Source organism: Neolamprologus multifasciatus, chromosome 14 (assembly GCF_963576455.1).
Source record: "Neolamprologus multifasciatus chromosome 14, fNeoMul1.2, whole genome shotgun sequence".
Lineage (NCBI taxonomy): Eukaryota > Metazoa > Chordata > Actinopteri > Cichliformes > Cichlidae > Neolamprologus > Neolamprologus multifasciatus.
Window position 1 is genome coordinate 35,542,148 of NC_140452.1, and position 141,053 is coordinate 35,683,200.

Genomic DNA, 141,053 nt, shown 5'->3' on the forward strand with positions numbered 1-141,053 from the left:
AGTTTGTCTTTCAGATGCGCAGCAGTTTTCCTGCATCTTGACTCATGTGTGTAGAGAGTTCATAGCATCAGCATCATGTTTTTGTTTATTTGTTTTGTTGGGTTGAAAAATAATTAAATAAACTTATGATCATACTTATGGATCACATATCATCAGCTATATGATTTATTTATGCAGATGAAAAAGTGAGTGTGAATGTGTCTGACGTCGCAGTGTGTGTGTGCGTTGTGTAAACGTAATTGTCTCCAATTGTGAGAGTGGTGATTCTGCAGGTCACCAGCTATTGTAATGGGAAAAAAAGAGAGAGTACAAAAGAGACAAAATGTACATTGTAGATGAAAAATAATCATCGGAAAAAGGTTTTGTGTTGATCAGCCAAGAACAACTACAATCTCATTTTCTGCTTTTAAGAAAGGACTGTTCACAAAAACAGAGAGAGATGTGTGTGGTTAAGCAGTCGACCTGTGATGGACTCCGGTGGCCGCACTCCCTCGCCGATGCCAGCAGCCAAGCATGCAGGGTGCCCTGGAAGAGCCGAGGTCCTGCCTCTTGCCTCTGAACACACAAACACAAATTGCATCTGAAGCAGGAGGTGCAGATTGCTTTTGCTATGCTTTTCTAAATCCAGGCTTGGAGGTATTTGGAAACTCGGCCAGCGGACGACTGTTGTCTTGCAGAAGTAAGAACTGGAACCCAAATCAAATGTATGCGATACACAATCAATTCACTTATAAAAGAACGTCCCATTCTTGCCTGATTTCAACTGAATTCTGCATCAAAACAGGGTGACAGAATTAAAACGAGTGTTTGCAGCAAATGTGAGCACAAAGCTTCACTTTATACAAGCCTGCTATTAAAGTTCTCCTCTATGCAGACAACGTTCTGTTTTCAAGGCACAACTTGGATCTGCTGTACAAATTTTATGGATACACACTAAATGAAACAGTAGTGTGCACGACTCCAGATTCTGATCCCTCGTCCTAATATGGTCCCAAAAGGCTCACAAAAACCAACATAGCAATAAAGCAAATGTTGAGTCCATAAACCAAAGGCTGACATGGGTGATAAATATACAACATATGGTCTTAAGACTAAAAGTATAATACAGATTTTAGTCTGAGAGATGTGATGTTCATTTACCTGCAGATGCCCTATACATGCCTGCTCCGTGGTTTTCCACAACATTTTGCAAATAACTATTTAATACAAGAAGTAGGTGAACTAAAACAAGTCATCTTTCTTTGTGAGAGGACAATATTAATGAAACAAACCTCAATGACATCACAGAGATCCCTAAAGATGCTCCTGCTGCTTCTCTTCCTCCTCATCCTAAGCTTCCTTCTTCTAACCTGGCCCCACCTTATCATGCGAATTCCTGAGGTCAGATGGCCCAGGATGTGAGTGGGCGTTAAGGCGTCTGAGGAGGGAACTCAAAACTCTGACCTCAGGAATTCGCATGATAAGGTGGGGCCAGGTTTCACAATGAACTCACCTGGAACTCTGGCCGATTGGGACCCACACCCAGTTTCACACCTTGGCTCAGGCGATTAGAGGATCATCAGGGGGTCCTTTTGTCCCTCTGTGGGGGGAAACCCCCACCAGGTTTATATCTGGGACTCTCCACCATTTGACCTTAGAACTGAAGAAGCTTCTCGGATGAAGGTGAAACGTCTTCAAGTAACTTAAAGAAGTCCAGACGCTTTTCTTTGCAAGCTCCCTTGACTACAATGACCTGGATGACTGAGAACCTTCACAGACATGTTTTTACCTAACAGTGGCCTGCTTGGTGGTTCTCCAGATGGGACTGTCTGTAATGAGTGCATCATTGAGGTGAAATGCCCAAGGTCAGCCAGAACCAAAACTGTATTGGAGGCTGCAGAAAGTAAGGACTTTTTCCTACAGCTGGATGAGGCAAGTGGTTAAGGGTATTAAAAAAGAATCACAACTACCGGCATCAGATCCAGGGCAACCTCTATGTCACAGGGGCGAAAAGCTGTCACTTTATTGTGACTTTTTCATCTTGCATGTGGATAGAGAACAAGCTTGGGCTGTTAACATTGAAGCGTTGGAAACGTTCTACCAGGAAGTTTTTTTGCCCCATATTTTATCGCAGCTTTGAATTCATATCAGCATGAGTAATTTATCAGTCCAAATGTTTATAGTTAATTTTAAAACTATTTGTAAATATTTGTAAATTCTACATTTTTTGTCATTGTAACTTTGTAAATATATTCAGATAAATTCTTAAATTATATTAATTTTTGATTTGAAAAAATAAAATGTTTTGGACAAACTGTTCCTGAAAATAAAGAGTAACACATGTATCTGGTATTCTTCATTTTAATTGAGTCAAGTCTCTCTGTGTTAGAAACAGAAACATCCGTGCAGTCAAGCACAATCCTGCAGTTAGGAAATGTTGGAAGCAATCTGGCAGCGATGTCTGATTCTTGGCTCTCGAGGGAATGTTGTTTTCCAGCATGCCAACATACAAAATGTCATACAGTGCACTAACAATTGTTGTAAAAATATTAGTTACTGTGGCTCTGCTGCAGTTAAACCTTGTTGAAAGGTCTGCATGACCGACCTTAAGTTTGAGCTTCACCAGGGTTAGAAATAACTGGTCGATTAGATCATTTGGACAGTCCAATCAGAATGATATTTAAGATCAAATCTGGAAAGAAGCGCTTCTAAAAACAGGACAGAAGCAGCATCAGGCAATCCAGTATAGTACTGGACTCTTTCAGGATTGTCAGATATTTGGCTGAATGAGAAAGTCTGCTTCTGCTTCTCTACTTGTTTTTTAAGTTTTTCATTCTCTATTCTTAGCATGTCATTCTGAATCTCTAGCACCAGACTGTTGAAGAACTTGAGGAACTTGCAGTAGCTGTCTGTGTATCTGCATTGTTGGAATGATGTAGCTCATCTGATCTTTCACTCTGATTTTCACCAATAGCTGGGACCTGCTCTTTTTTCTTCTTTTTTCTAACAGGGTTGTGGTCAGCTAAAGACCCATGCAATTCTGTTTACATTATACATGCTTCCCCTAGGCAGCATCATTAGAAGACATAGCATACATTTACACTGCTATGCAGATGACACCCAGCTCTATCTGTCCATGAAGCCAGATAACACACACCAATGAGTTTGTGGCGTAGGTGTGGTCTCTGTCCAGCTGCAGAGGAGGGGTGACACAGTGAGCTCCCGGGGCGGCGCAGGGGCGGGGTGAACAGGTGTGCTGGGATCTGACATTGATTGTGTGTCTTTTTATGTTGGCAGTGACAGTTGGAGGGAGAGCGGACGTGACAGCACAAAGAGAGCGGGAGTGTCTGTGAATGAAACGACAACTTCAAATTAAAGTTCTGCTGTCAAAATAGTCGCTCCAGCATATGTTTATTGGGTCCAACACTACAGAGTTAAACTGCAGGAATGTCTTAAAGACATAAAGACCTGGATGGCTGCTAACTTTCTGCTTCTTAACTCAGATAAAACTGAGGTCATTGTACTCGGCGCTGAAAAGCTTAGAAATATGGTATCTAACCAGATTCTTACTCTGGATGGCATTACCTTGGCCTCCAGTAACACTGTGAGGAACCTTGGAGTCATTTTTGACCAGGATATGTCCTTCAACGCACATATTAAACAAATATGTAAGACTGCGTTCTTCCATTTGTGCAACATCTCTAAAATTAGAAATATCCTGTCTCAGAGTGACGCTGAAAAACTAGTTCATGCATTTATTACTTCCAGGCTGGACGACTGTAATTCATTATTATCAGGATGTCCAAAAAACTCCCTGAAAAGCCTTCAGCTAATCCAAAATGCTGCAGCAAGAGTCCTGACAGGGACTAGAAAGAGAGAGCAGATTTCTCCTGTTTTGGCTTCCTGTTAAATCCAGAATTCAAAATCCTGCTCCTCACATACAAGGTCTTAAATAATCAGGCCCCATCTTATCTTAATGACCTTGTAGTACCATATCACCCTATTAGAGCACTTCGCTCTCGCTCTGCAGGCCTACTTGTTGTTCCTAGAGTATTTAAAAGTAGAATGGGAGGGAGAGCCTTCAGTTTTCAGGCCCCTCTTCTGTGGAACCAGCTTCCAGTTTGGATTCAGGAGACAGAAAATATCTCTACTTTCAAGATTAGGCTTAAAACTTTCCTTTTTGCTAAAGCATATAGTTAGGGCTGGACCAGGTGACCCTGAATCCTCCCTTAGTTATGCTGCAATAGATGTAGGCTGCCGGGGGATTCCCATGATGCATTGAGTTTTTCCTTTCCAGTCACCTTTCTCCCTCACTATGTGTTAACAGACCTCTCTGTATTGAATCGTATCTGTTATTAATCTCTGTCTCTCTTCCACAGCATGTCTTTATCCTGTCTTCCTTCTCTCACCCCAACCAATCACAGCAGATGGCCCCGCCCCTCCCTGAGCCTGGTTCTGCTGGAGGTTTCTTCCTGTTAAAAGGGAGTTTTTCCTTCCCACTGTCGCCAAAGTGCTGCTCATAGGGGGTCATATGATTGTTGGGTTTTTCTCTGTATCTATGAAGCGCCTTGAGGTGACTTTTGTTGTGATTTGGCGCTATATAAATAAAATTGAATTGAATTGAATTGAACTATAAAAAATGTCTGAGCCTTTCTGTGTTGACTGCGACATCACTCACGGCACTTTTAAACAACAGAAACTAAAGTGCTTTAGAGACATTCACACTGCAGGTTTCCAGAAACACAGTTTCTAAATACATGAAAGCTGAAATCTGTGTTAACTAATTTTTGCTGCCTTTAAAGGCTAACAGTATCGGTACTGGTTTTGGTAATACTGTGTATGGCACAGCACTACAGGCGGTCCCACTCCTGTGGAAGCTGGTGTGAGTGCGTCTGCTGCGAACATGGTGTCTCTGCTAGTGAAGCATCACAAAGAGCTGCTCTTTTTACTTCTTACCTAGCTGATGTTGAGAGCAGGCTGCAGTCGCATTGCATTTTAGGTACGGACAAAATTAGTGAGAAGCCTCATTTTCAGCCATCCACTGTTGTAGACGGGTTAGCCACACTTAGAGCTGTTAGATGCTTGGGTGTAGTCTCCACATCAAACCAGAGACTCTGCTGCTGGTATTGATCTGTTGAAGAGTAAAGACATGAACGTCAGACTGTCTGTCTGTACTTTAAACTGCATTTAGAATTTTAAAGCATTTTTCATCTTCAAATTTCACATAAATCGAAGATCCAATGGTTCCAAACATTTTCCATCTAATTTGAACAAACGATTGATCATTCATCCATGTGTCCTGTATCTAAAGCTTTCCATGGGTAAGTTTGACTGCTACGCTAATATCTTCCCTTTGCCCTTACATTACTGGTGTCTTCTTACTGGGGAAGAAGTGTTTTCATTGCATATGTTCACTTATGTTCACTTATAAAGTTATACAGGATCCTACAAATGTGGCACTACTGGCAGACAATCAAATCAACATTTAAAGTTGAGTCACACAAAACGACATAACTGACAGCAAAAACTAGAGTCGTATGATAATAATCACCAGATTGTCCTGAGACAGATATGGATGGTGTAACATTCACTGGGTGTTCACAGCTCATTGGCCGAGTTTATCAAACAAACTGTGACTGACTTCTGCTCACTCTAGGAAATGTTGGTGTATGTTGTGCAGTCACTTTAATATAAATCTTACAAAACTCCGATTGAACATGGGTCACTCGATCCCCACAATTTAAAACAACAACAACAATGGTACAGTCTACACTGCAAATAGTTAAAAACTATTCAAACCTGTGCTTTATCAAAAATGTAAACAAAACCTCAAAAAGTTCCTCCTTCTTCTTCTTCTTTAAAAAAATAGCTCCCCACATCATCACATGTCACAAAAAGATTCGGACGCGTTCTCGGTCCGGCTGACACCACAGAAGACGCTGGCATGTGTGCATCTTGTTGTTTTGGTTTTCTCGTTGCATGGTAGTGTGATCTTTCACTATGTGCAGTAGATAATGAAACCTGTAGAGCCATGACTCTTAAACTGTTGAACTACTTGTTGTGCCACAGAGGCTCTTTTTCCACTTTTTTTAATAATCATGCAGACAAAGAACTTCACAGAGTATGAAATATTTGTTTTTAAGCACTCCTCTCTCTTTTTACCGCTTAATTTCTGTCAAACATGTTGCTGACATGAAAATGAAAATGAGCATGCAGACTTTTCAAAGATGTTGTGTTTGTAACCTTTTCAGTTGGATAGCACTGCATTGTTTTCAATAACATTTCATAATGCTTCCTTGGGGAAGGAGATCCAGGAAATGAAGACATAAGTTCGTATCCATTAGTCCTGATGCATTAATGTAATGACTGCAGCAGGTATTGTTTCCGTTTCCAAGGCTGAGAGAACATCAGCTGCACTAGCTGAGAACACCAACGTGTCACAACATGAGGCAAAACTGAAATATCTGAATTTAGTCTTTCCATTAATTCAGCATTATTTAATGTCATTAATGTTTGGATTATGATACGGGGTATGGCAGTCTCCTCCTTTGATCACACAGTCTGATACATATCATTTACAGGGTTTAATGTGTGATGCACAACATCAACATAAACTGGTTACACTGTACCTGCAGATATGTCTACATCCTTTTGTGTGGATACTTGTGTTATTGTGCATTACATACAGTCCCTGTGTAAGCACCTCTTAAGCTTATTTTATCTTTATTTTTCTTATTCTCTTATCTGAAGAATCTGAACGTAAAAATCTACAAGCTGCCAACGAGAGATGCCCAACTGGGTTTCATCGTTCTGGTAACAGTGACAACAAAGATCTATCTTACCGTATATTATAAACACGTCAGAAATAAAGTCAGCAAATAATGTGTATGAACAATATTTCAATAGTTTCTATTAAGGGCTCTCCATCCAGACACCACAGAGCACAGAAGTGCCTCGCCAGGTCAAAGCTGTTTTTAAACATGAAGGAAGAATATGCAGGTGTTTATTTTTCACATTGTCTTTTGATGAATGTAGACCAGAGTCTGTCCCTTCATCGTGTGTCAAAATGACTTTAACCACCCAACTTTTCCTCAGGGAAATCAAGTGAGACCAAAAAAGACCATAAAAATAAATAAATAAAATGTGCAGCAGTAAATGTAGAGATAATGTTCAACTGTGGTACCATCAACACCTGTGGATGCGCATGTGCTTGCTTAGTGCATGGAGAGCTTTATCTGTCACACACACGACAAACTCACTGAAAGTGTCGTCTGAGTTTCTTTGGTAGATTAAAAAAGTAAATAAAGTGGATGTTATAGGGTGCAAAAGTGGAAATATATATTAGAAAGAAAGTTTAAATAAATCTAGAAATCTAACAGGAATAAATGAATAAACAACTGACTACAAGAAAAATTAGATAAGTGTGGATAGATGAACTTTTTTGGCATTTTATAAATTGCCTGTATTTTATGCATTTTGCTCAAAACCTTTAAGTCTCCATATAAAACACAAGCAAAGAAACTTCTTATTTTTTTAACAAGCAATTTCAATATCAATCCTCTAAATGCGGAGTGGGGGACAATGTGTGCACTGCAGCAGCACTTAAACTCCACCCCAGCCGCTGCTTTCATCAACCTGCCCATTACACGGATGTTTTTCTTTCCCTTTTCATTTCTGCCATCCAACTTTTGCAAATCACTCAAGGCAACCAAGGAAGACCAAGGGTAAGACACACTGCACTTACACTCACATAGATCACCCACTAATCCAGGCAGAGCTGTCCTGTGCGCCTGTTCAGCCGACACGTGTGATCCTGTGCGCATTTCAGCTGTGACCACATCCAGCAAACATTTCTGCCTTGAGTAACGGGTCGGTCTTTTCCTCTTGATTTAAAAATAAATAAATAAAAACTCACAATGAAATTTTGAGACTTCCCCTCGGCTCGACGCATTCCTCTTCTTGAGCGTCACTTGTTCCTTGTTAGAATTTTTTTTGCGCATTTGTGCGGCAGAAAGGCTTCGTGTTATTGTTCTTATACTTCAGCCGAAACTGTTCTTAATGAATCAGACATGACTATGCGCCGCATCCGGAGCAGATTCGCGTTAGTTTCAAAGAGCCAAAGTTGTTCTGTCCTGGCAGCGTTTGCACATTACCATCGCGCTCTTGTGTTTTTGTACAATAAAAATTAAAGTTCGGGAAGGAAATCTGCAGATGTGAGAATCTGCAGATGTGAGAATGTGCAGATTCCCAGTTTTCTCCTCCTGTCAGTTAAACTAAAATCAGCTGGTTGAAGCACAAGTGCGCAGAAAAAAAGCACGTTTGTTTGCGGTTTTCTTTTTATGCTCTTTACGTGTTGCGCAGATACTGAAGACGCTTTGTGACGCAAGTATTGACAAACCCAGCACTGAATGTGGATTTGTGTTCTCCTTGGGTTCTAAGGAGAACACAACATGTTTTTGATCGTACCTGTGTTGAAGTTACTGGGCCCTGTTTTCTCTGCATGCTATGTGATGCTGCAAAGGTTGTATTAATGAGGAGACCCTGAACCCCCAAGCAAACCCATGAAGGTGGCTGTGATAACAGTCCCTCTCCATTCTGTCTCATTAAAATTCTACATTCTAGCCATTTATCTGCACCAACTACACACTGATGTTAGGCGGTGCTCTGCTGACCAAAGCACATTATACAGTATGTCTCAAGCAATTTTTTTAGCTAACATTCAGAGACAGCTTGAGGATCAGTAAGCTGCCCAAGAATGGGCTCAGAGATTGAACCATCAATCTTCCAGTTTAGTGGGGTGGCTGTAGCTCAGGTGGCAGAGCAGGTCAGCCACTAACCAGAAGGTCAGTGGTTTGATCCCATGCTAAATATCCTTGGGAAGATACTAACCCCATGTTGCTCTCCAATGCATCCATCGGAGTGTGAATGTGTATAAATGACTACTTAGCACTTAAAAGCTCAGAGAAAAGTGCTCGTGTGATTGGGTGAATGAATCAGTTGTGTAAAGTGCTTTGAGTGCTCAGACAGAGTGGAAAAGCGCTGTATTTTTTTAGATGACCTGCTTTGAATTCCAAACACTCGTAACGGCATTTAGCACGACCGCATCAGGCACGATTTTTAAAAGTTTTTCTACGTTAAATTCAGCACAAGTTGCAGTAAATTGCTTGGGGAGATTACTTAGGAAATCCCTTTTTTAACATGTGTAGTAAGTTCTAAACGTCAGTTTTACAGCTTGAATTATTCCTTTTTGTTTATTGGCTCTCCTTCATGAAACAACCTTTGGTGCCATTTAAACTTTACCCAGATTATCTGAACATTGTAGTTCTTCACTTGGAGAAAAGCAGAGCATTGCTGCACCACCCCTACGACAATAGCACCATTTGTATATTGTGTTTTATGAATTAGTTACCACCTTCAAATAATGTACCGATTCTGTTTTTGGGCTGTGCCACGTCATATCGTCTGCATAATATCGATATATATTTGTCATATCAGTGGGATGGACTGCCCTTGTGCACAAAGCAACAAAACAAGGCCAGAAATGTCTGAGAGTGAGAGCCACTGCACTGTCACCGTCTTCCACATGTAGTTTTTTGTGATAGTGCTTCTACATCTTCTTCTTCAGCATGTAAGGATAGACTAGAGCACTTGTAGCCATATGCGTCAGTTCTCAGAAGACGTGCAACCACCTTGTCCTCATGTAGAAAGTACAGTAAACCTTAGCTGAGCACGCCTTGTACTTAACCACACTTGATAATGCTGATATTGGGTGTCAAATTAGATGTGGATTAGATGTCACTGGGCTAAAGAAACAAAAGCACATGCATTTATGTTTTCCATGGCAAACATTGGATGGTCATAGTTTAAACCATGTTTGCTGGGTTCACTCTTATTTGATGGTTTTTATATTCCTATAAACTACCAAAGATGTGTTGTGACTGACTGAATTCCTTTCATAATTTAAATTGTAAAAAATAAATGTTTTAAGGTAAAGACTGGATAAAATATCACTGATGTGTTAAAATAATAAATACTTTTTTTCTCAAGGCAACAGCATCACGCTTTCTTTGTTTTCTGTCAAACACTAGATCTGGAAAATGCAAGTCCCAGGGGCTCTTCTCTTCCTCGTCATGGGTAAGCTTACTTCACTGACGTCTGAATATGTTAGACTATTTGAAGGATCTGTTTAGACATATAAAATAATACATAGTACGTGTAAAGGTACTAGTGAATGAATGTCTAGTTGTGATATTGAAGAGGCACTAACAGCAGTCTGTTGCTCCTGTAACAATGTCATCAATCAGCAGAACAGTCCTTAATCATATTTCAGAGACTGGATTATGTCATTGGTAGGAAATGGCTCTGTTCTGTTCTCAGTGCTCATGTTGCTGTTGCTTTGTAAGTGACTGCAGAGCATTTCTATAAAAATTGGAAGTTTGTTTTATTTCCACACCTCTGACTTTGGTGTATGTGTGTGGTGTACCCTAGCAAAGCTCTCCACAGACATTAAATAAACTGGTTTGTTGCCAAATGACAATAAAAAGAATCACATTGCTTCAGTTTTAATGTAATTTGAAAAAAATTTCACATATTTTAACTCTTGGGCTCAACAACCCATAAGAACCATTATTAGCTGAAAACATTGTCTCCAGTCATAAGGGGCGATCGTGGTTCAGGGGTTGGGAAGCTCATCTTGTAACGGGAACATTGCCAGTTGATCCCCAGCTCTGTCTGTCAATTTGATATAAATGCAATCCATCATTATAACATTGAAGCAGACAACAGCCAATTCCAGGTGTCACGGCCGCCGTCCTGCAGGTTTTAGATGTGTCAGCTGATTTAAACGCCTAAATGACCTCCTCAACATGTCCTGCAGTTCTCCAGAGGCCTGGTAATGAACTAATCATGTGATTCAGGTGTGTTGACCCAGGCTGAGATCTAAAACCTGCAGCACACCGGCCCATAGATATTCAGCAACAGATTTGCTGTAGTGTTCGAAGTCATTTTGCTAATCATAAGAATATGCAGCATTATTTAGAAGCAGGTTTTTGCTAACTAGCAGTTTGTAAGGAGGCCCACAAGAAAATCTGAATATTTAATCAGAAATAAAATCAGTGTGAAAGCCGGTGTTAGAAAACACTGGATGTGATTTTCAGCCCTGTGTCCTATCACAGATGACAAGGAAAAGACGTAATTTAAACGTCATATTGTGCTGGATAAATATTTTAAACTTTTTATCTTAAGTAAAAGTAATAATCTTACTGAAGTAGCTTCATATTCATACATTTGCTCACCAGACACTTCACGTTAATTACACCTTGCTAGTACTACAGGCAACAGGTCGAGCTAGTGCTCATGGTGAAATAGAATAGAATAGAATAGAATAGAATAGAATGGCTCTTTATTGTCACTGTTACAAGAAAGGCAGTTTGTGTATTTCACACACATGGAAAGATGCCAATAGCTTATGTATTTACAAAATAACAGACAAATTTACATTTACACAAGAAAGATATGTACAAGTTATATATACACCTGCAAACATACGGATACACTCATACATACACGCATATATATATATATATATATATATATATATATATATATATATATATATATATAGGGAAGGTATTTTATGATCAGTGCACTGATAATTTGTTTAGGGACGATTAAAACAACACCAATGTGTGCTTTACAAGTACAATCCGGAGAAATGTTACAAGGCAAGTGTTAAAGGTTAATCATTGGATAAATTTGAAAGGTCGTAATAAAAGTCATCCTATTAGAAAAATGTTAGAAAATTGTTGGGAAAGAGGAAAGGATAAAAAAGTAGTTTTGGGTGGTTGGTGATAATGAAGCTAGAGCATTTAAAGAATTCAGTCAGACAGTACAGAAGGCAAATCATTGTTGGATATAAAGAAGAGAAAAATTACAACAGATATTTGTCAAGAATGTTAGAATAGAAATGTGGGGAAACCTGCAGTCAGTTGGATGAGTGACGAAACGTTTCTTCCACTGAAAACGTCCAGATGAGGTGGCTGTAGCTCAGGTGGCAGAGCAGGTCAGCCACTAACCAGAAGGTCGGTGGTTTGATCCCAGGCTGCCTCCTGGCTGCATGCCCTATATCCTTGGGCAAGATACTAACCCCATGTTTGCCTACTGGTGGTGGTCAGAGGGCCCGGTGGCACCAGTGTCCGGCAGCCTCGCCTCTGTCAGTGCGCCCCAGGGCAGCTGTGGCTACAATGTAGCTGCCATCACCAGTGTGTGAATGTGTGTGTGAATGGGTGGATGACTGGATGTAGTGTGAAGCGCTTTGGGGTCCTTAGGGACTAGAAAAGCGCTATACAAATGCAGGCCATTTACCATGAACAGAATCAACTGTTTGGGATTTACCTGGATGACTGAGGATTATCTACAGACATCAGATTGTAACGAGGCACAGATCTAAGGTTACAGAACAATGTCTAGAGCCTTGAAGGTTTCAGCGAGCACAGTTTGGAGCCACCAGGACTCACTAGAGCTGCATGGCTAACAGGAGGGACCAGGGTAGAAGGGTCTTACCCAGGGAGGTGACCACGAATCTAATGGTCACTCTCACAGAGCTCCATTGTTACTCTGACAAGAGAGGTGAACATTCCCGAAGGACGTCTATCTCTCTTCTTTGGAAGCAGAAACTGGGAGAGGCTGGAGGGAAAGATGTACACAGCAATGGACGGAGACGATAACCTGCTCCAGAACGCTCTGCACCTCAGGCTCAGACAAAGTTTTATCTTCCGACTGAACAGTTTTTGGAGTAAGGCTGTAACCTGACAAAATGTGGAGCAAATGAAGTGCTGTGAATACTTTCTGGATGCACTGTAGACTGTGGAGTTTAAATGATTCTCAGCTGGTACTAAGGGACCCAAAGTGTGTGCAAAGATCAACCCATCCCTACACTATTACACCATGAACACCAGCCTGAACTGTTAATGTAATGATACATGATACATGTGGTTTACACTGAGTTCTGAGCCTACCACCCAGATCCCACAGAAGAAATCGAGACTGCGTATTGTTTGCGTAACAATGCAGTTCAACGCCCACTCACATCTTGCATCTCAATAGGTCCCGTGATAGATTAAGGCAAGGTCTCACGATGGTTTCACCCGAAACTCTGCTGATAAGGACCCATATCCCTTTTCACACCTTGGCTCATGTGATGAGACACAACTCCCAGCAGGGCTTAAGTACCTGGGACTCTCCACCATCCAGTGTTAGAACTGCAGAACCTCTTCGAATGAGAGGCGACACATCTTCAGGAAACTTAAAGAAGTCCAGTTTCTTTCCAAGCTTCTTAGACTACCATGACCTTGATAACTGAGACCCTTCAGACTTCTGTCTGTAAAGCAAAACTGTCACGTCCAATTTCCGTCTGTGTTAATGTGAGAGCTGTAGTGATTATGGATGCATTTATTCATTTTCTCACGTAAGAGATTGTCAGGTTTGCTGGTAGCTTTCAGTCTATGAACAAGAGCAGCTTGAACCCTCTATAAGAATGGAAACTATTGAAAATAAAGTCCCTGAACAGCTGAAGGTCCTGCTTTTTTTCAAAAATCAAAGTGAGATTTTTTTGAACACTGAGGCAGGACTGGGCAGGACTGGGCAGCTCCAGGCCTCGAGGGCCGGTGTCCTGCAGGTTTTAGATCTCAATCTGGGTCAACACACCTGAATCACATGATGAGTTCATTACCAGCCTCTGGAGAACTTCAGGACATGTTGAGGAGGTCATTTAGCCGTTTAAATCAGCTGTGTTGGATCAAGGACACATCTAAAACCTGCAGGACAGCGGCCCTGAGGCCTGGAGTTGCCCACCCCTGCACTAAAGTGTGTGAGCTGATAGTTCATCAGCACTAAAGTTCTAACGTTTAGTTCGGGGGAACTATTAGAGCTGGAGTTTTGTATATACATCTGAAGAACGTCTTGACTGTGTATGACATGATGTATCCAAACATCTGATTACAGGCTCTATCTCTGCTAAAAAGGTGGGAGATTTTGGTGTGTTTACTGCTTGCATCGACACAAAGGAAAATAACAGTCTCAGGTTCGAGCCTTTAATGCCACTATCACATCCAATGCATATGCTGTACTGACATGAAATGGAGTGTGCCTTATATTAACCATACCATTTGATCTTTTCAAAGACTGCAGTGCTACTATCAAGACTGTTCACAGCCTCCCTATAAGTCCTTCAGCTGTGAGTTCAAGACATCGAATGGAAATATACTGGCTACAATGAAAAACACGATGTGCAAGAATTACACTGTCCCATTAACAGAACACAATCCTGGCGAGTTGCAAGAGACTGGTAATGTGACAAACTTCACATGCACACTGAAAAGAAACACGAGGACTGAAATCAAGAATATCACCATAGACTACAAGACACAAAAAGAAAAACGTAAGTATTCATTACACAGCAGCCTAACTCTGTCCCTAGATTTCTTAGCCAGATGTTCTTGTCCCGGTGTGCCAGCATTTTATTCACCAGATAACCCAGAATGGGTTCCATGGTTAGAGAAATATAATGTTTTTGAAAAGAAGATCAACTAATCAATAATCCTTCCTTTAAAGATGCAACACAGTTGTAAAAAGCCTAGTTGGAACTACCACAAAGGTCATTTTGAGCACCTTGGGAGGTGTTGAATGCCTGTTTATAGACAGACATTGTCCACTTTAGGATTGCATGTGTGCAAAATTTCACAAGCACCTTTAAAGCGATGAGCAAATTTCACAGGTGGGCAGAGACAGAGACTCATAGCAAGGATTTAGTTCAGCAGGTGATCGTTTAAAGGTCAGTGGCCCAGCCAGTCTTAAATCTTCACTGTAATCAAAATACAAGAGAAAGTGATTTCCTGTTGGCTATAAACTGCTAATACTACCCAGTCATATGCAAAGTGTTAACAAATTGTTTTTCATCCATTGTGGTTTTTTGTTTTTGTTGATTTGTTTATTTCCATTTTAAAAACTTACAATAGCTAAAACTGGAAAATCAATATTTTGTGCCAGTATTGAGCCCCAGCTGTGCTTGTCAGTGTGATAATTTTGTTTAGTTAACACAGATATCAAAGTTGATGCTTGCTTGATGCGTCCTAGTATTTAAAATGGATTTATCAATAATTATTATGTAAAGTTTTTTGAAAAGTGCTCTAATGCATCCAAAGCATTTTGAATATGTTCCAGGCTTTAGGGGACGATGGTTAGCATCAATTGACAATTTCCTGGCAAACCAGCGTCCAGTTTGGATTCAGGAGACAGACACTATCTCTACTTTTAACATTCAAACTTTCCTTTTTGCTAAAGCATATAGTTAGGGCTGGACCAGGTGACCCTGAATCCTCCCTTAGTTATGCTGCAATAGACGTAGGCTGCTGGGGGATTCCCATGATGCACTGGGTGTTTCTTCTTCACTCACTATGTGTTAACAGACCTCTCTGCTGAATCGTACTTGTTATTAATCTCTATCTCTCTTCCACAGCATGTCTTTATCCTGTCTTCCTTCTTAAATGGCTCCGCCCCTCCAGGTTTCTTCCTGTTAAAAGGGAGTTTTTCCTTCCCACTGTCACCAAAGTGCTGCTCATAGGGGGTCATATGATTGTTGGGTTTTTCTCTGTATGTGTTATTGTAGGGTCGACCTTACAGTATAAAGCTCCTTGAGGCGACTGTTGTTGCGATTTGGCGCCGTGTAAATAAAATAAAATTGAATTGAAAAATAGCACACTCGATAATTAATCAGATATCAAAGAAAATAACTGCCAGGTTTAACAATTCTGAATAACTAGTGCTTGCAATGTTACTGATTTATTCATTTTAATACATCTTTACAGTAGAATAGATCTGCAGGTGAGAGACAGAATTTGTGGTTAGAATAATCTAAAATAAATGAGCTCGTGTCTTTTTCTAATCACGTTTCCTCGATCCTAAAGCTTGCCAGATACAACACTGAAATGAATATGTGTTGTCCACTCATGCATGGTGTGGAGCGCCGCAGTTGAATCCATGCAACTTGATGTGTCAAGAGAACAGATCAAAGAAGTTAAAAGAACTCGAGCTCAATAAAAGTGCAGTTCATTCATTCAAAGTCCAGCAGGAAGTGTTAACTGTGTAGCAGCAGCATCACTGTCAGGCTCCATCAAACAGGATGAGACAAGCTGTGCTCTTCTTATCCTTACAGAACGAATCCCAAAGTGCTGCGCTGCAAGCCCAACCTCCCTGTGGCCTGTGCTGCTCCTCGCTCTGTGGAGAGTCGTTGACTCCTGATGAAGGAAGCATGAAGGTCTCTGAGCGCTTTGACTAACACAGATGTTCCATTTAACCATTTTAAAATTCAACAAACTTTCTTAAATACATTTCTATGCAGGCTTCCATTACTTGCCTGATCCCCAGTACATGCAATAATGCAGCATGTTAACATATAAACTGAATTCCAACTATGCTATATGATAATATGACATATTAAAGACTTGTGAATTAAAAGCATTAACTCACTTCTGTTGTATCATTATTGCTTTTTTTAGCACGTTTGGCCGTCATTGAAACCAGCTCCTGCTGCACATCGCAACACAGTATTCAACCTTAGTTTTCCAGCGTTAAGAGTTTGTGGAAAAGCATAGATGTGAGGATAGGGAAGCTCAGCGTCATAAAGATCTGATAGCAAGGAAAATGAGTTCACTGAGTGGGCGGAGCTGTATTTTTGTCCTTCTGTGAGCTCCAAAAATATTGGGACACTGTGTAAAATGGAAATAAAAACAATGCAACGATCAGCAAACCTTAGAAACCCATATTTTATTTACAGTACAGCATAAAATATACACCAGATGTTTAAACTGAGACATCATACTACATCAGGAAAATTGCATATTTTAAATTTGATGCCAGCAATACGTCATAAATAAACTTCCAGAAGTCTCTTATGGACTGTTGTTAAAAGACGAGAGGCTAATTGCTGCACTGAATATAATATGTGGGATTCTGTTTTATTACACAGTGTTCCAGCTTTCACTGTGGGTCATGATATTCACTGTTGTCTGAGCTTCTTGCAACCTTTCATGAAAGCACTGAGGCTAATTCTTACCTTTGTGTAGAAACTCACATGTTTGATTTTGCTTGGTAAATTCCTCTGAGCCAGATTGTTGATTGTTAGTAGGTAATTACTAGGGCTGGGTATCGTCACTGATTTCTAGAATCGATTCAATTCCGATTCACAAGGTCCAGAATCGATTCGATCCACGATTCGATTTAATTCGATTCGATTCACTTCGATTTGAATATGGAAAATTTTGACAGTCAGAAATATTATAATTCAGATTAGTACATTTACATATTTTTGTATCTATAAAAAGGAAGCTGACACACGCAAGACTTTAAAGTCTTGCGTGTGTCAGCTTCCTTTTGTGGTGTGAGCCACAGCAGATGCCTTTGTGTCAAAGTAGCTGAAGATAAAACACAGAAACACATGAAGGTGATTTTTCCTGGCCTGGGATTTTATAAAAATATTCTGCAGTATATCAAAAACGAAAGAAAACCATTAATCAACATATGAACATTACCTCTGAAGTTACAGCGGTTTTATTAGAGACACGGCTAAGCATTTTGCATTTTGCATAATTTTAAAAAGTTTAAATTTGTTCAGCATTGAACAGCAGAAATTAGGTTTTCTTTTCGGAAGTATATAAAACGGAAAGAAAAAAAAAGTCGGCCGATAGCGCTGTAAACAAAGGTAGACTTGTGCGTAACAAGCAAGCAAATAATGCAGAAAACCATACAGAGAGAGAGGGGGGGGGGAGAGAGAGAGAGAGAGAGAGAGAGAGAGAGAGAGCTGTGCATCATGGTAGAAGCAAAACAGTAAAAGTCAGAGTGAATACATGACTTTGTTTATGTGAAGTGTAGTTTGGATCTTCTTTTGCTGCTGGTTCGGTCAATATTGTTTGGAGAGACATCAAACTAACAGCTTTACAATCAGCGCATAAAGGGCGTGAACACAAAGCGCGGACCCGCCGACAGATCAGAATCAGCGGGCTGTCGGCTTTCAGCCCCGACTGTGAGAAATTCGACATCTGATTCTGATCCGCGGGCTGCGCTGTGTGTTTAAGTCTTTGTGCAGAATCCGTGTTCCTGCTCTCATTTACTGTTTTAGCTGTTTGGTGGTTGTTGAAATTTTGTGAGATTTCACCTGAGATTCTGGCATTTCGGGCAAAATAAATTTATATTAAAAAATCGATTCAGGATTTTAATGAATCGATTTTACGTAATCCAAGCCAGAATCGATTTTAATCGATAAATCGATTATAAAAACCCACCCCTAGTAATTACTCTTAGCCTTTGCCTTTACAGCATGACTGCCATGCAGAAGTGTTTCTCTGTGTAACCCTGAATTGACTTAATAAATCTAGAAAAGAAAGGCATGTTCTGCAAAACTACTGGATTGTGGCTGTAGATTTAAGTATGTCCTGTGGAAGGCAGGATGGGATCTGCTGGTTCTGTCACACAGTCAAAATGATCCAGCTCTTGCTCTCCAGCTTCACAGGTGTAGTGATGTAAAGCGCTATACAAATACAGGCCATTTACCATGTCTGTGGTCAACAGAGTTGTGAGCTTTCTTGTGTTTGTCTGTGTTCGAGCAGGAGACAAGACGCTACCCAAGGTCAGTGCTCATACTTATCTGAAACCTGTGTGGAGCAGCGCGGCTTCTGCTTTGATTTTAGCATAAATGCACATTTTATATCGCAGGACAAACAGGAACTACATAAAACATGGGCCTTGTTTCATCTGCAGTGACCTAAGCTGACTGCCATGAGTAGATTTATTACATATCAACAAAATCTGTGGAAAATTGATCAGATGTCTTTAAAAGAAAAAAAAAGTCGTGTTGTAATATCATAATTTGACCACTAGATGGTGACAATAACCACGTGAAGTATCAAGGTCTGTGAGACGTGGACGTTACGTTTTTTTTATATTATTATTATTTGAAGCCAACGGGAGAAAACGTTTTTATTTGTGTAGGTTTATTTTCATCAAAAGAGCAAGTATCCTGTTTACTAACCGCTCCATCTACAAAAAGGCTTTTGGAGGGTTAGGGATGTAACAGTGACGTGTCCGGTGCTTCTTTCCTTTATTTCTTTCGCCAGTCCTCGAGACCTCGAGTTTAGATGCATCCTTGTTCCAACACACCTGAACCAAATGAATAGCTGGTTACGAGGCCTTTGATGGCATGCTGAAGATGTGATTCAGCTGTGTGGGAGTAGGGATGCGTCTGAAAGCTGCAGGCAGTAGCGGTTTTTGATACGGGCGACACGGGCGGTTGCCCAGGGCGGCATCTTGGTGGGGGGCGGCATCACGGGCATCGCCGAATAAATAAATAAAAATTGTTCGCACTCATGCTGCCCCGACGTCAGCCAGCGCATATTGGGAATGGTACAGGCACCGATCGGTTTTCTATCGCCCATTTGCTGGGAGTAAGGGCGCCCTCCGTTTGCGAGGTGACCTGCTGCTTGTGACACAGAGAGGAGAGGGCGGCGGGGGATTCTCTGGCTGGCTGGAGCAGCATCTAATAACTCGCAAAATAAAACAAAATAAAAACAAAACAACAAACACGAAAACAGCAGACATCATGATACAGACTTATAATTTGCACCGATGTTTTTTTTTAAATTCTATACACGAAAAGTGAGCGCGAGCCCTCGGTGCGCCTGCTCGCTGCTGAAGTCAAAGTAAACTTTATTGTCATCTCTGCTACATACAGTCCAGTTTATAGAGAGACGAGACGACGAGGCTCCAGTTACAGCAGTGCAAGTAAACAAACAATAAATATAAGAAGAGTAAGAAAATAAATATACACTTTAGGACTCGGGGTAAAGGGATCAATAATATTTTAAAATTTATAATTTATAGTTTGATGATTTAAAGTCTCACACACAACCCGTCGAAAGGGGAGGGGGCCGGCTGCTTCCAAATAGAGCACATTTCATTCATAATGTTGTAAATTATGTATTCATGATTTGAATCCTGGGTTGTGTGAAATCTCAGAAATAAACCTTAGACAAAGTGAATCTGTGAACTAAGGTGTAGGTGTGTTAGATCATGTTGTGCTGATCCTCGGGTTGAGGGATTTGTGTTCATACTGGAGTGCAAAATTAAAACCAATGTAAGATGGACAAGAAAAGTTCAAAGCCATCAGGTGCTCAGTTTAGAAAAAAGAGAAAAGAAGAGGAAGAGAAACGAGCAAAAGATGCAGGTAAGCAGATGTGTGATTGGATAATAGCAGGTCATCCTGAACCAATCAGAGTCAGAATACTTTATTAATCCCTAAGGAAATGATGTGGGTTACAGTTGCTCCAAGAAGAAATGGTAAAAACAGTAACAGTAACAGACTAAACTCCAAACAATACATTATGTTACAGATTTTAATATTAATTGTCAGTTGTTGATTTGTCCTGTTCTCATTGTATGACGAATTATGATGGCTGTTTGGTAGCTGCTTGCATACTATGCATACTCTCTCTCTTCATGCGTGTGTGTTTCTCTGGTGAATTTCGACAACAGTTTTATGTTAATGTACAATCCTTAATATTTTTTATGTGTGTGTGTGTGGGGGGGGGGGGCGCAAGAGGGAGTGTTAGCCCGGGGCGCCAAACAGGCTAGGACCGCCACTGGCTGCAGGGCAGTAGCTGGCGATCCCTTCTTTAATGGAGTGGAGTGCTGAGAACAGGTTCTTCTGTTAAAAAAAGGCGCTTTTTCGAATCTCCGGGGTTTTGGTGGGATTTTTTGTCTGTTCGTTGTTCCTCCACGCCGGCATTAAACACCACAACTTCCACTGAAAGCAGTGTGGCGCTGTAAGCTGGCGACTTCGCCACGGACGCAGAAGCCTTTATAAGGCACTTTACCTGCCGCCACACCTGCGCTGGTTTAGCTCAGTGGTTACTTCTCAGCACCTTTGAACCGCTTTACTCTCGTCAGAGGGATCGAACCACGGGCGCTGTCCAGTGTTTTACATCTATTTTTCTCCCACTCACAGTGGACGAGGAAGTGACTCCTTAAGCTTAACTCTCCAGTTTTTGCACGATCTGTGCCCCTACTTTAGTGTTCCCGGTCTGTTTTAGCAGCTCTTAAGTTAGCATAACAAACATTATTTACCGGAAACAACACAGATGTAACAAGGTTGATTAAAGCACTCAATAAAAGAGGTGATCATTGCCTTTTCAAGTGCATAGTGTGGAAGATCATAAGGCCTTCAGGCAATCGGATATTTATGAGTGTTTTAAGTTGTAAGTCGGTCAGATATGACAGGGCTGTGCTTCGCCACACACAGACGCCTTTAAAGGGCTCTTTTCCCACTGCTTCTCCCGCGCTGGTTTAGCTCAGTGGTTACTTCTCAGCAACAGAAAGCTCTCCCAGCCTTCGTCAGAGGGTTCGAACCACGGGCGCTGTCCAGCGTTTTTACCCCGCCTGGCCCGAGCACTTATCTTTTTTTCGTTTGAACACGTTCATAATGCATCACGCTTATATTACATCGAGTAATAACAACAACAACAATAATAATAATACATTTTTATTGCAACTAAAACGGCATTTCCGCCAGAATGCTGGAGACCCATGTTGATTTCTGTCATTGTTTATTTGAATGTTGACCCTCTGCGGATGTAGTGAAGTCATTGAAGGATGAAGGCAACACTGAAGTGACCGAGGGACACCCCACAGACGCCTCCACACGCTCTGGCTGAACAGTGAACCCTCCTGGCCGCAGAGCACACACTTTCAGGTTACCTGTGCCAAGCTGGTACACGTTAGGTCTTCCGTGAGGTCCTCTATCATGAATGCAGTCAAATGTACCAATTTACTCTGAATAGTGACGCAAATATATATTTGGAAGTTGTGTAACATACACTCATTTTTAACGGAAGTGTAGTTATTTGTATGTAGCTGTTACTGATCTGGAACCAGCCGACTTGATCTCCTGTGGCGCATGCGTAAAGCTGAAACAGCTCTGTTGACAAATATCGGAGGAGGGACCACTGTGTAAGTAGATCTTTGTTCAGTCTGGGATATCTTGGCTTTCATTTAGAACTAAGCCCATAATTTGGACATTAGAATGTTTTTTATAGAAACGTCGTCTTTATTAGCGAGGCCAGACACTGTTTTCACCGAGGCAGCAGGAAGTGCTTTGTTAAACATCTGCAAAAACTGCTGGGGCCGTACGGTAACGTAACAGAAAAGACAGCATCCTCGTCGAGTCGCAATGAGACATTAGATTTCCGCCAGAACTGTCAAATTAAAAGCGCTGATTTGGCGCACACATCGAAACTTCGCTCAGTCATAGCAGTGAAATACAAATATAAGCTAGATATAACGTGCTATAGTGTTAAAGGTAACACTGACTACAACAGACACCGACGTTGAACACTTCAGTGACTTGCCTTGTTTGCTGCCACCAGTGTTGATGCTTTAACTTTGAAGGCGACATCTGCTCGTTTCCTGCGCACAGACCGTGACGTTCGCACGGTTTCTGCTGCTTCGGCGTTAACTGCTAGCTACCGCCAACGTTTTTCTAATGTCGTTTTAGCTGCAATCTCCCGCTTTAAGCGTGTGTTCGCTCAAACGACACCATATCGACACACGATATTTTATAGTCGTGAGCAAAGTTTGTCCCGCGTCTTTGTCAAACTCATGAACTTGTTTCAGTCTGGCTGTGGGAGCGAGTGAAGGCGGTCTCCTCGTCCAAGAGCTTCCCGAGCAATGAAGAGGTGAGTGGGGCGTTTAAACGCGCCATTGTTGCAGTTACCACAAAGTCAAGGACTTGTGTTTGACAGGGGGATGAGCTAATTTATGTGTCCTCTGTTTCCAACGTGCGAAGTCAGCAGAAAAGCCCAGAACAAGACGGCACTGTCACCGTCAACGAGGAAGGTAAAAGAAACAAAACTGTGTGTGTGTGTGTGTGTGTGTGTGTCACTGCCTTGACTGCCGTGGTACTTCTATGTACTTTAAACAGTCCGATGCAGACTCGGGCGCTTCTGCCTGTTCTACAGTTGAGTTGATGGGACCTGGAGTCTCCTTTGTCCTGCTGCTGACAAAGATCCCGTCAGTATCTGCCAACTGAAAGCAGACCGAGCTTTCATTTTGACAGTTATGATGAGTTACACAGCGATGTGGCCAGCTGGCTGGATACCTCGTCCTCACCAGCAGTTATTAAGTGAAACTGCTTCATTATTCATTAAGAGCCGATCAAACACACGTATTTTCACTGCTGGCACATGGCTATGGAGACAAGAAGCTTTTAGGTTGGAGGTGAAGGAAGTGAGTTTCCTTTTTTACACACAGATTTGTGGAGAAGCTGAATATTTAGCTAGCTGGTTAACCTGAATTCCATGTGATTGTAGCTGTGTAGTTTATCTTAAATAAGGGTGATTCCAGGATAAAGACAAAGAGGGATCGCATTAATAAAGGATTAATAAAGGAGTGACTTCAGCTGACCTGGAGCGACATGATTGTGTTGTTACTATAACATTTGCTTTAAGTCTGTGCAGTTTTGTAATCTTCCAGAGCATATCTGGCAGCCAGATCATAAGTAACACAGTTTCAGTCTTTTTAAACTGCTGCTGTGTCCTCAGACTGTCTTACATTTTATACGTTTGCTTCTTCAGGGTCCGTAGCCACCGCTGAGGATCCAGCAGCTATTGCTACCATTCAGTCTGCTGCCACCTTTACTGACCAACCCATCAAATATCTGTTCAAGACAGAAGGAGCGGGTGGACAGGTAGGATGGAGTGCTGAGAGGAAGGACTTGCTTTCATTCTGTCACTGTTTGCTTGTTTGTTTTCTGACACTTGTAGTTCACCTAAGCACAAATGCACAGCTTCCAGCTTAGACGTTCAGGTAGATTGGAGTGTTCTCCTGAGGTTTACCTGTCGCCTCAGAGGTAATGAGACATCAAGCACTCAGTGTAATGTGTTGTGTTGCAGGTGACCTACAGAGTGATCCAGGTGGCAGATGGCCAGTTGGAGGGTCAGACAGACGGAGCTGCAGCGGTCAGCCTGGTCGCCGGTTTCCCCGCGACCACTCAGACTGTCACACAGGTGCCAACAGTAACTGACAGCTAACTGTAATCTTAGGAGGTTGGAAGAAAAAGGTGTCGTAAACCATCGCCTCTGTTCAAGGATGGTCGTTCACACTGGACATGGATGGCTTCTCTTTCAAACCATCTGTCTTCTCTGTCCAAAATGTGAACACTGGCATCCTTAACAGAGTGACCTTTGACCTTTAGATACAGATGTACAGCTGAGTGTCGTCCTGTCGAGGTGGCTCTTCTGTGTTGTGCCATGTGTTTTTGGAGTGGGTGTTTATGATGAGTTACACAGCCCTGTGGCCAGCTGGCTCGATATCTAGCCAGTGTAGAGTACTGAGCATTAGAGCAGGGCGATATGACCAAAAATATTTATCACCATATACATTTGAAAATTTGCGATAACGATATAACTGACGATTTAATTGACACGAGACAAAATACTTTACAACTCCACAACTTTATTGGTGCAAAAAAAAACCCATCAATGTATTTTCACTTAAACAAGCAGCTGTTTTTTATGTGCATTAAAGTTATATAAAAATGTAACAGTGCAAATTCCTCGCTGACAGTTTAACCAAAAGGCATTTCCAGTGGAAACTGGCCGACATATCCTCAGCATAACCATGTATAACATCCACAACACTTAAAAAGAGGTTATACACACACAATACGGTAACGTTATGTTGAAGCACAGTACGTATCACTCCGCGAGGCTCCGCCTACGATAGCCGTAACGCTCCAACAATCCATCAAGCGGTGCGGCTTCGTAGCTTAGCAAAGTCGTCCTGAAACATTTGACAGATTTTCGAGCGCCGTGCACATAAAATCGTTTCGAGGTCAGTAAACACAACCAGAGTTCATACATAAGGCACACGGGATTATAAGGGGCTCTGTCGACTTTCAGAAAAATCAAAGGATTGATTTTAAGTGTCGTATTTTCCAAACAACACGGTAATAACGACGGCCCGCTAGCATGCGCTACCAAAAATAGTGCTTTGTTGTGTATCTGACGGACGCTAAACCAGTTCCACACCAGTGAAGCTGCAGCATTTTTACAAACCAGTTCAGGTTCATCTGTTTCACTCAACGATCCACTTTCACTCTTCTTATTCTGCGTCGCCGTCATGTGCGTATGTAAACAAAGGCACTGCGCATGCGCGTTTTACCCATATTCTATCGCCATATTTCATTTTCCTATCGTTGCCCAACGTTACACCAGTATTACAATGAAAGCTATGATATGGCCCAGCCCTACTGAGCATTGCACAGCATATACTGCAACGTTTAGTGTACACCGTGCAACTGTCTGCCAGCTACAATCCAAGTTTAGGCTACGTCCACACCAGCCCAGATAGATTTGAAAACGCGGTTTTTGTCTGAAAACGCTCGGCGTCCACTCTAGCGTTTTCAGTCGTTTTCACAGAGTTGTGCGTCCACATTGAAACGGCTGAAAACGCTGACGTTCCAGTCCTGCGCAAAAGCGAGTGAGAATGAAAGAATTTGAAGAAAAGCTCTCTGGAGCATGTACAAACTGATATTAATCTTTGTCAAAATTGAGAGCAATAAAACAACTGCTGTATAATGCCCTCCGCCATCTTTGTTTAATTGGTCATGTGACTGCATCACATGACTAAAATGCGTCATCGTTTTAGAAAGTCTGCATTTTCGAGTGTCCACACTGCGACGGGACAGCTCCCTTTTGTTTATTTGTTTTCTAGAGCGTTTTCAAAATGCTGCGTTTTTCTTTGGGGAAAACGCCGTCGGTGTGGACGGGAGGCCAAAACGGAGAGAAAACGATGCATTTTCAAACAAAAACGCATTAGTGTGGACGTAGCCTTAGAGATCCTTCCCAGGCACCTTAACACCCACTCACGTCTTGCACCAGGTGATCTTAATAAGTCACATGATAGGGTGGGGCAAGGTCTCACAATGGTTTCACCCGAAACCTCTGCTGATAGGGCTTTGGAGCGTGATGTCACGGGGTGGGCGTGGGAAGGATTTTGGCCTGATGCGCCATTTTCCGGGTCCAAACAAAGCGCAAGCACACACAACAGCCATGGTTCGTACTTGCTGTGTGGTCGGCTGCAATGTTCGATCACACAAACGGCACAGGAATGAGCTTAAAAAGCGTTTGTCTTTTTATTCTTTCAACCTGGAAGCAACATGAGGCAGCTCATATGGCGGACCTTACCAAACGAAGGCGTCTAGCCTGGATAGCAGCCGTGAGATGAGCTGATATCCAGTTCGCTTCCATCTCCAGATATCACTTAACTTACCGGACATTTTCATTCCGGTAAGTTCTATATATGTTCATATCACTCTTTATAGCTTAATAATATTGTCGTTGGTGGTCTCGGAGGTTATAGAAATTGTGAACAAACATCGATTGGAGTGACTTTGCAGACATACGTGTTATGTAATGATTTGCTAATTCTTTCGCACAACTGTAGGGAAGCCTGCCTATGAAGTGGATGTAATATCTTGCCCGATTATCAATGTGGGAGTTTGCATCAACTTTACAATTATGGGCACATAATATGACGAGATTTTAGCAGTTCATTGATAAATGTATAACATCAACTGTGGTAGGGGGTGAACCATGGCTATTACACTCGATGCGCTCCAGCTGACTTACCTTGGTTTGAATGACGACGTACTCACAGTTTGGCGGCTTGAAAATAGCCAAATCTTGCACCCAGTCGTTTGTAAATTGGATGTGCGCCTCCAGCGACTTGTAATTACAAAACTGGTTCGCAGTGTAAGCGCTTACTCCACAAACAAGATACGTGAAGATATCGGGGTAGGACAGTGGCGGTAAGTTGTCTGGGTCTTTACTCCACGGCCGTATTTCATACGGGTCCACATTTGTGATGCACTCTTATTTTTTTTCAAGTACCGCTGCTTCGCCTCTGGACGCAATAGGTCTCTATACCGTCCGTTTTCTTTTGAGCTGCTTTTAAGCATGTTTCTTGTCGTCGTCGTTCCAACACAGTGTTTGTTTTGATTTATGGACCCGGAAAATGGCGCCGCCCTCCCACAATACATTGCGGCGTGACGTCAACTCCAAAGCCCTATAAGGAGCCACGCACTTTTTCACACCTTGGCTGCTGTGATGAGTCACATGATCAATAATGGGTCAACGTCCCACTAAATCCCCTTTTCCATTAGTACCTACTGGGATTGGCTGGTTTGCCATTACAATATAGAGAGCAGGAACTAATGGAACAGCAGGGCTCGCAAAATCGCTTGCCCGACGTCCCGGGGCTAGCGATTTTTCCAGTCGGGCTACCAAAATCTGTCTCTGCCCTGCCCGTCGGGCTATCATAGGAAAATATATGTCAATGCTTTTGCATTCTTTCGGAAATGTAGCTGGGTAATTATGTCATTGGCATCGGTGAGCCACTGTCAATATGTGACACATTGAAATCGTTTGAATTTGTGCTTGTTTTTTCTTTCACTTTGCAATCGCGCGAACTGTGTATAGAGAGCGACAGCACTGATTGGTGAGTGATGATAATATCCACCAATTCCTCTGACATCGTCTTATCAATCGTTAGCTTACTATGCAAACATGACAAGTGAAATCTCCTGCAGCTTAAACATGTGAGAGGTTGATCGCGCAGAGAATCGCTGAGCGTTATGTGAGTGCGTGTGTAAAAGCAGCAGGATATATATTTTAGTTCTGCTGAGCCAAATAAGACAGGTCAGGGTGAAGAAGTGACAGCCAAAGAAAAGCTTACCACAAAACGGAAAAGTTATGACAAATCAGACTATAAGGCAAAAAGAAAGTGCAGCTTTATGGTTTCATGGACAAAAGAATTTCTGTGGCTGCAATATGACGAGCTAAATAACCAGGGCTGCACATAAGTGGTCCGCAGGTGCGCATTCGCTGTCAAAATAAAAACTCGCACAAGATAAGAAGTTGCAACGCGTGTTTGCGTACATAAGATTTTCTGGAGGAGGACAGACATTTGTTTAGAACTCTTAAAGATGTCGAAGAAGCTCCTTTAAGCAATTACTGTGATGTTCCTCCACCTCCAAAGAAATGTCAGAAGGAGTCTGAACCACAAAAGAAGCGCGTATTCTCGGAAAAGTGGTTGCAGGAGGTGAGCTGGCTTCAAACAAATGATGAGCGCACAGAGATGTGGTGCAGAATGTGCCGTGAAAATCCCACTCTAGCGGACAAAAACAGCCTTTTATATGGACGCAAACGCGCGCTGCAACTTCTTATCTGGTGCGCGTCCCCTTCTGGCTGCCTGTGCCTCAATTTTATCTCACAACTTAGACATTCACATTACTCACACTCTCATATCACATACATATAGGATCTTGGGGGTGGGCACGCTACACGGACTCCAAAAGACCATCAGGGTGTACGCCTCACCCCTGGCGTCGTTGCCCACCTCTCAATTTTAAATACACGTAGACATCAAAGGGGCTATGCGCTTACCTGCTGCTCTCTGGCAGGTAGCTCCATGCCCTCCTGGGTTTTAAAGGCACCTTAGAACACACATGCATCAACACTACAATGAGCGGGCGGAGGGAGGTTTTGGAGTCTTCTCTCACCCCCGTTCTCTGCGGCCTGCTGGAGCGGGGGGGCTAGGAGGAGGAGTTGGACAAGCGCGTCCATGCTCACAGGTGTACACACGGGTGCTCACACACACAAACTACACCCTTTTTGGCTCCTACCTCAAAGCACACTGTGCTGTCGATCTTACGTGCTGCACAATAATGTTTAATATTTAGTATTTACTGTCATATTCCCATATATCATCATGATGTTGTTTATTCTCGTTTTCTTCTGCTTGTTTTCTTTTTTCTTTCTCAACAGGCGATTCAAGTCTGTCCCGTATCTAGCAAGTCAAAATAAAAAAATAATAAAATAAACAATAAAAGGTGAATCAAATAGACCATTACGGCAAGGCTGGGATGGTCAATTTGGTAAACTAAATCCATTGGACATCTTTTTTCGCCTTTAGACAAAAATTCTGATGGCAAAAGAACCAAACGGGACAGGCAAAAAAAAAGACACTGACAGCCAACTGAATAAAATACAGTTCTAGTATTTCCAAAGGTGTTTAAACATGCAAACACATGGGCCATTCTGCATGTTAAAATATAAATCTCTAAACTCTCTTCATACACTTTTACATTTGGTTTAAAACTTGCCTCCCAGAACGTTTCTGACTTATTTAAACATTTTTCCAAAAAAGTATTTAGTTTTCATCTCCCTGTCTTAAGTCAGAAAACATTAACTTCCTCTGCTCCAGAGGCAGACGGAGGAGAACTGAAGCATTTGCAGCACTCGGTCACTTTATGGCTGCAGGCTTTAATAATGGATTGCATTTATCCCCAGCACCATCCGCCCCTCTGGCCAACACCAGTAGGTGGTAGGTGAAGTGTCTTGCCCAAGGACACAACGACCAAGACAGACAGAGCTGGAGGTCGAACCGGCAACTTTCTGGTTACACGATGAGCGTCCCAACCCCTTGAACCACGATCGCCTCGTCGCTTCAAGGGAAAAGGAAACCGTTTGGTTCACTTCCATCTACAGTTTTCTTCAGGACTGTCACTGGGGTGCTCTGCATAATTCAATTCAAAATAATACTAATAACACCCGCCCTGTGGAGGGTCATCCTCTGTCTGAGACCAGAACCCTTACTTCCCTCTCTGATTGGCTGGCCTTCGTATGCAGAGGGTTTGAGCAGGAGGTGGGCGGAGCTTCTGTGCTCAGAGCTGCTGCTGTGGGTCTGAGATAACTGTATCAGGGTTCATTGCTCAGTGATGTAAAAAACTGAATCGTTTAGAGCGTCCTAAAAAGCTAAACTGCTGGCTCACAAAAGAGGCGTGTGCTTTGGTCCAGTTTCACAGGAGCCGTTATGGCTGTGCCACTGTGGACGTGAGTCAGTCTGTGTGCGTGAGTCAGTCTGTGGACGTGGACATTATTCAGTCATATTTACTGTCTTCACTGTTCAGGCCGTCTTCTCACAGTCAGAGGCGTTGGAGGGAGATGGCAGCGCTGAGACACAGTACACTTACTACCCTGCCACCATCGCAGATGCCACCACTGGTACCATGGTAACCACCGTGCAGGCGTCTGACACGCTCCTGGGCCAGACCACGCCCACAGGTAATCACTGCGTATCCATCAGGCCTGGATGTTTGTGTGCTCTTCAAAAATACACCGTCACTGTTTTCAGTGAGTTTGTGTAAGACGTCCATGAGTCAGACGGCTGAAGACGTCACGTTCTTCGTCTCATCCATTATAAAATGTTTCTCATGTGCAAGTACAAAGTGGAAAAATCCAAATCCTCATTTATTTGAATCTACGTTTGATTTTCAGACCTCTCAGTCCCATCATGACCACTGGTTCATGATTACATCATTGTCTTAGTGCGATTTATTCGTGTACTACCCCCAGTGGTAGGCGGTCGACTGGTCTGCGTACAGAGCTGTGGAACAGGAATTTGTCCCCTCACCAATTTTAGTTTTTGCATCTTTGTCACACGGAAATGTTTCGGATCATTAAACTAATGTTTATATTGGGCAAAGATAACCAAAGTAAAAAAAAGATGATTTAATTGTTTATTGGAAAAAACGATATCCAGACCATTCGCCCTCTCTGTCATCACCAATCAACCACAGTCAGACCTGCTCAGTCCAACTATCGAACAAAGTGAGCAGCACATGGTGCCACAATCTAAAGAAACAGCTGAGAAACAAAGTCACTGACGTCTGTCAGTCAGGAAGGAATTATGAAGACATTTCTAAGGATTTGGGAAATCCTTAGAAATGTCTTTGTGCACACTGAGAGCCATCATCCATGGATGGAGAAAGCTGTGCTTCCCAGGAGATGCTGGCTCTTCAGATCACCCCAAGAGTGACTCATCCAGGAGCTCACAAAAGACCCAGAAATCCACCTGAACAACTGCAGGCCTCACTTGTCTCAGTTAAGGTCAAAGTTCATGATTGAACAATAAAAAAGAGAGTGGGCAAAAACGGCCGGTGTGGGAGACAAAACAGTGCCGAGCAAACCGGTCTGGATAGACTTTTCTCTTCATAAATGACATCATCCTTTAGAAACTGCTTCTTGTATTTACTCTGGTTATTTTTGTCTAATATACAAAAACAGAATAAATCATGAAGAGGCGAGAACTTTTTCAGAGCGCTGCATATGCAGAGCGAGGCAGTGAGCGACACGGCGGACTTACCAGTCCACTGGTCTTCACCTATAACCTCATTAACTTCCCCAAAGTTGAACAATCAGCATTTTGTCGTCCAGCACACGTGAAACTTCCAGGGAGCAAAGATAACCAGACACAGCCGTCTGCAGCAGTCACATCGTTTTCTGATTGATAAGCATGAATCTGGTTACACCGCTCCTCTGAATCTGGCTTTATTGATTTACAGGACAGCTTTATGTGATGATGTCACCACAGGAGGTTTTGACGGGGTCCAATCAAAGGACGATTGCGCCTCGAACTCAGCCGTACATTGCGTAATTCCATCTCACGTCTCCAGAATTAGAGCACTTGATATTTAACCTCCCAGTTAGCTGAAGCAGCTCAGTATCTTTGTTGTAACGTGTTTTCTAGGAAGCAGGACGCTCCACGGGCCTCCAGAGATGAGAAGCGGCGAGCCCAGCACAACGAAGGTGAGCGCAGACATGCAGCGGGAGCTTGATTGGCTGTTGTGACAGTGTAAATAAGCGAAATGTTTCACCGACAGTTGAGCGGAGGCGCCGGGACAAGATCAACAACTGGATCGTGCAGCTGTCGAAGGCCATTCCAGACTGTAACGTCGACTACACCAAGACGGGACAGGTGAGCGTTCAGGTGCACGGTGGCCTCCAGCCCATTTGAGTAGACGCTGAAGCTTTATTGTCCTGTTTCAGAGTAAAGGGGGGATCTTGTCCAAAGCCTGCGAGTACATAAAGGAGCTGCGACAGAGCAACCTGAAGCTTGGGGAGGACGTTGGCGTTCTGGATCGTCTAAGAGTTGACAACCAGCTACTGAGACAGGAGGTGTGTCTGCTTCAAGCTGCCCAGCGCCCCAGTAACCTGTAGCTGCTTTGTAACTTTCACCTGAAGGTTGAACCAGGACTGCTTCCAACTGTATATAATACTTCATTTGATCAAACATGTCCCACAGATGGCAGGCTGCACTTTCTCAAAGGCTTTAAGAAGACGTGAATACATCTAATTACTGCTCCATTTTCTCATGAGTTATTAGTTTCCACCTATCAAAACACAGTCGTCATAACGTCATGGTGTTTTATTCCCGATGCAAAGGTAAGCCGTTTATTCATGCCTGCTGCATTTCTGCTGTGTACTGACTCAGGTGGAAGACTGGAAGTCCAAGAATCAGATCCTGAGGAACCTCTTGCGACAGCACGGCATCGTGGGATCGTCCAGCACAGAGCCTCAGTGAGAACCCTGCAGTCATCAAACACGTGGGCCAAAGGAGTACTTGAAATGCTTTGGAGATACTTCATTTGTGATCAGTGTGCATGAAACAGGGGAAAGAAGTGAATATTGTCATGAATATTCAGATCCAACTTCTTTGCTAAATGACATCCGAGCTTTTTGCAGCATTCTTTTATCTACAGTACAATCATCATATTGATTTAGCGAAGCCCTCATTTAACGCCTCCCTGCACAAACATTATGTTCATTATCGTCAGCCTCCAGTACAGTAAGCTCACTTTTCTTTCCTTTCTGTGTCTCACACACACTCATATGTTCACATTGTTTATCACTTTGATCAGTCGATGCTATGAGTTGTTATCCAAGAGTCTGACTCTTTGTATTTTTAATGTGTCATGAAGCCTCACTGGGGACATTTATTACATTGCAACAATGTAACTAACTAAATAAATTGGAGGGGGGGGGGCATTGCATAGTAGGTAGGTTATGTATGTCTTTATAATAAAAACAAATATTATGCTACATGTCACGAGCCGCTCTCAGCTGTGATTAATAAAGCTTATGAACTGGTTAAAAGACTTTAGAAAAGCCATTTCCTTTCTAAAGCTTTTATTTTGAAGGCCCCGCTCGGAAGTGGGCGTGTTTGTGGACACTAATGTTTAAGCACATAGCGTAGACGTTTCCTACACACACGCGCAGTGTTTAAAGGGTCCAGAGGAGCCCCGGACCGGCTACGATGATCTGTATCCTGCTGGTAGCCGGTCACGGCACCGTGTTAGAGGCCCAGATTAAGGTAAGTCGGTCCAACGCTGCAGCAACAACAGAGCAAAGTTCACGTTAGTTGTGAAGCCGCCGAACTGCCCGAAACAAGCCGACACTGGCGCCGCTTTAACTCTGGCTAGTTTGTACGCCGCTCAGCATGTTTACGAAATATTAACTATGTGATGGGAAATCATTGACGAACCGGCGCGTTTTCAAAACGTCGTTTTCAACGACGTGTCTGCAGCCCCCCCTACAGGCCGTCGCGACGATAACATGGCAGGGTTTTTCTAAAGCGGCGCTGTGCGATCAAGTACTGATGGGACACTCAGCGTTTAAATATATGACCGTCTTTACTGTGAGAGACGCTAACAGAGATGGCTTATTTCACTGGTTTGGCCACTACGCGCCTGTAACTGGTGTTTTCCGGGAAAAAAAGACTTTTCTGTCATAAGGTACAAACTTTTCTGTTCTTTTTTTCAGTGAAGTGTCATTTACATGAAAAATGTATTTTCAAGAGAGATTTTGCAAAGACTGCAGCAGAAATGGCAACAATACGAACACGACAGTTCATTATGGGATCAAAAAGGACTGCAGTGGTTTAATGCAGGCACAACAGTGCTGCTGTCGATTTACCAACACAAGCAAAACGCAGGACGTGAGCTGTGTGCACAGTCCTCGTTTGGTCCTCAGGTATACAAGTCCACAGGTATCCACGTGATTCTTGTGGGCTGAGGGGGGCTCGCAGAGCATCACTGTTTTTCATGTGAAATAAATGAAAGGTGTGAATGAGGAAACATTCAGGTCGTGTGCAGCGCTGTTGGTGTAATCCAAGTTTTAGCTGCTTTCACAAAACCTGTGATGATAGAATTTGTTGAATTGGTTCAATATCCAAGTAAGCCACAGAGCTGTTACCACAGCGTAGGCCATGTTGTTGATGTGTTGCTACAAAGGTGATAATTAGGCCTTTTGACTTGGCCATGTTTCATGCCGATTGGGGGGGGGGGGCTGTTAGCAGGTTGTGGTTTTCGTGTAGTAAATCTTCCTTTTGCTGCCAGAATGATGAGACAGGCCTGTACAGCCACCTGAGCGGCGTACCCAAGGCCTTGCTTCCTGGAATTGGAGGAAAGAAGATCCTTGACTTTTGGTGGGAAACCGTCAACATGTGCGTGAGCGTGATCCACACGTGATCCACACGTGATCCGAGAGCTTTCATGTTCCTCTACATGTCACTGACAGTGTCTCTGTGTCTCCAGGCGCCAGCTGTTCACAGAGGTCTATCTGGTTACCAATGCTGATAAGTGAGTGGCAGTGATTGCACGGATTGGCTGGTGTTTGGAAACTTTGCCATCGTTTTGCTTTTCCTTCCACTCCTGTTCTCTGACCAGGTACAAGCACTACGAGCGCTGGGCCACAGCGTCCGACTTCCCCGTGGAAAATATCATAAATGACGGCAGCACTACGCTGGAGGATCGCCTCGGGGCCGTGGCTGACCTGGAGTTGGTCGTACGCAGCCGGAAGCTGCAGGACGACATTATGGTGGTAATCGCTCTGTCCGTGGCTAATGGACTGAATGACACCGAACAATCCCGAACCTGCTATTCAGCGTTTCTTCTCTGTGTGAGCAGATTGCTGGAGACATGCTGTGTGCAGACCAAAACTTTGACATTGCTCAAGTTATCCGCTTCTTCAGGTCAAAGGTGAGAGTTTCATAGTACAGGTAGATGCTATTTATCTTGTATGAACTGACACCAAGCCTTGTTTTCATGACAGACTGCATATTAAAGACAGTCACAGTGATGCTACCTGTTGGTCGAGCGTGTGGTTATCATCTAACTGTAGCAGATGTTAACGTTTTAACATTTAATGTAGTCAGTGTGAACTTCTGTGAGGTATAGCAGTGGTGTGGTAGGAGAGACTACTGTGGATCAGCATGGCCGACATTGTTTCTTTGACTGACATCAGCTGTTTCCCAGTGTCAGTGGGTGATATTTATCTATCCAAATGTGCAAAGTGATGAAGCACCTGTCAGCTGAGACAAAGGTGAGCACGTTAAACCATATACAGTATTAAATCATGGTAAATGGACTGATTCTTATATAGTGCTTTTCTACTCTCATGGAGTACTCAAAGTACTCAAAGCGCTCTAACACGCCACATTCACCCAGTCACACCCATTCTCACAAGCACTTTATCTATACTTAGTGCTGTCTAACTACATTCACACACATTCATACTCCGATGGATGCATCAGAGAGCAACTTGGGGTTAGTATCTTGCCCAAGGATACTTGACATGCAGACTGGAGGAGCCAGGGATCGAACCTCCAACCTTCCGATCAGTAGGTGACCTGCTCTACCTCCTGAGCTACAGCCACCCCAGTGCTATTTCAGTGCACGCTAGAAGAAACATGCTTGTGTTTTTAAAATCATTTCACAGTGGTATGGCTGCTGTCTTGTTCAGCGCTGCTGTTTAAACTATTTAAAGAGAAACCGCCTTCAATCATGTTATGAATGTTGCTGTTTGTCCACCAGAGGGCAGTCTGCCACTTCCCTGTTGGCAACAAGTAGCCCATTATTTTAAACGTCATTATCAAATGATCTTGATAAGGACTCATAAATAACTCAACTTTAAGGATATCTCTTTATGTTTTATGTGTTTTTAAAAAAATCACATTTAAAATAGTCACCTTTTTTAAATCACCAAATATTGATCATAAAAGTCGTCTATCAGTCCGATCAGTTTGTTTAATGGTTTGTAACACTGACAGCACTCTGACTTTTATTTTCATACAAATCAAACGTTTGTCACAATGAGGTCATTTTTTAAAAAACAAAGGCAGCACGGTGGCGTGGAGGTTGGTACTGCCGCCTTACAGCAGGGGTGTCGAACTCCAGGCCTCAAGTGTCCTCGATCCAACACAGCTCATTTAAACGTGTTGAAGTTCTCCAGAGGCCTGCTAATGAACCAATCGTTTGATTCAGGTGTGTTGACCCATGGTGATATCTAACACCTGTAGGACCCCGGCCCTCGAGGCCTGGAGTGCCCCGGCCCTCGAGGCCTGGAGTGCCCCACCCCTCGAGGCCTGGAGTGCCCCACCCCTGCCTCGCAGCAACAAGGTCCTGGGTTTGACTCCACTGTGTGGGCGGGGCCTTTCTGTTTGGAGCTTGCATGTTTTCCTGTGTCTGTGGGTTCTCTCGGCATCCTCCCACAGTCCAAAGACATGCAGTCAGTGGGGTTAACTGGTGATTGTGAATTTCCCATAAGTGTGACTGGTCATCTGTGTTAGCCCTGCGACAGACTGGTGATCTGTCCAGGGTGTATCCTGCCTCTCGCCTCTGTGGTGGGATGGGCTTCCCCTGTGACCCTGATAAAGATAAGTGGAAGAGATTGGATGGATGGGATGAATTCCACAGAAGGTTACAGTCGTAAGTTGGTTATTAGCTATGATGTGGGCTTAAGAGTTAACAGTTCGTAGCTTTTGTGCAGCAGTTTTGCTAATAAGCCCTTTTTGTGGATTAAGGGTGAATGTGTGTGCTAGCTCACCATGTTGTCTCCACTGCAGCCCGGTGAGCTGATCATATACTACGAGCTGGAAGAAGGAGAGAAGAGCAGCTCCAGAGGCATCGTCGAGGTCTGCCATGATTCCCACAGGTGAGGTCGGTGCTGGAAACATCCCTTATACTGGTCCATGTTGACATGACAGCATCACACAGCAGAGTTGTTGGCTGCACAGCCGAGAAGCAAATCTGTTTGATCACAGTGAACTCCGTGTCCTGCTCAAAAAGCCCGTTTGAGATGATTTGAGCTTTGTTGTGTTTACTGTTGGAAGCAGCGGTCAGAGATAAATACACTGTGGTCGTAAAGGGATGGACACGATTTTTGTGAGCATGTGTGAAATATTTCCTCAGTGTGTTGTAGCTGACAGGAGTGGCAGCCAGTCTTCTGATGCTGCAGACCAGGGCTCTCGAACACCTGCCCTGTTTATGTGGTAGTTAAATGAAAGCAGCAAGTTAAAATCTGTGTTCACATTTGCAGTTTGGCCTTGTTACACAATATTTATCAATAATAATAATAATGATGGATTGCATTTATATAGAGCTTTTCGGGCCCTCAAAGAACTTTACAATTCCACTATTCATTCACTCTCACATTCACACACTGGTGGAGGCAGCTACAGTTGTAGCCACAGCTGCCCTGGGACAGACTGACAGAGGCGAGGCTGCCATATCGCACCATCGGCCCCTCTGGCCAACACCAGTAGGCGGTGGGTGAAGCGTCCTTGCCCAAGGACACAACGAGCGAGACTGTCCGAGCCGGGGCTCGAACCTTCCGGTTACAGGACGAACTGCCAACTCTTTGATCAACCAGTTTGAAAGTTAACAAAACAAACAAAACATTTATGGAAATATTTGTTTTTTGTTTGTTTGTTTTGTTACTCCCTTACATGAGGAGGGTTAGCTAAGTGTGAGACCTGCTGTAGCCATCGGCTTTAACCTTTGACCTGTTGTCCATTCAGAGGCTCTTCTGTGGTTCACTTACTGTTGCTTTCCCATCAGTTCAAAGGAAATACAGACGTACGATTGGCTGTGAAATGTGTTATTAATTATGTTGTGTTAATATTTGCAGTTGAGAGTGGATGCTTTATATGCTGCACTTTCTGAATCAGGGTAACTCGCTTCTTGGAAAAGCCACAGGAAGGGCAGACGGCGTCCCAGCTCGCCAGCGTGGTGTTCTACTGCATCCAGAGGGACACGCTGTCCTACACGTCGGACTTCCTGAGCCAGCAGCCTCAGACCGTGGGCAGGACTTTTGGACAGTTCTGGGTTCGTAAAGCTAAAGCAGCTCACGTGCTTCTGTCCATGCAGGCAGCAGGGACAGTTTTGAACTCAACTGCCTTTTATTCTTGTTGCATTGTTGATCTAAACCCATCAAATCCATCCAACTTTATAACAAGCTAAAAAAAAGTGAAACTTACTTTGATGGCTGTTTCTCCTCAGGAGTGGCTCATCAATGAGAAGCAGCGCCACGTGTTTGGTATGAAGGTTCCTACTGGCTTCCAGCTGATCGGACAAGTGGTTTGTATTCTTACCTCAGCTCCACACTTCCCTCTGCATCAGTGCAGTCAGGCTGGTACTGTTCCCCTGGCAACCGTCAAACCCAGACTTGTCTATTGATGTTTAGTAGTGAGGAAATTTCACAGCTGGATTTGTTACACAGCTGATATCCTATCATGGTCCCACACTGGACTTCAGTGAGCTCCTATGAGCCATTCTTTCACAGATGTACAGACCCTTTCCAAAAAATTAGACTATCATGGAAAAGTTTATTTATTTCCATAATTCCATTCAAAACATTAAACTTTCATAGATTATAGATTCAGGGCCCACAACTTAAACGATTTCAAGTACTTAGTTGTTTATTTGTACATAATTTGGGCTTCCAGCTCATGAAATCCATGAAAACATGATTTTGAAAAATTAGAAACTATAAAGACATCAGCCCAAATTTTACAGGGCATGAATGTTTTAAACTGAGTTTCACACATAACTCATCTACTAACCCAGAGCTTCCCAAAGTGTGGGGGGCGCAGAGCCATGGCAGGGGGGGCGCAGAGCCATGGCAGGGGGGGCGCAGAGCCATGGCAGGGGGGGCGCAGAGCCATGGCAGGGGGGGCGCAGAGCCATGGCAGGGGGGGCGCAGAGCCATGGCAGGGGGGGCGCGGCATGAAAAGGGAAAAAACAAAACGCTTGGACACTGCTAGCACGGGCGCCTACAGAAACACAAAGCAGGAGATGAAGCATCACTGAATATGTTTCCAAACCAACTTCATTCTGAGCCAAAGACGAGAAAATATGGTGAAGCAAATCTGCCCTTTGGTTTCACCTGCACAGGTGCAGAGGTAGGTCTCCCTGCAGGATTGGTTTTCCCTTCGTCAGGAGCAGCGCTGGGTTGTTTAAATCACGACAAACAGGATCCCACATTCTTGATTTTTAGTTCACAAACACTTGTTGTAATGACTAACTACTCCTGTCATGTTGGAGATGTTTGCTCTTTATACAGTAAAGTTACAGGATACAAATAACATCAGGCTGATCCTGCCACGATTTGTTCCCTCGGTTCAAATCACAGACAAACAGGATCCAACATTCTTGATTTGTAGTTCACAAACACTTGTTGTAATGACTAACTACTCCTGTCATGTTGGAGATGTTTGCTCTTTATACAGTAAAGTTACAGGATACAAATAACATCAGGCTGATCCTGACACGATTTGTTTCCTCGGTTCAAATCACAGACAAACAGGATCCCACAGCTGTTTATGTTTTTAACCCCATTTTGCACAGAGAGGCATTTTTTGAAAAATGCATTGATAACAATGTTGAATATTATTACACAGGAAAAAAACCAACTACAGTAGAATAATCACAGCGTGACGCCTCTGCCTTTGTAAATGGAGGGACAGTAACTGTGTGTAAAACCTGCAGACAGTCAGATTAACAGTATTTTGTCTCTATCTGCAGTTCATCTCATGTAAACAATAACGTGGCCACAGCGTGACGTGAAAAAAGGCACATACCTTTGACGTTGCGTGACGAACTCTGTATTCCTCGTCCACACGTAAACACAAAAAAGGAGTTTTAAAAAAATCTCGGTGATTCGAAACGCCGTTTACGTGGACAAAACAGCTGCGTTTTCAAAAATACCCGTGTAGGTGCGGACGTAGCGTAAAAGAGTTAGTAGTTTATTTTATTACTACCTGCAGATTACTTGTATTTGCTTAATTGTTTACTAAATGTTTGAGGTGTGAAATAAACCGCAATGGCGCAAAATATGGGCGTGTGTGGTTGGAGGATGTGTTAGTACCCGCCATAGGATGGGTAAGCCACAAAGGTTTATAGCTAAGGAGGCTGGCTGTTTAGAGTGCTGTGTCAGAGCATATCAATGGAAAGTCTAGTGGAAGGGCAAAATGTGGCAGGAGGAGATGCACCAGCAGAAGAGATGACCGTGGCTTTCAGCGGATTATCAGACAGAAGATTTAAGACTCTGGTAGAGATCCAGAAAGAATGAGGCACGAATCAAAGCTTCAAAACCACTTCTGAGCCTGAGCCAACGTCGGTAGCAACTCAACTGGGCCAAGGAGCAGATGGACTGGACTGTTGGCCAGCGGTCAAAGGTCCTCTTCTCTGATGAAAGTAAAGTGTGCCTTTATTCAGGAATCAAGGTCCAAGTGTTCGGAGGAAGACGGGTGAGGAACAGAACCCAAGCTGTTTGAGGTTCAGTGTCAACCACAGTCAGTCATGATTTGGGGTGCAATGTCCGGTGCAGGTGTTGGTAAACTCTGCCTTCTTAAACCCAAGGTTAAGTCTACCAGAGTGTTTTAGATGACTTTATGACTCCTCCTGCTGAGGATCTGTATGGAGATGCAGATTTCATCTTCCAGCAGGACCTGGCCCCTGCCCATACGCCAGAAGCACCAAAACCTGGTTTGATGGCCATCACAGTGCTCGACTGGCCGGCCAACTCACCAGACCTAAACCCCATTGAGACTCTGTGGGGTATGAAGAGGAAAATGAGGTCCGCCACACCCAACAACGAAGAGCTGACAGCAAGCACCAAGGAAATGAAGGCGCCTTGAGGCGACATTTGTTGTGATTTGGCGCTATATAAATAAAATTGAATTGAAATTGAATTGAATTGAATTGAAATCTGGGCTTCCATAACTACCAGGCAATGCCACGGGCTGATTGCATCAATGCCACGGTGCATCGAGGCAGTGGTTCAGGCGAAGGGATTCCCAACCAAGTATTGAAGATTGACATGTCATTTTGAAAATAGCACATTTTGATTAATTTGATGTGATCCTAATTTCTCTTTTTTCCTGAGAAGTAAATGGTGATGTCTTCACAGTACTCTAAGCTTTTGGAAATGGTCTGTATATAGAAGCAGTGTGCTTGCCTTGGTGTGTGATTTTATGCAGCTGTGCCCATGACAGTGATTCGAACCCCTGGTTTGGACGGGCCAGTCAATATAGCGTACTCTCGAGTACATGAAGCTAGAACTGAGCAGGATGGATCCTCTTTAAGGGAACCATTATTGTCTGGGGTAAAAAGAGTAAAACAAGATTGCATTTATATTTTACATTAATGTAAAATATCTTAAGTACATTTCTGCGTACAGTTACTTCCTTTTCCTGGTTAAATGTCAGTCTAACACCACTTTCTCTCACAACATCTCAGGGACTGTCAGACTACACCAAGTGGCTCGCCCACTACTCCACCAAGCAGCAAGGCAACCCTGCTAAACCTATTACATGCCGGTCATACGCCAGGTAAGAAAACAGACACTCAACTGCCACACTTTGGTATAAAATACTTCCCAAATCTCTGACGACTCCCAGGGTGGGACTAATGGGGAATCCCTCAGATGGCTTCAATGGAAAAACAATCGCCATGACCATCGCTAACTTCTGGGCTGAGGTTACTCTGCTGGAGACCCAGACTTTGGTAATACAAACGAACACATTCTTATAAACTAAAACATCTCCACTCTGTTCTAAAGTATTGTGACCTTTGTAGGTTTTAGTCCCTCATCCACTCAACGACCCCACAGAGTTTGGCAGCCTGCAGGATCTGTTCTGTATCAGCAGGAAGGAAGGGTGTGTATGCAGCCAGCTGACCGAAGGCAGGACGGAGGTGTCATAGTGAGGAAATCTTTGTCTTTATTGCTGATTGCAGGTACCTGGGGGGTCTTCGACTGCTACAGGCGACATGTAAGAAGTTTTACCAGTTCTGCTCCAAACAAAGGTGAGGGTACCTGCTGCTATCAGTCTGTGTGGATCACAGGTGTCCAACTCCAGGCCTTGAGGGCCGGTGTCCTGCAGGTTTTAGACGTGTCCTTGATCCAACACAGCTGATTTAAATGGCTAAATGACCTCCTCAACATGTCCTGCAGTTCTCCAGAGGCCTGCTAATGAACTAATGTGATTCAGGTGTGTTGACCCAGGGTGAGATCTAAAACCTGCAGGACACCGGCCCTCGAGGCCTGGAGCTCGACACCCCTGGTGTAGATGATCTCTGATGTCAGTGTCTGCTGATTCATAAGAGCTAAAACACTTCACAACAAAGCCTGTCTCTTATTGAAAGCAGGTGAAGAATTACCTGCTTTCAATAAGAGCTTGTAGAGAAAATGTAATGAAAAAGTAATTAATAACAAGCTGCTAATGTCAAATCTCACATGCTTACACAGTGGAGACTAGTGGACAGTTGTAACACTTACATCTGAAGGCAATACTCAGGTCTGATGCTCAAGGGGACCTTACTTTTCTTCACAACAATGTTAGGATGTATTTATGTCTCTGTGTGACTGAAAAGCCAGTTTTGCTTGTGTAACTTCTAGAAAGGTTAATAACGAGAAGTCGCAGCTGTTGAGCTGAACCGCAGTTAGCACCAAGGTGTCAACAACGAACCCTGGGACGTGACGTGGCCACAGCCGATGTCAGCATGGGGACAGGAAGGTTGGCTTGGACAAAGCAACCAATGTCAGTCAAAGCTGTGTCACGGCGTGCTAGCCAACCACCCTCTGAATGTAGAACGATTAGTTATACTTCTTTGCTATGTGGACTTATTGGATTTTCATAATTTGTTTAGTGCCGTTGATCGTGTTAGCCATGCAGTCTTGTCTCTCAGATATGACTGAGCTTGTGTAACAGGCTGTAGATTGTGTGGTTAGCCTGTTAGCTGTAACTGAGCAAATGTGTCCAATCATCTTAATATTTGAATGTTTTCAGTCTGTGCGGACTGTCCTTACAAACGTTTGTGAACGAGCGCATCGTTCTGCTGAGTTCACTGATGTGCTGCTATAACACAGCCGTCAGTTTGACAGCATGTTGCTACATCACACATGCTGGTGTTAGCTAACAGTCCATGAATGGACTGATTGAGTTTGTTCAAGCTACTCCTGGAGTCCAAGAATAAACATGGAAGTACAAATACTCACTTACTTTCAGTAATACAGACACAACTGTAGATGGCTGCATGAGTTCACTGTTGAATCTGAGAGTGCTACGGTTGTAGACAGGGCCGTGCAGAGACATTAGAAGGGGTGGGTGCTCAAGCCCCGCCCCCCACATGTGCCTGGTTGTAGATATGTTGGCTGTTTGAGCCACATAACGGAGAGGTTGAAATGCTACCAGAACCCTGTTAGCTGTTCACAGGTTTGATCACACAGACTGGTTTTCAAAGCTCATCCAATGCTCTGCTTCTTCTCTGCAGGATTGCTTTGACAAAGCAGAACTTCACCCTGAAGTACGACACCAACATTCCCCGACAAGTGGTAAGGATCCCTTCAGATACTTGTCAGAGTGTGTTTGCATCTAATTCAGTCTAATGATGATGTCGTATTTGTGTTTGTGTGAAGGGCCTTGCAGGAAGCAGGTGAGTATTTTTGCTTTATTTTGAAACGGCGTGCGATAACTCAGAGGTCATTTTGTGCACTTTGTAATCTACTTGTTTATGATTCTCACAGTGCCATCGTCTCAGCTACTCTGAAGTGTCTCATGAAGTTCTACAACATCACAGATAATGTGAGGACATGTGACCAGTCTACCTACACACATATCTGAAGTACAGGGTGGGCCATTGCTATGGATACAGCGTAATAACATGGGAATGGTTGGTGATACTAACGTCCTGTTTGTGGCACATTAGTATATGTGAGGGGGCAAACTCCTCAAGATGGGTGGTGACCATGGTGGCCATTTAGAAGTCGGCCATCTTGGATACAGCTTTTGTTTTTTCAGTAGGAAGAGAGCCATGTGACACATCAAACTTATTGGTAATGTCACAAGAAAAACAACGGTGTGCTTGGTTTCAACGTAACTTTATTCTTTCATGAGTTATTTACAAGTTTCTGACCACTTATAAAATGTGTTCAATGTGCTGCCCATTGTGTTGGATGGTCAATGCAACCCTCTTCACACACTGATAGCAACATGCAGGAGAAATGCCAGCACAGGCACACATGGACTTCAGTGGAAAGGTGGCGTGTGGACAAAGAAAGGCATCTTTGAGTTCCTGAGTGCAGATCTGGGTCTTCTCTAGAACCGTGCTGCACTGAACGTCGTCCTGAGTCACGTTTGTTTTGGTTTGTTATTAATGCTGCAGGATCTTCCCAAACCAATCAGAGCCAACTTCATCCTCGACGTGGAGACGGACGAGCTGTCCATTACTGCTGGGCTGCAGGACCGAGTTGTACAGGTGAGTCTGATGACCCACGGTGCGTGGACCTGCCTGTCAGTGTTACTGTGAAGTGACAGACGCTACTGTTGTGTGTTGCAGGTGTATGAAGGCTTGGTGTACATGGATTTCAGCAAGGAGCTCATGGAAGAGCACGGCTTCGGTACTAACCGCCCTGTCAGCGCCATAAACGTTATATCCTGTAAAATAAAAGTTGTTGTTACATCGTGTGTCTGTGTGTGTGTGTGTGTGTGTGTGGTATATCCTCATGTGCGTGGTTTCAGGAGACCTTTATAATCTCAGACTTACTGCGTGATGTTAGTTTGCAGTACTCAGTTTTTCTTATCGTTTGGATTTATTGTCATTTGATGCTGAAATTGTCTTCGTGTGTCTGTGTGTGTTTTCCATTATCAGGAACCTACATTCCCATGGACATGAGTGACCTTCCTCCGTTCTGGCTGGCCTACCTGAGCGACCCCAGTGATTCTGGCCGTATCCATAGCAACATCCGGCAGCGCTGGCTCAGTGGTACGTCTCCAAATCAGATGTCTGTGAAGGTTCTCAGTCATCCAGGTCATCGTAGTCAAAGGAGCTTGCAAAGAAAAGCGTCTGGACTTCTGGACTTCTTCCTGAAACTCTGGCTGATTGTGACCCACACCCAGTTCCACACCTTGGCTCAGGCGATTAGAGGATCATCAGGGGGTCCTTTTGTCCCTCGTGGGGGGAAACTCCCACTAGGTTTATATCTGGGACTCCCCACCATTTGACCTTAGAACTGAAGAAGCTTCTGATGAGAGGTGAAACGTCTTCAAGTAACTTAAAGAAGTCCAGACGCTTTTCTTTGCAAGCTCCTTTGACCAAATCAGACGTTGTTCTTCTGAAGGCAGCAGGTGTCGAATGGTGCCGACGTTACAGGTGCTCAGCAGATGAATCCTGCTGATGGTGGTGATCTCGCTGTTTCCTGCTGTACTGCTCTGTAGTCATGTGACGTATTTCATCAGGATGTTTCACCATCAGCTCAGGAGTGAGTCCAGTTAACGTGACCAAAACTAGTGACATTCCCACCACACTCTTATTTTGGAGTAACCCCACTATTTAAACCCATTGCTGCTGTTCGCTGGCAGGAACCATCCTGATACAGTCTGTGTTTTCTACAAATAACCCTCTGAAACCAAAAGCCTCCAAGCTCAGGTCCAGGTGATCTCTGTAGGGCAGGAACTCAGCTCCAGCTCTAAACACTGTTTCAGACAACAAATGGCTCAGTGTGATGTCATAGAGAGGTGATGTCTCTAATATGTTCATCTCAGACAATAGAAGCCGAACATACCTGCTGCTTAATGTTTGTGCCAATCAGAGTTGGGTTAAGGGGACCAATCAGATTCCACTTTCCACTGTACAGAAAGTGGCTGTAGTTGAATTGCAGGCACAGCAGGGGATCCTCACAGGATCATCCCCAACGAGCAGAAGTGAACAGAGGTGAACGGTGGAGTAACTAACAAGTCTAGTCATCTGTTTTATCAGACGGCATCAGTAACGTGTCGAAAATGAAATGAAGCCTCAGCTGTATCAGCTGTGCTCGCTATGTTTAGGCCTCCGTGTCCAAACTGTCGCTCGATGTTGGAAGCAGAAGTCCATCAGCACATGTGAGCTGCTCCTACAAACGCTCTGCTCACCTCACAGACAGGATCTTTTAAAAGACGATGGATTGTGTCCGTGGTCTGAACAATAACATGTTAAAAATGACCAGAATAAAACATTTGAGCAGCATGAGACCTCGTCAGTCAGACAGAGATGAAGTCTGTGTCCCAGTATGAGGTAAATGGGATTGTTTTAAACTGAAAGTGTGTTTGCCAGAACACACAAACGCACACCGGTCCATGCTTTAGACTGCTTCTGTGTGTCGTCCTGCAGGGGAGCTGCTGGTCTGTGACGCCATGAGGAGATTTGCTGAGCTGACTGATCAGGCCAGGTCAGTTTACAGTCTGTTACTCTGTTACTCCTGTTTTCATGCGTCCCTGTTCAAATTCAACGACTTGAACTGACTCATGAAAGTCGCAGGTTACTAAATGTGTCCTCTGGGGTGTCATTGGCTCTTTGAGAGGCACCGCTGTCGCTTAGCAACACGTCACGTTGGGGTCATTGCACATCTTACACTGAATACATTTCTCTAAAGTAATGCAGTATGTTACTTAATTACTCCCAGGAGAAAGTAACTTGTTACATTATTTTTGTGTTTCTCTGTAAAATGTCTCAGAATTTTCAGTCAGCAGGACACACACACAGACACACACACACGGGGACACACACGGACACACACATGCACAGACACACACACGCACACACACAGACACACACACACGGGGACACACACGGACACACACATGCACGGGCACACATGCGCACACACACGGACACACAGTCTTTCTCTTACCTGTGTGTTCGTAGCCAAACACTCACAGCATGAAGATGAGAACCAGCACATACAGGGGTCAGAGCGGTTGCCATGGTGATCCTCAGTGTGTCACATGTGGACGTTCGTGGTCTGGCTGTGCCACGTGTTGAGGCTTTATTTCCTCCACCGCTGGCGGCACAAACGTGCCAGCGTGTGGCGTTCACAGCGTTCTAATATGAAGTTTGGTGTCACGTGACTTCCTCCCTCAGGACGGCTTTCCGGGACAAAGACTGGCGCCACCTGGTTCAACTGATGGACCAGAACTTTGAGCTGCGCCGGTAAACGACACGTTTTGATTTGAGACGCGTTCTGCGCTCGCTGCATCCAGAGCTAACGTTGGCGCTCTGTCCACAGGTCCATTTACACCGACGACTGTCTCGGCCCCGGGAACCTCAGGATGGTTGAGCTGGCGAGGCAGGTGGGTGGAGTTTAAAGACCTGCTGCATCAGGCTGTTTCTGTGTCTTAAAGTCTGCGCTGGTTCTTGCAGTTTGGATCGGCAGTGAAGTTACCCGGCAGTGGGGGGGCGGTGGTGGGTCTGTGCCTGGACCAGGCGAGGCTGGTAAGAGTGCGCTGTGGGGGGGTCTCTGTGGGACTCTGAACCTCTTAAATCTTACACGTGACAAATGGCTCCCTCGTAAATAACAAAAACAGTTGAACCAGGCAGGGATGGCTCAGTGGTGGCCCCATGATCGGACGGTCGGGGTTCGAGTCCCCTGAACAGCTGAGGGACCCCTGAGCACAGGTAGCGTCCCTACACACTGCTGCCCAGCACCCAATGGCTGCCCGCGGCTTCAAAGAGGAGTTTCCCCACGGGATCAATAAAATATACATTATCATTATTATGATTATTAACCTCAATATAACCAAACTAAACGCAGTTCAACCCAGAACTGTAAATGTGATGGTGACGCCCACCGATGATAACTCTGGCCTGGAGCTTTGCATTGATCTCGGTGTTTCATCGTCCTAATTATTTAACTCGCTGCACAGAACGTTGGTCGCTTCGGCTCCAGTGGAGCGCTAACTCGCTAACTCGCTAACACAAATCCAGAGCTACATGTTGTTCCACATGTGGAGCTCTGTGACTGTGCTGAGGCGACTCCACCAAAACTATGGAAAATACTGACTCTAAGCTGAAGTGCACCTTTAAAATAGATTTACTCAAAGGTTGGAGGCCAATAGGAAAGTTTATAGATGGTGTGATCAGAGAATGAGCTGTGGTTAGAGCCACGAGTCTCTGAGGTTCTCAGTAAATCATGGGTATCATCTGCTCTTAGTGGATGTGAGGTTTGCTTTGCTGAAACCTTCCCCGCTCGTTTCTTCTGTTTCCAGCTAAATCATGTAGAGACTGTTTTCTTTTCCAAATATTTAGAAACGATCCATCTACAGCAGCTCTAAATGAGCTGAGCTCAAAACAAACAAGAAAACAAACACAGACATTTCCTAAAGTATCCTGTTAGTTTCTTTACAGATATTGCGTTGCACTGTTAACTGAAGCCTCTCATTGACCAAACACACACACTGGTGCTCTCTGTGCACACGTGGCAGCACTGCTGCTGTTGTGTGTTCATGTTTAACAAAACAAACTGCAGACATGAGTGTGAGTCTGTCACTGAGCACAGCTGCAGCGTGTTGGTGCTCTCTGATCATATCGCCTTCATATTGGCTCCTGCCAGTGACCTTGACCTCGAGGTCGGAGGTCAGTGTTTCTGAAAAACACCATCAGATTTACACCATCAGTGCGTCTACTGGGAGGCTGAGACACTGGCAGCAAACCAGTATCTTCCCTAAGACGACAACCCAGAGCTCCCAGATGTGGGAGGAGATCCTCCAGGATCAGGCGTGTGGCGAGCACGCGGAGGTCACACAAACTGCTGCGCGTCATTCGGAGTCGCTGCATTTCAGTCAAACAAACTCGTCTCCAGCATCGTTTTCAGAGTTTCTTTATTCAGTCTGCAGATGATTTTCATTCCCATCCTTCATTCCACATGGTGACCAGTCTGTGTCAGTCTACAATAGAATAGAATAGAATAGAATAGAATAGAATAATCCTTTAAGTGTCCCACAAGGGGGAAATTTGGCTGTAACAGCAGCAGGAAAGACCTCTACAAACAAACAGTACATCATCAACAGCAACAGGACTGATTATAAAATGAGAACAAGTCTGTCTGGTTTCTGCGATATTTTATCCGATCAGTTAATGAACAGCAGGGTTTGAGGGATTGTTACGCTGCATGGCAGCGTGTGTACTCCCGACGAGTTATGGGTTTTTGGAAAACCCCAAATGTAACATTTCTACAGTGACTGTATGTTTCTCGCCCCGGCCCCCAGCCTCCTCCTCTGGTGGGAGACGGAGGAGCCTCTCAGGTCACTCTGGGGTCTGTGTATGTGGAGCCTCCCTCTGATGCAGTCTGTGTTTGGCCCGCTAGGTGGAGATGAGGCGAGCTTTCCAGGAGGCAGGCTGTGTGTTCTGTGTCATCTCACCATATAACCCATCTGCCAGCGCTGTCGGTGGCCAACACTAACCTCACAGTCTCCACACGACTCGGTCGCTCAGCTGGGGCCCATTCACGGCCGTGGCACAGCGCACGTGTCCGAAAGACTCCGGTGTGGTTTCAAAGACTGAAATCACTACAGTGGAGAACAAAGCTTAGATGGCATTTATGCATTTTAATAATTATGTTTCATAGAATTCAAAATGTGCCAGAAGTGCAATAAAAATACTTTTCAGCGGCCTAATGTATCCATGTTTGTTCCTCACAGAGCGACTGTAATACTGAAAGTGTTCGTAATAATGAGACAAAATAAAGCGACACTGAAAGAACCAACAGTTAGTATCGAGTGTTAAAATGTGTCTGATTGTTTTCAGTGCTTTACAAAACAATCATTTTATAGGAAACTGTGTCTGTGCGTGTCGGTGCCGCCCAGCACCGACGGCCCCGCTGCTGCTTTATGCGCAGCAGTGGGAACATGACGCACTGCTGTCCTACATATGATCGTTGTGTGTAATCCAAGTGTATTTTTACACATAATAAAGGCAGCTTTCACAGCGGGTCGTGTCTGTTTCACGCTAAAGCCGCCAGTGTCGGTGCTGCGCTGCGCCGCTTCCTCCAGTGGGCGGAGTAGCGGGCTCTGCCTGGCCGCACAGCGCTGCGCTCTCTGCCGCGCAGTTGCCGTGATCTCTTCACTCATGCGGACCCAGCTGAAGCTCGTGGACTAGCCGGGGGTAAAGTGGACTGAGTCAGACTGCAGTGGGCTGAGGCCGGTTGAACATGGCTGCGAAGGAAGACCTCTACAGCAAAATCCTCCCTCGGAGGCTCCGGCAGAACCGAGCGGGCTCGATGAAATGCAGCTCCAGCCTGGACGTGCTGCTGTCCATGGGCTTCCCCAAGCCGAGGGCGTAAGTAGCCCGTGTATGTGCGTGCGCGCGGGTACGTGTTTGCATGTTTGTGTGTCCGCTGGAGGATTACACGAGAGTCACCGCGGGCGGTCCACGGAGCCGTGAGCACCGTGACGGTGAGCGGGCGGACGGGTCAAACGGCATCAGCGCTCTCCCCGCACAGCCTCGCTCACAGCGGCTAGCTGCGCTCCCGTCTCCCGTGCATGTGTGAAATTTTACATAAATATAAATATAATGTCCACGGAGCGTGGGTGAGCGAATCATAATGAACAGGTTAGCGTGAAGATGAAGGTGGTGTTTAAGTCGTAGCTGTGCTCGGATGGAGCGACACAAAGTAACGACATTAGAAGCTGAATTATTTCTGAGGTTTAATATGGTCACTTCCGGTCATGTTTCATATGTCAACTGTTCACAAAACTGGAGTCATGGCTGTGTGTGTGTGTGTGTGTGTGTGTGTGTGTGTCCTCACTGAATGGAGGGACTGTCTTTGACTTGGCCGGATCGACGGGTTCACATCTGTCCGGTCGGCTGCAGGCACTCACTGTAAACACAACCCTACTGTGTGCTGAACATCACCACAGAAAGCAGCCTCAGACCTGAGAGAGGCTGAGGAGTCACTGCCACCTCACATATTTACAAACATAAACCAGCAGGTTTTAGTTGCAGAGCTCTAAACAAGCAGATCGTGGTTAAAGGAAACACAATAAGACGCCATGTTTGATCTGAGCAAACACAAAGATATGTGAGTGGATTTCTGATAGAATATAAATAAGAATTAAATAAACAGAGCAGGAACCCCGAGTCAAACTGTGAGGTCCTAAAGCATTACTGACTGAACAGCGTCTGTGTCAGTGGTGTGGGCACAGTCTGTATATAACAGTCTGTATATGACAGTCTGTATATGACAGTCTGTATGTGACAGTCTGTATGTAACAGTCTGTATGTAACAGTCTGTATGTAACAGTACGTCACACATACAGTAGACCGGGGCTTAAACGATGCCTCCTGTCAGCAGCTCTGATAAACTGGATGTAGTCGCTGTTTGATTTGTGAAGCATCGATCTGAGTGTTTTTACACCGACGTCTCAGCTTTTTTGAAACCAGACATGAAGAGTGAGGCGGCTGCCTGTGAAACCAAAGAGCAGCCTGTCAGGTTATCGTCCCGTTTCACACTAACAGAAGATCGTGATGCATCAATGAGACATGAAGCTGCTAACTAGTCTAGTCAAGCTGTTTGCACAAGCAAAGCTTTACTGGAGGAGTCGGCCCTGCCAGCATCGAGGGAAACTGGGTTTAAGTAGTTAATGGTTTGTTCTTCAGACGTGGAAGCCTTGTCCATGTTTGCCCTGAAAGCGTCATGATCTGTCATGGTCTGTCCGATGTTAGCTGGGAGGGAAGCTCTTGACTGAACATAATGCAGAACAGACTGAGATCATTTAGATTGTCCCAACAATCTCAGCACCTCACTCTGAATCAGCTGGTGTAGTTACGGTGATCGCCACCCACTGTGATTTATCCACACCGCCGTGCGTATCAGCAGGTTTTAGTATTTGACTGGACTGTCCTCAAAGATCTGGTGTGGGCGTGGACGCCCCGGTCGTCAGCTGACTTGGTTACATGCGCTGATGTTGGTTCGCTGAATTATTTGTGCAGTTTTCTGCAGAACAGGCAGAAAGCTCAACACTTCTGTATCGTCCTGTTTTACAGTGGATACAGCGAACACGTTAGCTAGACTTCAACATGTGTTCAGCACTGAACTGGAAACCTCAGCAGCTCTAGTTTGGCCTCTGGGGTCAGAACTGATCTGTCCACTCAAATATACCAGCAGATATTGGGGAGTGATGACTGAATATCCTGCAGGAGCCCGTGGGTGGGTGTTGGGCTTGGCAGCAGCAGCGACATGTCAGAGGAAAAGGTGGAAGTTCACTGCGGGCGCAGGCCGCCGCATCAGAGCACTGTGTTTGGTTTGTGACGCGAGGAGACAGAAGCGTGCAGCGCTCGCAGGCTTTGTTCCGTTTCTAGTGCATTTGTACGTCTGCCGGCTCACACGGCGGGCGTCCTGCAGCTGGGCCGTTATTGCACAGCTGGTTTCTGACAATGTTTTAGAAACAGCTGCCTGATGCAGCCCAAAATAATGATTGTGTGGTCAGAGAACCACGACAGCTGAGCTGGAGGGCTCAGAGGGCTGTAGTCTGGACATAAGGAGCATTGTACTGATTACAACACATTTATGGATGCACTCGTCTTCAACTTCTAGGATAATATTGATGCTGATATTAAAAGACGCCGGTGCTAATGGCGTGCCAGTGGTTTCATCACCGTTTATCTGATGTGTTGTTGTTCGTGGTTACTTCCCTCTGAGGAAACAGAGACTGCTGAATGGGCCGTGGTCTGAAAAAGCACCACACTCCTACATATAACAGTGTCAGGGGCAGCAACGGATTTCTATTGTAATCTGTTCGTTGTTTTATCTTTAAAATGTTAGAAAACAGAAAATATTCTCCATTTTTCTTGTCATCTTCACATTCCTTGTTTCGTTCCACATCTACCAACATTTGCAGTTTAGTGTCGGGGAGGTTTGTGATGTCTGGAAAAGCAGAAACTGAAACTGAATTAATCTTCATACTTTAAACCAACAAAGGCAGCAAATGTTTGCTTTCCTGTTTGTTTCCTTGTCAGTTAAATAACGTCGCTCGTGCTTTTTCACGTACACGATGAAGCGGTAACTGTCAGCTGACTGGTTCTTTCCCGTGTCACATGATCATCACTTTGAATGCTCCATGAATCATGGCCGTGTGTTTTCATTAACACACCTTACTTCCTGTTTAACATTTTCCAAACGGTGACCTCTGAGAGCTGAGCTGCTCCAAACAGCAGAAATCATCTTAATCTACATTACGGAGCAAACCTCACAGTGCTCCAGCTCTGAGAGGGTTCGTCCAGGCACATGTCTGTGTGTGTCAGAGGAAGTGTGCTGTGGTTTGATGAATGGACACAGAAAACAATGGCAGGCCCTGCAGGCAAGCCAGCGCTGGTGTAGCACCCACTATCACAGCCCGGTGATATCAGCCTGTGACTCCTTCGCCTTTATATGGTCGCCTGCTGATCCCTCATCTCGCTTTTGTTGAGATTCAATCCATCTGCTGTGGCTGCACAGTAGGGCTGCCACAATTAGTCGACTATCAAAATCGGCGACGACTGATTTAATAGTCGACGCGTCGTTTGAAGCTTTGTAAGATCACAAAAGACGCAGGAATAAGTGGTAGGATTTAAGAGTGTAATAACGGACTGAAACAGAAGATGGCAGCACTGCATGTACAAGGATGCCAGCTGCCGTTAAACCCCGAAGAAGAAGAAGAAGCTGTGTCCCAGAATTCATAGCGCAGCCCAGCTCAGTTTCCAACAATGGCAGCAGCTAGTTAGTTTTAATATTACTCTTATTATTCTTTCTGGTCACAAAATAAACGTTTAACATATTTTCAGGCGAGAATGTAGCTGTGTAAACCTCAAATATCTGCTCAGTTTATCAAGACACCACATATTTTCAAAAGCGCTCCGACGTTTTCGGAGACGTCTGTTACCCACTAGCTCGATAGCTAGCCGGGGGCTAGGCTCACTAGAGCTGTGAGAACACCGGACTCCCGGCTAATCGTTTTCAAACCCACCGCCGTCTTTCGCTACTCAGGTTAAACATGATATATAAGTCACTTAGATAACTTAAAATGTTATTGTTTGGCTTTTTTCAGTGTTTTATTTGTTCCTGAGTAAATCGGTTTGGCTGAGATTAAAGTTATAGTTTTTACACAGCTGAATAAACGTCAAGCAGACAGCTGATTATCAGAAGTGTGAGATGCTCGAGAATTTACTCCGGTGTCCTGTTATATTTTAGATAGCAAGGAGTTTATTAAACTTCACCCAAACAATCTGCAAATTTCATTAAAATTTAATAAACTATCATCTTGTCTTTATTGTTAGTTAGCACCTTAAACACTTAAAGCTGTAAGCTAATGATAGTTATATAAGAGCAGATGCTGCTGGTGCAATAAGCTGTAGTTTTACGTCCAATGGATGATGATCTGATTAGTCGACTATCAAAATAATGGTTTGTGGCAGCCCTACTGCGCAGTAGAGAGGAGGTTATAGTTTGTATTGCAGTACTGGACATTGATCCTTTGCTTTAGCAGCTGACAGAAATCAGCACGAAAGTCATCACGACTACTTTGTGTGACTGTGAAGTTATTTTGATTTAATAAGTCTGTCATTATTATAAAATGTAATCACAATATCCCGACACAATCAACTCATTATTCCAACATAATTTCATCACTTCATTCAAAAGGTACTTTAATATTTCCATGCCAGCTAAATTACAAAATGCAGTTATTTCATTTGTTGTTTTATTAGCTCACTTTCTCGTGATATTTAAAAGCACAGCACTATCATTAATGTCAGCGAGGTCCCTCGCTACTGCCTCGCGTCTAATTTTAAGGCTGTGACAGTAAATGTAAATCTGTCATCGATCATAAATGACAGAAACGTAAAGAAAAACAACTCATCCTAACCTATAACATCATGTTAACATATTCTGTTCTCAGACATGTGAAGCTAGAGACACCGGCAACCATAGTCAATTGTCTTCCAGGGGCCAGAGCAGGCGACATTGAAGGAAATTTAAAACTGCTGGCTAAGGGTAAACGTAAATTCAGTAAAATCATAATTCACGTCGGCAGTAATGACACCCGGTTACGCCAATCGGAGGTCACTAAAATCAATATTGAATCGGTGTGCAACTTTGCCAAAACAATGTCGGACTCTGTAGTTTTCTCTGGTCCCCTCCCCAATCAGACCAGGAGTGACATGTTTAGCCGCATGTTCTCCTTAAATTGCTGTCTGTCTGAGTGGTGTCCCAGAAATGATGTGGGCTTCATAGATAATTGGCAAACCTTCTGGAGGAAACCTGGTCTTGTTAGGAGAGACAGCATCCATCCCACTTTGGATGGAGCAGCTCTCATTTCTAGAAATATGGACAAATTTATTAAACCCCTCAAAACATGACTATCCAGAGTTGGGACCAGGAAGCAGAGTTGCAGTCTTACACGCCTCTCTGCAGCTTCTCTCCTCCTGCTACCCCCCAAAAACCCATCTCCATAGAGACTGTGTCAGCTTCCAAAAAGACAAAAAACTAACTAAAAACCAGCAACAAACAACTTAAACATAAACAATTACAAAGAAAGAACAATACAGTATCCACATCTGAACCAAAGAGTAAAACAGTGAAATGTGGATTATTAAATATTAGGTCTCTCTCCTCCAAGTCTCTGTTAGTACATGACTTAATAATTGATCAACAAATTGATTTACTCTGCCTTACAGAAACCTGGTTGCAGCAGGATGATTATGTTAGTTTAAATGAATCAACACCCCCGAGTCATTCTAACTACCAGAAACCTCGAAGCACAGGTCGAGGGGGAGGTGTGGCAGCAATTTTTCACACCAGTCTATTAATTAATGAAAGACCAAGACAGACTTTTAATTCATTTGAAAGCCTGATGCTTAGCATTGTCCACCCCAGCTGTGAAACTCAGAAACCAGTCTTACTTGTTATCATCTATCGTCCACCTGGGCCTTACACAGAGTTTCTGTCTGATTTCTCAGACTTTATATCTAATTTAGTTCTGAGCTCAGATAAAATAATTATTGTGGGTGATTTTAACATCCATGTTGATGCTAAAAATGACAGCCTCAACATGGCATTTAATCTGTTGTTAGACTCAATTGGTTTCTCTCAAAATGTAAAAGAACCCACCCACCACTTTAATCACACTCTAGATCTTGTTTTAACATATGGCATAGAAACTGAACATTTAACAGTGTTTCCTGAAAACCCTCTCCTGTCTGATCATTTCTTGATAACATTTACATTTACAATAATTGATTACGCAGCAGTGGAGAGTGGACTTTATCACAGTAGATGTCTTTCTGAAAGCGCTGTAACTAAGTTTAAGAATATAATCCAGCCACTGTTATCATCGTCAATGCCCTGTACCAACACAGAGCAGAGCAGCTATCTGAACGCTACCCCAACAGAGGTCGATTATCTTGTTAATAATTTCACCTCCTCACTACGTACGACTCTGGATACTGTAGCTCCAGTGAAAACTAAGGTCTCTAATCAGAAGTACCTGACCCCGTGGTATAATTCTCAAACACGTAGCCTAAAGCAGATGACTCGTAATCTGGAGAGGAAATGGCGTGTCACAAATTTAGAGGATCATCATTTAGCCTGGAGAAATAGTTTGTTGCTTTATAAGAAAGCCCTCCGCAAAGCCAGAACAGCTTACTACTCATCACTGATTGAAGAAAATAAGAACAACCCCAGGTTTCTCTTCAGCACTGTAGCCAGGCTGACAAAAAGTCAGAGCTCTTTTGAGCCAACCATCCCTTTAACGTTAACTAGTGATGACTTCATGAACTTCTTCACAAATAAAATTTTTATCATTAGAGAAAAAATTACCAATAATCATCCCACAGATGTAATATTATCTACAGCTACTCTTAGTACCATTGATGTTAAGTTAGACTCTTTTTCTCCAATCGATCTTTCTGAGTTAACTTCAATAATTACTTCCTCCAAACCATCAACATGTCTTTTAGACCCCATTCCTACAAAACTGCTCAAAGAAGTCCTGCCATTGATTCATTCTTCGATCTTATATATGATCAACCTATCTCTAATAATCAGCTATGTACCACAGGCCTTCAAGGTGGCTGCAGTTAAACCTTTACTCAAAAAGCATCTCTAGACCCAGCAGTCTTAGCTAATTATAGGCCAATCTCCAACCTTCCTTTCATATCAAAAATCCTTGAAAGAGTAGTTGTCAAACAGCTAACAGATCATCTGCAGAGGAATGGTTTATTTGAAGAGTTTCAGTCAGGTTTCAGAGTTCATCACAGCACAGAAACAGCTTTAGTGAAGGTTACAAATGATCTTCTTATGGCCTCTGACAGTGGACTCATCTCTGTGCTTGTCCTTCTTGACCTTAGTGCAGCATTCGATACTGTCGACCATAATATCCTATTAGAGCGATTAGAACATGCTGTAGGTATTACAGGTATTGCACTGCAGTGGTTTGTATCATATCTATCTAATAGACTCCAATTTGTGCATGTAAATGGAGAGTCCTCTTCACACACTGAGGTTAATTATGGAGTTCCACAGGGTTCGGTGCTAGGACCAATTCTGTTTACATTATACATGCTTCCCTTAGGCAGCATCATTAGAAGACATAGCATACATTTTCACTGCTATGCAGATGACACCCAGCTCTATCTGTCCATGAAGCCAGATAACACACACCAATTAGTTAAACTGCAGGAATGTCTTAAAGACATAAAGACTTGGATGGCCACTAACTTTCTGCTTCTTAACTCAGATAAAACTGAGGTCATTGTACTCGGCGCTGAAAAGCTTAGAAATATGGTATCTAAGCAGATTCTTACTCTGGATGGCATTACCTTGGCCTCCAGTAACACTGTGAGGAACCTTGGAGTCATTTTTGACCAGGATATGTCCTTCAACGCACATATTAAACAAATATGTAAGACTGTGTTCTTCCATTTGCGCAACATCTCTAAAATTAGAAATATCCTGTCTCAGAGTGACGCTGAAAAACTAGTTCATGCATTTAGTACTTCCAGGCTGGACTACTGCAATTCATTATTATCAGGATGTCCAAAAAACTCACTGAAAAGCCTTCAGTTAATCCAAAATGCTGCAGCAAGAGTACTGACAGGGACTAGAAAGAGAGAGCATATTTCTCCTGTTTTGGCTTCCCTTCATTGGCTTCCTGTTAAATCCAGAATTGAATTCAAAATCCTGCTCCTCACATACAAGGTCTTAAATAATCAGGCCCCATCTTATCTTAATGACCTTGTAGTACCATATCACCCTATTAGAGCACTTCGCTCCCGCTCTGCAGGCCTACTTGTTGTTCCTAGAGTATTTAAAAGTAGAATGGGAGGCAGAGCCTTCAGTTTTCAGGCCCCTCTTCTGTGGAACCAGCTTCCAGTTTGGATTCGGGAGACAGACACTATCTCTACTTTTAAGATTAGGCTTCAAACTTTCCTTTTTGCTAAAGCATATAGTTAGGGCTGGACCAGGTGACCCTGAATCCTCCCTTAGTGATGCTGCAATAGATGTAGGCTGCCGGGGATTCCCATGATGCATTGAGTTTTTCCTTTCCAGTCACCTTTCTCACTCACTATGTATTAACAGACCTCTCTGTATTGAATCATATCTGTTATTAACCTCTGTCTCTCTTCCACAGCATGTCTTTATCCTGTCTTCCTTCTCTCACCCCAACCAATCACAGCAGATGGCCCCGCCCCTCCCTGAGCCTGGTTCTGCTGGAGGTTTCTTCCTGTTAAAAGGGAGTTTTTCCTTCCCACTGTCGCCAAAGTGCTGCTCATAGGGGGTCATATGATTGTTGGGCTTTTCTCTGTATCTATGAAGCGCCTTGAGGCGACTTTTGTTGTGATTTGAAGCTATATAAATAAAATTGAATTGAATTGAATTAATAATAACAAAAAGAAATCGATCCTGCCATTAGCATCAACTGACACTTCATCCGCGTCTCCCGTACGTCGACTCCAAGTGAAATCACCGAATCGATCACATACGGTTTTCTCATCTCCAGAGAGAAACAGGCTTCCAGGAAGTCACGAGGTGCCTCTCTTCAGCTCTCTACAGCCTCGTGCGTGTTAGCTACCTCTTAGTGCAATGTTCAGTTATACATGAAACGATTCAGGCTTGGTTTCACCACAAAAGTCTGAAATGTGAGCGTGTTGGCTCAGGATGAGCTAAAGAACGAGCCGGCTCACTATCAGCTGCACGGACAAACAGATGCTGTCAACACGAGTGACCAGAAGTTAAGCTACAAGAACAACAACATCCTCTGATTGTGTATCTGAAGCCACCAAAGTTACAGTTTGGTGACTTGGTTATTTCACATGAAAAGTCTGTTTTCATTCATTCAGAGGCACGTGCTGGTAGATGGTGATGGTGTCGTCCAGTATGTGTTGGCTTTCATGCCCAGTGCGCTTCAGCCGGCCTCATTTATAAGCAGCAGGGCTTTAAAGGCTCAGAATAAGACTGTGGCTTTAAACTCTGCTAGTGTGCGTTCATACATAGTAAAGTCTGTGCAGACTTTGTGCGTTTCATCCTTGAGTAAATTAGTGATTTTCAAACACGTCTTCGGGGGAGTGAAAATATATTTTTTATATAGAAAAAATCTAAAAAGAGTTTAGTCATCGTGTTGTGACCTAAGCGAGCCGCCCACACTCGCCGCTGTCGTGTAAGACATTAAATTTCACACGTAACTAAAACTGGAATCTAACGTTTGTTTTCGTTGAGACGACTGAAAGTTAACGTGTCGTTTTTTTACCCTCGGTTCATTTCATCAGTATTCAGATTGACTTTGCTGTAACTGTCTTTGCTACAGTCATGCCTCTGTTGCTCTGCTGAAAATTATATCTGCAAATGTAAAAATGTATTTTTCATAAACCCAATAATATGAACAGCAGTTGTACTCTGTTATTAATATGATGGAATCAGCAGTGAAATCATTAATGAAAGATGTTTGATAAGAGAAAGTGAGGCTTTTAAAGCTGCACTGACATAATGTTTAAACACTGACTTACTCTTTAGCGTTTTTCCTCACAGGAATTAACGTTTTGTTAGAGAAGAATAAGACTGGACACGTGTGTCAGGTTTTTTGTCGTACATTAAGACTGACTCTGGTTTTTCTCGTGCACGTAGGGATGTAACCTATAACTGTGGCTCGGCGTGCGTCTGCCATCAGCCTACAGAGAAGAATTTGAGTTCTTGTGTTCTGTCAGCTGGACGCCTACTCACTTCCTGTGAAGATAATGTGGTTTTTTACATTTGCTCTACTGGTCATAAAATTGCGTTGTCTTTGTGAGGACTGCGGCGCACATATGTGTACGTCCCGGGCTCCAAAGCCGTGTGTTTGCTCGACGCTGCTGATGTGTTTCTGTTGTTTCACACCAGCTGTCAGCTGAGGAAATGTGTTTTCTGTGTATCTCAGTTCAAGCGTCGCACATTTGCTCTTTTAAAAGAAGAAAAAACGGCTGCACATTGTCCAGTCGTAGCCGCTGCACACAGCCGCTGCACACAGCGCTGCAGAGACCCACAGAGTGCTGTGAAGTCGGGAACTCATGAATTATTGAGTCATTCTCTTTGAAGTGCACACGAATATGAAGGTTCCCTTTGTCTCCGTCTTTTCTGGAGTACTTACAGATAAAAACACAAAATCCAAAAGACATGACGTGTCATCATTACGCGGAGGAGCGTCTAACAAGGTCACATAAATGACATTAGCCTCCTTCCTGAAATAGGAGAGGTGCATCACTGTGCACAAGTAGCACTCCTGCTCAGTCATCATATCAAGCTTCATTTGAAGCTCTGTCCGGAAGCAGGGAAGCAGACAGCACTATCAGATTATGGGGCCATTGTCTCCGCTCGGATATCTCACTGTGGATTTATGAAATTCGAGGTAGTGCAGCTGCCGGGGGGAGGAAGGGAGGGGGGTGCTTTGCATTTCAAATGAGCTCCAAACAAATGGCCAGCTCCAAAGTAAGAATGCTGTGTTAATGTGGCCTCGGACGCAGACAGAGGTCCTACAGCAGCGTAACAGTTAGCGCTGCTGAGGGTTGGCGCTAGGAGCGCCGCAGGCTTCCTGCATGTGTCCTGGCTCGCAATGTCACTTCCTGAAACACCCAAAATTAAAGTTCTCAGTTGTGAGATGGCTGAAGAACGTCAGGAGACCCAAAAGTGAACTTGGTGCAAATAAACTGAACTTGCATGTGCAAGTGCATGTCACGTGCACTCAGCATCTCCGAGCACGATGTTCTCCTGTGGAATATCCAACAGGCCAGACTAAACATCACAGTCATCATCATACACTTATGGTGTGAACACACGTCTATGGTGTAGCCATCACAGTTTACAACAATATAACATATAACTCCCAATAAGACTGACTCTATTAAATTATCCCCGCCCCCACTTTACCTGCTCCCTTCCTGTGACATCAGCACTAAACAGGAAGCTATAAAGACAGGAAGTGAGGCAGCACTTGGTTCCTGGAGCACAGGTAACCAAGTTCAAACCAAGTAAACTGGACAAACTAAGCACTGAAATAAATCAAATGATAACAAACTTGTCAAAGTTGATTTAAACTAAATTTAAACTAAGATGTTATATTAAGTGATCTGTTTGGCTACATCAGAACAAGAATGTTTGGGCACACGCTGTCCTCACTGTCACATCAATGCTTTCACAAACGTGTGACACACTACATGCAATGGTGTCATTACTGCTGTTCAGTGTGCTTGCTCTGACATTATTGGTTAATGCCCTAACCCTGTTCCAGTTCTGTCCCACCTCTGTCCCAGCTCTGTTCCAGTTCTGTTCCAGTTTTGTCCCAGCTCTGTCCCAGCTCTGTTCCAGTTCTGTCCCAGCTCTGTCCCAGTTCTGTTCCAGTTTTGTCCCAGTTCTGTCTCAGTTTTGTCCCAGTTCTGTCCCAGCTCTGTCCCAGTTCTCTTCCAGTTTTGTCCCAGTTCTGTCCCAGCTCTGTTCCAGTTCTGTCCCAGCTCTGTCCCAGTTCTGTTCCAGTTTTGTCCCAGTTCTGTCTCAGTTTTGTCCCAGCTCTGTTCCAGTTCTGTCCCAGTTTTGTCCCAGTTCTGTCTCAGTTTTGTCCCAGCTCTGTTCCAGTTCTGTCCCAGTTCTGTTCCAGTTTTGTCACAGTTTTGTCCCAGTTCTGTCTCAGTTTTGTCCCAGCTCTGTTCCAGTTCTGTCTTAGTTTTGTCCCAGTTCTGTCCCAGCTCTGTCCCAGTTCTCTTCCAGTTTTGTCCCAGCTCTGTTCCAGTTCTGTCCCAGCTCTGTCCCAGTTCTGTTCCAGTTTTGTCCCAGTTCTGTCTCAGTTTTGTCCCAGCTCTGTCCCAGTTCTGTTCCAGTTCTGTCCCAGTTTTGTCCCAGTTCTGTCTCAGTTTTGTCCCAGCTCTGTTCCAGTTCTGTTCCAGTTCTGTCCCAGTTCTGTTCCAGTTTTGTCCCAGTTCTGTCTCAGTTTTGTCCCAGCTCTGTTCCAGTTCTGTTCCAGTTCTGTTCCAGTTTTGTCTCAGTTTTGTCCCAGCTCTGTCCCAGTTCTCTTCCAGTTTTGTCCCAGTTCTGTCCCAGCTCTGTTCCAGTTCTGTCCCAGCTCTGTCCCAGTTCTGTTCCAGTTTTGTCCCAGTTCTGTCTCAGTTTTGTCCCAGCTCTGTTCCAGTTCTGTCCCAGTTTTGTCCCAGTTCTGTCTCAGTTTTGTCCCAGCTCTGTTCCAGTTCTGTCCCAGTTCTGTCTCAGTTTTGTCCCAGTTTTGTCCCAGTTGTGTCCGTCCCAAAATGAAATTCTCGGGGTCGTCACTGATGACAGCATAGCATAACAGCCTCTGACGATGATGCTTCTCACGATGGTCCGTAGTGGTGACAAGCTCCGCCTACTGATTCAGTCTCCTTCAGACGTCTCGGGTCAAAGGTTTTGAAACAGGCCAAAGGACACAAGGAGTCACAAATGTTACCTCAGAGCTGATTATTCCCTCCTCATCATTAGACTTTTTAGCAAGAGGAAGTTTGTGAAAACACTCCCGTCGTCTCTGGAGTTTATTTCTTTTCCTGCTGAGCTCCGTGATCCAGACAGCGGCCGCCGTCTCGGCTGTAAGGGCAGAAAATGAAATGACGATGGACGGGCTGTGTGTTTTATGGAAGACTTGAGAACAATGACAAGAATCGGACCAGATAATATATGAGGTGTCATTATGTGCGTGCACACGTTTGCAGTCAGATGAGGCCGCTCTGTCGAACACGAGCTTTGAGTGCACTGGTAAAACAAGCCGTCCATCAGAGCAGGATAACAGCTCAGTCTGATTTTAAACCATGTGAACATGACTGTGGCGTCTTTGTGACGCTGCATTTCTCCTGCGCTCATGATTGTATCTGGTAACCTGTGGCTTTAACACTTATCTCGTCAATATTCAAACTGGGTGCAGCGGCATTCACAGCTCGATGTTAGAATACGTTCACGATATATCTGCAGCTTCACTGTTTGTACGGCTGAAGCCTGTCAGTGTTATAGCTGTTCATCAGCACAGAGACATCATGATTCCTAGCAGAACGATTGTTGAGCTCGTTGAAGGACCCGTTTACATGGATGATCTCACATTTCTGCCGTGACCTTCACTTTAGACTTTCAGTGCCGAGCTGAAACTGGTGGGACGAACTGAAAACGCACCGTCTGATGATCTGAAAGACTCCAGTGTGGGTTTGTGTGCATGCAGGCTCGGGTTTCCCTCCAGCTGACTGATGACCAAAAACAATACTGTTTTCTCCTGTGTGCTAGTTTCACACGTCTGAAGGCAAAACTCTGCTGTGCTTAGTAATAGCAGAATCTCACTATGTTCCAAACCAAGTGTGAACCTCAGATGGATCAGTGACTCACTGCCTGTTTGACTCATTCAACATTTATTTTACAGTTAAATAAGGCAGAGCAGTGTTTCCCACATTACCCCGACATGTTAGAGGCCACACAACTAAATGTGTTTGAGCCTGTTTCTATTTAAATAATCAGGACATCCATGATCAGCTTTCTCCTAAATAATCCATTTGCTCTTTGAAAGAAGAAGTGAGACGCTGGTGTTTGAGAGCGGATGAAAAACCATTGGAGGCCATTGACGGGGTGGCTGTAGCTCAGGAGGTAGAGCAGGTCATCTACTGATCGGAAGGTTGGTGGTTCGATCCCTGGCTTCCCCAGTCTGCATGCCAAATATCCTTGGGCAAGATACTAACCCCAAATTGCTCTCCGATGCATCCATCGGAGTATGAATGTGTGTGAATGTCAGTTAGAAAGCACCTAGGAAAAATGTGCTTGTGGGAATGGGTGAATGCACAAGTTGTGTAAAGCGCTTTGAGTGCTCAGAAGAGTAGAAAAGCGCTATATAAGAACCAGTCCATTTACCATTGATCATGTGTTTGCACCGTCAGCAGTGGTAAACTTTCTACTTCCTCTAGATGGCAACCAAAGGATCAGCCTGAGCTGTTGCGTGCAGAGGTTTGTGCCTTTAGGCAGACAATCTTCACAGCATCCAGTCGGACTTTTGTTGGCTGGTTTGACGAGCTATTTCTCTCTGTTCTGACCTGTGATGCATTTTAAAAATACTTGTGTTTCTTGGGAGGATAATCGACCTCTTTCACAGCTTTGATGGCTGACAGCAGCATCGTTCAGGAGCTGCATCGGGCCTCCTCTCCACGCTCTGCAGCTCTTTCTCAGCGTTGGACTGTATGCTCAAACCTAACCCGTGCCAGAGTTGCTTCTGCTACTTTGTGCTTTCATTTGCAGCGCAGGTGAGCGCAGGTATGGAGGGAAAGGCGGAAGCGTTGTTGGCCGCGGTGCTTCTGCCTCGCACCGCCACGCACAAACACAAGCACGCAGAACTGATCTGTGAACACAGTTGCTGTTTTTATTTTGGTCCTGTAAAGCGGCCACTACAGGGTTGAAGGGATCAGGAATTAAAGCAGATTTGATGTAGCATTTAATCTCATGCCCAATTTGATGTGGACGCTGTGTGTGTGCACATTTCAGTCCGCGGGGCTGTGCGCTGCTGCGTGCGCTCGTGTGTCGTCTGCTGTCAGGGCCTTTTGCATGTGTGTGTTGTCGTGTCGCGTGTGCTCGCTGACGACCGAGCCATCTGCGCCCGCGGTAGCTTTGCCAAAGCAGCGTCTGGAGAGGCTCCAGCAGCCTGCGTCCTGCCGTCTGCCCCGCGCGTTCTCGGCGCTGAGAAGCGGCAGGAAGCTGCGCGTGTTGGAGCAGCTTCCTGCTCTGTTCTCCCCCTGCTGAGCTCCACTAATCCTCCTGGATGACTGGATCAAAATGACTGGAGAAGAAAATAGATTTGATGACACATTTAATTACAGGCTTGGATGTAATGAGTGTTTGGTGTTACGCGCAGTAAACGTCAGCTGTACTCGTGTGAACTTCAGACCAGAGCAGGCTCTCGTCTTCATTTTGAAAATCTTCATTAGTTTTTACCAACACTAAGCTTTGTTGGCACAACGCAGCCAAATGCAGCCGAGCAAAGAGCGCAAGGAGGTGAAGCCGCCGAGGAGACGAAGCCGCCGAGGAGATGAAGCTGCCGAGGAGGCGAGGCCGCCGAAGAGAGCACGCTGCTGCCTCGGAATGGACTCGTGCAGAGAAGCGGCGTGCTCTACAGCCCCACGCTGCTGCAGGTCTAATGTTAGGTCATATCTCAGAACACCGAGTTGTTTAAGACACCGTTTGAAATGTGCTCGTCCCTCCTCAGGTGTGCACGTGAACTACACACATGACTCTAAATAAGTCTAAACATAAAAGAAGTGAAAGGTGGGCTGTTCGCCTGCCCCGAGCTGGACAAGAAAAGTTTAATCAAAGCTTTGAAAATAAGCATAAATTGAGTTTTTTGTTTTCATTGCACTGTTGTGTCATAAATCCGCTCACAGAAGGTCAATAAGAGAAGAGAGCCTGTGATTACGACCTGTGACTTCCTGTTAGCTCAGCCCAGCTTTGAACAGTGAAATATGAGTCAGGTTTTTCTTTCCATTAGCATCTGTGTGTGAACTGATTCATCAGTGTGTGAATGTGGGTGCATGTTTGGAGACGAGTGGTCTGGGGGCTCCCACAGCTCTGTCTTTCTCCAGCACTCAGGATTAATGAGTGGACGACAAACAGCACAGAAAACAAGTTGTTGGAGAAAGATGCTCGTTGTTTTGCCCAGAGTTCATTTTCACCGTTAACACCATGCAGGCCGAGTCTCCCTCATCACTGAGGGGTGTTGGCTCTGCAGACAGCACCGCTCGCATCACCGTCGAGCAGAGCCGACGCTCAGCAAACAATTTCCAGTGACAAGATGTGCTGTAAACTTTATCTTTGCTCCAAATGGCACAGCAGCCTCAGAGAAAACAGAACGAGGCATCTTCATCATATGTTCATACAGGCAGCTCAGTTTACCATGAGTTGTATGGGTGTGCATCTATTTCTGCATATTTAGCAAAAATGTGCCATTTCTTCACTCAGTGAGGTGATGGTTCAGCTTCAGCAGCAGTTTGCTCTCAAGGTTCTTTCTGTGAAGCTGTAACTGTTCAGCAGTGAACAGGAGTCCTGCATGACTAAGAAGTCCTTCACAAGCTCCAGATGCAGGAAGAGCTGTACTGACTTTGATCAACAGCTTCTTGATGTGAGGAACGCCATGCAATAGATCCACACCTCCAGTGAATGGACATGAAAGGTTCCTCTCCAGCCCTGCTTCTGGCTTTCCTGACCCCATGGATCCATCATCTTAGTCGGTTAGGCTGCTGTTTGTGCTGCCTCATCCAGCTCTGAGTCTAGGTGATGTCTGATGAAGTGGAGACCTGTGGAAAGATGTAAGGTTTTCAAAAGAATTAGGTCTGGTCATTATAGTGCTGTATACACTGCCAAGCTGCAGATGTTTGGCAAGAAGATTTGATCACACTGGAGATGTTTTTAATAACTCTTGTAGAAAAACAAAATTCATATCCTGCACAAACAGTTTGCAATGAATCCCAGATTAAGTTTAAAATAAGAGCGCGTGCAAGGCTAAGCAGAGCTCGCCAATAGATCCTCCTGTTTGGCTGTTACTCTGGGAAAAGACGAGAAAGACGGTGATGGAAGCGCGACTGGAGCTGCGATGTAGCTGCGATGTAGCCTCTATAATATTTATATTGTACCAACATGATAATTCTGTATATTGTAATAACGTGATATTATATTGTTCAAACGTGAAAGGTATATTGTTAGAACAATAGTATACTATAATAATATACTTTTCACGTTATAACGTGATATAGCTCTATTTTTCTTTTACCTGGGTTGCAGCTCTACGCCTCCGTATCCGAGGCTTTTCAATGTGGCCTCACAAAGCCACCTGGACCTGCGGCTCAGGTCGTAGAGCAGATCAGCTACTGATCGGTGGTTCGATTCCTGGCTTCCCCAGTCTGCATGCCAAATATCCTTGGGCAAGATCAGGGTTTTAATAGTTTTGCAATTTTCATTAGTTTTTATTTTTATTTAGTTTTGACTTCAGATTTTCAATTTTATATCAGTTTTAATTAGTTTTTACCAATTGTTTGCTAGTTTAGTTTAGTTTTTATTTTTTTGAAAATCCTTAGTTTCAGTTTAGTTTTGATTAGTTTCAGTTATAGTTTTAGTTGTGTTTGCAATAATTAAGTGTAACAAAATCCCAGTTTCATCATATCAGTCATTCTGCTCATCCTTGGGTATGTTGCTATTCCAGCTACCATACTGCACCCTGGACAGGTCGCCTGTCTGTCGCAGGGCTAACACGCAGAGACAGACAACTCACGTTCCCACCTATGGGTTCTTTAAATAAATAAATGAAGGCAGATGAACAACCATTGATACCAGGCAACTATAAAATGTATATCTTGGCCCCAATGAGACTATTAACTCTCGCAGCACCGGGTGTTCGTAATTTTGGTTCAAGTGAATCGATAAACGTTTTGAAGGTAATTGACTCACACAGTTGTGTAGATATCCCCGTCCTGTTGTCTCGGGATGCATCACGCTGCCTTGCCTGGGGTTAGCTTCTGTTTTCTGGGGATGAGGGTTGAGTGTGCTCCCTTACCTTCTCAAGCTAAGCTAGGTTAGCCTTCTTGTGTGAGCTTTTCAAGTGCACTTTAAGGTTTGTGGGATTTTTTCCCTTTAGAAATGTCCCTCATAATTTGTCTGTTTCCACTACAAGACACTTGCTTTATCCAAAACACAGTCATATTCAAAGTAATCCCAAATTGGACTCTGGCTCCCGACTTTTCCTGACATGATTCTGCGCGTGGACGGAGCAGCAACACAGACGACTCGACTAACGTGCTGCCACCTGCTGGCATAATGAGACACAGCAAGAAAAAAATCTGGAAACTAAACTTCATTTTCACCCTTGACTCTTGTATGACACGCACACATCAATGAAAACTAAACACATTTTTGCTATAAATTCAGTTAATTTTAGTTAGTTTTGTGAACACTCATTATAGTTTTAGTTAGTTTTCCTTTTTTTGTTTTTATTTTTATTTCCGTTAACGAAAATGTTTTTTCACTTCTAGTTTTCATTATTTCGTTAGTTTTCGTTAACGATAATAACCTTGGGCAAGATACTAACCCCAAGTTGCTCTCTGATGCATTAATCGGAGTGTGAATGTGTGTGAGTGTAGTTTAGTTTGCACTTGTGTTTAGAAGTGCTTGTATGAGTGTGTGAATGGGTGAATGAGGCATGTTGAGCACTCCGGGAGAGTAGAGAAGCGCTGTATAAGAATCAGCCCATTTACCATTTACAAAATTATCACAACTACAACGACCATGAAAAGAGTTGGATGGACTTTGCTGCTCAATGTTTTTCATTAGTAATTTAGCAAAGTTGACGGTGTGTGTGTCTGTGTGAGTGAAAGACAGAGAGGGAGAGTGAGGGACAGATGTTGTATGATAAGCTTCATGTTATGGACGCACAGTTTGAGCACTCAGGTCGCATCAGAGCATCAGGCCGTATAGTGTGAGACCTGCATCGTGACCTATGAACCTCTAACCTCTGCGATTCAATTGTACAGTTTGAGCAGGAGCTGAATAACGCGACTGAAAAAAATCGCAGTGTTTGCCCAGCTTAATGCAGACTGTTTAAACTAAACAAGCTGCTGTTTCACATAATCAACCCTGTCAGCCGCAGTATTGCTTCTGTTTTAACAGTTAAAGCAGTAAAGACGAGCTGTTTACATGTGCGTGGAACTCCAGCGTCATTAACCATGCTAGCTGTTAGCTTATAGCTCACGCTAGCTAACCAGCGAGCAATTAAAAAGACAGCCGAAGCTGCACAAAACACCCACAAACTTGTCTCACTACAACGTAGCGTCGAAAATATGACTCGCAGCTCGAGCTCGACACAGCTGCTGTAACATAAGACTGACATCCAGCGAACCACAGCTAAAAGATGTTTAGAGAAAACTTACCGTTTCCTCAGGTTACACGAGCTGAGCTTTTTCACGCTGAAAAGTTGTTGTTTTGGCTCTCGCTGAAGACACCGACACTGAAGACATAGCTGTTCTTTTGTGCTGCTTTTAAGAGAAACATCCTTTGTATGTGAGGCCAAGGCTGTTCATCCTCTTCAGCTCTAGCGTAGACGACTGGCTCTTCCATGTTTTCATGTGTTTCTTCTTTCCGTGTGTCGCTACTTTGAAACGCTTGGGCCGCTCTGCCCGCCACAGTTTCAAACTGGTCATGTGACTGCATGGCCACATCTGATTGGTAAAAAAGTTACAGAAAACTCCACTGGCAGCATGTTATCTAATGTGTTAAACTAATTAGTGATGGGATTTCCGGCTCTTTTTAGAGATCCGGCTCTTTCGGCTCCGAACCGGCTCTTCAGGTTGTTTTGTTGCTTTAATTAATTTATTATTAACAATAATATAAAATTATGCACAAAAGGAATTACTAACGTAAAAAAAGTGGTTTTATTTATATATGTTTATATATAAATATATGCGGTGGCCCCTAGAGACAAAACACGTACAAACTCCAAAACACATTTCTAGCATGAACTGAACTTCAAAGCAGAGCTACTAGATCACTTAAATTACACAATTGAAAGCATGTGTGTATTGTTTGTGTATATTAAACACAGGCACTCATATATATTCAAATAATTTAAAAACAATGTTCATTTACCTGTTACTACCACACACCAAATCCGGTCGCTGGTACTTGCTGGCTTGTGTAGCCACGAGGTAACAGAAGCTCAACACTGCGCCCTATCATCCTGAAGCACTTCTGTTGTCTTTTGTACGTGATTCTGAGTTTGTACGTGCTTTGAAGTTTGTACGTGTTTTGTCTGTAGGGGCCACCGTAAATATACTTCACTCCACATAAAATGTAATAAATAAATCATATAATACAAAAATCAACTATTCACATTTCAACTTTTAACTATTTAAATTTTTAGCTTTTTCCTTTTAAACAAATTTAAAGTGAAACAACACAAAACACTGCAAACCACAACACAATTAAATATAAATTAAAATATGAAAACAAAAAGAAGATGCATATTCTCTGTCATATGGACCTGCATGAATAAACTTTCTGAATCCTTTATCATCTGCAACTGAAAATAGTTGTGGATGATTACTATACCTTTCTAATGTGACGTTGTTGTCCCTGCCTCTCTCTCTCCCTCCCGCTCTGTTCCTGTGCTACTGAGTGTAACTACCGCCCCTCCCCCCTCTGCCCAGCGTAAAGCACAAGGCTCGCGTGCGAGTGAAGCGAAAAAAAGTGCGAGAGAGAGGGTGAGAGAAAGGAAAAAAAAAAAAAAAAATCCCACGTGACGGCTCGCGATAAGGAGCCGGCTCGCATCGTTCACGTCAAAGAGCCGGTTCTAAGAGCCATTTCGTTCGCGAACGACCCATCACTAAAACTAATTCTTTTTTTTAAAGTAACGAGTCGAATTGCAAATGTAGCGGAGTAAAAGTACCGTTTCTTCTTCACAAATGTACTCAAGTAAAAGTAACTTGTTACTACCACCTCTGCTACTGGTTTAGTTTTACTCACAGTTGTTGAGAACATCTCCACTTTTACTGATAAACACATAAAGTTTCAGATTAATCATGATGTCAGAAACCAGAAATGATTTCATCCTGATTGATCTTCTGTTAGCTGTTACAAACTGTAGCCCTAACCTGTGTGTGTGTGTGTGTGTGTGTGTGTCATAGCTGGCTAACTCTGTAGCTACGATGCATGTGCAACAATTTTCCTGCATGTTCTTGTGTTGCGTAGATGGCCTGTGTGTGTGTGTGTCTCGTCATGTAACGTGATAACATGTCTGTGCTCGGTCCTGCACAGACGAATCTGAATGCACTCGTAGTTTCATTCATAAAGATTTATGTGTGTAGTGTGCGCGCGTCGTCCCAGCTGGAAAGTGTGTGTTCATGTAAAGCTGTCAGTCAAACAGAGCTGTGGCACAAATAAAGCAGCACATATTTAAAGCTGCACGTGGTTTCTGATGGTTTGCTCGAGTAAACACTGTGTGAGCTTTTGTGTAGCTGCAGACTCCCTGGAACAACGTACAGTAACACAGAAAAACAACTATCAGTTCTATTGTTGTGAGGACGGAAGTTTGTATCCCGTCCGCTACACGCAGCACAATGCTGGCTCATTATAGCAACACAGTGAGAACAAACGCACACTCTGCCAATAAAAACCAGAGCTACTGACACAGCTCAGAGCTACTGACACAGCTCAGAGATACTGACACAGCTCAGAGCTACCCTGGAAAAACCAGCAAGTCACCACCGCACAGACGTGCTAAACACTCTGCTGGTTTTTGAAACAGGGACGCAGTTTAGTGAAGAGTTAACATATACATACATGCTCAAGTGACCCTTTTCCAACTGTAGGAGATGTGGAAGGGAAACAACAAAGTGAGCTGAGGACGCGGTGCGCGCTGTCGTGGAGAGTCTCACAACATTTTAGCATTTCTGTGTTTGTAGAACAGCCACAAAAGGAGGAGCAGAGCTTTGTGATATGAACAGCTGCACACAGCTGCACACAGGTCACCTGGAACATGTGACAGCTACATGTTGACACGCAGCACTAGTTCTACCATACAAACTATAAAATGTGTTTCATCAGATTATAAATCAGATTTCGATAGGACCGTTCGTCAATGAGCTCGTGAATATAAAGCTAATCGCACCAAGCTGCTCACCAATATCTGCGACCCAGGACTGCTGGAGATTATGTGAATTAACAAGCATGAATCCTTCCAGTGTACGAGGCCAAAGACAAGGCCTCCGGGTGGGGAGGAGGGGGCTGGGGGAGACCCTGGACACGGTTACAGTTTTAATGACTGAAACCTCCACCCTGTAAAACTGAGCCTCATTAGAAGGTGGTGCTTTAAATCCTTCACCCTGTAAGCTGAAGTTCAAAGACGCTGGTATCAGTTTAGTGTAGCTACATGATGGTCCCGAAGTGGGGGCTTTAATCTGACCCTCATTTAATCTGAGAGGTCAAAGTTTTAAGGTCAAAAGGCGTGTGTGTGTGTGTGTGTGTGTGTGTGTGTGTCTGTGTGTGTGTGTGTGTGTGTGTGTGTGTGTGTGTGTGTGTCTGTGTGTGCGCATGTGTGTGTGTGTGTGTGTCTGTGTGTGTGTGTGTGTGTGTCTGTGTGTGTGTGTGTGTGTGTGTGCGCGTGTGTGTGTCTTTGTGTGTGTGTGCGTGTGTGTGTGTGTGTGTGTGTCTTTGTGTGTGTGTGTGTGTGTGTGTGTGTGTCTTTGTGTGTGTGTGTGTGTGTGTGCGCGTGTGTGTGTCTTTGTGTGTGTGTGCGTGTGTGTGTGTGTGTGTGTGTGTGTCTTTGTGTGTGTGTGCGTGTGTGTGTGTGTGTGTGTCTTTGTGTGTGTGTGTGTGTGTGTGTGTGTGTGTCTGTGTGTGTCTTTGTGTGTGTGTGTGTGTGTGCGCGTGTGTGTGTCTTTGTGTGTGTGTGCGTGTGTGTGTGTGTGTGTGTGTCTTTGTGTGTGTGTGTGTGTGTGTCTGTGTGTGTTTTTGTGTGTGTGTGTGTGTGTGTGTGTGTGTGTGTCTTTGTGTGTGTGTGTGTGTGTGTGTGTGTCTTTGTGTGTGTGTGTGTGTGTGCGTGTGTGTGTGTGTGTGTGTCTGTGTGTGTGTAACACAATAGGCACAGGGAACCCATCGTGTGGTTTTACCTTTGTGGACGCTGTGGCGAGCGACCTCGTGTATCTGTTTCCCCTCGCTGTCGTGCATCTGCAGTAATTGTGTGTGGTCGCTCGCATGTGGGTCTCTGAATATGTGTGTATTGTCAGATTTGTAAACAGGAAGTGTGAGGATGCATGCAGCCAGAGGACACAGAGCCGTGGGATTTCCCACAGTGACAGGACGGCTCAGCTGAATGAGGCTCGCTGCGAGTGGGTGGTGTGTGTTTCCTGTCACATGGGTGGGCTCACTTGTGGTGGATGATAAATTGTGTGAGACCAACACACAGTTGAATTATTGCAGTGAAGCCTGTTCACGTGTTTAATCAGACTCCCAGTGATGGCTGGAAGTTTCCAGCTAAAAACGAAAGAGGATCAATAAAGTGTCGCTGTGAAGGCAGAGGAGGCTCTGTCACAGCGTTGCTGGCGTGCAGGGGAACATGCGTCACAGCAGTTGGTGGTTTCAGAGCTGCGTTAGTCAGTGGAAGCAGGCGAAACAAGTTAAGGCTCAGCAGTTGTCAGACAACACGAGGAGGGTCTCTGTGGGGCATCCACACTGTGGGGACAGGCGCTCTGTTTTAATGGTGTTCAAACCACAGCTTCTTTGATACAGACTCAGTGTCAGAGCGTGCAGCAGTTGTTGTGAAATGACACCTTTATGGGGGAAGAGTTAAAGCAGACGAACAGCTGATGTTCAGCGCGATGCTAAAACGCTGCCTTGCTGCACGAGTTTGTCCTAACACATCTTTGTCTTTGGTTTTATAATTACTGAAAATGTGATTCATAATTTGTAAAACAGAAAAATTGATCATTTAGTTCCCGCGTGAGGTCCGAGCTGTCACTGGGTTAACCCTCTGCTGTCAGGATACTTTTTATATGACACAAACAGAATCAGCCCAGCTGGTGTTCAAATCTTTTTTTTAAATTTTCTTTCTTTCCTCCAAAACACCGGGTTAGGCTGAAGGTCAGTGACTCTGCCTGCCCCACAACAGCTGACCTGCTGCGTATGTCCAGGATAAAAGCAACCATACTTTCAAATGTACAGCGGTAGACTTTAAAGCACTCGTGTGGAAGAGAGCTGGTGCCGTCTAACAGCTGCTGTACGAAGCTTTGCCGAGGCTCAGAGCACAATTTCAACCTGCAGCGGCGTGCAGCCTGGTGATGTTTGTGCCGCGCTGCAGCGCGCCTCATGCTGCACTCCTGGCTCTGCCGTCTTTATCGGTGCTGTCAGTCAGAAAAGACGCGCCACATCAGGCGTGAAGACTTGCGCTGTGAAGCAGATGAACGCCTTCACAGAAACACATTAAACATCGTTTAACCAAAGCTGTATTCACAAAACCCCCTTTAGCAACACAAGCGCGTGTCAGCACAGGAGTGGGAAAATGAATATGCACCAGTACATTTTTCCAGTGTGGTGTGGAAATATTAACACCAGCAGACGTGAGTCAGGAACATCCTGCTGCTCAATATTGTTCAAAGTGGTTCAGTCAAAAAGAAGCATTTTTATTATTTACATGACAATGTTAAATATATATATAATATATAAACTCTTCATTTAACATATTTCACACACGTTTTCTGAGCTGTTTTGTTTTTAAGGCGGAGTTGACGCCGAGTATGACGGCGAGTTTGTGCAGTCGGGTATTTCTCCTACTAACACGGACTCGTGGTGCTCCATGATGACTCCATGATGACTCCATGATGCAGGTTATCTGTCTGCCTGAATAATCGATGGAACAAACGTCTCGTACATTAGTGGATGAATTATTTATGCTGGTAAAATGTCAAACATGTCAAACTTAGAGGCCTTTTTAGGCGCATCAGTGAAAGTGCAGAACAAGAGAAACAAAGCTGAAAATACCACACTGACGTTTTTTAATTCTTTAAATTAGAACCAGATTCATACATTTGATCTCAAAAGTGTTCTTATACTTTTATACAGAAAGTAACTTTTATTTATTATCATTATTTTTATTATTATCTGTTTGTGAAAATTAAAGGGAGACAGTTTTGATTCAGCAAACAACAATAAAGCTAACCTGAGATTAATTCCAGCGCTGCAGTTATATTTCTCCACATAAATGTCACTTTTAGTCTCTGATATATAAACGTGTGCTTTCAGATATGATGATATGATATTACTCTGGGTGTTTGCAAAGCAAGAAGCTGCACATAAAAATGGAAATCTTAAACCTTTTTATTTGTATTTATAAAGAAGTTTAACTTCCAACTTGTTCTATAAAAGTCACTGAATATGAAACAGAAGAAAACTGGAGACATTTTTCTTGCTTGATGAATTAGACGCTGTCTTTTCTCCAGACGATTGTGTTTTATTTATTTTTCAGAGTTACGACTGAAGCTGTACTAATGTTACTTTTCTTTAGAAGTGGCATAGATGGTGTTTCAGTGACACACACTATAACACACATATAACACACATATAACAAACACTATAACACACATATAACAAACACTATAACACACACTATAACACACACTATAACACACATATAACACACACTATAACACACACTATAACACACATATAACACACATATAACACACATATAACACACTATAACACGCACTATAACACACATATAACACACACTATAACACACACTATAACACACATATAACACACATATAACACATATATAACACACAATATAACACACATATAACACACATATAACACACATATAACACACACTATAACACACATATAACACACTCTATAACACACATATAACAAACACTATAACACACATATAACACACACTATAACACACACTATAACACACACTATAACACACTATAACACACATATAACACACATATAACACACTATAACACACACTATAACACACATATAACACACATATAACACACACTATAACACACACATATAACACACACTATAACACACATATAACACACACTATAACACACACATATAACACACACTATAACACACACATATAACACACTATAACACACACTATAACACACACTATAACACACTATAACGCACACTATAACGCACACTATAACACACACTATAACACACAATAACACACACTATAACACACACTATAACACACACTATAACACACAATAACACACACTATAACACACACTATAACACACAATAACACACACTATAACACACACTATAACACACACTATAACTCACTATAACGCACACTATAACACACTATAATGCACACTGTAACGCACACTATAACACACACTATAACACACTATAACACACTATAACACACACTATAACACACACTATAACACACTATAACACACTATAACACACACTATAACACACATATAACACACATATAACACACTATAACACACTATAACACACACTATAACACACACTATAACACACTATAACACACACTATAACACACTATAACACACACTATAACACACACTATAACACACTATAACACACTATAACACACACTATAACACACACTATAACACACACTATAACACACTATAACACACTATAACACACACTATAACACACTATAACACACACTATAACACACACTATAACACACTATAACACACTATAACACACACTATAACACACTATAACACACTATAACACACACTATAACACACACTATAACACACTATAACACACTATAACACACACTATAACACACTATAACACACTATAACACACACTATAACACACTATAACACACTATAACACACACTATAACACACACTATAACACACACTATAACACACAATAACACACACTATAACACACACTATAACACACATATAACACACATATAACACACACTATAACACACTATAATGCACACTGTAACGCACACTATAACACACACTATAACACACTATAACACACATATAACACACACTATAACACACACTATAACACACTATAACACACTATAACACACACTATAACACACATATAACACACATATAACACACACTATAACACACTATAACACACACTATAACACACACTATAACACACACTTCACAGAGATTATTAGGTTAGGTTTAGCTGCGCGTCTCAAATCAGCTAAACTTTCGCAACAAGCTCAGAGTTGGAGACGAATCAGGCAAAAAACAGAAGAATCTGAAGCGAGTGCAGCTGAATCTGCAGGTGTGTGTGTGTGTGTGTGTGTGTGTGTGTACTGTTGCACACCATCACACTATTCACCACATATTTATTACAAAAGGGTCTTTTTTCCGTCAGCCTGACAAACCAGAGCCCACTTCCTTTGGTTTTAGTCTCAAGCTTTTTGCACGAATTATTATCGTTGTGATGTCACTGTGATGTCATTAGTCTTTCTGTTTAACTTATTAATTGCAGTCACCTGTTTGCTTGCTCTGTCCCAGCGAAACGTGCTGCGGCGCTGCATGTCGCAGCAGCGCCGCAGCAGCGCCGCGTGGGCGTGTTGCTCTCTGCCTGTCTGTTTCTCTTCCTGTCTCTGTGAGCTGTTAACAGAGGATCTCTGCAGTTGGAAAACTTGCTTTCACATCTCTGTGGGTGAGAATGAGCGAGGGTTCTTCCTCCTAACTGAGCCTCTGTGTGTTTTTTACATATCGAACATGTGTAGAGCTGAAGAAGTGTTTTAGCCTGAATAATCTGCTCTGTGTACGTGCAGCACTTTGGACCAGCTTTGGGTAACAGGCCATGTTTATCTTTTTCAACACTGTTATCACATGGGGACATTTCCCCCCAAAGATCTGTTATTCACTCTGCTGCATACTCAGGTGGAGAGGGCTTTGAGCTTTTCTTGGTGTGGTGGTGGGACAGCTGTGGAGCAGTCGGTGTGTCATCGGGATGCAGGAAGTGGTCACAGCCAGGGAAATGCACTGGGCCCATATTTCTCTTATAGCAAGCATTAATAGTTTTGTGACTTCACAGTGAAATGTTCAAATGTTTTGGCTAACCATTGAATCTAAGGTTTGCTGTGATAGACCCACCCAACAGGAACATACTGCAGTATCGTTCAGTTACAGATTCTTTGGTAGTTTGTCCACTTCCCCCATTATTGTTATTATATGACAAATGAAGCAGACATAATATCTGAAACTGCTGAATTTATATTTACAGCGTTTCACTGAAAGCTTACGAGTCAGTACGAGCGATGGAGACTTCATCAGAGCGACAAAACGAGCTCTCAGAGGCAAAAACATTTGGAGGAGCCGATCAATCCTCTGGAAGTTCTTGGAAAGAAGGAAAACACTGGCCGAGCTCAACAACGGCAGAAGACTCAAAGATGACTAACGTGTGTGATTAAAGAATTATTATTAAATTATTATTACTGATAGCTTAACACCGTCTAAGTCACAAACACTCGTAAAGAGCAAGTCTACAAGCAGGAGACACCTGCATGAATGGAAACATGGGGGGTTTACATCACGGCTCCACTCAACAACACAAAGGCCACATTAGACTTGTGATCTGAAGCGTAGCCAGTTATCTGTCAGACATGGAGGCAACGCTGATCACGGCTGTTTATTAATGATGTGGCTGCTGATGAAAGCAGCAGCTCCACGCTCAGGTTCAGCCAAACGCTACAAAATGAACTGGACAGCAAAGAAAGGGGACACTCAGTCACCTGATTTCAACCCACACAATCAAGCAGCAGCTGTGGGCATGTGTGATGAAGACAGAGCAGTAAGCTCAGCGTGGTGATCTCCATGGGGTTCAGGCTGCAGACAGTCACTGCAGTTTTCATCCGAGCATTAAAACAGAGTCTGTGCAGTTTTGAGACATTTTGTATTAAAGTTGCTGTAATTCCTAAAAAACTGGAAAACATTTCGTTTCTGTTTGATGTTGACTTTGCAGTGCAGCGCTCGCTCCCCTCCAACTATTCTCTTATTGCCATATTGTCTGTTTCATATACGTTTGAAGCATCGTGCATGTCTCAAAGTTTCTCCAGCTTCGAGCCTTTCTGGAGACGCCATCTTGGAATCATTTCTGGTTTTAAAGCGCTGAAACTGCTCATAGAAGTTCTTATTGATCTTTTATTGATTACCGATTCTGGTAATCCCGTCATTTTAGTGCTTTTAGATGTAAGTGCAGCATTTGATACAGTGGATCAGGGAATTCTGCACTTAAATGGTTCAGATCCTACCTGACTGTCAGGCTCTTCTTCCACACCCACCCCCCTCACCTGTGGGGTCCCACAGGGGTCCGTCCTTGGTCCAGTATATGCTCCCGCTTGGTTCTGTTTTTAGAAAACATTCGTTCCGCTGACGATTCTCAAATCTATTTTCCCCTTAAAAACAATTCTGCAGTTTAAAGTTTTACTTCACTGTCTTGACGACAATAATCTTGGTTCGCATTAAATTTTCTGCATGTAAATGATCAGAAATCAGAGACCATACTGATCGCGCCCTCTGACCCCTGTTCTTCCCTTAATCTTGACCGTGGCTCAAACATCGAGTGTCTCTGATAGTGTTTCTCATTTGACAAACAAATACATGCTGTTGTTAAAACCAGCTGTTTCCAGCTGATGGCCGTTGCAAAGACCAAGACCATGTTGTCATCTGCCGACTTTGAGAGAGTGATTCATGCATTTATCTCTTTGTGGTGGGGCGTGGCCTGCGGTGCCGTGCAGGGAAGGCGGACGCACCTGCACAGCATCTGCAATCACGCCCCACCGACTTAAATATTGTAATGGGTGCTGTGTTTGGGGTTGTTGTTGTGGTGATAATGTTGAGCGGGCAGTAGGAGAGCTGCAGCTCTGGGAGCATTGTGAACAGCAACCGTGGAAGTGCCAATAAAGTATGCTGCAGAGCATGAATTTGCACCCGGGTCTGCCGTGGTTGTTTACAATGGTGCCGAAACCCAGGAAGGTTGGCACGGCAGACCCAGGACTGGGCCAGCAGAGGGAGGAGCTGGTGCAAATGGTGGCCGAGCTGGCGGCCACGCAGTAGGAGCAGGCGGCGGTGTGGCGCCGCCTGCGGGAAGAGCTGCAGGACCAGACTGAGCGTCACCTGCAGAGGATGGAGTACCTGGTGGCGCTGATCCGGTCCTGCCCGACACCGCCGCCACCCCCAGGGGCGCTACCCAACTGCGATGGGGTGGAGGAGATCCGGGCTGTGCAGGCGCCCGTGCCGGCCCCCAGGTTGCGACCAGCCAGGGACCAGCCTGCCGCTGCACCCATCCCCACTTCGCGGGTGGGAGTGGCCTGTGCCCATTCCTGCTCCCCGGAGGAGGGACGTGGAGCAACAGCTGGGCCCACCACCAGCTCACCCACCTGCCCAGCCCGAGCCGGAGGTCAGCGCGGGGAGAGCGCGTGAGCCGGAGGTCAGCGCGGGGAGAGCGCGCGAGCCGGAGGTCAGCGCGGGGAGAGCGCGCGTGCCGGTGTTCGAGGAGGTGTTCGAGGAGGCGCGCGAGGAGGCGCGCGAGGGTCCGCGCGTGCCGGTGGTCGAGGAGGCGCGCGAGGGTCCGCGCCTGCCCGGTGAGGAGGATGAGAAAGTGGAGGAGGTGCTCCAGCCGGGAGTGGCAGCGGAGGAGGAGCCCGAGGTCCCCGTACCGAGGGAGCCTGCTCGGCCGGAGGGCGAGCTGTGTGACGGCCCCGCCAAGTCTGAGGGCGGCGTGCTCGCCAGACCGGCCTCATCTCCACCAGAGGCCGGCGCGCCAATTGATCTTAGGTCGGCCCTGTCACCTGTGAGCCGTGACCACCTGCCACGCGGCCGACCTCCGGACCAGCTTCGCCGGCGCTGCTGGGTTTGCGGGCGGCCACCTGAACTCACAACTCCCCGTCGCTTGGCTAGGGCCCGGGGGCGCCGACGGTCTGGGCTGATCCCCTCTCCCGCTCGCGGTGGGGGGAGTAGGTTCGGCCGGATGGCTCCCCGGCCTCAGTCGGGCGATGGGGGTATGTGGTGGGGCGTGGCCTGCGGTGCCGTGCAGGGAAGGCGGACGCACCTGCACGGCATCTGCAATCACGCCCCGCCGACTTAAATATTGTAATGGGTGCTGTGTTTGGGGGTTGTTGTGGTGATAATGTTGAGCGGGCAGCGGGAGAGCTGCAGCTCTGGGAGCATTGTGAACAGCAACCGTGGAAGTGCCAATAAAGTATGCTGCAGAGCATGAATTTGCACCCGGGTCTGCCGTGGTTGTTTACACTCTTCTAGGCTGAACTACTGCAATAGTCTTTATTTTGGTATTAACCCGGCCGTACTCTCACGTCTGCAGAATGTGGCGCCCGACTCCTGACAGGCACTCGCAAATTTGATCATATCTCGCCAATCCTGGCACGTTTACACTGGTGACGTCGTAGAATCGACTTCAAGATTTTGTTGTTTGTCTTTAAATCTCTGATTGGCTCCATCTTACCTCTCTGACCTTTAACAAAGAAAAGTCTCAGGTCTGCAGAGAAGCTGCTTCTGACTTTCCCAGGACGAGACGTAAAAGCAGAGGTGAGCTTTATCGATCATATGAATAAATGTGATTTGATATTCACCACTATTATCGTTTCTGGTTCGTAGCTTGAAGTGCAGTTATTTGGCAGGACCTCACTTGTCCACTAATAAAGTAAAACTGCAGTGAAAGCAGCCGAGCTGTTTATGGGTCAGTCAGACACGGAGCTGACGGCTGTGCATTAAATGATGAGCGCAGAGGGGCTGAGAGCGTGTGAGCAGATTTGCAGCCTCATCATGAAGTCTGTGGGAGTGGCTGGCCTTTGAGGCTTCAGCGAGGCAGACCCAAGAGATCTCACCCCTTTGATCAGCAAACCTCACGCTGGGCTGCGCTACCATCGCTGCTCTGAACACGCTGGCTCTGATTTCTTTCATGATGCAATCTGACGTTAGCTCGTTCCCAGAAAAGCCTCCGCACTGTGTCTACCCAGGCTCCTCCCCGAATCCTCGCTCGCCGCTAATGGAGGCGTTTGACTCGGCAGCCCACGGCTCTGGAAACCCTCAGAGGCAGAAACAGGAAGTGGAGGCTGTCGAGGGGAACCCAGACACAGTTTCACTTTTATTTTCTTTTAGTTATGAAACAAATTTGAAAACGTTTCTTTGATCTACAAACTCAGAGATCTGTCACACGTATAGATCAACACTGCAGCTTTAATAGAAAACTTTTTACTTCAGCTTTTCGTTTGAATTCTCCGCACAAGTTCCCATAACGAGTGGCTTTCTAAACTGACCTCACTGCTTTAAACGTGCACCCAGACTCTGAAGCTCTGTGACGCGATCATGAGTGGGCAAGTTTAAGCTGCTGCTTCACGTTATTGCAAAAGTTTTGGTTCTTTGAAATAATTGTTGAAATGATCGTCACAGCAACAGATTCACAAAGTCATCTGCATGTGCTGCATGTACACAAAGCAGCGTTTCTTTGTCTCCAGGCTGATCTCCTTGAAGACGTGTCTTTGTTGATTTGTTCGAAGTATCCAAACGAGTTCTCGTGTTTTGTTAAATCAACTGTGTTTTTTAAAAAGCTGCATTTGCTCACATCATCATTATGAACACATGAACATGTGTTTGATCACCTGGAATCTAAAAGTGTGACAGTTGTGCAAAAATAAAACCCTTCTTCACAGCACTGTAGTCATGTTGCTCGTGTGATTTCTAAACGTCACAGCGGTTTGATGCAGAGACGGGTCTCCATGTTGGAACGCCATGTTTGCTTTTCCCCACGCGTACCGGGGGCCGTCCTCGCCCCAAACACGCGGCCGTTCCTCACCTGCTTAGAGCAGACGCCGTCACTGTCACTCACGTTTTCTTCGTGTTTTACTTACAAAGAAACTGCAGCTCGAGTCACTGAGGAAGTCGTGTTTGAGCCCTTCTTCTAACTTCCTGGATGTTTGTACAGAAACGAGCTGTGCTTGCAGCCACTTCAGCCCACATGAATGTTTGACACTTTTGTAATGTGAAGAAGAAGCCGTGGAGCCTTTTTTATCTGAGAGCTTCCTCTGATCGTCACGCCATCCAAACTCAAGAGTGCGACCGATCTGAGATTACGTATACATGATGTGACTACAGATCAGATAGTTTATTATTCATTTATTTAGCTTGTGTTGTCGTTCTCTCCTTCCTGATTCTTTGAGGCTCGTTTGTTCGAACCAGAATAAACAAAAAGTTTTTTTCTCAGAAGCGACCTGATCAAACGTCACTGATGTTGTTATAATCGTTCATTTTAACACTTTTTACTTTTACTAAATGTGTTGAAAACAGTTGCAACAGTTTCATTTGATGCATGTTTTTGGTCTCAGCTGCAAACTTCAGCATTCATCGGTCAGCAGCATCGTTTTAAAAGGTGGAAACAAAGAAGGAACCATGCTGTCACAGTGTGGAGCTTCTTAGACCATCACAGTACTGGGAGGTGTAAAACAAACTGGTCAAAGACCACCTGTGCCAGCTGTTGTACCAGTAACACATTTAAAACTTGCAGTGGTGAATATGTCCGTGTGATCTGAGGACACGTTGATCTGTTTAGTGTGTCCCTCAGAGCTCAGTGACAGTGTCCTCAGCTTCACATGGTATTTTATAGGGGTGGGGAAAAATGGATACTGTGTAGCATGGTGATATTTTGTTTGCTAATAATGTATCGATACAGGGACAGCAGAAATCGATACTTTGTTACAGAAAGGTTTTTGTGCTCTGACTTCAGAGCATGTTGATCCTTTTTCTGAGCAAGAATCCTGACATTCCTTCACTGTCCAAATGTGTTTAACTTGTTTTTGGCAGCAATAAACATGACAGTTTACTTATTTTAATTTAAGACATGTTTTATTTTAATTAAGTTTAAAACTTTTTTATTTAATGTAAAATTATATTTTGTTTTAATTTACTTTCAAATTCTTCAGTTGCTGAAGGGGCTGCATAGTTTTCATAAACTGCATAGTTCAGAATAGCTATAATTGTACCAGATGGTTGATTCAGTTAAGTTGGACTAGACTGTAATACAAACCGTTCAGTTTGTCAACAATCAAACTGAAATGAGAGAAAGACTGAGTGTGAGACTTTGATATTAGAGAAAATGAATATTGATAAAGTTTACCTTTATGTACAGAATCTGAATATCGCAAAATATTTTTAAAAATTGCAATAATATCGTATCGTGGGATGTATGGTGATTCCCACCTCTAGTATTTTAATGTAACTGTAATGAATGGCAGGTTTGGTCATGAAGTTTGTTTCCTGTTGTCTGTTAGTTTAACTTCACTGTGTGTCGTTGCTTAGATTGAGTTCAGCTGTGTCTCGTTACTGTGACGGTTCCACTCTCCTCCTGTGTGTTTAAACCTTCACTCTGCTTGTTTTCTGTGTTTCGCTCTTATTTGCTCTCAGTTTGCTTCCTTGGACTCTTCTCTTGTGTTCTTGGACGTTTCTACGCTCCGGCTCTGCGTCGGCTGTTTCCTTGAGTCCAGGGCAGCGTCTGCGTTTTGTGGCTTTAGTGTCTTTTTAAAAGCTGTTGTGATGCAAAAGCTTTTTTCCTACTGAGCTGCCTTCTTGTCGTGACAAACAAAGGAGCAGGAAAAACTGTCTCATGTTTCCAGTCTGACTAATAAAGCCTGTAGAGGATGGTTGTGATGTTTCCGAGGTCACATTTATCAGTGCTTTAATGCTGATATGCAGCATTTACATCATGGAGCATTTTTAGTTCATAGTTTATGAGTGGACTGCATGTACGGATGAATCTGTTCATGATGGCGTAGATATGACAGCGTGTCGGCTTTACGGTCGAACATCAGCACCGCGAGTGTTTCACAGAATCTGCTTTCACTGTAAGAGCTGTGAAAACCTGACGTGCTCTAGTCACAGTTCATTAAGACTGATGCCACCCAGGTGTTAGCCTGTGCTGAAGCTCCTGTAATGTCTCCGGCCCTGGCTCAATCTACTGTGTGTGCGTCTTCAGCCACCGCTCCTCGTCTCACACGTGTGCAGTGTCGCAGGTCGTACCTGTGGGACACGAGCAGCTTCGACAGCCGAGCGTCTCGCTGTGGTCTCAGCTGCAGCTGTTTGAGCTCACTGTGGTGAAGCTGTTTGTCACAGAGCATCAACAGTACTGCTTTGTCCTTCTGTGTGCGTGGGGCGTCATGAAAAGCTTTGTTCTGGGAGACGTACGACTATGTTCAACAGCTCAGTGCAGTCTGCTTCACTTTGACTGGGATAAATTCTCAATCCACGACAAAGTCATCGAACGCAGCAGAGCCAGTCTTATTTCAGTCAGGTGTACACTTTATGAATAATGGGAAATAACGTGTTTCGTTGTTTGTGTAAAGGCTGCAGGTGCAGTCTGTCTGTGAAGTAGAAGTCTGAGTGGACACTGTGAGGTCAGAGCAGGAACAACATCATCTTTCATGTCTGTGGTGAAGACACGACGCAAAGATCTTGATGCTTCATTAAGCTGCAGTTTTGTTGTGGAGGGTGAAAAACAGCCTCAGCATTCATGTGGAGGCGAGTTTGCTCACCAGCTTTGTGCTGTCAAACCTTCGGCCCGTGCCGTATGCAGCACCGCTGCCCCACAGGAACAGTAGCTTGTGGCATACAGCATAAAGATGAGAACCACGTTAGCGTATTCAGATTCGTGTCTCCGAGCGGGGGCTGATCCCGTTCTCTGACTGTAATTTGAATAATCTGATGTGTTTCTGCTTCCTCGGCAGCTTTAGCTCCAGGTTCACTGGAGGTGTGAGAGGGTACGTGTCACTCTGTAAGTGGCTCTTTCATCTCCACTGCTCAAAACAAACTGAGGATGCAGAGCGTTACTGCAGCCTACTGTCCTCCCCCCTCTCTGAGTTATTAACATGAAACACAACAATGATGATCACTCGAACGGTGAGTAACACGTTTAACTCTTGAGTGTCAGTTTATTGTAAAGAGGCGTCAGGCCTGTGTGGCGTGTTCACACTCTGAGTGAAAGGCGCTAACATCGTCCTACACTCGCTGCGTATCATCTTCCATGTTGCTGCTGACGTCTGGTGAGGAACTGACGCTTCCTCTGACTCGCGACCCGTGTTGGCGTCTCATCTTTACTCACATTTGGTCTTTCTCCGTCCCCGGCGTGACAGAAACATGCAGTCACTCACGCATACACCCTGACATTTAGAGCCAACAGCAGGAGCGGAAACAATTATGAAAATGTTCAGTTCGAATGTGTTTCTCCATGTCTGCTCTGTGTGTAACTAAACAAAAGTTTCACATCTACGGAGCCCTGCAGGCGACATGGGAGGAAAAAAAATTAAGACGGACTTTTGCAAGATCTCGCAAAACAAACTCGGGATCCTGCGGGGCTCCGTACAAATCAGTTTTTCATGCTTGGATGAAAAAGCCTACATTTCTGTGATATTCTCACAAAAGTAGCATAAAAGTGATTCTGTGTAGTGATGGGATTTACGGCTCTTTTTAGAGAACCGGCTCTACAGGTTGTTTTGTTGCTTTAATTAATTTATTATTAACAATAATATAAAATTATGCACAAAAGGAATTACTAATGTAAAAAAGTGGTTTTATTTATATATGTTTATATATAAATATATACGGTGGCGCCTAGAGACAAAACACAAACAAACTCCAAAACACATTTCTAGCGTTAACTGAACTTCCAAACAGAGCTACTAGATCACTTAAATTACACTAATCGAATGCACATTTCTATTAAGCATATATATATATATATATTTATATATATATATATATATATATATATTTATATATATTCAAATAATTTTTTTAAAAAAAACTTCATTTACCTGTTACTACCACACACCCAATCCGGTCGTTGGTACTTGCTGACTTGTGTAGCCATGAGGTAACAAAAGCTCAACACTGCCCCCTAGCATCCTGGAGCACTTCTGTTGTGTTTGTACGTGTTTTGGAGTTTTTATGTGCTTTGTCTGTAGGGGCCACCGTAAATATACTTTTATTTATTCACTCCACATAAAATGTAATAAATAAATTATAAAATACAAAACTCAACTATTCACATTTCAACTTTTAACTACTTAAATTTTCAGCTTTTTCCTTTTAAACAAATTTAAAGTGAAACAACACAAAACACTGCAAACCACAACACAATTACATATAAATTACAATATGGAAAAAAGGGGGGAAAGAACGCCCAGATCTTTAATTAAGGGAAAGGTTGGCATTTAGAAATATTAATATCACACTCAGCTGACTGCGTTTTATCTTCCCATTGCACTGATAGGTGGACAGTTGTTGCCTGTGCATGTTGTTTGTGGAGCCGGCTCTGTATGACATCCTTTTCTTGTAGACTCTACACTCTGCCTTTGTTTGTGGGGCGACCGTGGCTCAGGGGGTTGGGAAGCGGATCTGTAACCAGAAGGTCGCCGGTTCGATACCTGGGCTTTCTGTCCTGGTCATTGTGTCCTTGGGCAAGACGCTTTACCCTACCGCCTACTGGTGATGGGCAGAGGGACCGATGGTGCGATATGGCAGCCTCGCCTCTGTCAGTCTGCCCCAGGGCAGCTGTGGCTACAACCGTAGCTGCCTCCACCAGTGTGTGAATGTGAGAGTGAATGAATAGTGGAATTGTAAAGCGCTTTGGGTGCCTTGAAAAGCGCAATATAAATCCAATCCATTATTATTATTTTGTCAATAAGATTGAAATGGTTCCAGACTTTGCTTCTTTTCTTGGTGTCATTTTCTTTACTGTACCTTTCCAATGTGACGGTGTTGTCTCTTGTTGCTCCCGGCTCTTTCTTTCTCTCCTGCTCTTGTTGTGTGCTACTGCTGTTGCCAGTGTAACTATCGCCTCACCCCCTCAGCTCAGCGCTGAGCAGAGGGGGCGGGGCACAAACGCAAGGCTGTGTTTGCCGTCTCTGCTCAGCGCAAACACAAGGGTGACTTGCAGTTTGAAGCGAGGGCAGGAGAAAGAAAAAAAACCCCACAGCTCCCAATAAGGAGCGGCTCGCGTCGTTCACTTCAAAGATCCGGCTCTGAGAGCCGTTTCGTTCGCGAAACGGCTCTCAGCCGGTTACCCACAGAAGTAGTGATGGGTCGCACTACTTCTGTGGGTAACCGGCTGCTGCTGTTTGTACCGTCTCCAGATGTTTCAGTTAAAATGTGCTTCAGCTGTCAGGTCCATATCTGTGGTTTATCGTTGTCTCTGCATGAATCCTTATTATGTAGCACTTTACACAACGTGCCTCATTCACACTTCCCTTCTAACAGTCAAACTCTGATGGGAGAACGACTCGGCGTTCACGTCTTGCCCATTTTGTGTGCAGACTGGAGCAGTCGAGGATTAAAGCACCAGCCGTCTGATTAGCAGCTGACCTGCTCTGGTCCTGACCAGCTGTTGTAGTTCCTCCCGCTTTAAGACAGACTTGTTTCTTATTGGTTGTCTCTGGTGCAGCACTGTGACCATGTTTGTCTGACAGAAAACAAACATTTTTAAACCAGTTACTGTTCCATTTGCATCATTGTTATTAAACACAAAAGTAGAGTTTGCTGTTTTGACCTCTGATTAAACAAATACTGAGTAACAAGTAAAACCTGAAGAATACCAAAGACTTCCTTTTTCCTGCGACACTGTTTGCAGAAACCTCGATGTTAGCTATGCTCAACAACTTTCCGATACTCTTTTCTTTTCCAGCCTTGTGTGCGTCCACGTAGGTGGGGCTGATTTCTGTTTTGTTGTTTAGCCAGAAAGTTCCTCAGGATGCGAACAAGATCATCTCAAAGACAAACACAGAGCAAAAAAGCCGTTTGTGGCAGCCTCTGAGTGCTGTGGTGAGCTGTCTTTAACGTTTCACTTCTCTTCTTTCACAGACTCAAAGCTCTGGTGTCGACTGGAGGTCGGAGTGTCCAAGCAGCATGTGACTGGTAGGTTCAACTGAACGTGTATACAGCACATTTCCATCATGTGTACAGGACACATCACCAGGCAGTGGAGGAAATGCATCGTATAGCGCCCTCTGCTGGACAAGTGTGTTAAAACTGTGTTAAATAATTGCAGGTTAACTGCAGCTGAGCATAAATCAAACACAACAAAAAGGACGATGCAGACACAGATCTGTGTTTTTGTCACAGCAGCTCACTCTGACAGCAGCACTGCTTTCATCAGTGTCTGAACAACAACCTGCAGTTTGTTGTTACAATAACTTTAAACTGGGAAGCGTTCTGTAGAAATAAACCAGTTCACACTGTTGCATGGGACACGTGCAGCTGTACTCTGCAGCATGCAGTCAGAAATAACTCAGTATGAGTGTAACTTCATGTGTTTAAGTAGCTGTTGGCTCAACAATATTAAAAAAATGTTTTATAGATTTTTGTTCAGTCAGGTTTGAATTGACTGGTTTTAAAGGTTTGTTGTATTAATGACAGACTACATTTTTATTCTAGCATTTATATCTGAACTGAACTATTCATGAGTGAAGCACAAGAGCTGTCATATTCTTATCCTTTAGACTTGAAGCACACAAATGCAGTCCTGCGTCGTTCTGCTGGTCTGAAGCTCCTCCTTTCTTTACATTTTGCTTCCAAGGAGTCGTTTGTCATTTTTCAAATTTGGTCTCCGGCTTTCTGACGGTCTTTCCAAGTTTGCCTTTGATTCTCTGATTTTCTCGCAGCGTGTCCTTAAAACAAAGACTGAAGAGTATCTGCAGAGTATCAGGCAGCCGTGTCATTGACCATGAACCTGAGAGCTGCATCTGCAGCTGATCGCCTGCTGACTCATCAGTGGAAAGCTGTCACATAGTCTTTCTAAAGGCAAACACACTAAACTGGGCTGAACACCAGCAGCAACAGCTCTGATGGAGCGATTAGTCCACATGTGCTTCAACATTATTGACAATGAGCAGAACAAAAAGGCCTCCAACATCTGAAAAAGAGCTTCTTATTCCTAAAGACAACTCAAAGAAAATACAGAGCAGGTCATCTGCTGATCGCAGGGTTGCTGGTTCGACGCCTGGCTCCCACCAGCCTCCCAGTTTGAATGTGTGTGAATGTTAGAAAGCACTAAAAGCATAGAAGGAAGTGTTCGTGTGGACGTTGCATAAAGCACTATGTGAGAATCAGTCCTTTTACCATTTATGGACCTTCAAGCCTGTTAAACTGCGCTCAGTTTTTATCTTATATGCTGGATTTATGTCTGCACATGTTTAAGTTCTCATTTAAAGGATAAAATGCACAGTGCTGTAGTGAAAGCTATGCTCCTTTGTTATATTGTGAAACTGATTCACGTGGGATAAAAGTTGAGCAATGAATAAAACTGATGTGCGTCAAACTGATGGTCTGATAAGATTTTAATAAGTCACAATCAGCTGTGACAGGATGTGTCGCAGTCGTTTACTGCTGCACAGAGCTCGTCTTCTCTTAATCCCTCTGCGTCTGTGAAGAAAACAGCAACGTTTTCTTTACATGAAAGTTTGCACAGAAGTGCAGATGACCAGAATCATGCCCACTCAGCCGTTGGTCACAGTGGGCATCGTGCGTCCTGCCACACACAGGAAGCATTTTCATTTCCACTTGAGAACGTGTCTGAAGTGGACGAGTGTCCGCTGCCTGGGACATATGAGAAAAGACATCCTGGTTGATGGCAGGAGATAATCTGAGAAAAAGAAGCCGAGGACGGCGCGCTGCCCAAAGATGCACGAGCCACGTTCGCTGGGTCGAAGGTCACTGTTGTGTGAGCCGATAAACAGATGATCATAATCAGGAACAGCAAACACAATAGTGACGACTGACCCTCGTCTACCTGTCAGAACAACACGACTGATTTTCACATTTAAAGATGGGTAGAGAACAATCTTCAGAGGGGGCGGGGTTTATTTGTGCAGTGCACGTTAACACCTGAACGATTCGTGTGCAGAGACGGCCTCGACTCACTCGATTCTGCTTTTTCTCATTTTCATTTGATTGTCATCTCACCCCAACCGATCGCAGCAGATGGCCCCGCCCCTCCCTGAGCCTGGAGGTTTCTTCCTGTTTAAAGGGAGTTTTTCCTTCCCACTGTCGCCAAAGTGCTTGAGGGGCTCATATGATTGTTGTGGTTTTCTCTGTAGGGTCTTTTCCTTACAATATAAAGCACCTTGAGTGGGCTGTTGTTGTGATTTGGCGCTGAGTATTGTCAGGGTGCACACGTGCTCACAGTCAGTTTATCCTTGTGGGCCTAAAAACGCTGTTCTGGGCCTTTTAAGCTCTAGATGTGGAGGATGGTATTCATATGGAGGTATTTGGCTGTTCCAACAATCTGAAGAAAATTAGTTTTCTTGAAAGCCAAAGAGAACATTCAGTCGAATACTGCTGTCCATGCTCCGGGCGAGAGCAGCATTATGAGCCAATAAGCAGGCGAGGGGGAGCGTTTTATGTCCCAGAGTCTCTAAACAGGAAATGTTCCACTTCGAAGTGAGCCGCAGTAATCTGGCTGCACAGCTGCAATAATCCACCGTCAGATATGTGCACTTACCCGTTTCTTCTTTCAAGGTTTCATGTGAAAGTAAACGTACGACATGTCGCAGCAGCACGATGTGAGACGTTTCCATGTCACACACAGGCTGTTTTCACACGTGGACGACCCGTTCTTGGACGACCCGCTGCCGAGAGAGTACGTCCTCTACCTGCGACCCAGCGGGCCCCTTCAGAACCAGCTTTCCCATTTCTGGCAGCAGAGCCGGATCACCTGTGGCAAGAACAAAGCCCACAACATTTTCCCCCATATTACTCTCTGCCAGTTCTTCATGGTGAGTTATGCTGGATTTAACTTTCAACAACAGTTGTAGTCGTCGATATCTGGATAGATTATTTTCTTCTTGTGCATAAAGTTATTTATCTGAATAGTTTAAGGTAAGCTTTGGCTTATCACTGAAACAGCATCAACAGTGTTAATGGGGAAATGCATGTGAAGCTCCATCAGAGCTCGTAGCGTCTGCTAACGACCAGCTGTCATAGGCTACGTTCACAGTGCAGGCGAAAGCGCATCAAATCCGACTTTTTTGACCCTATGCGACCCGTATCCGATCATGTTGTGACAGTGTGAACGGCACAAATACGTCTTTTACGTCACTAACACAAGACAGACGCCAATCATCAGCACCGGAGAAGATAAACAAGGAAGCATGGCAGCAGAAACTGGAGACGGAGTGAGTCGATGGATAGAAACGGAGGTTTTGGACTTGATTAGCATATTGGGAGACAAATCTATTCAAGCTAAACGACTCCGTGTCCATATATACCTCTGCACGCAGGTAGCAGCCGCTGCTCCAAACACAGCCATTGTTAATGGGCTCTCTTTTCTCCTCAGTGTCCTTCTTTCTCTAATTAATTTGTCTGTCGGTTACGACTGTGCAGAAATTGATAGACTGCTGCAACAACACCTACTAGCTCTGTAGCTATGGGCTCAAAATGTGGTCATAAATATTTTGTACTTGTAAAAAAGATTGTGTGTGGACAAAAAAAACCCTGCAAGTTACAAGTACGAATTTTGACCCGATTTTTCTTCCTTTCATCTGATTGGTCAATGTCATGTCAATCACAAATGTAACGATCCAATCAGAGAACAGATGGGTTTGGCTGTCGGAGGGGAGCTTTTTTGAACTGCAGGTCCTTGAAGGGTGATACAGTTTGAAGCTGGAGGATCTCTATATAAATATCTGATAGCAGCTAGGTCCCCTAACTTTCAGCTGCTGAAAGGATAAAGTTGTATATCAGTGGTTAGAAATACATTATTACTTTAGGATTAGTTTAACACAAACTCAGGGCTGACCCGGGACCATTGCTGTGAGTCACAGTGCGCAGCATAAAGGTCCTTTCACATCGGACGCAGGATGTACTGCTAATGCTAACTGCTAACTAAAAGCTAAGGATCCAGAATTTGTTGCTGGCTGCTGAGCTCTGTGAGTTTTTGCAGCAGCTCTACCTGCACTAGATGCACCTGCTCCTTGTTGTTATCTCTGACTTTATGTCCTCTACAAGAGTTTCTGTTTTTTTGCTAGTTCTTCAAATGTTCAATAAAAACATGTATGCTAATTCATAACGAAGAAAGCTTTGTAATGAAGACTGTCCCCCCCGCCGCGGTCCGCAGCTCTGTTGAAAAGGCTGTGGAAGTCCCTGTATTAAACACGTAGACCTGTGACACAAAAATCACCAAACTCGGACGACCACAGACTGTTTTCCTTCGTGGTGATGAAGGAAAACGCTGGGTCGGCATGTAAAAGGGCATTTATTCCCTTCAAGGACCTGCAGTTCAAAAAAAGCTCCCCTCCAACAGCCAAACCCATCTGTTCTCTGATTGGATTGTTACATTTGTGATTGACATGACATTGACCAATCAGATGAAAGGAAGAAAAATAGGGTCAGAATTCGTACTTGTAACTTGCAGGGTTTTTTTGGCCACACACAAATCTTTTTACACACACACACAAATCTTTTTACACACACACACACAAATCTTTTTTACGCACACACACACAAATCTTTTTTACGCACACAAATCTTTTTACACACACACACACAAATCTTTTTACACACACACACAAATCTTTTTACACACACAAATCTTTTTACACACACACACACAAATCTTTTTACACACACACACAAATCTTTTTACACACACACACAAATCTTTTTACACACACAAATCTTTTTTATACACACACAAATCTTTTTACACACACAAATCTTTTTTACACACACACACAAATCTTTTTTATACACACACAAATCTTTTTACACACACAAATCTTTTTTACACACACACACAAATCTTTTTTATACACACACACAAATCTTTTTACGCACACACAAATCTTTTTACACACACACAAATCTTTTTACACACACAAATCTTTTTTATACACACACACAAATCTTTTTTACACACACACAAATCTTTTTACACACACAAATCTTTTTACGCACACACAAATCTTTTTTACACACACACACACAAATCTTTTTACACACACACAAATCTTTTTTACACACACACAAATCTTTTTACACACACACAAATCTTTTTTATACACACACACAAATCTTTTTACACACACAAATCTTTTTTATACACACACACAAATCTTTTTACACACACACAAATCTTTTTTATACACACACACAAATCTTTTTACACACACAAATCTTTTTACACACACAAATCTTTTTACACACACACAAATCTTTTTACACACACACAAATCTTTTTACACACACAAATCTTTTTACACACACAAATCTTTTTACACACACACAAATCTTTATACACACACACAAATCTTTTTACACACACAAATCTTTTTACACACACACAAATCTTTTTTACGCACACACAAATCTTTTTACACATACAAATCCTGATTTACAAGTACAAAATATTTATGACCACATCTTGAGCGCATATGTAGCCCATTTTTACTTCCGTAAACAGAGCGCGTTGTGTGTGACGTCTTGTGAACCGTTCACACCAGAGCGCGTTTGCTGTCACATTTTATTTGTGTGAACAACCAGACAAAAAATCGGATTTGATCAAAACATCAGAATTGAGCATCCAGACCTGCAGAGTGAACGTAGCCTCAGAGATGAGTAAGAACTGAATCGTAAAAACATTGAAGAACTTTTAAGGATGAGCTTTATTTGTCGGTTGCAGTTGCCTGCAGACCCAGTCGACCATACAGACAATATACAGACTTACACTGGGGAGACGGGTCGGGCGAGGCAGCAAAACAAGGGATCGACAGTGAAATATGTAACATATAGGTCACATATGTTATAATGTGACCTATATGTTATAACATATAGGAGAAAAAAGGGTTCTGCCCATGATGACTTTCAACCAGTGAGCACAGATATCATCACACTGTAACGCCATGAAACAGACAAGCACCATAAAGGCGGGGGACGCTGCGAGTCCTCACGCCTCCAGCTGAGCCGCTGTCTCCATGGGGGAGGTAAGCATGGGAGGAGGCGTTGGAGGAAGGGAGTGTGGTGAGTGCACATCAGCATCAGTGTGTGTGCGTGTCGGGTGTGTGTTAAGTTCAGCCTGAGGAAGTGTCCTTCAGCCTGTTAGGCAAAGATCAACAGCCTACGCAGGCGGCCTTGAGTCAGGTTGTTCTCGTTCTCGTATCTCCTGGAAGAATGTTGTTGTTCTCCTCGGCGTCAACCTTCAAGCAGCTGGCGCCGTCGGGGGTGGGGGTACAGCTGCATTAGAGATGGAGGTAACTGGTTTTAGGTCGAACTGCACCCATTTACACTGGTTCTAATGTCCATCACTGGTCTCCAGGTGTATCTCTCTTTGAAGAGCCGTGAGCTCCTCCAACATCTTTCCCATATTTGTTCAGTAAGGACCGTCTGAGCACTCACCGCTCTTCCCACAGTCTCCGCCTCCTCCGAGAGCCAGAAGAGAAATCTTTGTACAAACTCTTTACGACTGAAGACATTTCTGGTAAATACGAATATCTGAAATAGGGAGGAGGGACAATAAGACACAAGTGAACGGAGTCAAGGCAAATACAACGGTGGGAAAACATCAAAGGAGGAAGTTAAAAAAGGAAAGTAATAACCACAGGAAGCCACAAAAGAAGCTTTCAAAACAAGAGGAAATAGCGAAACATCCACACACGTGAGAGTGAACTTAGCAAAAAAGCGAACTACACAAATGTGTAGCACTCTGAGGCTACGTTCACTCTGCAGGTCTTGATGCTCAATTCTGATGTTTTGATCAAATCAGATTTTTTTGTCTGCTCGTTCACACTACAAATAAAATGTGACAGCAAACGCGCTCTAGTGTGAACGCTCAAAGCGGCCCGCATGCGCAAAAGAAGACGTCGCACACAACGCGCTCTGTTTAGACCCAGAGCAACAGTATTTGACTGATGGCCTTAATATAAAGACTTCGGACTTCACGTTTCCCAATTTTTGCTTTAAGTTATTTTGTTATTTACATAATAATGTAAATAACCTAATAATGATCCTTATTGCTGTTTTAGAGGAGCGCTGCTTCAAAGGATAGTTGCAGATTTCTGTCAGAATCTGCAGATTATACAGAACAAATAAAATGTTCACGTTTCTCCAACGTTGTTCCCAACAGTTTCACGGGATGGACAGGAAGCGTTCACGATGTCTTCTCCGGCGCTGATAATTGGCGTCTGTCTTGTGTCAGTGACGTAAAAGACGGATTTAATGCGACATGACCGTCAAACAGCAGCTTTCTGAAACATCGGATATGTATCAGATTCAGCACCACATACGAAAGTGACCCAGATCAGATTTGTGCCGTTCACACTGTCACACCATGATGGGATAGATGGTCACAGAGGGTCAGAAAATCGGATTTGATGCGCTTTCACCTGCAGTGTGAATGCAGCCTTGTATGTTGTCGTTCTGCATGTTTTACTTCCTCATGCAGCAGATATTTGTTAATGAGCATCATGGTTATATTCCAGAGACTACACAGATGTGCATCAGTATTGCACCCGGCCCTCACCCTCATCTCTTCTTGCTCACACAGTGTGCAGACCACAAAGTAGAAGCTCTGTGCGAAGCCCTGCAGGCCAGCGTGCAGCAGTGGCGGGGTCGGTTTCCCAGCCCGCTGCCTCTGGAGCTCTACACATCTTCTAACTTCATCGGTCTTTTCGTGGAGGAGCAGGTGGCCGATATCCTCAAGCAGTTTGCAGCTGACTTTGCCGCAGAGGCTGTCAGGAAGGCAGGTAGGAAGGCGAGGGATGTTTGCTTTCTGATGTTAGAGACGTGTGTCAGTCTGCTCCATCTTTCACCGTCTGTCACTGCTGTCACAGAGTAATGCACGCCGACTGCCTTTGTGATTGTTGTGAGCGGCGTTCTTCACAGCGTATTGAAGGCCTCGCTCTGTCCAAGTACAGCGACGCGCCCACATCTTTATATTTTGGTTGTTTAGCATAAAGAAAAGAACAGACGCAGGTTTCTTCAGATTGAAAGCAAAGTGCGCCTTCAGTCTGAACGCCGTCGCTGTGACACGTCTCCTGTCTGTCTCTGTCAGAAGTCCACGTGGAGCCTCACAAGAAGCAGCTCCACGTCACTCTGGCCTACAACTTCCCCAGCGACCACCTGCCCTCGCTGGAGAAACTCGCCAAGGGCATTGAAGTGAAGCTGGGATGTGATTGGCTGGCTGTTCTGTTCTCCCGGGACATTCGCTTTGCTAACCACGAGGTAGCTGATATTAGACTAACCCCGCACGCTCCACAGCTGCAGCTATCGAGTAGTGACGTCTGTATGTTCTGCTTGTCTGTGATTGGCCGCTGCAGACCCTGAGGGTGATGTACCCCTACGTGCCGCAGAACGACGACGAGCTGGAGCTGGTTCCCGGGGATTTCGTCTTCATGTCTCCCGTGGATCAGAACAGCACCAGCGAGGGCTGGGTGTACGGGACCTCGCTCGCCACCGGGCTGTCCGGCCTGTTGCCTGAGAACTACGTGAGCCTGGCGGACGAATCGGACACCTGGGTGTTTCATGCGTAAGTGTAGCACACGAGGAAGGTTGCTGCTGAAATGTTTATGAGCGTGCACGTTCACTGATGAATGCACAGTGCGTCTGCAGCGAGCCCAAACGAAGAATCTGTGCGTAACCACGGCGGACCGTCCACACGCTCACGCTTTTCAGCGTCTCACACACGGCGGACCGTCCACATCAACTACAGCAGCACTGACTCAGACAGAGCGCAGACTTTAAGCATGGTTGCAGATGCCGCCCAGGTGTCTCACCTGCAGCGGCATCACAGGCCACGCCCCCCCTCACTGTGCCTTACTCCTCAGGAAAGAAACGATCAGTATATTTAAAGGTTCACATCATCTCTCAGCTCAGCTGCACTTTATTCTCACAGCAGCAGATTTACAGTGAGTGTTTTTCCACCACAGCTCCCACTCCTTCTTCAGCTGTGAGGCCAGTGACAAGGCCAGTAAAGACAGAGGCCTGTTCGATGGACTGCTGGACAGCCGCCGCCCCGACAGCACAAGTCCCGGGGACACGCCGTCCCTTAGTCTCATCTGTCATCCGATGCAGGTACTCGACCTGTGAACGGCGCACTGAGTGTTGCTGCTGTCTGTCCAAATGTTGAAGCGTCCTGTTACTGTTCAGCAGGTCCTGCGCATCAGCGGGGGTCACTCGCGGCAACCCAAGCGCACTCTTTTCGTGTGCCGCCACGGTGAGAGGATGGACGTGGTCTTTGGCAAACACTGGCTGTCCCTCTGCTCAGATAGTAAAGGTGAGCACGTCCACACAGCTTCATTACTGTCACGGTGAGGTTCATGCAGCCGTGCTTTTCTTCCCTCTGCAGGTCGATACGTCCGCTCCAACCTGAACATGCCTCCCAGCCTGCCTCTGTGGGGGGCACAGAGAGACTATGACATGGATGCTCCCATTACTGTGTTTGGATCCACCCAGGCCCGGCTCGTGGGTACGTGACTGGTGCAGATGTGAATAAAACACCTGCAGCTAATGACCGGCTGACGTTTCTGCACGTGTGCTTCTTCTCAGGTGAAGCCCTGTTAGAGAGCAACACCGCCATAGACTCTGTGTACTGCTCTCCCGCTCTGCGCTGCGTTCAGACTGCACAGAACATCCTGAAAGGTAAAAGCGGGTCCAGCCTGTGCGCCAGCGCTCGCGCCGACACATCGAGATGTGCGTTTCTTTTTTATCTGCGACATTTGGTTTGTGCGAACAGGTTTACAGCAGGACAGCAAGCTGAAGGTGCGAGTGGAGCCGGGGCTTTTCGAATGGACCAAGTGGGTGTGTGGGAGCTCGATGCCTGCATGGATACCTCCCACCGACCTGGCTGCTGCACACTTCAGTGTTGACACAACTTACAGGTGATGACGGCCGAGCTTGTGTGGGGACTTTTGTGCTAACTGTGCCGTGTTTGCATGTTTCACGCCTCTAATCCGGAGAGAAACTAAGACATAGCTACACAACTGTAAATATAAATCCACACAGAAAGCGATGGTATGAATGCTGGTCATGTGACGATGGGAAGGTTGGTGGTTCGATCAGTCTGCATCCCTCTAATATACAAACATACTAACGCCAAGTGTGAATGTTGTATGAAGCGAGAGAGAATCAGTCCATTTACCATGAGCTGTACTCACAGTAGAGAAAATACATCAGATGTTAAAAAAGAGAAAGGACCAATATTAGCTCATGTTTTATTTCATGGCAGCACACGTTGCTGTGTCGTTGCACGAGCTCCTTCATCCCATCAGAGGTGGAGACTTTTGAACCACGTGACAACAAGCCAGACAGTCCCGCTGCTCTTTAGTCCACAGGACGTTACAAATGTCTGATTCGTCTGATCACAGAGCCGTTTCCATCTTCCCTCGGTCCATGCTGAATGAGCTCGGGTCCAGAGATGGTGTGTGCAGCTTTAACCTGCCCGCGTGGCACAGCAGGAAGTGTTCTTGAAGCCGTGCAGAGTCGTGACTGTTTGCATCAGTGATATTCAGCCTTGTGCACAGACGCTGCTCCAGATTCTCTGAATCTTTTTGTAGATGATGCACAGTGGATGCAAAAGTATTCGGCCCTTGAACTTTCCCACATTTTGTCACATTACAGCCACAAACATGAACCTGCAACATGCACCTGTGTGTGATCTAATGTCAGTACAGATACAGCTGCTCTGTGACGCCTCAGAGGTTGTCTCAGAGAATATTGGGACAACAACAGCATGAAGTCCAAAGAACACAGCAGACAGGTCAGGGATAACGTTATTGAGACATTAAAGCAGGCTTAAGCTACACAAAGATTTCCCAAGCCTTGAACATCCACGGAGCTCTGTTCAAGCCATCATTCAGAGATGAAGGAGTATGGCACAACTGTAAACCTACGAGGCCGTTTAGGATAAAATGAGCTAATATTTCCATAAAATAGAAAATGTCTTAGTGTGAGCATTTGACTTCTGTTGTGATTAAAATCCTGTACAGGATTACGAGGTTTGCTAATCGTTGCATTCTGCTTTTATGGATTTTACACTGAGTCCCAACTTTTGGGGGGTTGAAGCAGCAGCAGCAGGAACGCTGGCGTGTTGTTGTCTGCCTGGCCTGCAGAGATCTGCTCTGTAGTTCTGATGGACTGAAGGATCCAGAGCGAGTCCACCTCCCAAACCGCAGCCCACGCCCACTCAAAGGCACAAAGAAGACACTTACCACTGCCTGACATGTGTCACTAATTATTTCTCTCGATGCAGACCTCTGATCCCCGTCAGCAAGCTCACTGTGTCCGAGTCCTACGAGAACTACATGAGTCGCAGCTATCAAGTAACCAAAGACATCCTGTCGGACTGCAAAAACAGTGGTGAGAGACACAGCAGAGCTGCTGCAGATGTTTAAAGATCAGCATGTTCATGTCTTTGTCCCGCCTGGGTTTCCTCTCTCTGTAGGAAACAACGTGCTGATTGTAGCCCACGCTTCTTCCTTAGAGGCCTGCACGCGCCAGCTGCAGGGCCGCAGCCCACAGAGCGCCAAGGACTTCATCCAAGTCGTCCGAAAGGTCCGCGCACACACCTCTTTTCATCTGGTTTATTTTCTTTGTTACATTCCCCCTCTCTGCCCATCCATCACTGCCTCCTGCCTCCTGCCTGTTTGTGCAAACACAGCGGTGCGTTCACTGTACAGCGGTGCGTTCACTGTACAGCGGTGCGTTCACTGTACAGCGGTGCGTTCACTGCACAGCGGTGCGTTCACTGTACAGAGGAAAACAGTCAAAGCTGTATTTCTGTGACGGGTTTTGGAGGATCAGACGATAACAAACTGTGAACATTTCTGAAATCATGTGATGAACAAACCCTGCTGTCCAACATGGTTTCAGTTTAAATGAGAAACATGTGCATCTATGATCACAAGCATTTACTCTAAATCGTTTTTAGTGGCCAGCTCGCTCGTCCTCAGCTCGCTCGTCCTCAGCTCGCTCGTCCTCAGCTCGCTCGTCCTCAGCTCGCTCGTCCTCAGCTCGCTCGTCCTCAGCTCGCTGACCCGACTTGAAAAGCGACTGGAAGCTCTCGTGCAGCTTCTACCGTCGTGTTCGTGGTTCCTACCAGACTAAACTTCCTCTTTAGATAACGTTTGTTGTCTGCTGGCTCATTAGGGGGAAATGAGTCGATGTGTCTCACTGAGGCTTCAGTGTTTATCCAGGGTGTTAATGTGAAACAGCCAAACATGCTACGGAAGACTGGAAATGACAACAGATGAAGTCAAAAAGTGAAGCGTGTGTTTCCTCTGGTTGTACTTTGGTTTCTCTTTTCAGTTAAACGGAACAAAAAAGCAGTTTTATGTTTTTAGCAACAGTAAAGTAAACGCAGCTTCGTGCCATCACAGCACAGACTCCACGTTCATGTTCACTGAGGGTCGTTAACTGCTCACACTGACTGTGCTGCCCTCTGCTGGATGACTGAAGTATAAATCAGCTGATGATGTCAAACAATAGGAAATAAATCAGTTTGCACTAAAGTGGAAAATTAAAAGGATCAAAAATATTCTTTGATTCATAAATAATTAATGTAATTAACAGTAATGTGTGTTTTTGTTAGATACAAAGAAATTATAAGATTATTATCCTTGATTTTCCACATCCCGTGCTCTGTTAGTGCGTACACGTGTAAAACAGAGTCTTATAATATCTCTGAGGTCGTGGCGTCCTTCCTGTTGGAGGTCACATGAGCAGCGCTACATTTAGAAACGAGGGAAAATCCAGGAAATGAAAATGTTACATGTTTTTGTGTCGGAGCGCCGTCGTCTTTAATCTGCTCCGAGTCACGTTTCCTTCGCTCTGCTCTCTCCTCAGATCCCTTACCTGGGCTTCTGCTCCTGCGAGGAGCAGGGGGACACGGGGGTGTGGCAGTTAGTGGACCCGCCCATCCTCCCCCTCACACATGGGCCCAACCACAGCTTTGACTGGAGGGAGACGCTCCTGCAAGAGTGACCGAGCAGACCCCCCTAACCTGATGATGCACACGCTCGGACTGCAGTGCCCCCCTCCCCCCCTCCTCCAAATACTGGGACTTTCAGCCCGTCAGCAGAGAGCGCCTCGCAGCGTGCTGAGTGTTCGCTCAACATTCAGCACGCTCAGGTATCGCCCCGTCTCAGGAAACGCATCAGGATCAACAGGCCGCGGTTCTCTCGCCGTATTAAAAATGACGTTTGATTGATTTGACCCGTTCAGTTGTGACGTTGGCGCAGCAGCATTCGGCTATAGGTGTAAATGTTTTTGCTCAAAGTGTGAAATCACAATCAGTTTTAAACCGATGTTTCTGTAGTTTACATTTGGACAGGACTAAAGTTACAGCAGACTGACCACGTCTCCTCCGTTTAGTCCAAAGATTCACCTCTGAACGGGCGAAGGCGTCAGACGCTGTTTTATTCTAACGTTACAATAAACATCGTTTGTATGCTTTAAACACATGTAAACATGAAGGAACACTTGTTGTTCTGCAGAGGAGTTTCTCAAAGTTTCATGAGGCTGCGTTTGTAACCACGGAGCTCCGACCACAACAACGGCGTCGTATTATTGCAGGTTTCATGGCGTCCCGTGTCCTGCTACGTCACCAGCTGAGGGAGAACGTTTACGCCACAGCTCGTAGTCTTCGTCACACCCTCCCGATGCCCCCGTGCAATGCGCCCCCCCACTGTCGTCTCCATATGTAGCACTGAGGACAGCAGCGTCTCTGCAGCAGCGTCTCGACCTGCAGTACCGACAATCACAGAGTAGCTTCTTGATCCTGGTCCAGCAGCGGTTTGTTGCGACGCTCTCAGCGATAGAAACGTCTTCCACTTTTGTTTGTATTTATTTATAAGCCTCTATTGTTACAAGCAACAGTAATAAAAACAGGAATCATTTCTAACAGCATGCAAGAACTTATCTCCGTATCTCAGGTGTTGACTGCGTTTAAGACGCACACAGTGTGTGTTTGAAAACTGTTCCACTGATTGACTGTGATGTTGCCCCTGTCTGAGGTTAGACTGATGTTCACACATCTGCTCAACTATCCCGCTGAGTTTGGGGAGTCCTCATGCTGCCGATGCAAACTGAGTTCCCACTGCAACGCTGGCGTCTTCATGCGCACTAGCAAAGTAGTCTGCAGAGCAGCTTCCATTGCTAACACGAGAGTTCACATATAGCATCGCGGTGGTCGTCACCGACGCCACAGGAAGAGCTCGACAGTTTGAGAAAAGGCTGCTCATCATTTTAAAGGGTCTCTGTGTAGAAACGTGTGTGGAGAGTTCAGCCTGGACTCAACCAACGTTTAGAGGAACTGCTCCTCTAAAGAAGCCGTTTGGCACAGCTGGGAGGTGTAGTCCAGTTGCACGGCTGCCATGTCTGCTACAGACAACAGAGCTCGGTCACATCACAGATGAAAGCAGCTGAAACCAGGACGGTGGATTCAAGACTAATAACAGCGTTTGGTGATGTAATAACCTGTTATAAGCTCGACTGGTTCTAAACTGTTTGTTCTGTATGTATCACTTTCAGATTTTTAAACCGGGATGATCCCTTACTGACAACGTTTCTGTCAAACTAAATCATGAAGAGCTAACAGTGAATTTTGCAGAGTAAAGAAAGAAGCTGCAGGAGCACATCTGCATTGTAAAAACTGTATGAGTGAGAAGCATCAGTCAGGAGGAGCACAGCAGCGGCGATGCTCGAGTCGGTCCAGGCAGTGAAAACCTCACATCAGCCAAGCACTTGTAGCATCGCTGAATTCAGTCAGTTACTGCTCAGTGGTGACAGATGCAGATGTGAGGAGAGTCACTGCTCACACGAATGTGAACTTCCTGTTTAATAAACGTCCAACATTCAGGAGCAACAGAAAGTCTTAATCTGTGTGAAACGTGACGAGGAAGAAGCCATGGTGTTATTTATTGTCTGATTACATCACCAGATGTGTACAGCACTTAATTTAAAGAAATGTTGGCCTGTAATTTAAACTGTGTGTGTGTGTGTGTGTGTGTGTGTGTGTGTGTGTGTGTGTGTGTCTCCACTTTGTCTCGTGCTGAGGTATAAAGAGCAGCTGCGCTTTTTAACAGCTGTAATATTTTCATAGTGATTCGTGTGAGCGTCAGCAGCTGAACGATGATCCTTTGTGTTTTGTTCTGAAACATCATTTTTCTCCATAACTGAAGTTTTACTACATGTGTGCAAGTTATTGTCTGTTTGATTGGTTTGATGCAGTTACTGTAAAGGAGAGTCAAATAAAAATCAATACCTGATCGTTTTGTGAAGATTGTTCATAACCAGCAAACCTGACTGAAGACTGCTGGCTCTTAAATCCATTTGGGCTCATTTTGACACATTGGTGCCACTTTTGTTTTTTCCTGTAATACATTTGTGATCAAAGAGGCTGCGAGCAAAAAAATGGTGTCCAGCTCATGAATTTGCGCAGTACTGTAATTATAGAAAAACAAGAAAATACTGCAGAGCGTCCTGTACATTCACCTCACAGTGAAAGTGTTGCTCACTCTGGGACTTTTCCCTGAAATACCTTCATCAAAATCTTTATGGCCTCGTGCTCACTGAGGACGTCATTTTACAATAACACATACAGAGAAAAACCCAACAATCATATGACCCCCTGTGAGCAAGCAGTTTGGCGACAGTGGGAAGGAAAAACTCCCTTTTAACAGGAAGAAACCTCCAGCAGAACCAGGCTCAGGGAGGGACGGGGCCATCTGCTGTGATTGGTTGGGGTGAGAGAAGGAAGACAAACTGGAAGCTGGTTCCACAGAAGAGGAAAACTGAAGGCTCTGCCTCCCATTCTACTTTTAAATACTCTAGGAACAACAAGTAGGCCTGCAGAGCGAGAGCGAAGTGCTCTGATAGGGTGATATGGTACTACAAGGTCATTAAGATAAGATGGGGCCTGATTATTTAAGACCTTGTATGTGAGGAGCAGTGTCAGGGACCAAGCAGTAAGGTATAAAGGGTAAAAGGGTAAAAGGGGTTTTATTGACCCAAAAGTATGAAAAGATATTTTTGTCAGCCTGGCTACAGTGCTGAAGAGAAACCTGGGGTTGTTCTTATTTTCTTCAATCAGTGATGAGTAGTAAGATGTTCTGGCTTTGTGGAGGGCTTTCTTATAAAGCAACAAACTATTTCTCCAGGCTAAATGATGATCCTCTAAATTTGTGACACGCCATTTCCTCTCCAGATTACGAGTCATCTGCTTTAGGGTACGTGTTTGAGAATTATACCACGGGGTCAGGTACTTCTGATTAGAGACCTTAGTTTTCACTGGAGCTACAGTATCCAGAGTCGTACGTAGTGAGGAGGTGAAATTATTAACAAGATAATCGACCTCTGTTGGGGTAGCGTTCAGATAGCTGCTCTGCTCTGTGTTGGTACAGGGCATTGACGATGATAACAGTGGCTGGATTATATTCTTAAACTTAGTTACAGCGCTTTCAGAAAGACATCTACTTTGATAAAGTCCACTCTCCACTGCTGCGTAATCAATTATTGTAAATGTAAATGTTATCAAGAAATGATCAGACAGGAGAGGGTTTTCAGGAAACACTGTTAAATGTTCAGTTTCTATGCCATATGTTAAAACAAGATCTAGAGTGTGATTAAAGTGGTGGGTGGGTTCTTTTACATTTTGAGAGAAACCAATTGAGTCTAACAACAGATTAAATGCCATGTTGAGGCTGTCATTTTTAGCATCTACATGGATGTTAAAATCACCCACAATAATTATTTTATCTGAGCTCAGAACTAAATCAGATATAAAGTCTGAGAAATCAGACAGAAACTCTGTGTAAGGCCCAGGTGGACGATAGATGATAACAAGTAAGACTGGTTTCTGAGTTTCACAGCTGGGGTGGACAATGCTAAGCATCAGGCTTTCAAATGAATTAAAAGTCAGAGTACGAGAGCTTAGCATGAGTCACAGGTCGAAATAATCCTCGTTTGTGTTATTCTAGGCCTGCAGTCTCTCCGTTCACCCGGCTGTCTACAAAAAGCTCTGCTGTCTTTAAGCTAACCTCTGATTGGCTGCCCCTCACCAACAGAATATACTAGCAGAGACTGGGCGGGGCTTGTGTGCTCACAGTCAGCGCTGTCTGCAGTCACACTGAGAGTGGGGGGGGGGGTTTGTCAATAACTGTGTTTCTGTGCATATCAAACAGTTAATATTCATGTAACTGCCAACAGACACATTCATCCAATCACAGACTGACTTTGTCTGGATACAACAGACTTTAAAGGCAGCTGAGTGTGATTGGCTGGTTCCCATCACCCGCACTTTGGTGGTTTTCCCTTGGTGGGGAGGCCGTAGCGCCTCGGCTCTCTCACAGCGTGTACAGCCTGAGATTTGGACTCATGCTGTGTCACTGCTTCAGACGAGGCCATGACTATCAGGAGCATCCACCACTGTGATATGAAGGGTGGGGAGGAGAGTAGGTCCCGTTTAAAGGATGCATCATGGTGGTTTTGAACCCTGCTGTTAGTTCCATCACGTGTTTGTGTTCAAACTGAATATAACAGCAGCAGTGAGGGGCGTCAGCAGCCAGACATCAGATACTCCTGCTCACAGGGAGCACTGTTCTGGTGAGTTTGACCTCGTGTGTTTGAATGGATGATTCAAACATAGGCCCTGTCTGTTTTATTCAGCCACAGGTCAGCATTACTGGAAGCATCTTTTTGTTAGTGGGACATGAGGATAGATTTGTAGAACAGCTGTGAGGCTGGAGGCTGGTTAGTTTAGCCTGAGCACAGGGAGGTAAAGACCTGCTTGGTGTAAACATAATGAACGACTGTCCTTTGTTTTACTGACATGATACTAACATTTATCTCCAGCTGACAGGGCCTCAGTTTCCCATTTTGGTTACTTTGTCCTCAGATTTTACGTCATCACGTAATCATGAAATTAAGATAGGGATGCACCGATACCGATACTGGTATCGGTATCGGGGCCGATACTGTAAAATGTGTGTGTACTCATACTCGTAAAAGTTAACCGATACCATGAACCGATACCAACTTATTTCATTAATCAGAGGGTGGCTTGTCATTTCTGTTGTAGTTCTTTAGATTGGCCACTAGGGGGACATCCCGCGCTAAACAGGCACAGGGTTAGACGAGTGAGACTGGCAGCTCCAGATAAAAAAGAGAAACTGGAGGCTGCTGTAGCTAGGCTAAACAAAATGTCAGCAGTGTGGAACAGCCAACTTTAACTCAGGTTTTGGAAAAGCGAAGAAAAATGTGAAGAGAAAATCCACGGGCAGTTAAAATAACAGAGGCTCTGACTCATTTTATCGCTCTGGATGACCAGCCAATGCCGGTCGTGGAAAACATAGGATTGCACCGTCTTCTCAGCATACTCGAGCTGCGATATGAAATTCCCAACCGCCCACACATCAGGGAGATAATGGTGCCAAAACTTTCTGAAGAGGTAAAGACAAGCAGTGTGTGCGCGATGTCAGTCCTCGGTTTAACGGCACAGTGGACTGATGATCCACGGGCAGATGAGGAGTTCGTCAATGCCAAATACTTTCGTTATTTTGTTTGTTTGTTTACAATATGGACACTCTGCAATAATTTAAACGTTTATTTTATTCTCAAACCTAATTTGTATTTATTTTATTCCAAACAGAAGTGTTTATTTATTATTGTGAAAGCTCGAGACAGTGCCAATAGTTCAGTGATATTTTGTTAAATTACAATGTGGAGACTCTGTAATAATTTAACAGAAGTGCTTATTTTTCACTTGAAATATTCACTGTCTTCCAATTAATTGTATTTGTGTGTGTGTGTGTGTGTGTGTGTGTGTGTGTGTGTGTGTGTGTGTGTGTGTGTGGTAGAAGTATCGGTTTTTGTACTCTGTATCGGCAAGTACTCAGATCCAAGTATCGGTATCTTATCGGTTTGTAAAAATTGGTATCGTTGCATCCCTAAATTAAGATATTCTTTTTCTTTTTAAATAAATAAATAAATTGCAGCATCGTGTAGTTCCAGCTAGCTGCTGGCTAAACCTGGAGCCTGATGGAGAGGCCTCAAGTCAGAGTTGAAGCTGCTGTTGCAGACACGGAGCCTCTAACCTGGCCCATCGCTCCCGATGGCTACATCCCTAACTCTGTGATCCGCAGCTGGAAGAGGAAGGGCAAAAAACTTTGGGATGACAGCTTCTTTCATGGTCAGCAAACAGATGAATGCACCACTGGTTATTTCTGGTTCCAGACTGAAAAGGAAAAAAAAGGTGAGCTGAAAAGAAAGAAGAGCGCAGCAGAAGATGGGAGGACGAGGAAAGAAAGTAATAGAACAGACTGGCAAGGACGTGAGGACACGAAGGAAGAAGAAACAGAGAAGAAGACAGAGAAAGAAGCTGGAAAACCTCAAGAAGAGCTGGAGGTGATGAAAAAGAAAAAAACTGATGTGAAGAAAGAAAATGGAAAAGACGAGACGGAGAAGTTTATCCAGACTGTGAGTCCTGTGAGCGAACGGCCGAAACCCTCTGAGGACGCTAGTGTGGCGCCTCAGAAGCAAGCAGATGATCCAGCAACTGCTCCGGACCTCCTGTGAGTGTTCAAAAGTCACTCAGAACATCTCGTGGTAATCGTGTACATCATACTGAATTCAGGTGTGCTTATTTGAAATCTAGACCAACTTCCTGTGATGAGAAGAGAAGCAAGCCTGTGAGAGAGCTGAAGACAGAGATGGAGCTCCGTGAAGTCATTCCCAAAGGTACACAGCAGTGTTTGGAATATATGTTTGGGGGCAGGTCCCTAATATTCAGAGATGCTTAAAGTATCCCCACAATAAATTAACCTTAAAATATGGTAATACTATATAATATGGCCTGGAACTAAACTGTTTGACATTTACTTGCAGTGTAATTATTTCTTTGTTTCCAGTAAAGACCACGCTTTATTTGTTTGTTTGTTTGTTTGTTTGTTTGTTTGTTTGTTTATTTATTTATCTTTAGTCTAACCTGCCCACCGTCAAGTACTTTTAGATTGACATGATTACATTGTTCTTCTGAGTAAAATCCATTCAAAGTCAATTTCATTAGAGGGGAACTGTGTCCTTATTTCTTTGACCAAAAATATGAATGTTTGCTGAGCACGTTTAAAGCTGCATTCTCCCTAATGGCCACCAGAGGGCGAGTCCTCTGGATGTAAGAGAAGAGAAGTAGTGATGGTAAATTTGATTCTTTTTATTGAATCGGTTTTAATGAGTCACTCACCAAAGTGAATCGGGTTTTTTGAGTCTTTGATTCACTGAGTCAGTTGACCAGAGAGTGCAAAAAATGTACATTTTCATTCAAACTTAATTTGTTTCTCTTTTCATGTAAATCCCACTGCTAAGATGAATGATTTAAAAAAAAAAAACTATTTTATAGAGCAAAAAAGAGCAAAAACATTTCTAAAATTAAGCAATTTCCTATCAAAATTGCTTAATAAACATTTATTTTGTTTATTTGTATTTTCTTAGTATTTTCCTTAAATGTGTCAAATATATATTTTCTCATCTAAATGTCCACTGAGCTGTGAGCCAGGGGGCGGTAATGCGCCTTAGCATTGGTTGCCAACCAAGAAGAAGAAGAAGCTGTGAGACAACAGGTGTGGGGGTGAGTGAGTGATTCGTTCGCTCTATGATTCAGAACAGGAGGGGGGTGGTGAGTAGCTCAAATGTGCTGTTAGCATGTTAGCAGAGCGATGCTACTATGAACCGAGGAGCTATTGTCTTGATGTGAGCTTCTACTCAGGGTTTTTTCTTCCAGTTCAGAGCAGGAAATTTTTTGTTAAGATACTGGATGTTGTGTTTTCTCTACAATTTTAATTATAAGCTAGATACATTGCTGCTAACAGCAACAGGGATGAGTCAGTGAGTCAGTTGGGTTTGTGAATCATGATTCATGAGTCAGTAAAGTGATTCTCGAGTATTGAATGATTCGTTCATGATTCGTTTTTGTACGTGTTTTGGAGTTTGTATGTGCTTTGTCTCTAGGGGCCACCGTAAATATACTTTTATTTATTCACTCCACATAAAATGTAATAAATCATATAATACAAAAATCAACTATTCACATTTCAAATTTTAACTATTTAAATTTTCAGCTTTTTCCTTTTACAAATTTAAAGTGAAACAACACAAAACACTGCAAACCACAACACAATTAAATATAAATTAAAATATGAAAACAAAAAGAAGACGCATATTCTCTGTCATATGGGCCCGCATGAATAAACTTTCTGAATCCTGCAACTGAAAATAGTTGTGGATGATTACTATACCTTTCTAATGTGACGTTGTTGTCCCTGGCTCTCTCTCTCTCCCTCCCGCTCTGTTCCTGTGCTACTGAGTGTAACTACCGCCCCTCCCCCCTCTGCCCAGCGTAAAACACAAGGCTCGCGTGCGGAGTGAAGCGGAAAAAAAGTGCGAGAGAGAGGGTGAGAGAAAGAAAAAAAACCAAAACATGTGACGGCTCGCGATAAGGAGCCGGCTCGCGTCGTTCACGTCAAAGAGCCGGCTCTAAGAGCCATTTCGTTCGCGAACGACCCATCACTAATGGAAAACCAGCCACACTCAGTAACGGCTTTCCTGTTCAAACAGTCCTATCGAATAAATGTTCTTTTGGTAATTATTGTCCCCAGTAGAGTCACAGAGGATGATGGTATGTCTCAGGCCTATCTTGGCATTGACACGCCGCTAGCCCACGAGCATGCAGTATCCCTCAGTTTCATGTGACGTCAGAGAACGACGGCTAAACAGTCAGCTGGAGGTCTGACTAACCTGCACGCGTGACATCAGAGGCTGCGTCCGTTTATATGACGTCTAAGCCATCACTCAAACTTCTCAGGACACACACTTTGTTGCTCAAAGTCATGTGTGGTGTCGCTGACTTCCCGTGGTCTCCACATCACTGCTGTTTCCTGCATGGATGCAGTTTAAGTCCAGATTCTAGTAAAAGTGTGTTTTTGTTTTTTGGTTACAAAACCAGGATGTGACGAGGGGCGAGTCTGACTGTGAGATCCCACCCGACTGGTTGGGTTGTTAATCATGAGCTGCTAACATAGTATGTCAAGTTTTATTAAAAATAGCTGATATGTGTATTCAGGCGGACAGTGTTCACTGAGGCTGTTTCTCAGAGTCTCCTGTGGAAGCAGACGGTTTTCTTCACAGCTGTTACCTCACAAAGATCGCAGGCTTTTCCACACTGGCTTCATTTGTCCCACCCAGAAGCTCCGTCCATGTTTTATACACCATCTATGGTCCACATGGCATTATTAATGTGTTACTATGGCAGTTTCCTTACAGTCCGTTTTCATTCACAGTGAAGGATGTGAGCGAGAGGAAGGACGAGGGGCGGCCCGACCAAACAAGAAAAGTACGTTGAGAAAATGATTCCCCGTCAGACGTATTAGAAGCAACACGTCTGTGAACATCACCCCAACAAACGTCACTCGTTGGCTGATATTAGTTGTTTTGTGTTGACTGATGTGTTCAGAGGAAAGAGAGCGAGCAGGAGAAAACAGGCCGAGCAGAGCGACCAGGTAAGGTAGAGTTTATTATAGTTTACTGTTATTAAACCAACCGAAGATGGATTCTGTGTAAAATGTGAATCTAGGATACAGTGATTTGAAGATTTTATGAAGAAAACCAAATGTTTAAAACTTTGATGCAGCATCGAATCGTAAGACTGGAAAAGGTATGAAAAAACAAAGAGCGCGAGAAACATTTTGCAAATAATTTGGTGAAATGTCAGCAGGTCAGTAACATTGTTGGGTAGAAAAAGAGCATCGCAGAACGAAACATGAGGTTTACCAATCAAAGGTTCAGTGTGGAGACTTAAACTCATGTGGCTCTAGCAGAAGTAAACACTGGGCCCCCCCAGAAGGCCCTCACACCATAGCTCTGGAAATAGGAACAGCTTTTAACCATTTTATGGCCTTTTTCATGTTCGTAGAGCTGCAACATGAAACCTACTCTCCACTGGTGGCTCCAGAGGATCCTCAACCACAACCGTCACCAATCAAGGATCAAAGGTTCCTCCTTGTCTCGCACAAATACGACAGCATAGCTAACCATGTGCAGGCCGGCCTCGATAACAGAGTGCTGGCCCTCTACAAGAAGTTCCAAGTCTTCAAAAACAACTTGCCAGATCTTGGAAAACTCTCCGTCCCCTCTGGGCACCACCCACAGTCCTCTACACTGCAGACTGATGCTGCTGAGAGCAGGTTGAAAGGTCGGCTGTATAGCTCCCCTGTGCCCTCACGGTCCGTAATCCACGCCACTTGTCTGGGGGGACGTCTAAGCAGTGACTTGGGTGGTGACCCAACATTTACTAGTACAGAGTCCGCTGCTCATACTCAGCGCTCCACACAGCTGCTCCAAACCTCCGAGTGGAGGAACAACCTGTACAAACTCATCTCTCTGCATGGCTTCCAGTCTGCACGGGCGGCACGTTTGCACACTTCAGAGCACGCACACACATTTGCTGCTGACGTGCAGCTCGTGGCAGACATCCCCCCACTGCAGCCTCAGCTGGCAGCAGCACATCAGAGGGTGGTTCAGAAAGTCGAGCTGAAGGACACCGTGGAGACAGCCGGCGGTTGCCTCTACCGTATCACTCCACTGGGGTCCCAGCACAACTTTGTCACTGCAGAGCTCTGCGGAAAGACCCGGTATGGACGCCTGGAGTTTGATTGGACGAGGGGATGTGATGAAGAAAGGCTGCTCAGGGTGTCATCGCTCTGTGACCACAGAGCGGACGATTAAAACTGTGTTGTCCCATTAAATGTGAACATAACATGCGGGACATTCTGATGCTGTTAGCCTGCTTCACTTTCTTTATCAACACAACTTCTCCACACGATACATCTGCTGCTTTCCCGTCAAACCCAAATCTTCCACAGCAAACTCCCACGAAACGTAGACACCACAGAAGGGCACTGTTTATGTTTCCAAGATAAATTATTGGGAGGTTTTGTTCGTTTGTCCTCGCACCACCACTCAGGGAATGAAAACAGCACCTTACAGCTGTGACATTATTGTCAAGGTAAATAAAGGATATATTAAGTCACAGAATGACTTGACGTCCCTCCTGGGATACATGTTTGACAGATTGTAGTCTAATAAGTCATTCACAGCAGTTTAAATATGGGCAGTCGTTTGTAGGCAAATACCTAAAATCACTTTTTGGCACAACAGCAGAAATCAACATGTAGAAAGTCGTCTAACAGGTGAAAGAGAGCGCCTCGGGGACTACACTGAACGTGGCTGCACTGCTTTTACACCCAAACGTTCAGAAACTGCCGAACAGCATTTGTGTGGACAAACTGAGCCAGTCACAGTGTTTCAATCAGGACGGACCAAGTTTACCTTCTTGTGCACCGAAGACACCAAAAATGTTACTTTGAATTGAATTTATTCAATAATGCCGCTGAGCTCTGATACGGTGGAGGCACATAGCATGGTGGTGCTGCTCACATGGTACCACTTTATGACAATGTCACACAATTCAGCATCAGTCAGGTATTAGTAATTATTATAGTAATAATTAGTAACTTAATGCATCATATATATGTCATGACTCCTCCTTAGTATGTCATTCATAAACACAGGCATGTTTGCCTATCTGTTACAGCATTTACAGCACTTACAGGTATCAGCGTTGCTCACAATAACCAGTCATAGTCATAGTCAAAAGTCATAGTCATAGTCAAAGAGTAATGACATAAAATCATGACTTGCAAACTTACTAATACCTGATTAATGATTAATAGTGTCACATTATTATAAAGTGATGCGATTTATCCAAGTGAAAAGTGCCTTTAACATTAAATGTTATTACTGAGTGAGATCTGAGAAAGAGAATCATAAATACATTACAGATATATAACAGGTCAGTGATTCTTGAGATGAGGGACAAAACATGTCCGCCAGATAAAACCCAATTTTGGGGTTAAAAATATGCATACAAGTGTTACCCAGCTGACTAAGAGACAAACCAAGGCAATGTTTACACAACAAAGGTATGATTTAGCATTTTTTATACATATATTTATTTTAAATGGTACAACACATTACCAGTTTGTCCAGAAGCAGGTGTGATAGTATTAAAATACATAAATAAAATTAAAAGTAATGTAAAATTAAACATCGTGGCTCTCGTCACTGAGTATTTACCTTATATAATATCAAAATATGACATTGAAAATTTATTTTTACATATTTTTTAAGTGATTAAAATCGTGTCCAGAGTTTTTCTCAACACCATCTGATTTTTTTACAAAAACATCAGGAATGATTGTGGGCAGCTTACACTCTGAGGACCCCTTTACCACTTCCTGTTTGAGACACATGCCATGAGGTCACTGCTGTGATAATGTTTTTATTTTTCATTTATGACACACCTTTAAAACTGTGTCACAACCACAGTACGTCAACACCACAGTCGATGAAATGTAAGATTTAATTATTTTTGTAAAAAGCTTCATGTAGGTCGACTGTTGAGGCCGTAAGCAGCTGATGACAAACAAGCTTCTGTCAGAAAAACATGTGTTTTGAGAGAAAGTCGGTATTTTGTCTGACGGTGTTGACCCTTTTTCTAATGGTGTTGACAGAAAGTGTGCTGTTCATCATTCATTCATATTAAGTTATTTTTATTAATAGTTCAGTTATATTACTTCCTGTGTATTTCACTGATATTTCTGCTTCACAGATGTGTTGAATATTATTGAATTTGCCGTATCTTGAATCTCATTGTTTATGTTTACATTATTAATCCTGTAATGCTTAGTCCTCTGCATTTAACCCATTCACTCATTCATGCAGTGGGCAGCTACCAATCCAGGATGGCCGCCATTCATTGGATTTGAACGTCCAACCTTCCGATCATGTGGCATCTACTGAGCTATCTGTGCCCTGAGAGCTGGTCTTTAAGTGCTGATGTATGAATCCTGCTTCTCTGTGTTTATTAAGCCTGTTGTGCTGCTAACATGTTTTAATGCTTTTATCTTGTTCTATTTGATCTGAACAAGCCCCTAAAACAGTCAGTGATCACTGTAACCATCAGAAACTGCATTAACTTTTATCAGGTGGAAAAAAGTTGGCGTTCATCCTCCAGCTTCACTGTGTTTATGCTAACATAGCTGTGTTGCTAGCAATCACGCAGCACATCACTATATAGCAGCTAGCCCAACTTCAGTAACCCTGCAAACATCTCTGCTGTTTAGTTTCTGTCTTCATGTTGGAACGTAGGAGGAAACCAGCGAGCTAACGTCTAACTCACTGATCATTTTATTAAAGATGAAACAATTCAGACAGTTTGTGACTCTCAGTGATGCTGCAGAGCTCCTATGACTCTGGGATCTGCAGCGAGTTTGGACCTGGATTATTGCTTAACACATAATTGTGAGGTGAATATTCATCCTTAATCTGTATAAATGCACATGGTTCAGAAGAATTATAGTAATTACAAGATGGTACATTTCAGGCTAGAATGGCAAAGGGGAAGCTGTCAGAGGAACGAAAGAGAAGGAGAGAAACAATGAACAGCCAGCCTGAGTTGAAGAAAGAGTTTCTCATAAAGGGAAAGATGGAGAAATAGAGTGAAAGAGGGAAAAATAAAGAACATCAGTGATCTGAAAGGTTTTGGAAACAAGCACAGAGACAAAAGGAGAGAAAGTCCAGCAGCGTCTAAACACAGAGAACTTTAGGAATCGAGGAGCAGGCAGCTGCTTGCTGATGAACTATTAAGATGTAGAACTTGACCTGTGCAAAAACAGAACTGTTATGATGTGTCTTGTGATATTACAAAGGTTGTTAAGGTTTAATGGTCATTTTGAAAGAAATAATATCTTGTTTTGTACTCGTGTGTCACCACCGTCAGCACCGTGTCAACCATAATATGGAGTTTTTGTTTATTTTTCTCTTTTGGAGAACCATATGTTTTCCTCCCTCATGATCTTCCAATAAAAAATCGTAATTTTCTCAATAAATATGTAATTTGCATTCTGCTTAATATGACTGTTTCTTATAGAGATTAAATACAAGCTTCTGAAAATATGTATGACTGTAACTCTAATAATAAAAAGCCAAAACAATGTTACTTTTAAACCTGGTATAATTAGTTTGAAAATGTGCATAAACAGAACAGAGAAGCTGCTGATTGTCAAAACAGCTGAAACAACTTAATTTAAAATATATATTTGTGCATTTCTTTGTGACGGTGTTGACAAAAACCTTCTCCAGCAGAAACATAAATTATTAAAACATGTTACACCTGGAGACCAAAACATGCTGAGAGCCACAACTTTGTGTAACAATTATATGTAAATATGTTTTTGAAAAATCTAAAAATGTATTTTAGAAAATTAAAACCTGTTTGGTCTCTAATCTCAGGAATCACTGAGATATATTTTGAGCAGCCAAAGGCACCAATTTCATCACGAACTCATTGTGAGATTTTCCACTTCTCAGCTTCACACAGAAGGTTTAGCATCTTTAGATTTCATGAGGGAAATATTTCCTCCTCCTCAGTTAGCACGCCCTCACCCCGTCCTCCACACATTTATATGTCAGTGTAAAGATGGAAAAACTCTGACGCCTCCTTTCATTCAGAGATACACGAAGTGCAACATGTAAAGATCCAGGGTTTCTAGTGCTTCTCTAAAACAGCTGCCTACAGGTTTAGGCCACGTCACAGTTCCTCACAGTGGGCAGCTGCAAACAGCTCCCAGTACAGAAGCAGAATCGGAGCAATTCAAAGTCCAGTTTGCTCCCATCCATGATTCAAGAAAACCCCAAACATCCAGCAGTGGAATCCTCTGTCCCTTTTCTGAAATGCTGCGTTACTTTTATTCCAGATGTTTCCACAAACCTCACAAAGCTTCTGCTTTTGCCTCGTCAGCGCACAGAATTTTCTCCCTGACTTAAACGTGCTGTTTCTTCCTCTGAGCACTTCACACAACATCAGCCAAACACTTGTTTCTGTGCTCTGTCCAACATTCATCATCACGGTGCTTTTTGGGAGCCTTTATGTTGGACTCTCCGTCCACTCGTCACACATGCAGTGGAGATCGTCTGAGTCATGGGTCTTTGTGACCTGCTTGATGATTCATTGACTCTTAATGTAATTTTGGTGAGCCGCTTACTCTTGATAGTTTCCAGGTTTCCTCCACGTGTGGATCCTGGCTCTGACTGTGGGCGTGTACATCCTGTCAGACTGATCAATGTCATCGTGTTCCTGTTTCTTTAGACCGGGCCACAGCACGCCGCTCTGAGGTCGTCACCTTTCCCGTGAGACATTAATAAGACCTGGTCGTGGCTGATAACACTGAACTCGTTACTTTTCCCATTAATAAAGTAACATTTGCATTTCCTCGAGTTATCATTGTCTAATATTAAAACGTACCTGATGATCTGAAATATGCATGATAAAAAAAAAAGGAGCAAATACTTTTTCACAGCACAGTAACTTTATTGCTTCTTGACGACCTTTTGTTTTGAACAGTCGGAGCTGTGGGAAGATTACTGAGTACAACATGTTCTATGTTATAAAGAAGTTAAAGCTGGAAACAAATATGGCTGACGAGACCTCTCGTTGGCTCAGGAGGGTTAAATATAACATATCTATCCATGAACACTGGACATATGATGCAGACTGAAGACTGCTGCGTGTAAGGCAGGCGTGCAGTTTGTAGGCAACATGAGATAATAAGACAAACACTGTAAAATCATTAACACATTGTGATATATGGGGGGGGGGGGGGGGGGGGGGGGGGGCGCTAACCTGACGTCTGTGAGCTGACGAGTGCTGATCAATAAAACCTTGTGTGTGTTTTCAGACACTTAAAGTGATCGTGACAGACTCCATAAATATAACAGAGGTGCTCTAATAATCAATATTACATAATGATCCACAAATATAAGTCAGAACAACGTAACAGGACGAAGGTCGTCACCACAGCGTGAGTCTTCATCGTTACAAACTGGGAACTTTTCTAATCACGTGTTTTCTTGTTGATGATGCGTGTCCAGCTTCGGGGAGTCGCCAGCTGCGCTCACAGGAACGAAGCTCACAGTTCATCCTCATCATCGGCCTCCAGCAGGGAGGCACCGGTCTGAGAGCTCGTACAGGAAGCTTCCTTCAACTTACAGCTCTGCATCACGCCATCGCTGAACGTCGACTTAAATCTCTGACACACATCAGTAAGTATGGATATCAGTGCATCCCTGTGCCAGCAGAGCACTACAAGAGACAACAGTGCATGAAGAATCAGAGCTGCAGTCATATTAAACCCACATGTGCATTACTGCGAGTGTTAAAGGCATCAAAGGTCGACTCCCTGAAGCCCCGTGTGTGGATCAAATATGCTGATGAGCTCGCTCCACAGCTGTCACCTCTTCTGTCGTGACGGCAACAAATGGGTGAGTGAACATAAGCGTGAATTTTGCAGACAGTCCGGCTTAACGAACAGCGCTCGTCACCATCGAGACGAGAAGATGCTGTGAGCTACGACAGCAGATGAAGCGTCTGAGCTTTGGGAACAAATGATTAAAGGCAGAATTTTAGCAGCTGACAGACTGATATCAGCCACACTGCTGCTGTGTTGACAACAATGTCTGAAGGCCACGGCGTGTTTCTTCCTGAACGTGGCTCCATGAGGTTCTCTGCGTGAGAACACAGGAACCGAGACAGCGGGGACTCTCAGCGAGCAGATAATAATGACCCTGACCACAGGTCCTGACCTCACGCAGCAAACAGTCAGCACATCAACATCAGATGGAGCTCAGGTGGCGACCACCTGCATGCTCTGGAGCCCCGCCGTCAGCCAGGAACACCTATCTGGCGTCGTTGAGTTGCCGGGCCACCGTCAGGATCTCCTTGGCTCCTTTGCTGAGCAGTAAGTCGGCCAGGTCGACGCCGAGCTTCTCGGCCTCGTCCTGGACGCCACCTGGGATCTTGTTGGCCGTGACTCCCACTCGCTGGACCTGCTCGTCCACCTTTTCTGAGCTCTGAGGCAGAAACGCACGTTACTATGACAACAGGTTCCTATGTGCAACGACGGTAACGTGGCAGAAACACGCAGCTCTTACCTGGCTCCCCACAGCGATGCTGACCTGCATGGTTTCCTTCAGGCTGTTTGAGCCATCCAGACTGTACACCGCCCCCGTCAGGTACAGCTGGAAACACAGGATGTCTCCGGGTTACTCACACGTTCAGACAGCAAGCTTTTAAGATCAGATCAGAGCAGGCCGCAGAATCAAACAGGACTTGGTTTGTCTCCATACTCATGCGACTACTAATGATTTAAGGATATTGATCAGTCACAGGTAAACTTCTGATTATCGTATCCCTGCATTTATAGTTCAGTCGTCTTGCAGAAGCCTGCTGAGGCCCAGCACGCAGCGCCCATCAGCTGTGACGCACGCAGCGCCCATCAGCTGTGACGCACGCAGCGCCCATCAGCTGTGAAGCACGCAGCGCCCATCAGCTGTGAAGCACGCAGCGCCCATCAGCTGTGAAGCACGCAGCGCCCATCAGCTGTGAAGCACGCCACTGCATCAACAGAACCTGAAACACTGAAGCCACAGCAGTTACAACAGTTTTCTTTGATGAGTTAAGCTGAGCAGGAACCACAGCAGCACACTGTTACGCTGTTTGGTATCATCACTTGTTTATAAGGGCCGATCGTGGCTCAAGAGTTGGGAGTTCGTCTTGTAATTGGAAGGTTGCCGGTTCGAGCCCCGGCTTGGACAGTCTCGGTCGTTGTGTCCTTGGGCAAGACACTTCACTCGTTGCCTACTGGTGGTGGTCAGAGGGCCCGGTGGCGCCAGTGTCCGGCAGCCTTGCCTCTGTCAGTGCGCCCCAGGGCGGCTGTGGCTACAATGTAGCTGCCAGTGTGTGAATGGGTGGATGTGTAAAGCGCTTTGGGGTCCTTAGGGACGAGTAAAGTGCTATACAGGCCATTTATTATTGATACTGTTGTGATACTTGTGTCCATTAGTATAAAATATGAGTGTTTGTCACTTGGTGCCAATAGTCTGTTTGTTGAGACACAGCAGATAAAGTGTGTACATCTGTAGCTAACAAGAGCGCGATGTCTAACAGCGCTGAGCCACAGGCACTAACACTCTCACCTGTGAGTCCTTTACTTGGGTGTGCACAGCCACGGGGACACTACAGCCACCCTCCTGCAAAAATAACACACAAATAAATGAGAGTCATCACAGATTCACACAAAATGAACACAAGTGTGTGTGTGTGTGTGTGTGTGTGTGTGTGTGTACCAGGCGTCTGAGGAAGGCTCTTTCAGCTATGCAGCGCAGCACAGTGTCGGGGTCATGAAGGATGGACACCATCTCTAGGATGTCAGCATCTCTGGCCCGGACCTCCACTGCCAGGGCCCCCTGAAACACACACATGCAGCTTACTGGGAGCCGTGAACAACCACCGTCCTGTGGATTCCTGACCGTTCCACTCGGCGGTTCCTACCTGTCCCACAGCATACATACAGTCTTCGGGCTCCAGGATCTACCAGGGGGAAGAATCACACTGTCAGACTAGAAGTGCCACCCACAGGCGTCATATGAGCACACAGGGTACCTGGCTGATGCGGCGTTCCCAGCCCATCCTCCTGAGGCCGGCGGCGGCTAGGATAATGGCGGCAAAGTCGTTCTTCTCATCCAGCTTCTTCAGCCGTGTATTCAGGTTCCCACGCTGAACACTGCAGCTCAGGAAAAGCCCACCAAACCCAGAAACTGCCCACTCAAAGCCCACTGGATAATGGCCATCATCATCATCATCAACACAGTTTGGGACTGTTAGCAGCTGGATATATTTCCTAAACATCAGCTGATGTTAGCCGCTAGCTTGGCCCTCTGTGTGTGCTTGTTTAGCCCGACTCTGAGTGTTTGTGACCTGCACTCCAGCTTCTGTGATAAAACAGTATCACAGTAACCACACGTGAGAAAATGATCATTTACCCAGAAGATTATGGCTGCTTGTGGTGTCGCAACATCCAGGTAATTATTGTCCTAATGAGCCATCGTGGTGTTGAGACAGCAGTAACTTGTGTGTATGTGGAGCCGGTTTCCTCTGTGCAAACAGCTGATGAACAGGAACAGTGCGGCTGCTCTCAGAAGGATACGATGTCTTTGAAGTCCAGGTGGGGGAATCTCTTCTTCAGCTGAGCAGCTCGGCGCAGCGAGCTGGTGCCAATCACACTGCACAAACCAAGTCGAGCGTTAGACGTGAGAAAGAGTGAGCAGATATAAGAATGCATCGACGAGGTCCCTCTGACTGCACCTGTTCTCGGGCAGCGTGTCCAGAGTCTTCCCTGCATGGCTCGGGTGTAGCACCACTGCATCGTGGGGGTTTTCTCTCCTGTAAGACGCACAGATGACAACGATGCTGCAACGATCTATGACCCCAACCATTATTTGACTTGTACCAACAAAGGACGAGCTGGTGCTCTGCACACTGCGAGGCCCCTGGTACACCTAATCCTCGAAATAACTTGTTTTTCATCGATTTTAGACTGGCACAATGTCACTGCACACACTACACCAGGGCGCCCAGTCCCAGAGTTACCGTCCTGCAGATGCATCTTTGTTCTGACACACCTCTATCAAATGAATGGCTTGTTATCAAACCATTTGATTCGGCTGTGCTGAGTAGGCATGCATCTACAAGCTGCAGGACAGTAGCTCTCGAAGGCTGGGATTGGGCCCCTTGCACTACACCCTTCACCCTGTGAATCAAAAGCATGACGTGGACCCTTGGAGTCATAAAAGGTTATCTAAGAGCAGAACGTATTCGATTACCCGTGTGAAGACCACGAGGTGCCGGGTGTCCTGAAATGGTTCTGAAACGAGTAAATACTGTAAGAGTCAGAAGTGTGTGAGGGACTCACTTCAGCACGGCTCCGATGGTGAACCCCGGGGGCAGAGTGGTGGGAAGGTCTTTGAGGGAGTGAACAACCAGGTCGACCCTGCAGCACACACAGGATACGCACTCGCATGTATGAGCTCCACATTTACGCTTAACCAGAGCCCACCTGCTTCATCTGAGGCTCCTATCACAGTCTGCATGCTCCTGTGACTAACACCACACAGCTTCTCTGTGTTTTCTGTTGCAAAACTCTTGAAACAAGCAGGTTCCTACACTGGTATCAGACTGCTTCTTCTTTTAACCATTAAAATGTGCACATTTTACAGGCTGCTGAGTGACTGTTCGAGCTGAGCTTCTGAAGAAGAGGAAATAGGAAGGAAGTGTGAAGCAGTGTCAGAGGTCACACTTACTCATTCCTCTCCAGGGCGTTCTCCAGCTCTTTGGTGAACAAGCTCTTCTCACCAATCTGCAGGAGACAGACTCCCATTAACTGCTTCACATAAATGTCATAACTCCATGTTTGGTCTGCACTGTTGCTCATGGAGCAGCGCCCTCATGTCAGCGCTGACAGGACTGTGTAGGTGGCAGCAGTCGTGTCCGTGACACTTCCTGAAAGCCTTACCTTTGACAGAGCAGTATCGAGGATTTTGTCTCCTGTTGTTGACATGGCAACTGGAACACAAAAGATTAGATCATGAGACGAGCCGACAGTAACTCAGGCTGCACTTTTCCCACCCTATAAGAAGGGCAGTGAACGCACCGTCAACGGACTGGAAACTAGTAACAAATGTAAAGACACAAAATGTTACCATTAATCCTGTTTGTCTACACAATGGTGCTGTTTAGGAACACGTTTCAAATCCTCAAATTTGAGAACTTTTTTCTGAGCATCAAAAACCTGAAAGTACTGGCTCTCCCTCCTGACAGGGATCCCTGTGAGCATTTGGACATCATGTGAAGCCGTTTTGTTTCTGCTGAACAGCTTTAATGCTTCTTGCAGTGGGAGGATGGACGAAAACAGGAAAAGTAGAGTTGCTGAATTTGGTAGCAGACGTACAGGTGGTGGTATCGATTAATGTGCAGATCCATATACAGACTGCTGCACCTGCTTTGTGTTGGTTGAGTCTCCAGAAAAAGAAAAACCCAGGAGAAAGTACTGAACATGAGAGTGACTGTCTGCAAACACTGAAATACTCTTTTACCTTTTAGTTACTGTTTTCTAAAAAGTTACAATTCCTCTTTATTCCTTTTTATTTTAATCAGGATTAAAAAGAAGAATAAAACTGGCATTTTAAACATGGTAATATTCTGGGCCAATCAAAATCACTATCAGTGCACGCCGCCTTTTAATAGGACTGTTTAATAGAACAGTCGGACTGCTGCTCACGTTCAGTGAGGTTTTTCTGGAAACACGAGGTCACCAGCTGCTTTGAACAAACACAAACTTCAGTGTGTTCAGTGCGGTGAGGATGGCGTGACAGCGTGGACAGATTCTGACTCACTTTTAAGACTTAAGCTGTAAGAACATGTGTGTGATCCATTCACTCTGATCGGGAATAGAAACATGGAGCCAGAGCTACAGACGCTGCACAGACAGAGGCGCTGCCTTCTTACCGATCTCTAAGTGGATGTCAGGGTACAGCTCCTTCAACGTTTCGGCCACGCTGTCCGTCTGGATGCGAGCCAGCTGCAACAGAAGATCAACTCATTGCATTCACACTTATTAAATCAGCAGCACAGAGCAGAAGACCGTTATCATAAAAACACACTCGTCAGGCAGGATTATCTCTGTGGAAAGGAAGTCCAGACGCTTTCAAATCAGATAATTCACAACCGACACTCGAGGATCTGCAAGTTCAGCTTTACATTAGAGTCAAAGCTGCCTGAATTTGAAGCTCCTGATTGGATCATAATGTAACACTCACCTGGCTCTTGCGGGTTCCCACTCGAATGACTCGGCTAACTTTGCCGTTTCCATCCTGTCGGAACATAAAACCAGATCAGCCACAAGATTTTACAAACACTCGCTCGCTTCCAAGATGTATTTGTCATGTGTTCAATCAGCACAACACAGTTTCTGACTTAAAGTACGAATGAATGACCCCTCTCTGCTGGCCTCACCCTGATGTACTTGTAAGGTCCTTCCTCCATGATCCACACTGAGCGTCTGCACTGTAGAGGCTATTGTGTGCGCTGTGTGTCTGGGACTGACTGCTGCGTCCTGGTAAGGAGCTTTGCTGAGGTCATATAGCCTCTTGATACTAAACAGTGTCCTTTCTTACTGGACCCAGCTGACTCCTCCCCCACTAAGGACCTCCACCTCTCTGGTTCTCACAGATAAGTGTGTCTTTTCAATGAGTCCGTTACAAAAGGCAGTTTAGGAGGGTCCTGGTTACAGGGTGTGGTCACAGGGAAGAGTGGGTGGAAACGTTCCTCTTCAAACACAGTTACAGAAATATCCAGATAACACAGCTGGCTGTTTTTAATCAGGGACACACAAGGCTGAACTATGCAAACACTGCTCAGAGTAAAGACTGATCTTAAACGCGTCACTGGAAGTCTTTATTTCTAGTGATCCTGGTCAGACTTGGCCTACAGTTTAATAGCAGTGGCCGAGTAAAACAAGTAATACTTACGGGAGTATTTCTGTATTTGCTAATATGCTGTAGTTTAAACCTAAAAATGCTGTTTAATAAAAATAAATGATAATCTTCAACAGCAGCAGATGTTTGATTTGACTGTTTGTTTTTTGACTAGATGACTTATTTTACACTTTTTAATTATTAATTAAAATAACTGATAATTCACTAATTTCTGTACTCGCTACATGCAGATTACATCGTTAAAATATTATTCTTACTATTAAATCTGAATTATTTGTAACATTTTCTTTCTTTTTACTCATTTATTTTTCACCTGACCCGTGCACGTCTCAGACATAACTCTGGGTATTACGAAGGGTGAAACAAAGACTGGATTTCCAGCCGTCTGTCCGAAAACTGCATCCAAAAATCGATTAATTTGGCATGTTTACTCAGCGCCTTTATAAACATGCCTGTTATCGTGTAGCCGATGTTAGCAGGTGGCAAACATCTATTCGGCACCAGGGACTTAATAGCTAAGTGTCATTTTAATAAAATGCTGAACTTTTAAGTGCGTTCACCTCCAAGTTTATCAACGTAACTCTGAGGCAGGAGCAGAATCAGTGCTGCCCATTTCACGAGGGAGGGATATAAAAGCTAAACAGCTAGCTTAAGTGAACTCAGTATCAGTCTCTGAGTTACTTCAGTCTGAGAGGGGAAACAGTGGCGGTGGGTTTTCGGTGTCAATAGCTAACACGCTGAACTCTAACGTTAGCAAATGAACAAGCAGGCAGCCTGTAAGGTTAGCGTTCAGTGTTTCGGTGTCAGCACTCTATTTGGCGGCCTGCTTCTAACCAGCGCTGATCTTAACGTTTAGCTTTTTACAGCTACTGTCTGTCATGTTTGACACCGCCCCCTGTCCAATAGAGAGCAGAATCCGCAGACCGGCACAAACGTCAGCCAATCAACGAGCCCTACGTGATGACGAAATTTACACACAACGCGTGAACGCTGAACGAGCAGCAAGTCAACCGGGAAAACCTGACAGAACAGTGAAGAAAACCTACCGGAGAACTAGCTTCTTCCGACATGTCGGTGATTCGGTTGACTCCGCCGGTGTTGCACGAATCAGCAGCGTGTTTTTCTGGACACAGAGCCTATTAGAGACACCTAAACTCCAGGATGAACTCCGAGCACTCGTCTCAAACAGCTCCGCGTATGAATGAGCGTGGTGGCTGTGATGTCATCGGACCGGCTAGAGGTCATTTCCTGGTCCCGCCTGTCCTTTCTGCTTCTGCGGGCGTGGGTGCTCACATCCACGACTTCAAGTGTGACTATGTTGGAAGTTTAAAAGAAACAAAATTGTTATTGTTTAAGAAGGGAAAGCGCAATAATTGACTTCCGGCTGCCAGTAGTATTAGAACGATTACTTTAAAAGTTGACGTCTTGTGTCATGTTTTTGTGATCTGACGACGTGGCCATAAAAACCTGTCTGTCAACTTTGGACTTTTATGCCAACTACACACCTGTAGGCTTATCCAGTGAGTCAGTGGATTCACAATGTCGGAGGCAGGACTGGGAGTAAATGTATTACACGCATATTCTTACATTGTTACTGTATAATTTAACGGAACAGTGAAATATCTGTTGATTGAAAAAACCAACATCCTCCGCAGTGAGATAAATACAGGATCGCGCGTGTTCCTCTTCCCTTTGTTTAAATGGCGACACCTAGTGACCTAAATAAGTTACTGCAACACTGTGACGTGTGTAGTTTTTCATGCTAACTATTTCCCCCCTCCCCCTGGGTGAAAGACGCATCGATGTGTTCACACTCCAGTGACGCAATCAGACAGCAGTATGACGTCCAAAGATACTCAGGTATGCAGACTGGAGAAAAGAGCAGGCAAGGATCAAACTACCAACCTGACCAGTAGAGGACCGGCTCTACCGCCCGAGCCACAGGCACCGTGCATGACAAACATATAAACAGTATTCCCATATGAGTGTTGGATTTATGTCCCTAAGAACATTCTGAATATCTTAAAGTGTTCCTGCCACCAGCATCTTGCTTACGTGTGCATTTACATTAAATAAAAAATACTGTCTGCTCAAACTGCAGCACGGTGGTTACTGTTGCCGCACAGCAAGAAGGTCCTGAGTTCAATTCCACCATCAGGTCTTTCTGTGTGGAGTTTGCATGTTCTCCCCGTGTTTGCGTGGGTTCCCTCCGGGTACCCCAGCTTCCTCCCACCATCCAAAGACATGCAGCTTGTGGGGATAGGTTAATTGGATAATCCAAATTGCCACTAGCTGTGAATGTGGGAGTGAATGTGAGTGCGAATGGTTGTCTGTCTCTGTGTGTTGGCCCTGCGACAGACCGGCGACCTGTCCAGGGTGGACCCCGCCTCTCGCCCTATGACAGCTGGGATAGACTCCAGCACCCCCACGACCCTGAAAAGGAGAAGCGGAAGCGACTGGATGGATGCTCAAACTGTCTGCTTAAAATGTTCTACCTCATCTATAAGCTATCAAACCCATTATTTTCCATAAAATAAAATATTTCCTGCTACACGCATCCCCCATGCAAATAAAGAAGTCTGTATTCTTTTGACTACATGATCAAAATATTAACATACTAATTAATATAAAATATAAGTGTATATTATTATGTTAATATTAACCAAATAAAACATGCTAATGCAAGGCAATTTTCTTCTTCTGTATGTTTAATAATTTATTAATTATCTCCAGTAATTAATCTTCTGTCTGGGCATTAATCCCACAGTCCAAAGACATGCACAGGTTAGTTTAATTAGATAACTCTTTATTGTCCATGCACAGTCACACCTGCTAACAGGAAGTTGGAAATTGATTGTACGTGTGAATGTTGTCTGTGTGTGTGTTAGCCCTGTGACAGGGTACCCTCACCCATCAGAACTGGAATAAGCTCCAGCTAGTCGTGGAACTGGATAAGTAGTTAATGTTTACTTTTCTTTCTTTGATAATAATAATAATAATAAACATAAACAGAATTCAACATTTTTGTAACTTAAACTTAAAAGACAAAATTAAATTCCATAATATATCTGACTTTGTTAAAGTGCAACATGTTAGTTACATTCCTCACAGCTCACCCATCGTTAGTTCACATCACGGATACACAGATGGTGGTGGAGAGCGCTGCCTGCACTGTGAGGACTGTAGCATATCATTCTTTTTACACGACCCCCTGTGTGCTCTGTGGGTGAAGACATTTTCATCCGGAGACCAGCCCCATCAGACGTGAAATGCGATCAGAACTACTCTGACAACCTCTGAATAATATTTATGTTTGCCAGGTTATCGATACGCTGATAAACGTTAAAAGTAATCGCGTGGAGGTAATTTGTGGTCAGTAGTCAGAAGTCTAAAGAAGAAGAAGAAACGCCTGGTGGAAGTAATCTGAGTAACTTCTTTATGCAACAAGGCCAACATTTGGGGGCCCACGTCATTGGTTTCCTCGGTGGGCTGATCCAGCGCGGCTCTTCCGGTGGAGACGTGGCTCTGTGCTGCTGCCATATTGACGCTAACTAGCTAACAATCACACAACTAGAAGTCAGCTGTATATTCGCACCTTGCTATTCCAGAGGGACGAGGAATCACCAAAGCAAGAAACGTGAGAGACTGACGACCGTCGTGCCGTAGAGAGAGACCACAATGGTGAGTGACAGTCGAAAGTGACCATTATTTCCCTGCCTTTTATCGGGCCTAGCAGCTATCATAACATTGGCTAGTAGCTAAAGCTAGTTATGAGCAAACTAGCTTCTCCCCCCTCATGAAGGAAAGAAGACAATTAATAAACGGTGCTTTTTTTATCGGAGCCACAGTGATAGCGACATGTTCAGGTGCTAAAATCGAGTAAATGAGTCGTCAAAGTTGAATTTCACCTGAGTGAAGCGCTTTGGCTGTGCAGTCCGTGCTGACGTGAACTAGCTTTGCGGGCTAGCGCTAGTTGTCTCCTGTCAGTAGCCGGATCCGTGCAACCACTGCCCGCTGTCAGATTGTAATAAGCCAGGTTAAACCGACCCGGCTCTGCGACATACCCCAACTATACATACAACTGTGTTATTATAGTTAGCTAGTGTCGATGACTTCGATAACCAAAGTTGCTGCGCGTCTTTATCGAGTTCACGTCGGTGCGATCGGGTCTTCCATTTCTATTGTCAACGTGTAATCAATGCAGTTCCTCCATTCATTTAGCACAGCCACGTAAAGCGTCCGTTTATGTCAACCGTTGTTATACTCATTATATTAAACGACCCCTGATTCTTTTATAAGATCGTTTTCCGTCGTGCTAACATCTGCACCAGTAAGACACGCTCACCTAAGAGAAAGGCAAACAGTTCATGTGCATTTAGTAATGTCCTCAAACAACTACAGCCGTGTGTAATCAGGAGAGCACCAATATATCAAACGACAAGTACTCTTGTCTGGTTTTTCTGACTTCACTGTATCGGCTAAGTATCAGAATCAGCTGATATGGTCCTACCTGAGTCTAGGCCACATCAGGTTAGCATTAGCTAATGGCTGACTTAGACTTCTACAGTGGATATTTGAAGAGCCAACGATGTAACCTATGCAAGTGCAATCTTATCAGCATTTGTGTGCTGGTGCATTTTCTGCTAATTACATTGTGCTCGTTTCCTGGGTTTTAAGCTCGCGGCTCTCCAATGGGACCAATTCAATTCAATTCAATTTTATTTATATAGCGCCAAATCACAACAAATGTCGCCTCAAGGCGCTTCATAAGTGTCTTGAGGCTTATGAAGCCTCAAGACACTTATGTCTTGACTTCTACAGTTCTACAGTCCAGTGTTGGACTGTAGAACTGCTTTGAAATTCATATGAGCTGTTCGCACTAAAGTAAAAAATTAACATCACTTCATCCAGATACCCTCTCGGCACCAGCTACAAGGCCGGAGCTGAACAAAACACCCTGATAACGACTGTGTTGAGTCTGTTCCTCCCGTTCCATGCAAGCCCACCTGGGTTGGCTGGAAGACTGTTTACTTAGCCTGGCAGGGCGAAGGACACTGTCTCAGCTGAACTATGGACACGCACACACATACATATACTGATACTGATAAGCACTCACTGACGCATCACCCTCCCTACCCCGGATCCAACGCCACCTCCAACGCTTACCTCCCCTCTGATGTGGACATCGGGTCAGTTGGAGGCGCAGTCGAAAGATTGCAGCAGTCCCAGATCAGATGTACACACTGGAACTCTTTCCGATGTTGCTGTCTGTGTTTATTGTGCTATGGTGTGTTGATATCTGTGCATTCCTGTATTATCCTTCTGTGTTACACATTTCGATGTTTTTTTTCCTCGCTACCTAGCCTGACCTGTCTCCCCAATGTGATGTTTGTGTATTGTATGTACGGTCGGCAAGGTCTGTCATCTCGGTTGTGGGCAAAAGACCTGCAACTGACAAATAAAGGCTATCTCATCATCATCATCATCATCTCATTATATGCAGCGTCACCTATGACGAAAGCAAATAAGACTTTTTGCTCTGAGTCTCCACTCTTCAATGTGAAGCTTTTCCACTTCTTTGTACATTTCCTCATGTTCACTCTGATAGTTTTGTCAATCTTCCTCCTGTAATTTGGTGAAATGTGTGTTCTTATTTACTGTGATTATTATTCCTTATATGTAGATGATGATTGATAAATCAAATCAAAGACTACAGCAAAAAGTAGAGAAATTCACAGGAGGGATCGGTGGTATTGAACAGTCACAGTAGTTTCTGGCTGTGTCAACGTGACGTGGTGTTACATTTTTAGGCAGGAGCACATCAGGTTAAGATGTAGGGTTTCCAAGTAGTTTGCAGTCACAGTGTACCTATGTTGTAGATTTCCTGCTGATGAATGAATCCTCAGTAAGTGTGATGGAGATCTGCAGTAGTGTAAACAGTTCTGTTTTTTTGTTGTTTAGTTTTTTCTTGTTTCTTTGGAATAAAAGAAGAAAATATTACATTAAAAAAAATTGAATGTTGACATTTGCTGACCTCCCTGTTGTTATTATATTATAGATGTTGGTCCGATTATTGCATCTTTAGTTGTAATAGTTCAGGTCTGTGGGAAACTAAAGTAGTCCTCTGTACCCCTCAGGTGCTGTTGGCAGCGGCGGTGTGCACCAAGGCCGGCAAGGCCATCGTATCACGGCAGTTTGTGGAAATGACCCGGACACGGATTGAGGGTCTCCTAGCTGCGTTTCCTAAACTGATGAACACGGGCAAGCAGCACACCTTTGTGGAAACAGACAGCGTTCGCTATGTGTACCAGCCGCTGGAGAAGCTCTACATGGTCCTCATCACCACCAAGAACAGCAACATCCTGGAGGACCTGGAGACACTCAGACTGTTTTCCCGCGTGGTAAGCGCACACAGGCAGGCTTGGATAGGCTGTGATGAACAAAGGGTGATCTCACTGTAAAAAGATGACTAGCTAACAGCATGTAAATCACAAACATTAGCCGATGAGCATACCTTGGGTAATCCTCACACCCAAAATAACTCATATTCACATAATGGGCTCAATATTTTATCCATTATGGCCTGAAATCAGTCACCGAGCCCATAAACTCACCAGCTAAGTGTTTACCTGGAGATGCCCCCTGGTGGCCGCTGAAAAGAAAGCAAAGAAAGATTACAGACTTCTCTTTGTTGCTTTCCCACAGTTGTTTGTAGTTGGGCTTGAAAGGCACGTTTGTCTCGAATTAATGAAGAAAGAAAAAATTCTAATGACTGAAATGATGCTAAAGTGCGAGAAGCTGAAATGTGAGGTGGAGCGATGCTTTTGCTGAAGTCAACGGTGTTAGGCTGTTAATGCAATACGACCAACGTTTGTATTGCAGTAGATGTGAAGAGTCAGGCATTTAAAACATTTAAAATACAGTTTTAAAAACACTGCATGTACAAACCAGGAACAAAAATAATAAAAAGTAATATATTGAAGTCCTCACGTTAAAACTGCCCTCAGCAAGCAGCTGCTCTAATCGGTGTTACTGCATAACGAGACTCAAAGCTCCTCTGAAGCTCTAAACACTAAATAACAGCAGAGGACAAAACACTGAAGATGTCTTTGTAGCCTAGCAACAACACGTGTAGGAAAAAGCGTGAGTGTGAGTCCACGTTTCCTCCCAGTGCAGGAAGCACTGCCTGTGGACACACAGCATTACGCCACATTCTCTTATTCATCACTGTGTTTAAAAGGCCACTGTGGGCCTTGTTTACCTACAGTTACTGTCTATTGCAGCATAACTAAGGGAGGATTCAGGGTCACCTGGTCCAGCCATAACTATATGCTTTAGCAAAAAGGAAAGTTTGAAGCCTAATCTTGAAAGTAGAGATAGCGTCTGTCTCCTGAATCCAAACTGGAAGCTGGTTCCACAGAAGAGGGGCCTGAAAACTGAAGGCTCTGCCTCCCATTCTACTTTTAAATACTCTAATGGTGTTAGTAAAGTCTGTCAGCAAGAACGAGGCTACAGTGGTGCCTGATGTGTCCTTATTGTATCCTTATCTATTAGTTTAAATGAATCGCTCCCTTCTGTTCCAGATCCCAGAGTACTGTCGTGTGCTGGAGGAGAGTGAGATATCGGAGCACTGTTTTGACCTGATCTTCGCCTTCGATGAGATCGTTGCACTGGGCTACAGAGAGAACGTCAACTTGGCTCAGATCCGCACCTTCACAGAGATGGACTCCCACGAGGAGAAGGTGTTCCGCGCCGTCAGGGAGGTGAGATGTGGCTCCGCCTACCTCGTTGGATTCCTGTTGAATTATTCAGGCAAATTAGAAAGAAGCACATGGAAAGTTATATTACACAATTATTATTTGTCTTTTAAAAGAAACAAAATGCAACGATTGGAGTTTAGTGATGATTTTCAAAGCTTAATAGAAGGAGGGAGATGAAGGAGAATATGAGACGTACACACTGAACAGGTTAAGCAAAGTGTGATGAACCCACAGGGTTGACAGCACAGCTGCACTGTCAGTATTTAAAATTTAACAGTCTTATATTTCCCCCCCTTCAGAGTAACCGTCAGCTGTCGTGCTGTGACTGTATCAGCGCTGCTCTTCTGATCCCTGCTCACTTTGTTTTGTAATCCTACAGACTCAGGAGCGCGAGGCCAAGGCAGAGATGAGGAGGAAGGCCAAGGAACTGCAGCAGGCCAGGAGGGACGCTGAGCGCTCCGGGAAGAAGGTGCCAGCTTTTGGCGGGTTTGGCAGCGCTGGCATGACCAGTGTGTCCTCGGGGACCATCATCACAGACACCATCATCGAGCCAGAGAAGCCCAAGATCACAGCGGCTCCAGTCAGGTACAACAAGTTTGTATGGGAAGATGTTGTTGTGTTTGCACAAACAGTGGACTGATCAGGCTGACGGGACATCGTGTTTGTTTCTGTTCAGACCAAGTGGACCCAGTAAGGCTCTGAAACTGGGGGCTAAAGGGAAAGAGGTGGACAATTTTGTTGACAAGCTCAAGTCTGAGGGTGAAACCATCATGCCCACCACAGGAAAGAGGGGATCCGATGTTTCGAAAGCTCTGCCACCACCAGTCAACATGGAGAGGTACGTCCTCATTCAGTGCTGTGTATTCCTCTGGGACTGTTTTCATCAGGCTGCAGTGACAACATCTGAGCTGTGATCACGACACATTCATTTACTTATTCTTCTCATTTGTGGCAATCCGATACTTTTACCTTAAATATACAAGTTTCCCTGTTAAAGTCAAATAACAGAAGGATAAAGGATGATGTCATTACAGGTCGAGCTTGGCATCAGTGCGCCCTAACCTAGTTATAAAACTGTACATTAATTAATCCCCTGCTTTAATGCACCACCCAGTTAGTGACACAAAACAAACACACCCACAGTGTGACGGGCGCGTGCCGGGTACGGGCGCGTGCCGGGTACGGGCGCGTGCCGGGTACGGGCGCGTGCCGGGTGCGGGCGCGTGCCGGGTGCGGGCGCGTGCCGGGTACGGGCGCGTGCCGGGTGCGGTTAACAGGCTCATAGATGTCTCTCAGTGGATCCTAGCTGTATTCTAACTTAATTCTAACATTGTAACAATGTAACATTTTCATAAGTGAGGCTTTTTAATTTGTAACAAAGTGTCCAACAGTGCAGCACGCCACACAAACAGGCTGCTTACAGCCAGGTGAAGAAAACGGATGGTTACACATCTCCTGTTTCTGAGCGCATGTGTGCATGCGTGTGTGTGTCTCACTGGTGTAACTTCAGCTTCATGCTAAGATTCAGTCACAGGGTCATCTCAGTGCTGCTTTCTTAAAGTGTGTGTGGGTGATTTGGCCTGCAGTGTGCATCTGCGTGTGGAGGAGAAGATCACATTGACCTGTGGCCGTGATGGCGGCCTACAGAACATGGAGGTGCTGGGTATGGTGACGCTTCGAGTCACAGACGACAAATATGGACGCATCCGCCTGATTATCAATAACAATGATGGCAAAGGATTGCAACTGCAGGTTGGTTTATCACACACACACACGTGTGCAGCAGACAGTGCTACACTGTGTACGTTATGTTAAACACGTAACTCAGTAACTCAGTTTTATTTACATTTGTTTTTAACCGTAATCGTAATTTTGAAGTGCGTTTGGATTTCAGCTGTGTTCCTGAACGTTGAAGCTACAGTTATATGATGAATCTATATACTCTCAGTCCAGACTGTCAGCTTTCATTTTACACGCTCAGCTGTTGAATAATCACACACGGTCCCCTACTTACAGGGGCTCAAACGCAATCCAACAAACAAAGATAATTATTATGTTTTAAGAAATATTTCTGTGAAAGCACACAAACTATGTTAAACGCTGTCAAGAGCATGCCAGAGCAGCAGGTGGCGATATAACCCCACATTCAGAAAACACAGAGTAAGCAGTGTAGTGTTAACAATGAGATGAAGGCAGACACAGCAGTGTCGACAGGTAAACACAGAAATTCCTTTCAGGTTTGGATGACTGCATGTTTTTGGTTTACAGCAGCTTGCAAAAGCAAATGTCCCTCTTCAAATCAATTCCAAAGACTTAAGCTCTTTATTTTGTTAAGAAATAATGAAATAGTAATAAGAGCGTAAGCCTCTGAGTGAGTCTGTTTAAAGTGACCCAGGCTGTTTTGCTGTGATGTTTGACAGTAAAAGATCTTTATTGACACGCGTCTCGCCCTCTGTTTCTTAGACACATCCTAATGTGGACAAGAAGTTGTTCACAGCTGAGTCTGTGATTGGCCTGAAGAACCCGGAGAAGTCCTTCCCTCTTAACAATGATGTGGGTGTGCTGAAGTGGAGACTACAAACCACAGACGAGTCCCTCATACCTCTAACCAGTACGTGCTGATGTCTGCAGCTCCTGTCCTCTTTAAGAAAGCACGCTGACAGTGGTAGTGATGTTTGTTTCCCACAGCACAGGATGGCATCTGTAGACAGTGTTTAGCCTTCCATGTGGGCCCAGTCTGAGCTATTCGGCTTGATGCATGACAAATACAAGCGTCGCATATCCTCAGTGAAGAAGTTAAACTAGCACGCTGTGATTTAGTTAGCTGAGTAGCTGCATAATGATTTCATTAGATAATGGGAGCCTTGATGTTAGATGGCTGTGTGGGAAATGTTGAAGATTATTATCATTACTGGCATGGCTGTAATACTGCAGTAAATATTGCACTGCAACCTGACCGACTCTTCCTCCTCACTGCAACCTGACCGACTCTTCTTCCTCACTGCAACCCGACCGGCTCTTCCTCCTCACTGCAACCCGACCGACTCTTCCTCCTCACTGCAACCTGACCGACTCTTCCTCCTCACTGCAACCTGACCGACTCTTCCTCCTCACTGTAACCTGACCGGCTCTTCCTCCTCACTCTAACCTGACCGACTCTTCCTCCTCACTGTAACCTGACCGACTCTTCCTCCTCACTCTAACCTGACCGACTCTTCCTCCTCACTGCAACCTGACCGAGTCTTCCTCCTCACTGCAACCTGACCGACTCTTCCTCCTCACTGCAACCCGACCGACTCTTCCTCCTCACTGCAACCTGACCGACTCTTCCTCCTCACTGCAACCTGACCGACTCTTCCTCCTCACTGCAACCCGACCTACTCTTCCTCCTCACTGCAACCTGACCGACTCTTCCTCCTCACTGTAACCTGACCGGCTCTTCCTCCTCACTCTAACCTGACCGACTCTTCCTCCTCACTGTAACCTGACCGACTCTTCCTCCTCACTCTAACCTGACCGACTCTTCCTCCTCACTGCAACCTGACCGACTCTTCCTCCTCACTGCAACCTGACCGACTCTTCCTCCTCACTGTAACCTGACCGGCTCTTCCTCCTCACTCTAACCTGACCGACTCTTCCTCCTCACTGTAACCTGACCGACTCTTCCTCCTCACTGCAACCTGACCGACTCTTCCTCCTTACTGTAACCTGACCGACTCTTCCTCCTCACTCTAACCTGACCGACTCTTCCTCCTCACTGTAACCTGACCGACTCTTTCGCCTCCCTGTAACCTGACCGGCTCTTCCGCCTCCCTGTAACCTGACCGGCGCTTCCTCCTCACTCTAACCTGACCGACTCTTCCTCCTCACTGCAACCTGACCGACTCTTCCTCCTCACTGCAACCCGACCGACTCTTCCTCCTCACTGTAACCTGACCGACTCTTCCGCCTCCCTGTAACCTGACCGGCTCTTCCGCCTCCCTGTAACCTGACCGGCTCTTCCGCCTCACTCTAACCTGACCGACTCTTCCTCCTCACTGCAACCTGACCGACTCTTCCTCCTCACTGCAACCCGACCGACTCTTCCTCCTCACTCTAACCTGACCGGCTCTTCCGCCTCCCTGTAACCTGACCGACTCTTCCTCCTCACTGTAACCCGACCGACTCTTCCTCCTTACTGTAACCTGACCGACTCTTCCTCCTCACTCTAACCTGACCGACTCTTCCTCCTCACTGTAACCTGACCGACTCTTCCGCCTCCCTGTAACCTGACCGGCTCTTCCTCCTCACTGTAACCTGACCGACTCTTCCTCCTCACTGTAACCTGACCGACTCTTCCTCCTCACTGTAACCTGACCGACTCTTCCGCCTCCCTGTAACCTGACCGGCTCTTCCTCCTCACTGTAACCCGACCGACTCTTCCTCCTCACTCTAACCTGACCGACTCTTCCGCCTCCCTGTAACCTGACCGGCTCTTCTGCCTCCCTGTAACCTGACCGGCTCTTCCGCCTCCCTGTAACCTGACCGGCTCTTCCTCCTCACTCTAACCTGACCAACTCTTCCTCCTCACTGCAACCTGACCGACTCTTCCTCCTCACTGTAACCTGACCGACTCTTCCTCCTCCCTGTAACCCGACCGACTCTTCCTCCTCACTCTAACCTGACCAACTCTTCCTCCTCCCTGTAACCCGACCGACTCTTCCTCTTCACTCTAACCTGACCGACTCTTCCGCCTCCCTCTAACCTGACCGACTCTTCCTCCTCACTGCAACCTGACCGACTCTTCCTCCTCACTGCAACCTGACCGGCTCTTCCTCCTCACAGTAAACTGCTGGCCGTCAGAGAGTGGGACTGGCTGTGATGTCAACATTGAATATGAGCTGCAGGAGGAGAACCTTGAGCTCAATGACGTGGTCATCAGCATCCCTGTACCGTACGTACTTATTCACAAACTGTGTATAAGAAGAAAAGCATGTTACTCTGTTACATCCCTGTCAGTCCTGTGTATGACCGACATTCCCGGTGCTCCTCAGGTCTGGAGTGGGAGCTCCGGTGATCGGTGATCTGGATGGAGAGTACAAACACGACAGCAGGCGAAACATCCTCGAGTGGTGCCTACCTGTCATTGATGCCAACAACAAGACGGGCAGCCTGGAATTCAGCGTCGCTGGGCAGCCCAATGACTTCTTTCCTGTCAGCGTGTCCTTTGTGTCTAAGCGCAACTACTGCGACATCCAGGTGGGTTGCTTATGATGGAGTCTCAGTGTGAGGGACAGAAGCTCTGTTTAACTGAGGAGCACATTTCCACAGAAGATCTTCGGTTCTCTAAAGTGAATCGGCCTTTAGTTTAATACGTGACAAACGTCAGTAACTTCATAATTCAGTTTTATTTATATAGAAGCAAAGAACAAGTCACCTCAGGGTGCTTTTAAAGTAAAGAGCCTATAATAATACGGAGAATACCCCAACAATCACTGTGCTGTGAGCAAACGCTTGGACAGTTGGAAGGGAAAACTCCCTTCAAACAGGAAGAAACCTCCAGCAGACCCGGGCTCAGGGAGCAGCGGCCATCTGCCGCGAGTGGGTGGGGGTGAGGGGAGGAAGATGGGACAAAAGACGCTGTGGAAGAGATTATTAATAACTGGGACTGAGTGGCCCTGGGATTTGGGACAAAACACGTTGTCCACTTAAGACTGTTTTATTACATAATAATGCAGGCTAATGTTAGCCAAAAGCTAACGTTAGCCAACAGCTAACAGGCTAATGTTAGCCAACAGCTAACGTTAGCTAACATTAGCCTGTTAGCTGTTGGCTAATGTTAGCCAACAGCTAACGTTAGCTAACATTAGCCTGTTAGCTGTTGGCTAATGTTAGCCAACAGCTAACGTTGGCTAACATTAGCCTGTTAGCTGTTGGCTAATGTTAGCCAACAGCTAACGTTAGCTAACATTAGCCAACAGCTAACAGGCTAATGTTAGCTAACGTTAGCTGTTGGCTAACATTAGCCTGCCCCAAAAAGTCACTCTGTGGTTTTTGTTTGCTTGTAACTAAAGAAACAAAACAATCCAAGTTTTCAGTGGATCAAAAAGCTGAATGGATGTTTAAGAGGCCACAGAGTGTGGCGTGAGCTTAAAATGCAGATGACAGTGCTGTGTGTTCGTCCCTGTGATAGACGGAGTAGCTGCTGCTAACAGACTCATGTTTCTCTGTCCACAGGTTACCAAAGTGACTCACGTAGACGGCGACAGCTCCATTAGATTCTCTTCAGAAACCTCCTTTGTCGTCGACAAATATGAAATCCTGTAAACCCGTTCAAAGAAAAAAATTGAAAAAAGAAAATCACCAACAAAAAAAAGTCTAAATCTATGCTTCACAGAAAGATTGAAGATCTCTCGCCTGCCCACCCTGCATACTCTATGAGACTGTGAACATCAACAGGACTCAGTCAGCCCTGGGGCGAGGCCTCTTCCTGTGGTGGAGCGTAGCAGCGGTGGTGTATTTATATGTTTGTATGAGAGGATCATCTATATATAGAGTTAATTGAACCGGCGCACACACACACACACACACACACACACACAGAGCAAACTTGTGTCCGCCAAGCAGAACTGTAAATGGGACAAAGTAGAGGATGACTGCAGGGGTGCAGGAGAGCCTAGCGGTCAGGTAAACCCTGGCGGTCGACCGGGCCACGACACTGAGCGCTGGTAGTTTAACTGCCCACCCTGGTGTTCATGCATCCTCCACAACGCTCGCTCGCCTGGGTTCTCGCTCTCTTTCTTTTCACGTTTTCTAAACTGCAGAATAGTAGCTGTCTCAGTCGTTATAAGCCTGACTTTGTTTAATCACTAAACTGTTGTGATCTGATCTCTTGGTATCGTTCTTCATTCTTCTTTTGTTTCTCGTGCTTTGAATTTTGTTTCTGTCCACGTGATTAAAAGGAAAACATGGCTGTACTCAGTATGTCGCCTGTACTGTGTGAGGTCATCATCAGCAAAGTTCTCCTTTTATGTTTAACGTGGATACATTTTTTACTGTTTGCTGTATGTTTTTGATTGTTTGCCACTAATCTGAAGATCGACAGTAAAGACAGGATTTTGTGAGGGACTCTTGGCTGCGCTGTTACCAAACAGTAAATACATCTGACTGTTGATCTGGAGAAAATGGGTTCTTTGTTTTGTTTTTTATGGTAACACCATTACAGCCACTCCTTATTTTGTCAAGAACAGACTGTGTTAACCTCTGGTCCATTTAAGTCCAGCTCTCAGCATCAGATATCCAAAAACAGGACTTTGAAGAAAAGCCCAGAAACAACATCCCAGCCCCTAATCTACCATCCCACAGGAGCGCTCACATCTCCGTGGGAGTGGGTGCAGGTTGGCACGCACAGATCAGAGGCTGCCCGTCACTGCGCTCACATCCCAGCTCAGCTCTTCTGTTCTCACAGTCATCCTTTACTTTATTATAATGAGTTTGTCTTTCATGGGTTTTTTCCTTTTCCCCACATTTGTACTCACCAAATTGTCGCAGTGGTTTCGTAGACGTGAGGTGGAAGTTGACGACACGAGCGTTTTTAACTACATTACTGAAGGGGAATCTTGACATTCCAGTGTACAATTAGAAAAGAAGAATCTTTAATGGAATAAAATGTATTATGGAAAATGTACGTCTGACTTGGGTTTTTGTTTCAGTGGGCCTGTCATAGGTCATTGTGTAATTGTTGTGTTTTTGCGTTACATGAAGAAATTGTATTTTGTGTCCTGTTTGTGTTGTCGTGCTCACTGCGTTGGTTACTGTGTGACACAGAAATAGCCAGCACGCCTATCAACAATCAGATTAACCACACCCACTCAGTCTCTGCTAACGTTTGAGGCTTTGTTTGCCTTCAAGCAGCCCGTCTGATCACACAGGACTCATCGGGATCATGAGTGGGGGTCACAGGAGCTTCTGCGTGGCTTTTTATTGAGTGGTTATTACTGTTCCTCTCAGCTGGAGGCCGTCTGGCATCAACACACCCGGAGCTGCTCGCTGGATCTTTGCTCTTGTAGAGCTGGTTGTGTGGGAACATCCCAGTAGATGGTAGTTGGAGACCAGGCTGCCTGGCTCCAACAGCTGTGCCGTCTCCTCATTCTGATGCTCAGCGTGAACTTCAGCAGGTCATGTGTCCTCACACGCTGCTCGACTGCAACATTATACACATTGAATAAAATAAAACAATCTGGAAATTTGACGTTGAAAATCTGAAACTACGTTGTGCGAGTGGGTGTTAAAGAGTCGCTGTGGTGAAGGTGAGAAGCGTCAGGCTGTTAAGAACGAGTCCTGTCTCAGTCACTTCTGCAGGGGGGGTTCTGGTTTAGGACCCAGATGGCCTGAGAATAGAAGTGGAACTGGAAGCTGGAACAGTTCATTGCTGGGATGGGACGGGTCCTTCAGCATCTGAGCTGCTCTGGTCCAGCATCTCCTCGTGTAGATGTCCTGGGGGGGCAGCCCTGCAGCAGCGTTCTGCTGTACGGATCACTCTCCGAAGAGCTTTTTTGTCCTTGACGCAGCTGTTTCCATACCAGGATGTGATGATCTGTGTGAGCATGCTCTCCACAGCACCTGCATAGAAAGTCCTGAGCATCGCTGGAGAGAACCTGAACTTCTTCAGTTGTCGGAGATGATCCAGGCGCTGCCTGTCAGATCTGAGCAGATGTGGA

General features: G+C 44.6%; 10 protein-coding genes across 17 annotated transcripts in view; 9 read left to right on the forward strand and 1 right to left on the reverse strand.

Moving 5' to 3' along the window:
• Positions 1–7,597: 7,597 nt before the first annotated feature.
• LOC146504524 (uncharacterized) lies at positions 7,598–16,520 on the forward strand. The gene is made up of 5 exons (XM_085131730.1): positions 7,598–7,703; positions 10,068–10,113; positions 13,981–14,059; positions 14,160–14,416; positions 16,190–16,520. Exons 2-5 carry the CDS (start codon positions 10,077–10,079, stop codon positions 16,273–16,275), a joined length of 459 nt encoding a protein of 152 aa, XP_084987856.1. The 5' UTR covers positions 7,598–7,703; positions 10,068–10,076; the 3' UTR covers positions 16,276–16,520.
• A 5,207-nt stretch (positions 16,521–21,727) lies between these two features.
• Positions 21,728–33,077, forward strand: usf1 (upstream transcription factor 1). 2 transcript variants are annotated; one of them, XM_085131523.1, is made up of 11 exons: positions 21,728–22,032; positions 22,696–22,757; positions 22,868–22,917; positions 23,655–23,767; positions 23,973–24,086; positions 30,053–30,206; positions 31,487–31,574; positions 31,672–31,730; positions 31,805–31,899; positions 31,971–32,099; positions 32,416–33,077. In XM_085131523.1, the coding sequence occupies exons 2-11, from the start codon at positions 22,750–22,752 to the stop codon at positions 32,503–32,505; spliced, it is 900 nt and encodes a 299-aa protein (XP_084987649.1). In that variant the 5' UTR covers positions 21,728–22,032; positions 22,696–22,749; the 3' UTR covers positions 32,506–33,077. The 2 variants fall into 2 exon arrangements, with proteins under 2 accessions (XP_084987649.1, XP_084987650.1); XM_085131524.1 differs by lacking the exon at positions 21,728–22,032 and having other exon boundaries at positions 22,039–22,757; positions 31,487–31,565.
• Positions 33,078–33,125: 48 nt separating this feature from the next.
• On the forward strand, positions 33,126–49,573 carry gkup (glucuronokinase with putative uridyl pyrophosphorylase). 3 transcript variants are annotated; one of them, XM_085131505.1, is made up of 23 exons: positions 33,126–33,294; positions 34,319–34,425; positions 34,517–34,561; positions 34,649–34,802; positions 34,889–34,960; positions 36,826–36,914; positions 37,930–38,086; positions 38,261–38,338; positions 41,501–41,592; positions 41,662–41,767; positions 41,840–41,919; positions 41,999–42,067; positions 43,535–43,595; positions 43,680–43,696; positions 43,788–43,845; positions 44,426–44,518; positions 44,600–44,660; positions 44,912–45,025; positions 46,409–46,466; positions 47,159–47,227; positions 47,304–47,367; positions 47,438–47,509; positions 49,380–49,573. In XM_085131505.1, exons 1-23 carry the CDS (start codon positions 33,238–33,240, stop codon positions 49,473–49,475), a joined length of 1,869 nt encoding a protein of 622 aa, XP_084987631.1. In that variant the 5' UTR covers positions 33,126–33,237; the 3' UTR covers positions 49,476–49,573. The 3 variants fall into 3 exon arrangements, with proteins under 3 accessions (XP_084987631.1, XP_084987632.1, XP_084987633.1); XM_085131506.1 differs by lacking the exon at positions 47,438–47,509; XM_085131507.1 differs by lacking the exons at positions 46,409–46,466; positions 47,159–47,227; positions 47,304–47,367; positions 47,438–47,509.
• Positions 49,574–49,885: 312 nt separating this feature from the next.
• Positions 49,886–105,708, forward strand: ubash3bb (ubiquitin associated and SH3 domain containing Bb). 2 transcript variants are annotated; one of them, XM_085131503.1, is made up of 14 exons: positions 49,886–50,350; positions 88,973–89,026; positions 91,698–91,884; positions 96,648–96,846; positions 97,155–97,324; positions 97,420–97,628; positions 98,029–98,173; positions 98,249–98,375; positions 98,448–98,567; positions 98,648–98,740; positions 98,835–98,979; positions 100,350–100,456; positions 100,542–100,651; positions 101,942–105,708. In XM_085131503.1, exons 1-14 carry the CDS (start codon positions 50,223–50,225, stop codon positions 102,077–102,079), a joined length of 1,932 nt encoding a protein of 643 aa, XP_084987629.1. In that variant the 5' UTR covers positions 49,886–50,222; the 3' UTR covers positions 102,080–105,708. The 2 variants fall into 2 exon arrangements, with proteins under 2 accessions (XP_084987629.1, XP_084987630.1); XM_085131504.1 differs by having other exon boundaries at positions 98,252–98,375.
• Positions 77,088–83,256, forward strand: LOC146504528 (uncharacterized). The gene is made up of 4 exons (XM_085131527.1): positions 77,088–80,179; positions 80,222–80,510; positions 80,571–80,609; positions 80,670–83,256. The coding sequence occupies exons 2-4, from the start codon at positions 80,310–80,312 to the stop codon at positions 81,195–81,197; spliced, it is 768 nt and encodes a 255-aa protein (XP_084987653.1). The 5' UTR covers positions 77,088–80,179; positions 80,222–80,309; the 3' UTR covers positions 81,198–83,256.
• LOC146504529 (uncharacterized) lies at positions 91,891–95,963 on the forward strand. 2 transcript variants are annotated; one of them, XM_085131521.1, is made up of 2 exons: positions 91,891–94,906; positions 94,943–95,963. In XM_085131521.1, exon 1 carries the CDS (start codon positions 93,457–93,459, stop codon positions 94,531–94,533), a length of 1,077 nt encoding a protein of 358 aa, XP_084987647.1. In that variant the 5' UTR covers positions 91,891–93,456; the 3' UTR covers positions 94,534–94,906; positions 94,943–95,963. The 2 variants fall into 2 exon arrangements, with proteins under 2 accessions (XP_084987647.1, XP_084987648.1); XM_085131522.1 differs by having other exon boundaries at positions 94,950–95,963.
• A 706-nt stretch (positions 105,709–106,414) lies between the features above and the next one.
• On the forward strand, positions 106,415–113,631 carry LOC146504530 (uncharacterized). The gene is made up of 6 exons (XM_085131509.1): positions 106,415–106,699; positions 108,091–108,666; positions 108,750–108,832; positions 111,427–111,479; positions 111,600–111,645; positions 112,059–113,631. Exons 2-6 carry the CDS (start codon positions 108,134–108,136, stop codon positions 112,868–112,870), a joined length of 1,527 nt encoding a protein of 508 aa, XP_084987635.1. The 5' UTR covers positions 106,415–106,699; positions 108,091–108,133; the 3' UTR covers positions 112,871–113,631.
• Positions 113,632–117,554: 3,923 nt separating this feature from the next.
• LOC146504531 (porphobilinogen deaminase-like) lies at positions 117,555–129,022 on the reverse strand. Of its 3 annotated transcripts, XM_085131519.1 has the most exons (16): positions 127,711–127,982; positions 125,641–125,907; positions 124,113–124,426; positions 123,917–123,970; positions 123,606–123,678; positions 122,614–122,663; positions 122,402–122,457; positions 122,014–122,091; positions 121,407–121,484; positions 121,249–121,324; positions 120,705–120,818; positions 120,594–120,632; positions 120,389–120,508; positions 120,239–120,292; positions 119,195–119,281; positions 117,555–119,113 (listed from the first exon to the last, which is right to left on the reverse strand). In XM_085131519.1, the coding sequence occupies exons 3-16, from the start codon at positions 124,140–124,142 to the stop codon at positions 118,940–118,942; spliced, it is 1,083 nt and encodes a 360-aa protein (XP_084987645.1). In that variant the 5' UTR covers positions 124,143–124,426; positions 125,641–125,907; positions 127,711–127,982; the 3' UTR covers positions 117,555–118,939. The 3 variants fall into 3 exon arrangements, with proteins under 3 accessions (XP_084987645.1, XP_084987644.1, XP_084987646.1); XM_085131518.1 differs by lacking the exon at positions 127,711–127,982 and adding an exon at positions 128,503–129,022 and having other exon boundaries at positions 124,113–125,907; XM_085131520.1 differs by lacking the exon at positions 124,113–124,426.
• On the forward strand, positions 128,119–140,020 carry arcn1b (archain 1b). Its single transcript, XM_085131508.1, has 10 exons — positions 128,119–128,275; positions 130,732–130,995; positions 132,178–132,357; positions 132,734–132,939; positions 133,031–133,192; positions 133,941–134,106; positions 134,818–134,965; positions 137,179–137,287; positions 137,388–137,592; positions 138,571–140,020. The coding sequence occupies exons 1-10, from the start codon at positions 128,273–128,275 to the stop codon at positions 138,658–138,660; spliced, it is 1,533 nt and encodes a 510-aa protein (XP_084987634.1). The 5' UTR covers positions 128,119–128,272; the 3' UTR covers positions 138,661–140,020.
• A 116-nt stretch (positions 140,021–140,136) lies between these two features.
• The window catches only part of phldb1b (pleckstrin homology-like domain, family B, member 1b), a 153,050-nt gene continuing 152,133 nt past the window's right edge, over positions 140,137–141,053 (forward strand). The window contains exon 1 of the mRNA XM_085131494.1: positions 140,137–141,053. This exon is cut by the window's right edge and continues 1,289 nt beyond it. The gene's annotated coding sequence lies outside the window, so the exon portion shown is untranslated.

Excerpts from the sequence above, each read along its gene's own strand:
- LOC146504524 (XM_085131730.1), top strand. The coding sequence starts at position 10,077 with ATGCAAGTCCCAGGGGCTCTTCTCTTCCTCGTCATGG. Across the intron at positions 14,060-14,159 it reads AAGGAAAATAACAGTCTCAG|ACTGCAGTGCTACTATCAAG; the intron begins GTTCGAGCCTTT and ends ATCTTTTCAAAG. Across the intron at positions 14,417-16,189 it reads CAAGACACAAAAAGAAAAAC|AACGAATCCCAAAGTGCTGC; the intron begins GTAAGTATTCAT and ends TTATCCTTACAG.
- usf1 (XM_085131523.1), top strand. Across the intron at positions 31,575-31,671 it reads CGAACTCAGCCGTACATTGC|GAAGCAGGACGCTCCACGGG; the intron begins GTAATTCCATCT and ends CGTGTTTTCTAG. Across the intron at positions 31,731-31,804 it reads GCGAGCCCAGCACAACGAAG|TTGAGCGGAGGCGCCGGGAC; the intron begins GTGAGCGCAGAC and ends TTTCACCGACAG.
- gkup (XM_085131505.1), top strand. The coding sequence starts at position 33,238 with ATGATCTGTATCCTGCTGGTAGCCGGTCACGGCACCGTGTTAGAGGCC. Across the intron at positions 38,087-38,260 it reads GGACTTTTGGACAGTTCTGG|GAGTGGCTCATCAATGAGAA; the intron begins GTTCGTAAAGCT and ends GTTTCTCCTCAG. Across the intron at positions 44,519-44,599 it reads TGCAGGACCGAGTTGTACAG|GTGTATGAAGGCTTGGTGTA; the intron begins GTGAGTCTGATG and ends TGTGTGTTGCAG.
- ubash3bb (XM_085131503.1), top strand. The coding sequence starts at position 50,223 with ATGGCTGCGAAGGAAGACCTCTACAGCAAAATCCTCCCTCGGAGGCTC. Across the intron at positions 96,847-97,154 it reads AGAGGCTGTCAGGAAGGCAG|AAGTCCACGTGGAGCCTCAC; the intron begins GTAGGAAGGCGA and ends TGTCTCTGTCAG. Across the intron at positions 98,980-100,349 it reads AGTGTTGACACAACTTACAG|ACCTCTGATCCCCGTCAGCA; the intron begins GTGATGACGGCC and ends CTCTCGATGCAG.
- LOC146504528 (XM_085131527.1), top strand. The coding sequence starts at position 80,310 with ATGGGGTGGAGGAGATCCGGGCTGTGCAGGCGCCCGTGCCGGCCCCCA. Across the intron at positions 80,511-80,570 it reads CTGCCCAGCCCGAGCCGGAG|GTCAGCGCGGGGAGAGCGCG; the intron begins GTCAGCGCGGGG and ends CGCGAGCCGGAG. Across the intron at positions 80,610-80,669 it reads GCGTGCCGGTGTTCGAGGAG|GCGCGCGAGGGTCCGCGCCT; the intron begins GTGTTCGAGGAG and ends GTGGTCGAGGAG.
- LOC146504529 (XM_085131521.1), top strand. The coding sequence starts at position 93,457 with ATGACATTGACCAATCAGATGAAAGGAAGAAAAATAGGGTCAGAATTC.
- LOC146504530 (XM_085131509.1), top strand. The coding sequence starts at position 108,134 with ATGGAGAGGCCTCAAGTCAGAGTTGAAGCTGCTGTTGCAGACACGGAG. Across the intron at positions 108,833-111,426 it reads CCGTGAAGTCATTCCCAAAG|TGAAGGATGTGAGCGAGAGG; the intron begins GTACACAGCAGT and ends TTTCATTCACAG. Across the intron at positions 111,480-111,599 it reads GGCCCGACCAAACAAGAAAA|AGGAAAGAGAGCGAGCAGGA; the intron begins GTACGTTGAGAA and ends TGATGTGTTCAG.
- LOC146504531 (XM_085131518.1), bottom strand. The coding sequence starts at position 124,142 with ATGGAGGAAGGACCTTACAAGTACATCAGG. Across the intron at positions 122,458-122,613 it reads TCGATACTGCTCTGTCAAAG|ATTGGTGAGAAGAGCTTGTT; the intron begins GTAAGGCTTTCA and ends TGTCTCCTGCAG. Across the intron at positions 121,485-122,013 it reads ACCATCGGAGCCGTGCTGAA|GAGAGAAAACCCCCACGATG; the intron begins GTGAGTCCCTCA and ends TGCGTCTTACAG.
- arcn1b (XM_085131508.1), top strand. Across the intron at positions 132,940-133,030 it reads ATCACAGCGGCTCCAGTCAG|ACCAAGTGGACCCAGTAAGG; the intron begins GTACAACAAGTT and ends GTTTCTGTTCAG. Across the intron at positions 133,193-133,940 it reads CCACCAGTCAACATGGAGAG|TGTGCATCTGCGTGTGGAGG; the intron begins GTACGTCCTCAT and ends TTTGGCCTGCAG.